Here is a 128,229-nt window from a genome sequence, read left to right on the forward strand (position 1 = left end):
GACGAGATGGTGGCGGCCGTGGCGCCGCCGGCCGCCATCTCGTCGTTCGCGCGCGCCTTGAGCTTCTTGACGCTCGCCGCCGGGAAGGTGAAGAAGCACTCCTTCACCGCCGTGCGCTCGAACCGCCGCACGATGTGCTCCAGCTTGCGGAATGGCATGGGGATCGGCACCGGACATGTCTCGAGGAACCATCTCTCGAACACCGGCGGCGGCGTGGACAGATCGTCCTGTAGGTCGGCACTGCTGCCAACGCCGGCGGCGGCGCGGTTGATCTCCGACCAGGTGTTGAAGAAGTGCCAGAATGCGGTGCCGTCGCCGACAGAGTGGTTCAATGTCATGCCGATGAAGACGCCATCGGCGAGCACGGTGACCTTGACGGCCAGCACGGGAAGCCCCTCGATGGCGGCGTCCGCGCCAAGAACCAGGCTTAATGGGAAGAACTCCCAGACCACTGGCGGCGTGTACAGCGAGGACACGATATCGGCGACGGCGACCTCTGGCGCCACCGCGTGCACGAACTCGGCGCCCTCGCCGGTGCACCGCAAGAACACGGACACGGTCCCGTCGTCGCCGCGCTCCTCGGAGGCGAGCCTGCCGGCGAACGGGTAGAAAAGCCGCAGGGCGCGGGCGAACGAGGACTGGAGGGCGTTGACGAGGTCGTTGTCGTCGCCGCCCACGGATGATGGAGGCTTGGGCAGCAGGATGCCCTTCTGGATGTAGTCGACGCTGATCAGGCGTATGTCCCACGGCGTCAAGTGGATCACCTCGGAATCCTCCTCCTCCGCCTTGGGACCATGGCAACCGTTCCCCTTCACCGTCGGCGGCGACGTGGACGGGCGCACCATGCGCTGGGAGACGACATGGACAACACCGCAGCCCATCGCGCCCTCCATATGTGGCAGCTGCTTTCTTGGAAAGCCGCGTGTGTTCAGGGCCTGTTTGCACAAAATTGTACTCAAATACATATGCTACATCCCATCTAGAATATACTCCCTCCGTCCACGAAAGAGTCAATTTCTAGAGTTGTCCTAAGTCAAACTTTTTAAACTTTGACCAAATTTCTAGAAAAAAATGCTAAGATTTATAGTATCAAATTAGTATTATTAGATTCATCATAGAATATATTTTCATATAATGTGCATTTTATATTATAGATGTTGTTACTCTTTTCTATATAGTTAGTTAAACTTTAAAAAATTTGACTGGCACGGATCCTAGGAATTGATTCTTTCGTGGACGGAGGGAGTATACAAGAAGTAGTAGCGGATCCAGAATTGAAATTGAGCTGGAGCGAGTGCGAGACTCAAGACACTGATCACATCATGTGATTTGAAGCTTTCGACTACTGTTTCCTAAAAAAAACTGTCAACTAATGTCTTGTTCATATGTAATCGGATTCTAATTTATCCCAATATATATAGATGGAGTAAATCCGACAATATCTAAATAAGAACTAGGGTGCTGTGACGAAGGGTTAAGTGCGTGTGACGCTAGGGCCGGACGAGGGTGTAGGGTCATCGGGCTATGGGTTTGCCACTAATAAGGAAAGTATGACTTGGTGTGATTTTTTTTTAACAATCAGCAGGGAAAATTCCCCACCTATTATTTTTTCTCTTTACTATAAGTGGTAACAAAAAGATTACAGGATCGAGCACGAGTGGTGCAAAAAGAGCTTAGATCATCCTCAATACATGTTTTATAGTTTTCAATATTTTCATATTTTGAAAACAGTGTAAAAGAGTTTTATCCCTATAGAACTCTCTCTACTCACATGAAACTCTTATCACCTCTCTCTTCATTAATACAGTGCCACAGCACCATATTTAATGTCCATAAAATTCCAATAAAACATCATTAAGATTGGCCAGCAAAACTAGGGAAAATTGTCCTTACAAATTCTAAGGCCAATTTTAATAGTGAGTTTCATGACGTTGTTTCCAAGATTGTCATGTCATATAAAATAAAATAAAACTGGGATAAAACACCTACACTCAATGGAGAGTTTTATTTTGTAGTTTCAAAAGCATTTAATTTTAAGATTTATAGAGAGTTGGTAACTATGCCAGGAGAACTTATTTCTTCTCTCTTCTTAAATACACTAACATGTCAGTTCGCTTGTCTTATAAGCCATATTTTTTCTGCCAACCAATAGTATTTTTCTCTCACGATAAATCAGCGAACAGTACTTTCAGCCATGCCTACGTGGTAACTCATTTAACTCAAATGAAACTCAACTCTCATTGAAATTGGCCTAAGTGATCCTTCTATACTTTGCTTGGCCTGTGCACACCATTCCACGAGGGAGCATTATTTGCTGTCAAAGATGAGTCCATTTCTCATAATCCAGACTTATGTGATTTTCAAGGTCATATTTTTATCATTAGTTAATCTATATTCAATTTTTATACATCATTCCATTGCAACAAAATTATTGTTTGATTATTTGAAAGTATTTGTAAGTAAAACATCTATGTAACTACGTTCGGAGCACAAACATTTTTTTATAGACTAATTGTTGGTCAAGAATTATGAAGTTTGAATCTTATAACATGTTAGCACAAATTCTTTTTGAACAAACTCAGCCTCCTACTATATAAACTGGAAGATTGCAAAACTAGTATATATGATGACTATGTCATTTGGACTTGACTACTTCACCTCATAAGATATTATTTTGTTTCAAATAGACCCACTAGCCGACTTTGTTGCAAAGTCCATCACAACTACTTATTAAAGTGTGCCTTATATATAATAGAGAATGGAGGAGCATCATGTGCTTAGCTGATTCGGGTTCGCTAATATATATGGAGCTACAATAGCCAAGTAAATCTTATCATTATTTTATTTTCTAATAACGGTACACACACAGACATACTCACCCTATGAACGTGAACGTGTACATATACACCTCCGAAAAACTAAGAATGAGCCGCCAATTTGCATATACTTATCCCTATGAATAAGCATGACTGAACCAGTTAAATTCTAAAATAAATTTTAGAAAATACGAGATGCACACACGACATGAACTCAACCACCTGAGGTACCCTTATAGTTTATGTCATCATTCTGTCGAGGTTAAGAAAATTTGCAAATAGAAAGAGACCAGGAGGCCATGCTTGAACTTGTCAGCGACGATTCCCCCCCACCCCCACCCAAAATTACTACCTCCATATTCTTTTATATATAAGGCCCACAAGTATATCATCTTTGATCAATAATTTAGCACATTATTTGCTATCATACGTTTAAAAACATAAACAATATAATATGAAATAAAGAAATGTGTTTTATGAAACAAATAAAATGGTTAAAATCTAATTAGTTTGATTGAGACACCGAGTTATCAAATAAAAGAATATGGAGGCACACTAAAACTCTAGCAAGTAGCAACTGCATGCACGGTACGTTTCCCGGTGGCAGAGACAAGCACAATTGGCTTATTAGTAGCGCAGGTGTGTGTGCGGCTGATGTTTTTTTTCTTTGACAGAACCGATCGAGTGCAGGGGAGATGAGAGCAAATATCATATCGTACGGGTAGAATTAATCCAAAAATCACAGCGATTGTATATGAGGTGTTTTTCTTTCCTAGCTATATGCAAGTATTAATTATTTTGGAGTGACCGGTTGACTTGACTTGCTACGAGATGACGCGTTTATTTGGTTCGGATCGTAGCTAGCTGCTGGTCCGCGCATGCATGCCGCATGTGCGTCGTCACGCGGCACCATTATTTGCTACTAGTATTTTTGTAGCACAGCTTGTTGCATGGAACTTAGCTATGGCAAGAGAGCGCGCCACTATTCTATGAACGTTCAGCCGAAACGAAACCAGCGGTCAATTTCCGACAGCCATTTTCTGTCCTTTTTTAAAAATGCATATGTTATTTTTTAATTTTAGACAGAACAAGAATCATTTCTATTTTTCTTTTAAGACATTCGATTCTCTTTTTACTTTCTTTTGCTAGATCACATGTTCTTTAATATTTTTTTAATTTTTTAAGGAGCATGTGCTCATAACTTATAAAACGAAATTAAAAAGCATAACTTTCATAATAAACTTAACAGTACTAACTTAGTGCTTCTAGACAACATAAGTTTAAGGAATAACTCAACATTGCTAACTTAGTCGTTCTCAAAAAAGTTATACTATATAACTTATGTACATAAGTTTACTCCCACTATTTCAAATTATAAGGCATATTGACTTTTCTAAATTGAATTTACTATGTATCTAGACACAATTATATATGTATACACATAACAAATTCAATATATGTAGAAATATCAAAACATTTTATAATTTACACAATACAACTTATGTACATAAGTTACACAACTAATATACTAGTGTATATAGAAAGTTACGCAGTTATTATACACAAACAGAAGTTATACAATACAACTTAGCAGAATAGGTTAGCAACATAACTTAGCAGAATAAGTTAGCAATATAACTTATATGTTATAAGTTAATATACATAAATTACTACTAGAAAAATAAAAATCTTCGAAACATACAGAAGTGGGGTCTAGTTTTGTTCGCCTCGTCGCGTTGAACACACCGGTGTAGACGGAATTAAAAATAGATACATCATTTAAAAGTTATAGTAATTTGAAATAAATGTTTTACTTTTTTCATGATGACGTCAAGCAGAAAGAGAAGTGGCAGGAGGGGGAAAGAGGGTGGGTGACCGGAATATATCGTTCGCTAGATTTAAAACTAATGAACGACCAGAAGAATGGAATTGTGCAAGACAAAAGGACACACGCCGCAGCCACCTGTGGGCTGTGGCGCCCTCCGTCCATATGTGGCAGATGCTGCTCTCGGAAGTCCCGCGCGTGTTCTTTGGGCCGGGCTGCTGCATGCTTGTGTAGGCTTTGTTTAGTTCGCAAAAATTTTTAAGATTGTTCGTCACAGCGAATCTTTGGTTGCATGTATAGAGCATTAAATATAAACGAAAAATTATATAGTTTATCTGTAATTTGTGAGATGAATTTTTTAAGCCTAGTTACTTTGTGATTGGACAATGTTTATTAAATAAAAACAAAAATACTACAGTAGCAAAAAAGCAAAATTGTACCGAAATATATATATATATATATGCCCTTGCCGTTGTTGCCGCCGTCGACGACGTCGTCATATCATCGTTACGTGACCCCATGGATGCTAGCTTTGGCTGCTGCTGCCATGTCTTTGTTGGATTTATTATGGGTTAGACCCATTTATATATTTAATAAATCAATAAACTCTATGGTATGTAAACCTGGTATGTAAACCGTTTTATACGGTACGAGTTTTTGACTGAACGATTGAGGTATGTGTCACGTATCGTGGACGTGATGCGGCGAATGGAGAGACTTTTCATTTTGTTAATCATGGTGATTAAATATGAGAGTTACTTCCACTATTCTAATTAATTAAATGAATTGTCATTATCTTCACTAAAGGAGTGGCGTGAGCACCATGGGCGTTTGGCTATCTTGCATGCGTGTGAGGTTTTTGACCTCCAAGCCATGAGGCTCCTTACTTTTTGGCTTGCCCATCTCTTGCTTTGCCTATATATAGAACATACTACTACGTCAGTCAAGTGTGAAGAACGCAATCCAGAGACACAATTCCGCAGCAACGTAGGCTTCTCCATCTCCTCGATCCGCGCGCACGGAGAAGGGAGAGGGCAGGTGCCTCCGAAGCCCTTGCCGTTCGTGATCCTTGCACGGGGAGGACGGCAATTAGGTTTTTGGGGAGCGTCTACGCGACTGCACAATCCACCGCCGCTGTTCGTCTTCCTCAAGCTGGTTCGGGCGGATTTCTTCTTCCCGGAGGAAAGATCGTCTTCATCCTCTACATCATGGAAGTTGGTCAAGGATCGGGATCATCGGAGCGCATGGGAGGGTATGATCCGTTCATCTTCCTGTTGTGTTTCGTCTTTCTGTTCATACGAACATGTTGCAGTAGTGTGTTTATTTTGTTGCGCATACTATCCTGGTTATGTTTCATATGTTCTACCATATCTTTTCTGTTTTTATCTTATATATGTTTCTGGTATAAGATCTATGTGGTTTCGCTGGTTAAGTTAAAACGTTTTATATGCTACTGTCTCTATGTTTCACTAGTAATTCAGTCACGTCGTTTGATATACTGTTTCTCATATGTTTCAGTAGTTTTATTTCGCCGTTTAACATACAGTCTCTTGTTTATTGCTATTTTAATATATATGTCTTGCCTTTTTATTATATTTCATATATTATGCTTTTATATTTTTAATAATCACATGTTCTACATGTCCATGGATCACATGTTCTATATTCCTATGAACATGTTTAATATCATGATTTCTATGATTAATTATATTATATATGTCATCATCATAATGTTAATTTATGAAATTAAAATGATATGGAAATTGCCTATAATTCTAACAGTCTTCCTCACCATACATGCATGCCAGTACGTGACCTCATGCATGCTGCTGGCATGAAATGTGCCATCGCTGCCGCACGCCTGCCGTTACACACCGCGACCGCTGCCTGCCATGCAACTTAGCCATGGCCACCGCCTTTGCACGCTGTCGCCCCCTGCCAGCAACGTCGCCGCCGCCGCCATGCCTTGGCCACATTGTATCCCAAGAAGATGGGGGTTTTACAAAAGATCCCCCTCATGACCGAAGGATCTCGTAACCTTTCTCGTAAGCCTACGCGATCTCTCTTCTCTTCTTCTACACTAAATCTTGATCCCCGCTGCTTATGTATCCACATGACATATGAATTATTCTCCACTCACAACTTCCACGCGTCCACGTCCTATCTGGTTCTCATACGAATATTGAATTTACATGTACGTGTGCGATATGAAGTCGTCTCAGAGCTCACATATCATCCATGTCCAATTACTAAAGTTCAGTTAATAAAGTCGTGACCCCGGGCCGGTGCAACGTACGTATGGACACATATCTAGTTTCTATAAAGCTCTGTTTATCTGAAACCAGCTTATAATTTTTTAAAAGTTGTAATAGCTTCTTATTAGCAACTAGCAACTTATTTTAGTCGATTCATACGCGCGCTATGCCATCTTGCACATAACCTCATCGAATAATCTTTTATGTCAAGCAATTTTCAGTACTTCACATGTATTTTACTCGTAAAGTCTTTGTAATCTAACATTCTTTATAGTATAGGATAGCTAATACCCGCATCAATAGTTCCTGTGTAGTCGACCCCTCCTTACTTTTGGTTCACCCTTTCATCATTTCAATGGGTTGTTTGCAACCAAAAATTATCTATGTGGGTAGAATCACAAAATTAAAACTGATATATTTTTCTTTCCTATTAGTGAGTATGCCTATACGTTGCAATAGAACCTAATACGTCTTGAAACTGGACTTCTTATAATCGCTCGACACAAGTTGTTTTAACTCTTATATATAAGCATGGATCAATTCAGGATGTATACGAGACGCGGAGGGTGCAAGGCAGTTTGGAAAGTAAAAATGAGATGGAAAATCCTTTTATTCTTTATTAGTATTATAGCTATAGGTATAATAAAATTTTTGAAGTGGCAGATTGACTTGACTTGGCACGTTGACGCGTCATTGCATTTGGATCCTAGCTGCTGGTCCGTATGCATGTGCATCGTCACGCGGCAACATTATTTTTGGACCAGCTTGCATATGGAGCCTAGCTGCATGACAAAGAGGGAGTCCAAAATAATGAATTTCTACCTATCTATTATTAACAAAATATCTCAATTTATTAGTACATGATTTGCTAGATATATCTATGTCGCCTTAGATGTTGCAAAACCTAAAGATGTGTGTGTTTCAATTCTGTGAAGGGGAGAGAGGCAGAGAGAGATGAGAGCAAGGGTCAACGACCTCGGCCGTTCGAACTTACATACTCTCTCCATACCCAAATTAGCTGACATTTAAGACAAGATTGTGGTAACCAAGAAGTAATTAATTAGGGGTTAGTTTTCCTGCTTTGCCCCTATTAAATAGCCCTGTGGGTGTTTTCTCTACAACAACTTAATGTAGCTCGATTGGTGAGCTCTTCATAGCCTGAGTCGTATTTTTTGACTGCTATACGCCATTTTCTTGGGATAACCGAGCAGTCGCGAGGATGAAGCGAACCAGGAGGCAGCCATTAATTACAGGTTTCAGCTGAGCGTAGGGGCACTTGCGTCCATATGCACAACTCCACTCCGCCACGACGTCAATTTTTGTGAATTTCATCATCTCGCTTAGAACGTCATGAAAAACAGGTAAAGAGGGAGTAAGATCTAATACACGTTAAAAATAGGATCGGAGAGTTAGCTAGGATTAATTTGCAAATTCTAACTTACGATAGAACTAATATAATAGTCCATCATGAACTACACAATCTTGTGAAGCAAATAGATTTTTTTAGTGATTATGAAGCAAATTAAATAGTTAGATATTCTTCGTGTTTGTACAGCCTACGACTAATCCTACGGCTAATCAGTGTACTAAGTTTTTGTAGAGCTGGTTTGATTTGCACTTATATATGTATATATGTACTCGACTAACCGGTGTTGCTCGCTTGGAGCATGCAGACCTTCTACTTTCCTTGCAGGGCATCCACCTTGACGGCTCCAGTGTCGTCCGACACTCCGACTGATGCTGCTCACCGGCAACGCTACAAGGCAAGGGACGCGAACGCTGCTGCGCTTTAACCCCAAGCTCAGGAAGAACGATACATGAGTTCATTATTATGAACGACACGCCACCTGTTTTTTTTTTCCTGTGCAAATCACATGATAGCCATAGACATTTATATATATGCACATATCACTACAGAAAACTAGAGCTTTGCCGAGTGTCATATGATTTGTCGAATGCCAAAAGTCGGACACTCAGCAAAGAGCCTCTTTGCCAAGTGCCACACTTGACAAAGGTTGGCGTCGACAATGGTTGACGGTGGCACAAGCACTTCACTTACACTACCTTTATGATTAGTATCTCCGAATGATTGAGTGAGCGGATCTTGAGATTGATAAAGTCACTTAAGACACATTTGTGTTAATAAGCACTTCACTTACTAATAAAAGAATAACAACGTTAAATTTTAGAACAATTCTAAAAAATAAAAGAATCAATGTTAGATCAAGGATTTGAACCTAGAGACATGTTCCACGGTTCGTAATTTTTCTCGAGGAGGAAATCGATGGTTTTTTTATCAGTGTGCTATGCTACTTCTAAGTTACTGGCAAATATGTCTATAAATTATAAAAGAATGTAATACGTCTTGGAATTATACTCTATATAAATGCTAGACATGAGTTATTCTAACTCTTATGAGCATATCATGAGTTCATGCCACATATAAGACAGATGACGCGAGAACAGTTTGGGAACTAAAAAAAGCTGGACACAAGAAACCTTTGTTCCTTAATATTAAATGTGTGTGTATATATATAGATACACAGATAGTCTACGAAGACTGATATAGTCAATATTCCAGAAACTTGCATTCTAATGTCATACATGGCTGCATATAGTTTACTTATTAGCCGCTTAACAAATGACAACAAAGTTGCCGCCGTTACACGTTGCCGCCATTTGGAAAGTCCAAAGCTTCACTATGTGGGGAGGAGGATTACTTGGCTGGGAGAGAGAATATTTCATCCATGACGACGGCATCTCAACGTCGACAGCGTCATGACGTCTACTTGTACACGCTTTGTGTTTCTATCTCTTGAGCAAAAAAGCCTAAAAATGACATTTGATACTCTCCATCATCCATATGTGTTGTGTGCGTCTCAACTGTGACTGCAAGACAAAGATACAAATGAACTTTATTCAAAGAATCTAGGCATATCCGGTGGTCCAACACTCCTACTAATCTCCTTTTTGGAAGGTATAGTTAATCTCTGGCCAATAAAAACAAGTTATTTATTACTAAACTGTTATAAGTAGCGCTATTTAGAGCCACAACAAGATCTAACATTAGAATCTTGGTTGTGCTAATAGTTGAGAAGGACATGAAGAACAAGGGGAAGAAGAAACAAATATCGATAATGGTAAATACACTTAGAATAATATTGTTTATAAAGAGGCGCTAACTCCATAAACAAGACAATATCTCCTATATTTTTTCTTCATGATAATCAACGTTACTTTAGCTTTAAATATTAATAAATCGCTTATATGCATGATGATAATTCCTGTGACTATTTGTTGATGGTGCTTGTCAGGTCCACAATACCTTTACAATGATGCTAAGAAGTTGTGATGCATTTAGATTCATTACATGCTACACTTATATAGAATTGTATCTCTTAGTGGTCAGCTATATCTAACATTCAATTTGTAATAATTATTCATCTCTCAACCTTTACAATATATATATATATATATATATATATATATACCATTTGTTTGATTTATATATTAGTTCTGTCTTAAGTGCATCAAAGATGACATGATGTGGTAGAATAGATAGCCATAACAAGGATGATTGTTACGCTATGAACTAGATTGTTTTGCTTCACATCAAAACTTGAATTACATTCAAATAGTTCATGCAGGGCTAGTTGCCTTGAGAACTAGCGCCCACACATACGTAGATTAGAGACAAGCGATGGGTGGCATGCAGAGCAAGGAGGAGGATTTCTGCAATGACAACCCTTAGCACCTAGTGCTGCCACGTGCACAAACTTAGCGCCTTCCACCATGTCAGAGACGTGAGGAAACACTTCACTAATACTACGTGTTTGATGTGAACAACATTTACGCTTCACTGACGACATGGTCACTAGAGACTCCTTTAACCAAAATGAGTCTCTAATGACCCTTCATGACTCATGAGAGACTCGTATGTGCAAAATGAGTCTTTGATGACCCCTGCAATGGACATGTTGTCACTGATGCCTGAGGTAGCTTATGTGGTCGGGAGACTGATGTAGAGGACGGTGGTTGATGAATAGGCCGGGCCAGGGAGCTTGTATCACCACCTCTTCATGCCAAGAGACACAAAGGGGCTGGGCCAGTACACTATGGATTCACCGTGTGGAAAGGAGGAGGAGGGGATGTATGCTTGGACAATGAAAGAAGAAGGGTTGCAACATTAAAGGAGAAGATAAGAGAGACAACAATAGTGGAGATAGGATCGGGGCGACGTGATCGGAGTTGAGTCCTCTATATGCTGAAGGGGAATGGTTTATTTTGGGTCCAAGAATCATTATTAGAGAGAGGATACTTATATTTGGGTTGTGCCTCTCAGACAACTCAAAATGAGTCTCCCGTTGGAGACCGATTTTGAGTCTCTTGCTACCTATTTTAGATTTGAGTTCTCATATGGATCAGTTGTTGGAGATAGCCTAATGCCGACTCTTTTTAAATGAGTTTTTTAGGAATGACGACACTAGCTAAGTTACTAAACATACAACGGGGTGTATGCACGCACGTCACCTGTGCTGATATTTCTAGTGGTACGGTGTTGTTATGTCACCAGTCTCTAGAGCATACCCCGTGTATTGCCATAGAAATATAATTGCGTATTAGTGAATTGCATGATATGTATATTAGTATATATATATATATATCTTGCTGACGTGGATATTATAGTTGTATGTGCCACAGTGGATCTTAATTGTATATATGTGACAGTGTATTGCCTAATTGAACAACTTACATACGTTAATATAAATAGCTAGTAAAGTTTTGCCTTATAAGATCATAAGATATATATTTTAGTGACAATAGTTGACTTTGACCGACCATGTCACCGGATATTCTAGTGATGAAAGGCATTTTACCAAATACCATGGGACCCTCTATGTACTACACTAGCGAAAGGAATGTTTATTTTTTAAAGAAAGGACGACAAACACTTTGTCACGATTTATATTAAATGGAGAAAGAAAAAAAGACAAGTGTTCACCTAGTTTTTTGAATAGAAACTAGGCCCATAAAACTGAGGAACGCCTCACTCATCTAGCACAACTTTGGTATATACTACAGGACAACTATAAAACTCACGTCACTGCTTGCTCCAACTTGGTCGAAACGACCCAACTAAACAATTCAATTTAGTCGAGAAAACAACCCAACTAATTTGACTGTGCCAATGCTGTATATAGGTGGCTCCACTAAAAATTGTTTTCATACTAGTATAAACCATCCATCACTTCTAGCTTTTGAATCACTTCATTAACAAATCCCATTTAAGGAGCAAGCGCGACCTGAAAAGACCTAGCCTTTTTTTGGCGTGGCTTAAATCCAGAAATGCAGCTTTAGGGCCGGTCTAATCTAAAGCTTCAAAGTTGGAACTTTGGTTTTGCAAATTTTAATTGAAATTTATAATACTAATAGATAAAATGAAACTAATGGTGAAAAATGAGTTTCTAATGATGTGAGTTTACTGTGATTGATACGCCACCTATCGTGATCTTTCCACATGAGGCAAATGGTTTATAGTTTCTCAATTTTAAATTATAAGACAATTTGACTTTTCTAGATATATAGCTTTTGATGTACTTAGATATATACACTATGTCTACATGTATAGCAAAAGTAGTGTACCTAGAAAAGATAAAACGTCTTAGAATCTGGGATAGGGGGACTAAAAGCTTAATATCTACCATAACCGCCAAAACAAGCAACCAACACTAAAATCTTCCTTTTAGAATGTGCTTTGAGTCTATGTGTTCATTAAGATTAAGTGAAAGAACAACCATTACAACAACAAAGGAACAAAGGCACCAAGTAGCTTGTGGCACACAAAGAATATCACATCAAGAAAAAGAAGGCAACAATTAACAAACCGAAATAGCAAGCACAATGCAATGATGTGAAGGTCCATTAAGCATGGAGCTCAAATGAAGAAACCAAACAAGACGAGCCTCATACTGAATCTAACTATCAAAGGGTGGAAACCCATGGCTAGTCTGCACCGTATGTACCACGTGCAAGCAAAATTGATAGGGGCAAAACTACCCAAGCCAAAAAAAAAAGATGAATTATCACCTTCAAAATTGATAGCCGCTATACAGTGTTGTACAGTATGGTACTATACCCCTCGCGCTCTGTATCGCTTGCTCTAGTTCACCCCTAATAATCTGCTCGGTTTACAACAACTGCCTGATGATGGCAGCGCAGTCATTGTTGATCGCTAATTGTTGTATGGTAGTATGCTCCATCATTGCTTTGCTTAGCATATTCTCCCATGGTGCCATCATGTTACAAACGGAAAAAAATTAAAAATCTAGCCTAGCTTAGTCCCATGATGTCATGTTCATCAAGAGTCCTCAAAACTATATATGGCCGAACTGGACCGTGACATTGACCTTGGAAATGATTAGAAGTATCATGACGACATGCGTGCTCGCGTATATGTTGATTGATGTTGAGCACCAACAGCCGCCTTCTAATTAAGTAGACAAAATAACAAATACGAACGAAATTTTAAACGGAGGAGTTGGCGGCGCCGTTACGCTGCCGCCATTTGGAGAATCGAAAGCTAGCTAATCAGCGAGCGAGTGGGGAGAGCCTTTGATTGGATGGCAGGGAGAAAATTACATGCATGATTGCATCAGCCAAATGACCTATATCAGCTCAACATCGACAACTTATGTACGTACGTCATGACGATCGAGGTGTGAAACTTGCGTACGTGCTTAATTACTATCTCGCAGCTATATATATGTATATTCAGAGCGAGAGGAAGATTCAAGAATGACAGGGATCGACGAACTCGTTCATATGCATATGTTTACATGCGGCGAAGGTCAAGATGATGACTACATACAAGAAGATATATATGTACTGATTGATCCAAATTAACTTGATTATTCAATGACGTTAAAAGCGGCCTGGAAGAAGAAGACAGCAATACCTGTACTCTTTCTTTACGGAGACGGGAGACTTCACTACCGAAATCGGCTTATTTGCCGACGGCTGCCGTGTTTGCCGATGGCTAAGGAATAAGCCATCGGCAAATAAAACACAGCCTTTGCCGATGGCAAAGCGCGAAGCCAACGGCAAAAATATTTTGCCGACGGCCCAGTCATACGCAAAGACATGCCATGGGCAAAGTCATTCTTTGCCGACAACACGGCTATCGGCAAAAAACAGCCATCGGCAAACTCAATTATTTGGCGACGGCAGACCATCGGCAAATCACGACCATTGGCAAAAGAGGCCCAGGGCAAACGCCGGCCGACACCGTGCCCTTTGCCGATGGCCGTACCGTCAGACCGTCGACAAACAACTAGTTTTGCCGACAGCCGTGGCCATCGGCATAGACCGGCCACGTGGCGGCCTGAGGAGCGGCCAGGCCCACCGGGTTTGCCGATGGCCTTCACATGCCATTGGCAAAGTTTAATTTGTTTTTGTCTTTTCCTACCCATTTTTTTCCTTGGTGTCTTCCAACATCAAATACAACCCAACTTCAAAACTTGGGACAATTTTGAGTATTTTTGCTATATTTCGTTAATTATTTCTGTTTCTTTGTATTTTGCTGACAACTCCAAATTTGAACTGCAGGTACATGAAATAATATAACTTTTCGATTCAAAAAATGGTATTCATGATGCTCTGAGTATGTTGATGTTGTATCCAGGACCTCGAATGAAATTACGACTATGTTGGCGTCGTAACATGGAGAGTTACGTGTGCGTAAAGTGTTTTTAAATTATATAAAATCCAAACGAAGTCCGAAATTGACGAAACTTGATGAGTTGTCTCGCCATCGCATGTGGAGGCCGTGGTAAAAATTTCAAAAAGTTTCGAGTAAGCTGTAACGTTAGATGACCAAAACCCAGACATCTCCACATGTGATTATATTTAACTAATCAGGCAGCTTTACTCGTCACTGTAATTTTTTTTGCTTGTCACTCTGGCCAGGTGATGCATCTGCTGCTTGTTCGTGCAACGGATCAGATGGCTGGCCGAGCCGATGGAGTCGTTGGCCTGGCCTGGATTCCCTGCAGGTTCATTCTTTAGTTTGGTTTTCTCTGTTTGCTCTACTGTGTGTTTGGTTTTCAAAAATAAGAAGAAACACGTACGCGTACCGCGCCGTCTGGTTGTGGTTGGTGCCTGCAGTCTGCTTCTGCTTACCTAGCTCGAGCATCGAAAAGGCTCGCATGTCGCATCACAATATATGAAGCTCGGGAACTAGCTGTGGGGTATAAATTCCTATACCCTCATGGCTCGATATGGGCCGTATCATCGGAGGTGGCCCAATCCACAAGAGAAGACGATGTTGGTCGACGTACACCGCAAGACAACAAGAAGATATTATAACAAATAGGATACTTTATTACTTGTAACTCTGTCCTTTTACATTATATAAGGAGGGGCAGAATCCCTTAGAGGACATGTCATTGATATCTCTCATATACAGTAATACAATCAGACACAGTACGTAGGTATTACGCCCTCACGGTAGCCAAACCTAGATAAAATTCTTGTGTTTGTTTTGCGTCACCATCTAATTCATAGCTTGCGTACATGTCTGCTGATAATCTACTATTTTAGGCATACCCCTAGGTATATATTTCGTCGACAACAATGTTTCACTCAAAAATGTATAAACTTGTCTAAGCTTACAAATTTGTTACCATGGAATATTAGTATACTTTAAAGTGTGCGCTAGTATTATTTGTATGCGGTTTGTTAAGAGAACATTTCATTCTAAATCAACTAAATAAAATCTTATCATAATATATGCAATTTACTCGGTCTTCAAATTTAATAGCAGCAGAGGCGTGTAATATAGAAAAACATATAGCATACTTTATATGGTTATTGAATTGTTGTTAATAGCTTATGTTGATTCGAGAAATGTTTAAAATTATTTTTTACAATGGCAGGGAGGTAGGCACGTAGATAGAAATTAAAGTGACTACTTTTCATCTTTTATAATAGTAAAAAAAATACGGGTAACTCGAAATCATATTTAGGGCTATTTTTTTATCTACTCATAATGCCATATGTGCTAAATTTATATGCAAATTTAGAGTTACTTTGTATTTTCTTTCATAAAAGCATATGCGTGTAATTTATATACAAATTCAGAATTTATTTTACCTTTCATAATAGCAGAAGTTAACGGCATGCAAATTTAGGAGATTACCTTATGATTTTTTTCATGATGGCATAGGTGGGTAGTTCTTTAAAAATTAGAATAGATCCGATGGCTATTATCTATATCTAATAGTAAAGAGGTAAAATTTCTCACCCTCTATTTTTGATCTGTTTTTTTTTAACTACCACATATTGGATATATTAAATTAATTCAAAATATCGAGATATCTCAAACCCACCGAGACATGGCTGTGAGTTAAAATCCTAGCCGGACATACGCCGTCAAGTGCCATATTGCATATTGCCATAATTATGTTGTATTAAATCTTTGCATTAATTTGGAGTATAGACCTCCTATATATATTAATTAAATTGATATTGAGATATCTCAAACTGACCAAGATATGGTTGTGACTAGGATACCTCAAGTGTGCATGCATCCTCCTTTACTTCACTCTTCATCCTTTGTAGTGTAAATTCCAGCACACAATTAATTACTTGAATGCATGCATCTGCCTATTAATTTTATCCTTGCATGTGCTACTAGCTTTCAAGACGAGTCATGTCATCGTCCTCCATATGTTCTCCACAAATTTTTTTAGCCCGTTCCTCCGTGCCTTTTTTAACTGTTTTTTTCTTTACCTCCTATTGTGTTTTTTGTGTCTTTTTGTTTTTCTATAAACATAAAAATAAATAATGTAATCTAATGTTGTGGGCCTTTTAACCATTAAACCTTCTGTAGTTTCTATGAAATAAAGATTTTAAGCACTAGGTTCTGTCGTAGTTTAACCACCGCACGTGGCAAGCGCGGAGAGCACTACCTCTCAAAAAGTTAATCGTATTAAAACCTAAATTAGATAATTTAATCATAAACTAAAATTTTAAACAACTTGTTGTTCAATCCATTATAAATAAATATAACTCTACAATTATCCATATTAACTATACAACATATCTTTTTCTTATAGATAGTATGAAAAGTAAAGGTATGATATATTTAGGTGGTAATATTTCAAACCTTTGAAATAGGAAAAATATATCAAGGTTGTATTTCAAATTAATACATGCTTAATAGAGTATTTTTCATATTATTTTTTTAAACCAAAAACTGTGGGGAGATCCACTTCATTTTATAATTTTTAGAAATTAAGACTAGGGCCAAAATTTTTAGAACTCTGTATGGTATTTTCATATTATTACCACATTAACTTATATTATGGATGCTATGGTTATTATAAAATAAGTTATATCTTTTAAATGTTGAAGAAATGGTATAACATGAATGAATACGTACCATGTCATTGTTTTTCATAAATTTTTTATCATTCTTCTCATTGCAATGCATGGGCACATTTGTTAGTTGATGATAATGATTAAAGTCTACTAAATCATAGGCTAAATAAATGTTCCAAATTAAAGGGATGCATGCGTGTGCCTTCTCCGCAGCGCCAGCTGGTGACGTGTGTGTGGCAGGGTTACGGCTGCTGGTAGCATATATTGGACAGGGAACAAATTATATATAATACTAGTATGGAAATAGATGAATTGCAGTGGTACGCATGTCTCCAATCCACGAAAGTTGTATTGGCATCAATTTTTTTTACGAGACAAAGTTACAGACGCAGATACTCATATACACGAGTATATACTCATTTCCTATGAACGCACACACGCACATCCTACTCTTATGAGAACCTCTGAAGAACTGTGAGTTGGACCAGCAAATCTTGAGATTGATGAAGTCACCACAGGCGCCTCGTTGTCGATGGACACGTTGCCTACCACAAAAGCATAGCGCCGTTAAATCTTAGAATAAATCTAGAAAAATACAAGCACCCACGTCAAGTCGGAGACTTGAACCCAGATGGGTAGGTTCTCTTACTTTTAAAAGAAGAGGGGGGTAAAACAAAAACAAAAACAGAAAAGCAAAAAGCTGACAGAATCATCGCAACACGATGCGTATATGTGGATGAGAACGAAAAGAAAAAAAGTGTAAGGGGGAGCTCATATATATGCATGCCAATTCAGCTTTGCCCAACAAAGAAGAAAAGCAGCGTTGATCGTGCATATATCAGATACTCCAACAATGCAATGCAAGCAAGGGATCGTGCCTGGCTTGTGAGTGAGCTTTTGCTTTATGTTGCCTTTGCTGTTAGCGAGGAGGACATGGCAACATATATCTAGCTACAATCACCTTCATTCCATCCATCGGCTTTTATTGGATCTTTCATTCCATCAGCTTAATTCTTCCATGGTTGGCTGGGCAATTGAGCATCTATCTGGGATATCGATCAACCAACTCATCATCTAATCCATTACTAGCTTCATCAAGCTGACCTTGGATCGTTCAATTCATTCCAGCGTCCAATCTCTTCATCTCTGATCGATCCTAGCAGAAACTAAAGGTACGGTGTATGTGTACATTATTATCCATGTTTTTTTAAATTAACGAGTCGGTACGTAGTAGCCAGTTTACATTACTAGCTACTCCAAAATAGTACTCCGATTAAGAAACTAATTAGTGTTGTGAGCGCATGCTTTAATTTGCATTGCTTGCTTGCCGTAAGATCGCATCGATGCTGCGTGTGCAATTAAGTCTCCTACAAGCACTGATCGACTCACTGACAGGCTATTAAATATAATAACGTTGTGTGTACACGCCTGCCTGCATGCAGGGAATCGATCGAATGTGCACTGCACGTAGCAGGGGATCGGAGAGGTCGTCTTTGATGATCAAATATGCTAGCTGATTGATCGACCCATGCTCATCATGGGTTAAGTAGACGAGAATCTGTCTGCGCGCACGTGTACTTCCTGTTGATATAATTTGCTCCTCTTGTACAGTAGCAGAGGAGTTTCACCATGCTTCCAGATATTAAGGTACCGCTACTCTCTGACTCTCATGTTTTATGCATATTTTCCGAGCAGTTTGTTTTCTTTACCAAATTCCTTATATAAATGCCGACTGGATCTTAACTAGCTAGCTGTCCCCATATTCCAGGGTATCGACCCAAGAGATGTTGTTGGTGCCCGAGAGGAAATACTGAATCTTATTCAGAGGAACCTCAAGAACAACATAATCTACTTTGACGGGTGGGGTGGCTTTGGGGCAACCGCTGTTCTTAGATCCATAGCACAAGCACTTCCATCTATGAAAGATCCTCCTCCAAAACTATGCTTTGGCCGAACCATTTACATTGATTGCTCAAGGTGGGAGAGTAGAAGAGTGATGCAGAGAAAAATTGCAGAGGAGCTGAGACTTGACAGGAAGACCATGGCCCTGTTTGAGGAGCAGGACGAGGAGGATGACTTCAACGGAGTGGATCATGCATCTAGGGATGTGATACGACAAGTTTCAGTAATGATTCACCATACCCTGAGGGAAACTAGATTTTTGATGATTTTCATTAATGGAAGTACTGATGAGGTCGCCCTAACTGAATTTGGTATTCTAGAGTATGGCGGCATGATAATATGGACATTTGGAAGAAGGTTCGTGACTATGCATGACAGTTGGACCCATAATATTCCAACACTAGCAGAGAATTTAAGACACACAGGCCTGTTCATTTATAACCGTTTTTTTCTTATCCGTACCTTATCAAACTCAGAGCTTAATGCACTGTTTCTTCAAGAGGCTGCCAACATAGTTGCTAGCTGTCCATTTTTGAGGGACATCAACTTAACAATGATCATAGATTGTTGTCGCTATGCATTTTTCCTGCGCCGCAATCCTCGCATCACCTTATTTGGATTGGATTGGGCAGCTCATGCTCCCAATTTCTGGATATGCGATGGGATCATTCCAGAAGGGGATAGAGCTAGGGAGATTAGCAATGCTTTGGATTCAGAAATTACTTTTGAGGGTGATGATTCTCTGCTTGGTGAGGTGTTTGCTAAGATGGCAGAACATTCAGAGTCTTCTTATCTGCTAGTTGAAGATGAAGATTACGGCAACATTGACAAATATAAAAAGAGGCCTTACCGTTGGATTTCTATCACCTCAAAGAATAAGGTACTTAAAGACAACATGCAAACTATACTGGCAACGGCATCATCAGTGTTCCTATCGTTTGACAAGACTAGTATTGCACCAAGGTTACCAAGTAGCTTGTTTAAACACTGCAACAAACTTGGTGTTCTAATTCTCTCCTATTGTGCCTTCAATTTTGCATCCCCTCCTTTCCTCCACTGCAATACATTAAGATTTCTTGGGTTGGGCAACTGCACAAATCAGAATAAAAATACAAGTGAACTTGAAGGAGGGGATTGTATCACCGAGTGGACATTATTTCTGCATAGCCTGTGGGTGCTTGATCTGCGTTACACGGACTGGGGTGAGATCTTATGTGAGCAAAAGATAGGTCTTATGGCTAATCTCATAGAGCTAAATATAGAAGGAGTTAGGTGCTGGCAGTACACAGGTCAATTATTGGAGAAAAGGCTACCTTACCTTCAAAGACTCCGGATAATCAAACCTACACATCAGGAAGAACCATCCATGAACAACAACAACTCATTGGTGGATAAGAAACAGCTGGAAATACTTGATTTGTCTGGTAACAGTGACATGAAAATCCTGCCAGGAAGCTTATCAGAGGCAAGCAAACTTCAAGTACTTGTTCTAGATGGTTGCGATGGGATTGAGAATGTTCTGTTGCACAACTCCTTGCTAAAGTCATTCAGTTTTGATGGCTATGGACCAGCATCCCATTGGACATCAACCGGCAAGATACCTCCAATGAGTTCTCGTCCAGAGTGTCGTCCATCTGTTGTAGATAATAAGGATGTCAGAGTCTCCAAGATATCTCTAGAAGGTTGCACATTGTTGGAGGATCTGTTCTTGCGTGGGCTACCCAATCTAGAGGAGCTAGACCTTTCAGGATGTGCGATCAAGGTACTTGACTTTGGATCGATGGTGATGGATGTCCCGAGGCTCAAGCGTCTCTTCCTGCTTGGCTGTGAGAACCTTCGTGCAATAAATTGGGGCTCAGATTATGTGCAAGGACAACTGGAGTTGATCTATATAGACACGCGGCCTGGGAGCAAGAGGGTACATGGATGTGCTCGGCCACTATCCCTTGGTGCCCGACAGAAATATTTGCGGCCGCAGGTGCACGCAATCTTTGTGGATGCTAGGCTTGCTCGATCCCTTTGTGCTCCCATATCTTGTGCGCCTTACAATGGCTCCTTTTTCAACATCAGCGTCACCTCTTCAGCTACATGCATGGAGACTATTCAACCCGAAACAACAATGAGCAATGAGACGGTTGGATCCAGTTGTCATCAACGGCACTATGAGATAGCTGCTAGAGGCGTGTACTGTGACATCTTTACTAAGGTTGGTAATGAACCAACCCCAATGCAGACCTTCCCCAAGGGCCCAACAGGACAATTGGATCACCATATTGAGATTGGTGACGGAAGCCGTAGTGTGCACAGTGAGATAGACGCAAATCCTAATGAAGATAATTTAGGTTCATTGATGACAGTGTATACTACTGAATCCCTGCATGTGCATGATGTCCACACCTGCAGCAATACTATGCCTACAGGATATTGGGCATCCCTCAGGTGGTGCCGCGTCGAGAGGTGCCCCAACTTGCACGTCGTCTTTCCTCCGGGTGCAAAGGATTATCATGGTAACCTGGAGACCATCTGGGCATCAGATCTCCTGATGGCTCGTTGTGTATGGAGCAAAGGTTCCATCAACTATTATGCTAATCGCTTCAGAAGCCTCCGGCACTTGCACCTGCGCTGCTGTCCAAGCCTCCAGTTCGGGCTTGCGATGGGCACTCGCCCCTCCTTCCCGAGCCTGGAGACTCTCCACATCATCCACTGTGGCAATCTCATGCACATCTTCGTACCGGCTGACAAGAGGTACAAGATGTACCAGCACACAAGCATCGAGTTCCCGAAGCTGACCACCATCCACCTGCACGACCTCCCGGCGCTGCAGCAGATATGTGAGGCCGCTGCCGAGGTGCTAGCGCCTGCGCTGGAGACCGTCAAGATCAGGGGATGCTGGAGCCTGCGCCAACTGCCGGCCTTGAAGGGCCGCAAGGCAGGCATGAGGAGGCCAGTCGTGGAGATAGAGAAGGACGTGTGGGATGCGTTGAAGTGGGACGGGGTGGACGCAGGGCACCACCCTTCCCTGTACGAGGCGCCGGTGCACTCGCGCTACTACAAGAGGCGCACGCTCAGGACCACTGTTCTCAGGTAATAACAAAGTAGATACATCCATACTAGCTACATATTTACTCTTAATTGATTTGATTTGATTTGATTTACTTCTCCATCACTCACACTCTACCCAGGTGATGGAAACTCATTCGATCTGGAGAGTACGCATCTGATATTGCTGCTATGTCGTCGGTCGTTTCTGAGGATCGATGGATGCTGTCTGCAACTGCAAGTTGATCAGTTTGTTTGTTGTGTGAAAGGCCAGGGAAGGTACGGGGCTTCAGGGTAGCTCCTGCCTTTGATGACTGGCTGGCCGAGTTGGCCAGCTGCTTCCGTTTGCAATTCTCAGCGTGTGTTTGGTTTGATTTTGAAATAAGAAAGACGGCCATTCGAGGCGCCTGGTTGGTGCCTGATGCCTGCATGCCGGCCTGGTGTTGTGTGCAGGCCTGGCCGTGAGGCAGCCACCTACTGTCTGGTTGTCTGTTTGTGTGTGTTTCAGCTTGCTGAACAATGAGGTGTGTAGTGTGTGTGTGTTTCAGCCACCTCTCAGACAAGATGCTTGTAATAAGTAAGGCGCATCATCCGCACCTGTCTTGTCTTGTGCGATTTGATGGTTGCGCTCATGGGATTTGATTGCTGCTTTGCTTGTTATATATGTACCCATCTATAACTATAAATGTATTGTGTTTATGTGATGAAACCAAGCGGATGCATCTACATGCTGGTAGCGTGCGAACCTCGTGCTCGATATGCATATGCAGATATGCTACAATAATCTATCATCAAGTTTGTGGTGTGAGATTGATTTATATATTTTCTTAGATTAAGTGAGATTAATTTATATACATACATATATGTGCTCTCTGCTTGTGGATCTACTCTGGTGAAGTAAAACATTGAGCTACAACACAGGTGGTTATTAAGCTGATTGCCTTTCATTACCACACACGTGGTTCTTAAGCTAGTTGCCAACATATATGGCTGCATGCTCTTTTTTTTGAATTTGGGCAGTTTCTCATTGCACTCGTCAACCACAATTACATTAACACTATCCGGGACATCACACGAAATGTGCTCTATCTCTTCCGTGCTACCCACACCAGAGCAGCAAGAACATGTGCTGCCTTGTTACATTCTCTAGGAACATGATTACAATCACACCTAATAAAATTTGTAGACGTAAAGGATTTTAGCTCTTCCATCAGAGAGCCTGTCACCGAGAGATCTTCCTGGTTTGAAGCCCAGCCTTATTTAATTTTCAGAGCATCAGTCTCTAGTATCAAATGACCAATTCCCAAATTGCTTGCTGCTTGCACTCCCTGTAAACAGGCAATGATCTCCGCTTGCAAAGGGTTCACCAAGTGATTCACTCGCCCCCCAACCAGAAAGCACTACATCTCCATCATTGTCTCCGATGATAAAGCCCCATCCTCCACAACCTTCTTCTTGATAGTATGATGCATCACAGTTTAATTTCAGCATCCCTTCAGGTGGCCGCACCCACCTCCCAATTCTTCTCTGTGTAACCCCTCCAGGTTTTGTTTTTGAAGCTTCCATCTCATCCGCATAAGTCCTGATTAATCGTGCAATGAGCTCGGCCGGGCGGCCCTCTTCCCTAATGAAATTTCTCTCCGACCATAGAAACCACAGCTAGTAAAACGACCATAGAAACCACAGCTAGTAAAGATAAGGCATCGCTTCTCCCGCAAAACCTGGGTAATCATGTCTCGGGCATTCCTCAAGTAGCTTCAGGATTTCTCCATACATTCTTGGCCAATTTGCATTTCAGAAAAGGTGCCCCCCCATCCTCATCAAACCGGTTGCACACTGGGCACACAGAGTCAATCTTCATCCATATATGGCTGCATGCTAAAAGAACAGCAACCAGCTAGTAGCCTATATAGATGCCCCTATTTCATCAACTCCATATAGGCCAAAATCACAGACGGTGATAATATAATATGCAAAAACCCCCCTAAAAAATAAGGTAAGGCCCCCCTGCATTCGGAGAAAGGCGATGGCCATAAAATTTGGATGATTATCAGGTGTCAGTTCCTAAAACTCATATTTAGCCGACCTCAATTGTTACAATACCGGTCACTGACAATCACTTGGATTCACACCACACATACTGAGCCATAAAAACTCAAACAAGTTCTTGTTCACAGCTGGTCAAGCTGGACAAACAGAGACCACCAGACCATTCTTCAGAACAATAGATTTCTGCAAGCAAACACTAAATGGTTTGATATATAAAACCGTAACCTTGCTAACATGAAGCATCACATAATACTTTCACTTTGGTAAGTATTCCAGCTTGTTTATGTCAAACGCATATGGGGGTGGGGAAGTAATATAATAGACCTGAGCACATTATTTTTTCGCACCGATGTTAGTGCTGCAAATAAAAGACGGAAGATCCGCATTTCTAAATTTTGTGTCAAAACATATTCTGCTAGCACTTGCAGCTTGAAACCAAGCATGACAATTGACAAACTACAAGTTATGAGCTTTCAAACATGGAACCAAACAATGTGATTCTCAGGCTGCAACTGCTGCATCTTCAGAAACCATGCTGATCCACATGGGCAAAAATCCTAGAGACAAGTTGAAAGCCTCATTTTTTAAGTGCGTTCACCCTGTCCCTCAGGTAATACAGCTTAGCTCTCCTGACTTTCTTCCTGTCCAAGATCTTGATTTCTTTGATGTTTGGCGAGTAACTGAACGTAAAAGAGAAAGTCACATCAAGAAAATAGTGTAAGCAAATAGCTGATAGCTAATTAAAAGAAAGACGTGTGGCTGTTCAAAGATAACACCAGCAGATTTCCATTCAAAACATAAAACATAATTTGGTGAAAATCTCAAGTCAATCTAGTATCGAATATGCATTGTCATATGCGATGATATCTTTCCATGGTTATGCTAGCTCCAAACATTAAAAGTTAAGTGCTGAACGAAGCACAAAGATCCTGATAATAAAGAAAAAAAGAAAAAAGAGCATATAATCTACTACTAATAATATTTTTTTAATGTATTTGTTTCCATGGCAAATGCAAAACAAAGAAAGAATCTGCTACAAATTCAGAACAACTGAGGTAGGAGCATAACTGGATAATGTATTTATGAAACTATAATCTCCACTCGTACTAGGATGCTTGCTAACAGGGCACAAGCAGTTATGTCCATTCTGCAAAATGGCCAATCCGACTATACTGTTTGGTACATCATCATTAACTTGCTTCAGGTCACTAGCTATGTGTCATAGCATGGTTAATATAGTATTCATGGATTTGCAACAAACAGAAGGACAAAACAAGATTTCTTGAGAACAGTTTTCCCAGTTTTGCAAACATCCAATTACATTTGTCATGCAGAAACATCTATCTATAGTTTAGCTGGCCTTAATTTATCAGAGTATATTGTAAGGTTATGCACAACAGAGGACAAGAACTCCATGTCTGCCATAGTAACGGACAGGGAGAAATATCCCACTAGATAGTAGAAACATGAAGTTTAGCAGTCATTGAATAATTATCAGATATCAATGGACAATAAGTTAATTCTGGCAGCACAAGGATATAAAGAACCTATATAACAAGTACTTCAACCTCAGCAAACAAAGCAGAGTAGAGAAGAACATGTTTGGATTGACTTACAGTGGAAAGACAGACTCGACTCCAATGCCAGACACTAATCTACGTAATCTGAAGGTTGTATTGATGCCAGCATTGCGCCTTCCTAGCACAATCCCTTTCAATGTCAACTCGCGCCGTTTGTTCTCAGGAACTTGCTGTTCATTGATTCACAGGAACGATCAGTGCCAGATACATATCCGAACAGCGCTAAAGCAAGAACATGAAGAAATGATATTACCAATCTCATCTGAATCATACATCCAGGCTGCACATCAGGAATCTCCCTCTCCGAGCGGACCTTATCGACTGCCTCTTTGTTCAGGATCTGCATAGGCAAACAACAAGCAGCGGCTTTATTGTTCCCATGGTGATTTTGTAAAGTGTCACTGGATGTAACAACTAACAACATAGTTCCTGCAAGTAACACACTCACTCAGCTTACATACATTCATAATATGCCTGGCGGTCTTGTCGGGCCTCTTGAACTTGATGCGCGGGGGGTGCTCAACCGCAAGAGAGGTGGAATCGTCCGAATCAGAAGCAACCTCAGCTGCATTCCCCACCGTCGACAAACCCCTCGTCGCAACAAGAACCTTTGCGCAGTGACCGAAACCGGAGGCAGCAGCAGGAATGACCCGGCTCTGCACACGTACGGATTGATCTACCCCGATCGGGCGAGCCAACCCGTAAGGCTGCCAGAGGTGTTTGACGGCCGAGGATGGCTGCGCCGCCCCCGGATGAGCCGCGGCTACGGGAGCAGCGGCAAGCTCCAGGAGCCTCGCCGCCGCTCCACGGCTTCCGGCTCGGCAGACATTCCGGACCAACGATTGCATCCTGAGGCCCGTGCCCTGCGAAGAAATCGCTCGGTAAACCACGGGCGAATCGAATCCAGCATATAGGACTTCGAAGTTAGGAGGCTTGTCAAATCAAATAGCTAAATAGCCCTAGGTTAGGGTTTCGGTGCTCAATTTCGCACAGCATGAAGGCAAGGGAATGGATGGAAGGGGAAGGGGAGGGGTGGGAGTACCTGGTGGTTGCTCGTCGCCGGCGAAGAAGAGGCCAACGAAAGCCTCAGCACCTAGCTTAGAGCGGTGGCGGCGGCGGAGGACCACGCGGGGGGAAGGGAAGGCAGCGGGCGGAGGGAAGGGGTTGATGAGCGGCGGAAGGAGGAAGAGGGGGAAGAAACGGCCCAGTCGAGGTTGTTGGGCTCAACAAGAGCGTACCTGCACGGGCCTTCTTCTGGGCCGGACTTTTTTTTTCACGCATTTCTTTGGAAATTTCTTTTTTTTTCTTTATGTCTCTCCCTTTCAAATTTTTTATTCTTCTTTTATCAAAAAGAAAACTATTCTTCTTGATTTCATATCTATATCCTCTCCCTAGGACACTGTGAATGGCTAGTTCCAGCGTCTCTAAATCGAAATGCAATGTAACATTTTGTATTTCTTTCTGTGGTAAGGCCTTGTTTAGAGCGCAAAATCCAAAAACTTTTCCACCTTCCTATCACAATAAATCTTATGACACATGCATAGAGCATTAAATATAGATAGAAAAAACTAATTGCATAGTTTTCCGTAATTTGCGAGACGAATCTTTTAAGCCTAGTTAGTTTATGGTTGAACAATAATTGTCAAATAGGAGTATAAATAAAAGTGTTACAGTGTCAAAATCCAAAAATATTTTGTCAAAATCCAAAAACATTTTGGATCTAAATCAGGCCTAAAAGAACCGAGTCTGTGACTACAGTAACGACTCCTGAAGCATAAAGCTTATATATGTTATGGATCAGCAAAGCCAAGCCTACGTGAGCTACAAGACCAATGTAATGATAATTCTGAATGTTTACATTGTGTTCAGAGTGTGATTTCCAGACTCTGCTATAACGATCATTAAGCAAAAGAGCCACCATAACCTAACATTTTTTACTAAGTGTATGTTTGCATACGGAAATGGAAGACATGTGTATGATACGGATGGAAAAAACTACGAAGTGATTGATAAATTTAGTATAGCCGGATTAGAGATTACATAGCATCTATATTCGTATTTGTGTTACAAAATAAACATAAAGGAGAGCACAAGGATAGGTATTAAACATGAGTTTATATCTATAACAGCATTTTTTTTTACAAAAATAGTTAGAACAACAGCACCTGACTTCGTATATTACAGCAAGAAGCATCGAGTTCTTTCAACAAAGCATGCAGAAAAAAGATAAATTAGTTATCGAATCAATGAATACAACAATTATTTAAGAAGCACTAAGCAGTAGAAGAGTGCATATGGTGCGCACTACCACCAGCAGGCATCATCCGTCGACGACGAGGCACCACGCCTTCACACGGTGCTCACGGCCTCCATGAACTCCTCATCGGCGATTAGCCTGCTGAGTGCCTCAGGAGACAGGCACACCTCCAAGGCCATGCTGCCTCCGCCGTCGCGTCCCTCGTACACGGTCACCTTCCCATCCACCTTGTTCCCAGCGCCGCTCCGGACGGCCAACGGCCGGCCCCATCCAAAGTCATTACCGTACACGTCGAACCGTGGCGAGCTCCCGGTCACGGTATGCGGACGGTTCCTGGAGGGTTTTGCATACAACAGGTTCGGCTTCTGGGCCCAACAGGCGAGATTGTTCCTCACCTTCGCCTCGTCGAACGACGCCACGACGCGGTTCAGGAGCCACGCCGCCCAGCCGAGCCCTTTGTCGAGGACGTCGCTGACAGTGGATTTTGCGACATCAAGTACCACAGCGTTGCCCATGTACTCTTGTGGTATACTCTTCACCCGAGCGCGGCATCCAATGGCAAGCTTGTACGTGGTCTCCAGGTGTGGTGCGAGCCCCCGGGCTCGGCACACAGCTCGCCAAAGGTGAGCGAGCAGGGACTGCAGCGAGGAGATGGTGGCCGTCGCAGTTCCCGCCATCTCGGCATTTGCCTTCGTCTTGAGCCTCTTTATGCTCTCCGCAGAGAAGTGGAAGAAACATTCTTGCACCGGCGAGTACTCAGGTCGCTGGACGATGTCCTCCAGCTTGCCGAAGGGTAGAGGGACTGGCACTGGACAGGTGTCGAGGAACCATCTGTCCAACACAGGCGGCGGTGTGGACAGCTTGTACCCTTCACCTCCACTGCTGCTACGCCGGTTTATCTCTGACCAGGTGTTGAAGAAGAGCCAGAATGTAGCCCCATCGGCGACGCCATGGTTGAGCGACATTGCAATAAAGATGCCATCTGCGAGCTCAGTGACCTGTGCGGCCAGCACAGGGAGGGAGCTCACAACAGCTTCCACATTCAGCAGCCTGTTCAGCGGGAAGAAGGACCACATGACTGACGGGATGTACAGTGGGGTGGTTATCTGGCTCACAGTGACCTCAGGAGCCACGGCATGAATGAACTCGGCACCTTCACCATTGCAGCAGAGAGAGATGGCGAGGCTTGGACTTGAAACACCGTCCGTGATCTCTGAGGCAGTGAGACGGCCAGCCAGTGGGTAGAAACGGCCCAGCGCCCTAGCGAAGGACGAAGCAAGGTCATCAACGAGCTGTCCGCCTCCTGTCTCAGGCTTGGGCAGGAGGATCCCCTTCTGGATGTGGTCCACTGTGATCAACGCGAGATCCCATGGAGTCAAGTGAATGATTTCTGCCTCTGATGGCACCATGTTCGGTGAGCTTCCTGACTCTGGCTGGACCAAACGCCTAGACACGATTTGGACACTGCCAGTAGAGCCTTCCATTTTTGTCATTATGGTTGCCAGTTGCTGCTCCAGGCTGCTGAGTAGACAGCTTATAATCTGAGACGCCCACTTAAGTGTGCCCAACCGAACGCTGCTTTATTGGCGTATCTGATACTCCGGTGATATGCAAAGCATGGCCTGATACATACTTTTCTGAAAATGGAAGCAATCACCATTGTTAGTTTGGTTCTCTCCAAAGGAGAAGATTCAAAGACATAATGTGTTGTTTTTTTCAACTCCACATTGACAGAAAAATTCCAACATACTTGATGTCCCAAATTTCCCATGAAAAAACATATGTGGGTCTTTCTAAGTCAGTCCATCTCCATCCTTTTCCATGAAGGTCTAATAGAGTAGTATCACTATTTTATTAATATAGTTTATGAGCTACTGTATATTTGCATAATATAATGGAAATAAAGATTCAATACCAAGAAACTATACAAACACAGTAATCAACGGATACATGAAAAGGACAAAGAAAAATAAACACAGACATTGTGGGATAAGCGCTAGAGGCCAGAAAAAAGATCAACTAACAACAGCCCCGTGTCCAAAACAAACTACTGAGATAGCGAACACGCCTTACACTTGGCGGCTGTTGGCAGCCTCCCTGCACAGTTGACCAGCAGCTTCAACACCCCCCCCCCCCCCCCACACACACACACACACTGGTTATAGGCTAGGAAGAAGAGGGGTGAGAACAGAGCACACACGGCCAAGTGCAGCAACTGAATAGTCTTCTCTCTGTTCCATTCCATCGAGTATATACATCTAGGAGTAGTAGCTGAACAACTACAAGGTAGAGATCAGCCTCAACCACTCCACATGGCTTACATCAGCCTTGACTTAGTGGCCTATTGCCATACGCCCATACCAGCTGCAGTAGAGAGGGGAGAAGAAAAGGATAGCAAGGAATTGACATATTGCCAACTTCTGCAGCAAAATACAAGAGCCCAGCAACAGATTATCTTACAAGTTACAACAGCCTCAAATCAAATGAAAAACAAAAATTTGAAGTTTGCTTATGCTGATATGCTCCAGTAAAAATATAATCAGCTTTTATAAATGATTGAACAAATTTACCAGAGCTGTCCTTCATTCATGCAATTCAGAGGTTGGCCAGCTGCTGCTGAGGCAACAGAGGTGGTAGACTGGTTCTGAAATTGCAATGACCATGATGAATCACATAAGTGCAGAAACAGTAAAAGAACAGCGTCAAATGACAATAGTATGCAAATTTTTGTATTACCGTGCCAAATTGTTTGTGGTCGTGTTTGAAGGCAGTACTGGAAGTATGTATATGTGGCAATGCAAGGTCCTCTGTTAAAAGAACAATCAAACAAAGAGAAATCAGTGCATCAGACGCCAAAATTATCCTCAGGTTAGTAAGAACTTGAAACATAAATTGCTAAGATTGAGTCCCTTTCGAGAAAAGAAAGGGCACAATGTTTCAGTCCAATGGCTCTACTACTTAGCACGAGACTACAAGAGGTAAACTATCTTCTTTAACATCTTGGTAAGTGAGACAAAATACCACAGAATCAAATCAATAACAGATGTAAAAGAACCTGGGAAAAAAGAATCCAAAGTGCCAATTCAGAAAATTGTAGCTGAAAGCATGGTTTTTGAGGTGTTGTGGCAAGGTGTGGCGCCCTACCCCCTCACAACGCATAGGCGTTTATGGCGGGCGGACACCTAGGCGACGCCATACGCACAATATGGGCTCCATGAAGGCGTTGTGTAGGCTAGAATTTTTTTTTTTTTGAAGAATCTGGAGGGGTTTTACCCCCTACAGTATAATAATTATTATTATTAAAGAAAAACAAGAGTTCTGGAACAAGGAGAAGAAGAAGTACAAGTACAGGAATCAAGAAACAAAAAAAGAAAGGAAAAAAATTTGCTCTAGGCAGCTAGCAGTTCTAGGTGATGAAACCATACTTACTTACTTTTTAGATACTAGTGCAGCACATACATACTTTTTTCCCAATTCTTGAGCTCAGCAGAATACTAGTATAGCTAAGAGAGCACTACTAATCAGTAATTATCATACTAATCAAAGGAAGCACCTTCTACTTGTGTTATGTAAAAGTGTAAAGACTAAAGAAAGAACCAAGCAGATATTATACTCCCTCCATCCCAAATTATAGGAGGTTTCACTTTTTTGACCCCAAGTTTGACCACTCGTCTTATTCAAAAAATTTATACAAACATAGTCAAATTTAAATCATTCTTGAAGAACTTTTATTAATAAACCAAGCCACGACAAAAGAAGTGATATTTTGCACAAATTTTTGAACAAGACAAGTGAGTCAAACTAGTCAAACATCTTATAATTTGGGATGAATTGAGTACTAAACAAAGAAAGATCCTTGTGATGTGTGTTGTTTGTAAAGGTCTAAGAAAATAACAACCCAAGCACAAGCAGACATTAGTCTCCTCCGTATGTGAGTATGTAACAGGTCAATACTCACAGCAATACTCAGAGAAGAGTACACGACCCAGAACACAGGAGGCGGCACGGGGCTGCGAGATTTAGGGGACCAAAACAGAGGCAGCAGCAGGGGGCGTACACACTTGCTAGGGAGACGGGCAGGTGCGGATGGGCGACAGCGGGGACTCGAAGCGGGCAGACAGGCAGGTGCGGGCAGGCGACTGCGTTACGTGCGGATGCGGACTGCGGACGGCCGATGGCTGCAGCGGCGGAGATGCAGGAGCTGCTCCACGACAGGTGCGGACGGCCAAGCGGAGATGCAGGGGCGGCTCCGCGGCAGGGGCGGCCGGCCGGTGGACTCTAGCAGAGGAGCAGCCAAGCGGAGCTCGAGGTCCGCCCGCCGCCTTATCTCTTCCTCTCCCCTCGCCCACACTCGTGGCAAATGCCTCGAGCCGTAGATTTCCAGCGCAAAGAGCAATTTGGGTCCCAGTTCCCGTTATAGGTAGTTCAAACCACAAAAGCGAGCACGTGTACCAGAAAGTAGCATGAAAGCAAGAAAAACATATTACCTCTTCCATGATGCGAAGAACACAAGCTGTTAAGATATTTGCTTAAAATGAAAGTCATGATCCCAAAATAGCCTATTGGATTCCAGCTTTACTGTTACCCACCAAAAGCTTCATTGCATTTCACTTCCTCGCTACTAGAGAAATCAGTATCTGTCATGTCATAAGACAAGCCTCCATGCAGACTGCGGTTTAAGCAATAATCTTGTTCGACTGGACATATGTCATATTCTGACTCCAGTAAGGAACGAGTTGGAATCATATTTAGCTCCATGACGCTCATTAATGATCTAAGCTTAGCTAGTTCTGGCCAGCGTTTTGCTGATATATACATGTTTGCAATCGATTTGTAGTGACCCGGGTTATTTGTCCTCATTGCCAGCAGCCTCTTTGCAGCTCGATCCCCAATTTCTGTTTTGCCATGGATCCTGCAAGCCTCGATTAGAGTTGCCAACATCGCGGCAGTTGGCTGCAGTGGCATCTTGTTAATTATCTCCTCAGCCATACTCAGCAAACCCTCACGGCAGTACAAATCAACCATGCAAGAAAAATGCTCCACCCTTGGTGCAATGCAAAACACATCAAACATCTCAGCAAATCGTAGCTGCCCTTGAGTTACCAGCCCAGAGTGGCTGCAGGCTGAAAGAACAGCAACCATAGTTACATGGTCCACCTTGATATTGTTGGCGATCATTTCATCAAAGAGCTTCAGTGATAGATGCCCTTCTCTTTGCATTCCATAGCCCAAAATCAATGAAGTATATGCGTGCCTGTCTTGACATTGCATCTGGTCAAACACTCTCTGTGCAGCTGCCATCTGTCTAGATTTTGAGTACATATCGACAAGTGAGTTCTGCAGTATGTTAGAGGCACCAAGTCCATGCTTGATAATGTAGCAGTGCATCTCCCTTCCATGACAGAGGTGTCCAAAACGCGCACTAAGTGAAAGCATAGTTAACACAGTAACATCATTTGGAAAGACAGAGGAATAAATCATCTCTCTGAACAGCAAAATAGCTTCCTCAACCTGGTCCATGAATCCAAATCCTGCTAGCAATGAATTCCATATTACCACGCTCTGAGTTGAGCATGTTCTGAATAGGCGATATGCAGAGCTCATCCTCTGGCATCTGGAGTACATAGTGATCAGTGAACTCTCCACGTGCTCAAGCCTATCAAAGCGCAGACGAATAGACACAGCATGCAACTCCTTGCCAATCTTCAGATACCCACTCCTAGCACATGCCCTGAGGCCAATCACAACAGTCACAGAATCCAGCCCCGGACCATGGAAGCTCCTCATTTGTGACAACAACCTAATCACCTCACTGTCATTCCCCGCCTTCAAATTTCCTGCCGCAACCGCATTCCAGGTGACAATGTTTGCCCCAGGAAACCACTGGAGCAGGTCAAACGCCTCGCCCCACATACCAGCCGACGCATACCCAGACACCATGGCATTCCAGCTGACAACATCACGCGCAGGCATTCCATCAAACACCCTGCGTGCGTCCTCCATCTCCTCGCACTTGGCGTACATCCCCACCAGAGCGTTCCAAACATACATGTCCAGACCATATCCCCACGACCGAACACGCTGCTCAATCTCCCGGCCAACAGAGGCATCCCGTAGCTCGCCGCAAGCGCGCAGAACCGACGGGTACGTGAACCTGTCGGCGGCCACGCCCAGCGCCAGCATCCTGCGGTACGCGAGGACCACGTCGTCCCATTGCTCACGGTCGGCATACCCCCAGATGAGCAGGTTCCACGGGAACGCCCGCGCCTTTCCCTCCGCCCGCTCGACGGCGGCTCGCGCCGCGGTGAGGTCGCCGAGCGTGATGTAGAAGGTGACGAGCCTGGGGAGCACCGAGGGGTGCGCGCCGAAACCGAGCGCGACGGCGCGCGCGTGCGCCTGATCGCCGGGGCGACGGGCGCGCTGGGACGTGCAGGAGCGTATGAGTGATGAGAGGGACGCGGGGCAGAAGTAGGAGGCCGGTGGCGGCGGCTGCGGCTGGGACGGGTCCTGAGCGGGGGCGGCATTAAGCCAAACGGGTGGCAGGCAGCGGCGGATGCGGAGGAGGTGGTGCTTGGACAGCGCGCCGCGATGAGGCGGCCGTGGGCGCATCAAAGGGGCGGCGCCTCCGCCGCCTTCGTGGCATCACACCTCGCCGGCGGCGGAGAGGGAGGCGGGCGGCGGGAGAATTGGGACAGGGGCAGGGAAGGCCGTGGGCTCTGCCGTCTGGGGCTCTCGGTCTCGGCGCGCCAAGACGGCTAGTATGGGTACTCGGCTCACGCCAGCCAACGAGGCGGGCCATCAAGTTCTGCACGCCTCATGTTTTCAGTTTTTGGGCTGGCCCATTACGGACATGTTTTCAGTTCTGCACTTCTGCTTGAGAAATCTGGATTTTTATTTGTCTTTTATTTATGCAAAAATAATCGTAGATTGACTAAATGTACAAATATTTGTTTTGTGCGAATGCACAAAATAGTATCCAACACCAAATTATATTTTCTCCAACCTAAGGGCAACAATAGAATATTTTACTTATGGGCCATTTGGATCCTTTCGTTGGGGGAACTAGAAACTACTTAATAGACTTTGTTATTTAGCTTAGAATTTGACATTCCATGACTTTACAAAGTTCACATATAACGTTATTTCAAATTCATAGCGTGGGAGATTCAGATAGATTCTATAAGTCACCATGTTATGATTCTACTTTGTAACTTATAACATACTCTTAAACTTGCTCCCATACGATACAAATACAACACTATAATATCTCTCTCGTATTGCGGACAATATTATATAAATATATTTCATATACAACCATAATAGCTTAATTAATTTATGCCTAAATTATGATTATTAATTCAATTTTAAGGATTATTGAAATGGTGAAATATGTTTTTGGCAAATCATATGAAGCAACTTCTTTAAAAAAAAATTTATATAGTTCAAGCATACAATTCCTTCCGGTTATCATTAGCCCATTGACGAGTGACTTGAAATTGCAACTTTCTCATATTATCTCAATTGAAACAATCTTTATATGAAATTTACTTGATGTGATTTGCAGCATTGTAGCTGACAAATTCTAATTTAAAGTTGTTTACCCCCCAAAGATTCGTTACGAAGTTCTAATCTGACCCCAAGAGAGACGGAATACGGCTTAGCAAAGTTCTCAGCAATAAGAAAACGTTGAGGTCTCTGAGCTTCGAGTCCATTTGTTCTTTTCTAGAGCTATATACCCAATGTATAAACGAGCACAATGCGTATGTACAAAATTACAACTTACATGTGTTTCAATGGCATGCAAGGGTCAATCCTTAGTATGGGATGATCCCCTCCTGGAATTTGTAAACAATCTTGCGGCTCGCAATTTCGTCGAGTCTAGGTTTGTTAATGAAAGGCCATGAGGGCCAAACTGAACTCAAAAAAAAAATTGCCATGCAAAATTGTAGCCGTCAGCTGTTTTGACCACATATAATTTGTACAAATCATTTTATTTCGACAGTTATTTGCCTTTTCTGTGTTGCAGATAGATCAGTTTTGATGTAAGATTTTTTTTTAAAAATTTGAATTATTGAAATCATCCAAACAAAAACTATTTTTTGTTGAGAAACAACAAAAACTATAAATGGAGGAGCGATTGCAGATCCGAGCCCAAGACCCAACCGCCCACGGGTAAATGAAAGCTGATCCAAGCCCAAGGCCTATAAGTGTAAAGCAAATTAAGGAAAGGAAAGCAAAGGTTTCTCAGTCTCATCTACACCTCCGCCGCATCCTTGTTCTCTTCGATTCATTCTTAAAGAACAACGAGTGCAGCGTGGTATCTTGTTAGCGTCGCTCATTGATTTTATTCGAGTTGGTTTCTACAGAATTGTCGCTTCAATTTGGTAGAGAACAAGGTTGCTGTGTTGCCCTATCTCCATTATTTGCATGGCTCTTGGAAAATCGAAGAATTCTGGGTGCAGATTTCAAGCGATTGTTGCATGCATGATTTTCTCCTTGAGCTCGTTTAATTTTTCCTTCTAACGATATAACAACTCGTCATTGTGCGTGTCGAACTGCAGATGGATTCTTCAGAGCCTACTAAAACAAAGGGCTCTTTTCCTTCAAAAAGAAGAAAGCAGGGCTCTTTTTCTGAACGCAAGAAAAGAAGAAAGGGCTCACGCTGTCAACGAGATGGCGATTCTCAGGCTGCCAAAGTAAGGAGACAATCAATCCCTCAACTTCCAGAGGTACGGTGCCTTATGAAATACTGATACTGTTGATGGAAGGCTTATATTCCGAGCACAATATATGGCCTATTGACCTAACTGCACAAATTATTGTTGGCACTATACCAGCATTATATGCCCAAGGTTCCAGTATTATTCGAATTTACAAAAAGAGATCAGATCTTTTATAATCCTGTAATGTATAGGGCATATAGTCATTTCCTAACTGTTGCAGTAGCGAAGAATTATCAGGCATGAGTTTTATACCTGTAATTGGGCTTTAATGACACTGTTCAGGAAAACTTCTTTAGACAGTGCTGAATTCACATGTACAGTAACCACCTTCTAGGCTTCTACTACACCATCTAAATGCATTGCATCACTCCTTGTGAAACCATTACCCTGTGTGATTCTACTGCTTTGTTTCTCTGGTCGAAGTAAGAATTTAGCTTTACACACACAAAAAAAGAGGAAACAGGAGGGGTAGCCCCCTACTGATTAATAGAAGAAAAAGATGCGTTCAAGCAACAGAATTCAAGAAACAAAAAAGGACAGAAAGAATGTAAAGAAGATCACAATTTAGCTTTACAAATTACAACCACCATATATAGAATAATTTTATCCTGTGTTTTGTGCATGCAGGATATCTTGGGCTATATACATTGCCTAATGCCAATTCGTGAAGCTGCTCGTGCTGCTTGCGTGTCTCATGCCTTTCTACGTTCCTGGAGAGGTCGTCCACATCTCATCTTCAATGAAGATATGATTGGCTTGAAGCCGAGTGTGTGTCGCATCAACTTCTGCTGTGAAATTGACACCATTATCAGGAACCACTCTGGCATTGGCGTGAAAATATTCAAGCTTGATTGCAGTTACATCTGTGAAGTCGATGATATCAGTCGTTATCTCGACAGTTGGCTTCAGATTGCTGTTAAACCAGGGATCGAAGAACTCACTCTCATGGTGCGTGGCACCAAGACACAGTACAACTTCCCATGCTCATTTTTATCTGATGGGATTCGGAACTCAATTCGATACCTTAAACTTCATTGTTGTGGCCTCCATCCCACAGCTGAACTTGGCCCGATCAGAAGCCTAACAAGTTTGTGCCTGTGCTCTGTGAGCATTAATGGGGATGAGCTAGAGTGCCTTCTTTCCAACTCTCTTGCTTTGGAGCAGTTGGAGCTCACTCTTTGTCCAGATATAGTAAGGCTGAAGATATCTCGTGCCCTGCAGCAGCTTACCAGCCTTCGTGTTTGTCTATGCCTCAATCTGACAGCGATAGAGAGCAAGGCTCCAAACCTCTCTAGTTTCCTCTATAGAGGATTCACAGGTTTCTCACTTGGGGAAACATTGCAAATGAAGAAGATGGACATGGATGGTCCAAATGCTGTCTATTATGCTCGTACCGAACTGCCCTCCATTATGCCAAATCTTGAAGCTCTTGTCATAGGATCACCAATTGAGGTATATTCTCTAAATTTAAGGTGTTGTAGCCTAGTGATAAACACCAATACACTAGTCATCTTGTGTATAATGAATCTGAGACATGGCATATTATTGTGCAGTTTCTCAATACGCCAATGCTGCCTACCAAATTCCTCTTCCTCAAGCACCTGACCGTTCATTTGCCATCGGCATCAGGAAGGACGAAGCCCTTTCTCGTGCCATATGACTATTTCAACCTGGTTTCTTTCCTTGATGCGTCTCCTTCCTTGGAGACTTTGATACTAAATGTAAGACGTTCTTTCATTCATTCATCTTGTGCAAACATATCTGATGCCTCTCTTGGTCCACTTAATTCAATCATATTATCCTTTTCACCTTCAGGCGACTCCATGTTGTATGGAGCATGAAAATTCGATTCTTGCAAATGCCTCACATCTGAGGCACATGCCTGAACACCGACATGACTGCCTGAAGAGCGTTAAGATCAGTCAATTCAGCTCTGAGAAGAGCTTGGTTGAACTAACATTCTACATTCTCAAGAATGCGGTGTCACTTGAATGTCTTGCACTGAACACCAATCATGGTAATCATAAGTGCCATCTACAAATATATGGAAAGTGCACTCTCAGGACAGCTGATAGAGGGCTCTTGGCTATCAGAACACACATAGAAGATAGAGTTCCAGCTTCAGTCAAGTTGACTGTTCTGTAGCCCTGCAGCTTCACTCTCATGGCAGAAGTCACTATAAATCGTGCAGTGTATAATTGTTTCGTTTTAAGTTTAGATTAAACATGCTTTGTTTCTTGAACCATCGAAACATACATTGAGGATAAACATATATATTATATCATAAATGTTACTGTAGTCGTGCAATATACATTCATTTCGGTTCGATTTTGCAATTCTGAGGGAGTGTGTGTTTGGCACATTTAGGAGCATCACGCTTACTTCCTCTCCAGGGGTTTGGAAGTTATCCATTCCTCTATAACTCTCGTGATCTTGTAGCTCGTCAGCCTTGTTTAGTTCGCGAAAAGAAAAGTTTTTGTAGTACATTTTGTAACTATAGAAAATAATATCCAATCATGGCAAAATACATGCAAACTGTACAATTAGTTATTTTTTATCTATATTTAATGCTACATGAATGTGTCTAAACATCGTGCTGCCGCAGATGTGTGTTGGTGGAAAAGATGCATGATTCCGTGGAATGAGGATCAAAGAAATACTTAAATAAATATATGTTGGGTTCGGTTTATGAATAACGTTTCTGCTACCAAAAATGCAGAACACTAACCAAACGAGTGGAATCTGAAATTGCTTTTTCAAAAACATATAGTGCATTTTTCGCAGCACGTTGAACCCTGCTGTCGGGTAATTTCAGTTCTTCAGCTGGCTGTATACTGCCTGTACAGCGATGTTTTTCAACATGCACAGGCATACGGTCCCTCTCCACCTCAAGAGAATACCTCCAGCAACACGCCCCGCTGATGTAGCCACGGTCAACGCAATGAATCAGCTGGGGAACTGTCCTCCCCGTGTTAAACCCTGGAAAAGCAAAACAGAAGCTCTGAACAAGTAAGGGACAGCGAGAGATCCAATGCCACAAGTGCATGTCAATGCCCTGTCAATGAAACCAGGATGATTTTCAAGAAAAACCATCCAGCTTTGGTTTTTGGACGCGCCAGAGGAATCCAAACTGGATAAAACACATCACTCAGGCATCAGTACATTCAGAATCACAACGTCTGAGTTCAGAGGATAGCAATGGCCTGTATTTTGATCTGTATTCATCTTGTCATATGCCAAAACAAGTGTATGGATCAATTTTCATTTTTGGGGAGAGTACTCTGGAGATATACAATTGACGACTATGGATAACCAACAAATCTTCAGAAAATATTTCAGACAGCCTATGCTAAACTCAGGCGGTAAATCTCTACAGGAACAGGTTTTCTTTTGGCAGCTGCCCTCCTGGCCTCCTGGGTACCAAACCGCATCAGCAGTGGAGTTTCTGGCAAAACAAAAACCTCTCCACTTGAGGGGGGGACGGAAAAATAGAAAGGATTCAATGCTATTTTCTATGCTTTTGATGATTGCTCAACTCGGGGGTCGACACCAAACTGATCTTTATTAGCGATCAGCCCTGATATTCCCGGTAGTATACAGCAGTGCCTCTGACTGGTCTCTCTCACCGTTGTGCTTTCCCTTTCCCTTGTCAAGGCGGGCTCTTCGCACCGCTTGTTGGATCTGTCGCTCATGCTCTCTAAGAATCTCATCCATGTTCACTCCAGGAGGCATCAATGGTCCCGAATAGTGGATTCTGTTCTTCTTTGTGCCATTCACCTGAACAAGGAGAAAATTTCTCATCATATGGCACCAATAACCTGATTCCTATACTTTGGCAGTGTGTGACGAACACACTCATGTGCAACCATTCTCAATTGCATTCTATAGAATGACATAGAGGCATCTATATTGACCTCTATAAGAGTCAACAGCATATAGGAATGGAGGAATAAAACCATGTTATGCAATGGCCAAAGACTGCTTTATGAAGACATTTAGACAAAAAAAATAAATAAACAGCTGTGGATGTTCAAAACTCACCACTGTAGGCTCTTTGTTTGCTGCAGCATCATCCTTCCGATGGGAAGACGATGGTCTTTCTTGGAATTGATGATTCCATTCAGCTCTGTCAGAAGGGTCAGCAGCAGTGAGCTGACTGTATCTTGAACTGGACCGATGCTCTCTCAAATATTGTCTCCTGGCACTTTCCCCAAGGTTAGACATCTTAGGAGCATTGCCTCGCTGCCCAGATGCAGTAGATTGGTTGGACATCTCAGCAGTAATAATTTGGGAGGTGTGAAATCTTTGGGCCTTTGGATCCATTCCACTTGATCTGCCCAGAGTGGAGGAAGAACGGCCAGCTTGCATCAAAGGAACACGCTGAGGGTAACCATTGTCTGCAGCTCTTGCGGGCGGATCAATTGGAAATCCAGAAACAGCATCCTCCTTTGGAGTGAACTTGTAACTGCTGCTTTTGGGATTCACCTGAACTCGGCGGTGCTGTGAAGTCATGGAACACAAAATATTCAGTAACAAGAAACAGCAGGACATTAGTTGATATACATGATATATTTCGTTCTGGAATTGAATATGTAGAATCTATGCATTGTAGATCCATACCAACTTCCAAACGAATACTTGGATGGTTATGTAGACAGCTAATTACAGTAATGAATCATGTGTTCAGTAAGATTCATGGAACTCCTAACATGTGGTACTTCAATAATTCAATAATCTCCCAGCAATATTTCAAAAACCAAATACTGTTACCATTTTGGCACCAGCAAAAAAAGAACAAGAATGTAAAAGACCTTGATATTTCAAGTGAATCCCAGTACCTGCAATCCATTATTGCCATCGGGTGCAGGAAGTTGCTTCCTCCGTCCAGCTTCAGCTTCCTGTCCTTTAGCAGCTGCTCTTTGCCTATAAACAAGCCATGCACTTAGATTGAATATGAAATGTCGAGAACAGAACATTGGTAATGTAGATTCTTAGCATGTCATGGTTTCAAGAGGGAATCACCTCCTAGCTTCTTCATCTCGAAGCTTAGCATCGTATTCCTTGCTTGGGGGATATTTGGGGAGACTTGATGGATCGCAGGCATACGGCTTTGTTGTAAAGAACTAAAAAAAGAAAACAACAAATTAACAGCAATATCACTAAACTTGTATTTCTGGATTGAACAACCAGATACATACCAATGTTTGGATGTAAGAAACACATAAACCTAGGAGGCTAGGAGAAGAGGAAGAAACTATCAATCATCTATTAGTATCATGTGTGTTTGCACAAGAATTTTGGTTTTTTGCTGCCAAGAGTGGGTATACAGGCTCTTTCGCCACTACAGGATGAACCCTCCTTCAATGAATGGTGGGCCAAGGCAGAGTCAAGAATGGATGGTTCACACAAAAAAGGACTCAACTCGCTTATCATCCTTGGGGCATGGACAATTTGGAACCATCACAACCGATGTGTTTTTTATGGTACTCCTAACGTGGCTGAAGCATTGCTGTTCTCAAGTGAGGAACAACGTTACTGGAATCTTGCAAAGGCTCAGGGAAGCTCCATCCCTTCTCTTGAGCCTGTAGATAGCCAGTAGGATCATTTTGTAGAAGTGAAGTCGTTTTCTGTCTTAATAAAAGGCGTGTGTGTTTGTCTACGAGCTTAGGAATGTGGGTGTGCGTTGTAAGGGCTATTGCCCCCTTTTCTTCTTAATACAACGATACGCGCAAGTGAGGAACAGCGTTACTGGAATCTTGCAAAGGCTCAGGGAAGCTCCATCCCTTCTCTTGAGCCTGTAGATAGCCAGTAGGATCATTTTGCTGAAGTGAAGTTGTTTTCTGTCTTAGTAAAAGGCGTGTGTGTTTGTCTAAGAGGTTAGGAATGTGGGTGTGCGCTGTAAGGGCTATTGCCCCCTTTTCTTCTTAATACAAAGATACACAGCTCTCCTGCATGCTCGAGAAAAAAAAGAGGAGGCTAGGAGCAGTTTTAGTCTTTTAGCATCTCATATGCCATTTCTGGCAACGGAGGCTGCAACTTAAAGAAAAACAAGAAAGAAAAATCACAGAAAAAAAGTTGAAAGAAATTATGATAATGCAAAAGTCCTAGTCTAGCTATAAATACAGGGGGGAGTTAGGCCAACTGGGTAACACTGCAGAAGTACATTATGCATCACAGTTTGATAACTCGGTGCAGGCAATACACCAAACATGAAGATCAAAAAATGGAAGGGCCAATTTAGCACGCATGATCCAGACATGCAGATGAACAAATGTAAGGGTCAGTACTTACTTCACTGTCAAGGGCAGATGCAGCGGTACCCCTATTCCCAGGTTCTACGGCAAGTAGATGGTCCAGAAGTGTTAAAGCAGTAGTAGGGAAGTCCTTATATACATCATTCACGCATCGGCGGTACGGATGCTGAGGCTTGAATATGGTAGCTCGGGATAACTTCAAATTAGCCCAAAACTCCTCTGATGGTGAACCACAAAGCTTAAAAATCTTGTGCAACTGTTCCACCTGATTGAGTGAACACAAAAGAACAAACCATTGTAAATTCATATTGATGTTCAAAAATCTAAAACTACACGGATGTATGGTAAATAAATTAACCATTTATCATGAAGATAAAAAGGTACAGATAATATTATTTACTTCAAACTGGTTTTGGTCAATGCGAAAGTAAAAATAGGCCTATTGCCACTCAACCTTTATGCATGTTAATAATAAGAATATGTTGTCTGATACACATATTAAAACACTAATGATGTTTTAGTGCATAAACTACAGGTATCTTGAGCTAAAGATTATATTGTTTTCCTTGACATTTTTAGATTCATAACTGAAAATACCCTACACTGTACCAACTGCCGAGTACTCAAAAGAACTCACTCGCATTCGTCCCCTAAACCTTTTATGCACCATGTTCTAAAAAAAATAGTGTAAAAGAAGAAATGACAGATTTGCAGAAATATTATAGCATTGTTAGGATTATGGCAGGTAGAGAATACTGCATTATTCCTATAGTGCACCATCTGCAAGTTTGATCACGGCAAGAATAGCCAAACAGTACCTCAGTTCGTCCTGGCATGATAGGCTTCCCTGATAACAACTCAGCAAGAATGCAACCGGCACTCCATAGATCAACAGCAGCACCATAGTTAGTAGCACCCAACAAAAGCTCAGGAGGTCGGTACCACAATGTTACTACACGACTTGTCAAATGTTGTTTTTGGTTGGGATTAAAGAATGTAGCTAGACCAAAATCTGCTATTTTAAGAATGCCATTATTGTCAAGTAGGAGATTTGCACCCTTTATATCCCGATGCAAAACACCACGGTTATGACAATGGTCAAGTCCAGAAAGTAGCTGTTGCATGTAACACTTGACCTGAAATGAGCATTTTTCGAAGTGAGAACTTAAACCTCAATACGAATGGAAAGCCAAAGTACAAATCTAGAGGGTAAACCTGAGGTTCTGAGAATTTTAAGCCAGGTGTAGCTGCAAGTCCTGCAAGGTCATGCTCCATGTATTCAAATACAAGATACAAGCTGCTTGACATGCGTGACGTCACCAAACCTTCAAGTTTGATAACATTTGGATGATCAAGCCTTCTTAAGATGTGAATTTCCCTTGCCATAAATCGGACACTCTCAGGGTCCATATTGGCAAACCGAACTTTCTTCAGAGCCACAATTTTTCCATTTTCAAGATCACGTGCTTTATAAACGCTGCTATATGTACCTTGTCCTATCTGAAATATTTAAAGATAAAATGAGAAAAGTAATGTCACAGAGGGTCAGTGACTCGATACTAATTCAAATTGTAAAGAACTTAAATTCTGTAATGTTGCATCCTGTTACAAGAAGTCTAAAACGGTTGTATTAAACGTGGTAATTTAGTTGTCGTGTAGTAGGAGCAGCATTGATCAAGATGGCGGATGTTTGTTTGTCTACGTATTAGTCTGTCTAGACTTTGGAGCTAGTAATGCATTTTATGCCAGAACTGGAATAGCGTGACCAGGTGGTATAAAATAAACATACAAAAATATCATAAGCCTACATTTCTAGTGTTACAATTTGTTTTCTTTCTAACTAGTTCAAACCCTCAAGAATGAAATTTCAAAAATTCTATGAACCCTATAAACATGTTTTGTCCAACACCTATCAAAATATCATAAGCCATAAACAACCTAAAAACAGTTATGCCCAATAGGCAATAACTCATAATATGATCCAGTGATAGCCAATAGAAAAACAGTAGAAAAGATGATAAATTTGTCGCAAAAATAATGGTCATCATAATTACAAACCTTATCCAACTTCTCAAAAGACTCAGCCCTCCGAGGTTGCCACCCACGAACCGCCTCTGCCGCGACCTCTGTGAGCCATCTTGGCCACCCTGCCGCCACATGCTCACCCTGGACGCCATTGGGCACATCCCTGATCCTTGGTTTGGCCTCCCCCTCCGGCCTAAGACCACCACTCCTCGATTCTTGCTCCGCCACACCATTGACTTGTACATCCACCGGAGGCCGCTTCCTATTCCCAGTCGCTGCAGCAACCGCCCTCTCTGCATCAACTGCACCAACCGCCAAAGTGACAGCCTCCTCTGGCAATGCTGGCACAGCCTCGACCACAGGTGCTGGAGGCTTCCGAATCAGCCTTGCCGTGCTGGCGTCGTTCCCGACGCGGCGTGCGGCGCTTGAGGACGAAGTGGCTGGCACAGGCGCCCCTTCCTCATCCTCCTCTTCCAGCTCCTCATGCCTCTTGCTGGAACTGTAACTAACCAGGCGCTTCAGCGAGTTGCTCGAGGGCCGCCGACGCGGCTTGCCGTCCCCATGGTCGTCCCCGCCGTGGAATTGCTTGGAACTGACACAGCCCATAGGACGACGGGGCGATCCCACTCCACGAAGCCCAGACGAAGATTTCAAGAAACCTTCTCCCAGTACGCCTCCCGCATCTGGGCCGCGCACATCAACAAGATTCAAGGACCCTCATTGCTGGCCGACCGAATTGGAGCAGGAAAGCTGCCGCCCCCTCCGCAGATCCGAACGGGAATCCCACCGCACGCGCTCCCCACCTCACCCCAGCAGCTGCCAAATCGGAACCGCGCAACACGGAGGCGGCGCCCACCACGAACTGCAACTGGAGAAAAAGAAAATCGGGATCTTTTCCTCCGGTTGCTCCGCCGGAAGCGGCGGGCGACTGGGAGAATCGGGGGTGGGGAGCCTGGGGTTGGGATCAAAACCGAACCTTGCAGCCGGAAATCGCGAGACGTCGGCCCTCGGGAGATCTCCCTCCTCTCTCGCTCTCTCTCTTGCCGTCAGTGATGGCCTTTTGCTTTGGTCCTTGTTCTGTTTGGTTTTTGGCAAGCACTTGGTCAGTTGGTCGATTTCCTTTTTGTTCTGGTGGTTTTATTTTTTTTTTCCCCTCCTCTCTCTGCCCCCTCTTTTATATTTTATTTATTATTATGCTGAAAATTACGTTGGTTGGTGAAAACAAAAGAGGAGAGAGAAACAGATATTTTCTAGAGAGAGAGAGAGAGAGCAAGGGGATATATAGACTTATAGAGTAGATAAACTCTAGTCAGCAGCATGAAAGATTTTGAATTTAATCGCAAGGCTTGAAACTTTTGAATTGATTTGTGATAAATATTCATTTTTAGGACTGAAAAAATAAAAAAATGGTTCATTCAATTGAATTGCTTAGCTGTGTCAACTTTGATGGCTTGTTATGGGTTCGTTTGTCAAACCCTTAACACCTAAGATTTTTCTTCTTGGAGAGAGAAAAAAGGTCAAAGGTCTACTACTCCTATATATATGCAAATGCAAAAAAAAAAAAAATAGTACGCGTCTTGAACTATGGAGATAGCGTTTGACAAGGAATGGTGGTGGAGAGTTGGATGGAGGGACGTATTTGCAACTTGCAAGGCATTCATGACATGAGCAAAAAAAAACAGGAAGTTGACATCATGCAAAAAATCTTTTTGGGCAAGAAATAAATTAAAAATCAGTGATTACTGTTGCAATTTAATATATCATTGATTATAAGTTTGAAATGATCTTTTTAGTAACTCCATAATCTTTTTTTCATTAGTGACTGACAACTCATATATTTAGGGTGAGCTAGAGATGATGAGCTAAGGTGGGGCCAGCAGCTGAGGTGGTCAATAATCTCAAGCAGCACATGTTTTCCTATGAGCATATATGCAGGGCACGAATAATAGTGCAATATTCCTCTCAATTAAAAAATAATTGTAGTGCATTCCTCTCACTTGTTTTTTTTAAAAAAAAAGGAATAATGACGGTGCATGTGGCCGCCAGACACGCACTGCACTCGTTCCTCGTTTGTTCTATAGCTGCTGTCATTAGGTTGATACTGATAGCAACGTCAAGGTGTCGGCCTCCTGTAGATTTCCACTGGAAAAAGATTGGTGAGAAGCCATATGCACCACTGTTAAAAGAGAGAGGAGAGAGAGGAATCAGTCAAAAAGGAAGATAGATATATACTACTCGTACTAGATATATATGTATTATTCGGTGGATTGAAATTTAGGTTTAGTGCATGGATAATTAAAGTTAATTAATAAATAGTTTTGTAGGAAATAATTGAATATATATACTAGCTAGCTCCTCCCTTGCGTAGCTGAATATATAAACAAATTCTTAGAGTTAAATTCATTTATATCTTTTATTCGTTCCATTATCGTATACCATAATAATGGATGATTGAGTGCATACTTTATACATATGGGCTACTAATAAAAAAATTAATTAGCTACTATTTTCCATATCCATATCGCCGTAAACGCGTTTTGCGTACCACTGTACGGTCTTGCAAGTTTCATGACTAGAGTCTTTGGAACTGACTATACCTTGCAAGCAAGCATATATATATCCCGAATAATGCATGCACTGACGAACAAAAGTAACATTTTTGCCTCTCTTTCTTTTATTTTCTTTTCTTTTTTCAGAGAAACACACCTCTTTTTTTTTTTTTTTGCAATTGCAATGGTCTTCGTTTGTGCCTTTTTTTTCTCGATCAGGGCATTCATCCGTTTTTCATTAAGAGGATTCTTTATTTGTGTCTTTGCTTGTGCTTGGAAACAACTCCTTGTGATTGCCGGAAAGGAACCACCACACCTACGTACGTTAGACACAGCACCATGAGAATGGATGGTGGATTATTAAGAAAAGCTAGCTCTAGCAACTATTGCATGCATTGCATGCTATGAAATGATGCCTAATTTTCTCACCAACATGGGAAGCAGACACATGGTCAGGTCATCAGATCAGTTAAGTCGTTGCTTTCGGAGGGAGAGACGTCAGGCCAGTTACACTGCAGCTATCTTAGCTTTGTTATTAGAGAGACTGCAGGGACTGATTCCAAGCAGACAGACACTGCACCATGGCGACAAGGAAGCAACGCCAAGACAGCCGCTCCCATCCTGCAGGCCTGCAGATCCTGAAGACTCTCCAGCGATGTGCATGCTTCAAATAAAATTAAATAAAAATCTAGTAGGACGCATGTGTTTGCATCCATGTATATGGATTGTTCCCTAAAACTACAAGATGGTGGGTATTACGAGGCTCGAGTGTATATACCTTACGAGGCTCGAGTGTATATACCTCGGTTGGTTAGATAGATTCCTCACTGTATGTGAGATCTCTCCAATTGAGTTAACTCTTAGACTTGGCACGTTAACTTGTCATTTCCTTTTCAATGGTGTTTCGCCCATGCTCAATCCTAAATTTATTAGGTGTTGCAGCCTTATGTTGGACAAAAAAATACCTGCACGAACATCATATTATTTCTTTTCAACCAAATTTTTTTCAAAAAATTTGGTTAAAAAGAAACGATATTGACGTTCATACAGGTAGTTTTCAGGACAGCTTATTGGATCATGTGGTGGTCCTTGCTAAATAGTAAATGCGGAAGGAGAAAAAAGTGAGTTTAAAAGTTTGGTTGTAGACTTTTGGAGATTGTAATCATGCAGGTGTTTTGCCAAGTTTCAATGGAGGTTTAGGAATAGAATTGTAGATTATAGTCATGGTTCTTTCATATTTTTATTGTTGCTTCTGTGTCTCTTTGTGTTTGGATTTATTCGATGCTCTATGATATGAGCCTAAGTGCTCGATGATGTATTATTTGGCTTCGTATATCCTTCAGGAGGTGTAGTGGTCGGAACCTGGTTCCATTGTCTAAAAAACTTATCATTTACCAAATTTATTGCAAGGAGAATTAGGTTTTGTTTGGACGTTGTAGTATTTAGAAACCGTAGTACCAAGAAACTACTTTTTAGAACATATAGATGTACAAAACCATGGTTTAAAAAATAGATCATGCATGGAGTTTATAGAACTCTAAATAAAAGACTACAATTTTAGTAATACTATGGTTTTCAAAACCATAAGAAATATTTTTTGAGGGTTAAAACCATAAAAATTATCACATCTTAACACTTCAGGCACTTTAAAACTAAAGTATTTCAGATATTATTTTACAAAAAATACTCTAAAAATATTCTGTGTCCAAGCAGGAACCCGCAGTATTACATGCATCTTACCTAGATTGTGATTTGCGTTTTAACCCCTCTGGACTGGAACTGCGGTTTGTTCTATTCTTTTTCTTTTTTTTTTCAAATCGGCCGTCGTATTTTCCTTGTTGTGTCTCATTGGTCGTAGCAAATAAATGCCGCGTGGTGACCTAACAAAATTGCTATCATCATCGTCATCAACAACTAACCATACATCATTTCCTCAACCTACCACGTCCGTGCACATGCGTTCGTTGACTCAGAGTCTCGCCTTCGTAAAAGGGAAGGAGCAACCAGTACCTCTAGGTTGCTAAGGTCTTGTTTAGTTCCAAAAAATTTTGGGAAATCGACACTGTAGCACTTTCATTTGTATTTGATAAATAATGTCCAATCATGAACTAACTAGGCTCAAAAGATTCGTCTCGTCAATTCCGACCAAACTGTGCAATTAGTTTTTATTTTCATCTATATTTAATACTTCATGCATACGTCTAAAGATTCGATGTGACGGGAAATCTGAAAAATTTTGCAAAATTTTTTGAAAACTAAACAAGGCCTAAAATAACAAACAAGATAATGTCACCTCTATTAGTACTAATAGTTAGATGCTAGGAAAAAAAGAAGCTAAACTACTCCTTTCAATTTCCTAAAGGATGTCGTTTTGGGACAGTGATGGTCTCAAAAAAACAACTTTGACCATTTTTTTTTGCTATAAAATATTTATAAAAATAGTCGATATGTACTTTTTTATGAAACTACATTTCGCAGTGAATCTACTTACATCACTTTCATTTTTTCAAACTCATTCTAAAAGAATTTATTTGTAGTTAAAGTTTAAAATTTTAACTTAAGACAACCTCAAAACAAATGTAACAAACACCAAGAAATTTAACTACAAATAAATTCTTTAACCAAGAGTCCTTTTGGAAATCGAAGGGAGTAATAACTTTTTATTAGTGGGGTTATTAGCTAACCTATTATAGTTGACTAAGAGCTCCTCCATTTAATTTTTTCTCCCTCCATTCCATATTATAAGAATTTTTTATTTTTGTAGATGCATATTTTTTAGTTATGCACTTAGATATACAATATATCTACATACATAATAAGACGGAGATAGCTAGATAAGCTAGTTGACAGCTTTTTATTAGCTAGGTAGTTCATTTTGAACTACTGGTTGGACTATTAGCAGGTGTCTGCTGGACCCATTAGCACTAATTTTGGCCACTAAGAGCATCTCCAAGAGTGATTCCTTCCTCATCTATGTTTTTTGGGCAAAAAGAGGAAAAATATCTCCAGTTCCTCGTATCTCTTCTCCATCTTTCCGCACTTGGCAAACCACTGTCACCTACGCGCAAATATACGCACACCCTGAGAGCGTGGATCTGGAGAAATAGAAGGAGGTGGGAAAGAAAAAGGAGAAAAGACAAGGTTCCAAGTGAGAAAAACGCAAGAGAAAGATCTTAGTGGAAGGGCTTAAACACGTACAAAAACAAATTCAGGGTTTATACAAAATATAAGACCATGTTGTGGGAAACATACGGAGAAGTAGGAGGTGGGAAAGAAAAAGGAGGAAAGATAAGGTTTCATGTGAGAAAAGCGCAAGAGAAAGATTTAGTGGAAGAACTTAAACGTATACAGAAACAAATTCAGGGTTCTTGATGCAAAACATAAGACCTGGTTGTGAAAAAAAAAGTATCGAGAAAAAAAATTTTAGGATAAAAATATAGAAAACCTTTGAAAATGACCTCTTTTTTCTCCACTATACTAATTTGGGAGATGCCGTAACAATTAGGAGTAGTGCAAATGGATCCAAACCTGCCCTAAGTAAAACCTTTCACCATTAATTAGTCTACCAATACATAACTTTTGCTTCACCGAAATTAATGTTTTTGTTGCAAATTACTTGCCTATAATTGCAATTTTGTACCGCAGCAATCAAATACCAATAGAGTAATATTTTGGTCAAAACGTCATTCCAACGAAATGAAATACACCTAGCGAAAGGAAATATCCCTTGTAAAGAGAAATGAAGGCGGTACTATTGGTTGCTACAAAAGTCCGGGGAAACAGAGGAATATTTTGCACTACTTAATGCTTGATTTCAGATTGTAACCCTCGTTTTCTAAATTAATAAATTCTGTAGGGGCTTTGCCCCTTCAGTTCCCTAAAAAAAATATTTTGCACTACATAAAGTCCGCGGAAACAGAAGACAAAGAAATGATTTTATTTATCGAACACGACGTCGACGAATATGATGCTATAATATATTTATAAGAGTACTATATACATTATGTAATAATAATCTAAGCACAAGATCATAGGGCAGAGAAAGAAAAGACTTGTCCGTCAAAACCAAAGCAGCGGCCCACCAAAGGCGATAAGGACATTCTTTCTGGTTCGCAATTCAATCGGGCCCAACAACCTCATCACGGACCACAAGCCCACGTACTCTCTGCTTGAGCTTGCACTCAGCACCAGACTCCCATGGCTAGCTGGTGCAAAATTGCGAGAGGATCCTATCATATCCTCACATGTCAGTGACTCAGCATAACGTTACACCATAGGCCCTACTTGTCAGTGACTCAACATTAACGCAACGAACCCTGTAACATTGCTTTGAGCCTCAGCAGAGTTTTGACCTGCAAAATTGCTTTGAACCTCGGCAGAGTTTTGACAACAGACGTTCAGAAACAATTCAGACATTCGATTCAGATGGTGAGAAACATTGACAATGTAGCACTAGCAAGTCCGACAACACGGTGACGAGAGCCTATTTACGAGCATTACAAAAACGAGAAGCACACACAGCGGTATTGTCTCAACTTGTGTGCATCCAATGGTTGCAGCAAAGCACCTGACTCAAAACGTGCATCCCCGGCACAGCGCCAAGCTGCCAAACATGAACGGAACAAATTGCTTCAGAAAAAAATTGGCCGCAAAACCATCACTGCATTCTGAATTCACGAACATATGCAGGGGTTCATGCTTCACAGAGGCGGTCATTACTTACCAGTCATACAGTCAGCTTGAGATCTAAATTTTCATCAGTTCCTGAAAAGAATTCAGAAAATTCTGATTCACTTTCTGGTGCTCTTTAACGGTTAACTCAAGAATACTGCAAGTTCTTATTCTAGCATCAAGTGTACTTATTTTATTCAGAAGTTCCATTCGATATATGCCGATTGTTTTGCTTCAGATTAGAGCATAGAACCAGCAAACAGTATGTCTTGTTAGACAAAAGTTCAACGAATAGATAAAAAGGTACCTGTTCCTTCTGCTTCTGGATGGAATCGATCTTTTTCATGTACTCATCTGTGACTTTCTGCAGAATTTGTACAAGAAAGTTAGCTCCCACTGCATCTAACAGGAAAGCTTTCCAAGGGATATGAACATATCCTCAGGAATCTACGTGCAACTACAGGAAGAGAAGTTAGAAAACAAGATCCTCACTTGTAGATCAGCTGATAAATCTTTCACATTATCCTCAGAAAGCTTCTTTTCCTACATAAGCAAGTTCAGTATACGAGTTTTATTACAAAGCTAAGATAGCCCACATAGACAAGTGACAAATGAGAGGAGCAAACCTTCTGTAGTTTATCATAAGCTTTGATTGCATCTCTTCTTATGTTCCTTATAGCAACCTGCAAAAACAATCATTGATAGTCCAAACAGGATAAGATAACAAAGTGATATTTTATGGAGAAACGAGAAACAGTTAGATAAAAAATGTCCAAGTAAGAAGATAAAAAGGTAATATTGGAATCGAAAACATAGTGAGAAAGGTGAAAAAGATAAAATTTGGGATAATACCTTGCCATCTTCAGATAATTTAGCTACTGTCTTTGCTAATTCCTGCAGAAACATCAATAATTTCAGAAGGTACCAAAGTGCTAAGAATTTAAGAATCAGCAAGAACAAAAGAGGTCTACAACTTATTTGATGAAGAATATGACGTTAACAATTTTAATACTAATCTAGCATGAACAAACCATGCCAGACCATGGACAGTAGGCCATTTATGCAGATGCAGGCTACTCAGTTCTAAGCCAGGCCTAGTTGGTCACTGAGACTTACTTTTCCAAACCAGGGCTGAACTAAATTCTACATTGGACTGGTCAAATTTATCAGTAAAGGTGGCAGGTGTGATCCCACAAGATTCGAAAATCATTCAGTATGGACAGAAATATGTTTTAGGTGTAGACTGGCAGATAAGCGTCTAAGTGGTTTCAGATACAAGTTACTAAATGACTCCTATTAGAATGAGCTTTAGGACTTTACTTCTATTATTGAAAGCAAAATATATTTCTTTGTTAACCAGTTTTACATATTTAAGTGATGGTTTCTGCAGTTATTTCCACACACTGTAGTCATTAGACATATGGAATATATGGTAGCACTTGTAAATTCTGGGGTTTCAATGAATCTGCAATTTGCATGGTCACCTGCATATATTTTGGTTTCCACAGAGTTACCATTCTAAAGGTTGAAGAAAAGATTCCCTGAAAACATAACAAGTGACAAAATGTAATGCACATATGAATTTACAAACACAAACCTTTCTACGATCAGATGTCAAAGGTGGGACAGTCACTCGTATCACTTCTCCGTCATTGCTTGGTGTCACACCAAGATTTGCAGCAACTATCGTTTTCTCAATAAGCTTGAGGCTGCACAGTACATGAGTGTGATTACATAGGATGAAAACTAAACATTGGCTCTAGAAGGTTAATTAGTATAAGCTTACCTTGACTTGTCATATGGTTGGATAAGAAGAGAAGTTGCATCTGGAGTGCTTATCTGCGCAATGCTCTTCAAGTTCACTGGAGTTCCGTAGTACTCAACCTGCGAGAAACATTTATTCAATCTTAGTTGAATAGAACAGTACAATCATTTCCAGTAGTCTCTGTGCACTATAGTTGTGTCAGCCATAACTCTGCTTTGCTAAAATCAGATCAGGATTATATATTTACAGTTACTGAGCTATGAGAAACACTTTATTGTACATAGTTTCAGCTAAGCAGGAAATCAAACAAAATGCACGCTAAATGGAAAAGTCATGATTCATGAAGATGTGACCAACATAGGGAAATATATATTTGACCATGCAACGGTTAGCACTTCATCGTAAGAGCCAAAAGAACAAGGACAAGTCCTCAAACCTCAATTCGGTCAAGCATCGCTGGGTTTGCACGCCCTGTCCTCACAGTGTTGAAGTTAGTTTGGACTGTTTCAATTGCCTTCTCCATCTTTTCTTTCTGAAGACACATACCGGCAGTTAGTCAAAACAAGAGGTACAAAATCTGACAAGGCAAAAGTGCCTTCCCAATACAGAGCACACTGTTACATACAGCTTGGTCTTCAATGAGGGATTTCTCCGCTTCGATTTCTTCAATAGTAGCATGCATCAAAACTGCTCTGATAACACGAGAATCACAAGCTAATGAAGACTAATCTGACGGTCCATAACAATACAGGATAAATGTCTATATCTGTAACCACTCGCCTCTTGTCCGAGTGTCGAAGAACCAGAGGCCTGCCACCGAAGTCCACTGGTCCAGCCCGAAGTCTCGCAAAGTTTATGGAGGAGTAAACTGCGAGGGATTGCTTTGGTAAACAACCGCAGCCTGTACAGTAGGACATCTTCGTCAAGAGTTTGCCACATTATTGATTTTTTCACAGCAAACACTGTCAACTGAATTACTGAACACCCATACTACATGAGATATGAGAATGGAGCAGTGCAATACTATCCTCTGTATACCATAACTGAGCACATTTCGGGCGAACTACTATCTACAACAAATTTGATGAGCGCCCTGTTTCACTATTGGGTGGGTGTCAATTATATGGCATCGTTGTCCCAGTCCCGCAGAAACACCTTAGCAAGTGCCAACTATTCGACGGCATTGTGCCCAAAGCAGGCAGACGGAAACTCGAGTAGGAATTCTGTCCGTGCAGCGCGAATGGCAGGCAAGCAAATAACCTAACTAGATGGTTGACGTCTAACGTTCCAGTGTTTGGCGCATTGGTCATTGCTGAAACTACTACGCGCAATCCGGGAGGTGGAGGGGGGGAGGAGGATGAGGAGGGGCAGACCTGGGCGCTGGGGGAGGCTGCGCGAGAGGGCGCGCAGCGGGGAGGAGACCGCCGCGGGGGAGACGGCGTGGAGCGCCATGCGAGCTGGTGGACGGTGGTGCGGGTGGAGCAGTGGGGACGAAGACCGAGCGCGTGTGGATAAGACGAAGGCCATATCAGGGAGAAATGGGCCTAACTGGGCCGTTTGGGCCATGTCTCATCTCGGACAGCCCAGCCCATCGAAGCCCATGTCAGGCCCGGCCCACTATCCGCCAACCTCATCGTCTCATCTCATCTTCTTCCTCCTCCGGTCCTCAGACCGAAGGCAGCCGAAAGGCGAAAGGCAAGGCAGACCAATCGCGAAGCGAAGCCACGCCACGAGGGGAGAGGGGGGAGGATGGGGCGGAAGAGGAAGGAGCTGCTGTCGTCGGCGCCGTGGCGGACGGGGGAGGCGGCGGAGGACGAGGACGCGGCGAGGATGAGCCGCGAGGGGAAGGTCAGCGTCACCAGCAACCCTGGCGAGACGGCCACCATGAGCGTGCCCCGGAGCAGGCGCCAGGAACTCGACCTCACCGTCGACGACTTCGAGGAGGACGAGATCGACCCCGAGCTGCGCTACTCCTTCCAGCGCAACAGCAGGGTACCCTATACGCCCCCCCGACCATCGCTTTCTTGGTTCTCAGTGATTTCCCCTGCTCCTTCTCGGTGTCTTGCTCATGCGCGCGCGCGCGGGGGTGGTGGTGCTCTACGGATTGTTATCTTCCTTAGGCCCCCTCGCAGTTGTTGTGGGGTTGTTACCCGGTCCCTGGAACAATTGCCAAGTTCAGAATCCTTATAAATTGTGTAGGAAATGCACTAGTGTTTTGTGTTCTTGGATATCGGATGACATTGGCTCAAAAAACGAATCAAAAAATGCACCGCGTCACTGAGAACAGCATTGCCAGTTTGTAAATTGCAGTTGCTGAAGGACAGGATTATGCTGATTTTACTGCCATGATGGTGCCAACTGACCGTAACAAACGAATGGGGAAAGTGCACTAGATTCTTGAGAATAGCATTTACAGCTGCTGATGAAAAAGCTGTGTCCTCAGCACCTTGATACTTGCACCAACCCGCCATTAGAGTCTCAAGTCATGAATGTTGTTTTTGCAAACCCCACAATTTCAATTTCTTCTCAGTCATGTGTGCTCTTACACGTGGATTGAGCAAAGCTATGAACAGAAGCAGGACCTGAAAGTTACTCAACACAGTTCATGCATCAGACACTGTGTGATACTGTGATGTGTAAGTTTCATAGCCTGAAACCAAACTAGGTTGATAGCACAAGGACGTCACTTGTCCAGTACATCGTGTTGCTGCTTTCTATGACACGGTCCTTTGTTTTTGTATTTGGCTCTGGACACCGAACCTGAACAAAAAAAGGGGATGATACCCCTGATTCGTAGCCTTGCACTTCTCTTGAATGGATTACTATTCTATAGCAAATTTAGTTCTTCATTGGCACAAATAATAAACATCTTTTCACTTTTTGTTCAATTATTTGACATTAAACTGGATGCTTTGCAGTTTCTGAAGAGAGTTTTTAGTGTGGACACACTTGTCAAGCCTCTCCCTCCTGTGATGGCATACAGCGTATCCCGTAATATAAACTTTTTCTTCCGGATCTTCACACAGTTCTGGGGTAAGTTATGATGACAGAAGATCATAATTCATATCATGTGTTGGCAACTAGGCTTCATTGTTTTCACTCTTCTGATCCCTCTTTATTGCATATATGTCATTTCAATTACTAATTTACCTGAAAATGTTTTAATCTTTGCAAATGAAGAGTAGGGTGCTGATGTCTTGCTCTGCGCACAGATAATAGCCCTTGTATCTGCTCTTTGAAGAATCATCCACCCGTAGTACTTGCATGCTGTCTATTTTTCCTAGTAAACAATGGCAATAGAGTAGGGCTAGTCTCAAACTAGTAGTCCATGTATCCCTTCTCTAATGGGTGATAGTGGTATTGATGTCCTCCTCCGAACCTCAAGGAACAAAGTCTACTAAAATAGCAATAGCATCAATCCTTGCTAATTTGGCTGGATCATTGTTCTTAGATCAACGAATCTATAGTTCACTTATGTGCTGCTCCTCCAACTTGTGTCCTAGTTTGAATTAGGCAGGATCTCAGTTTATTTCTCTCTCGCTAAATCTTATGCTGCATGTCTTGCAGATGAAGAAGGAATCGCCAATGCACAGAAGTCCCTTGGACTGGGGAATGATGATGGCTCCCGCCGAATGCGCTGATTGTGGTCAAACCAAGTTTCTGTACTGAGTTCAGAACTCTTTGTCCTAGGCACTGGAGATCTGTTATATGCTTCAAAATACTTTAGTGTGTGACATTTCTTAAGTTTGGGTTGTAATTTTGTTTATTATAGTGTTTGTAACATGCATTCTCTGCTAGTAAAACTGGTCGTACCATATATTTAAAATACAGATCTTCTATGTGCAAAGTCCGCTCCTGTTTCATTGAGTGAAATGTGGTTTGTGACCATATCTTGAATTGGATCATCTACCAATGCCATCACAGCTTCCAATTCTTGTCAATATATCCATTATGCTACAGATCTGATGTCTGCAGTCATTAACCTGTCGAGCACGAGAATGGTACATTTGAAAAGGGGAGTTTCGTTCCTCTCAACCGAAAATTGGGGACACATGAAACTCCAAGCCAATGGTACGAAATACCTGTTCAGGCTCATAAACTATATCCACTTCAACAGTTCCATTGCATACTAGTCAAAAACGAACTTGAGCATATCTTTTAATTTCCTGCTTCCTTCTCCTTTTGCTTTTACTTTTCCTTTATCCTTTTTCTATTCCTCAAAAATATACTGAGGAAAAGCAAATCTTGGTGTGCAGATTTGTTGGACTAGGAAGACTCCCTGTTTGGAACCCATAAATTATATGCATCTAGGCATATATACATCCATGGCTATTGGCTAGGAATCATATTAGCAATCATCTTCAGCATATATACATGTATACCGGAAGGCATTTTACTTGATTTGCAACACCTTTGCATTGTACTACTAACTGACCCTGCAACTTGACAGGCAATTGGCTGCTTCCAAGATTCAGAGCCAAAGGGAGCGATCCTACCGAAAGGCCAGCCATCTTTATTTCATTCAAGAGGTAACCTACTAGCATCTCTCTTCTTGCATGGGTACTTCTTGTACCTCTTAACACAGAGAACAGAAGTTCAGTGCAACACTGCAACATGGCAGACATGGACAAGTGCTCAGTCACATTGCTAATTTGACTGGATCATTGTTCTTAGATCAAATTCTTCGGAGGTGCTCATAGAGATAGGATGTGTGTGCGTGCGTTCATAGGGTGAGTGTGCGCTCGTGTTTATGAGCCTCTGCGAACTGGGTCTCGAAAAAAAAAGATCAAACGAATCTACCTGACATATGTGATGCTCCTATAAACTTGTGTCCTAGTTTAAATTAGACACCGTTGATTTATTTCTCTCTCTTGCTGAACCCTGCGTCACACATCTTGCTGATGAAGAAGGAATTGCCAATGCACTGAAGTCCCTTGGACTGGGGAGTGATGATGGTTCCCGCAGAATGAGCTAATCATAGTAAAATCAGGTTTCTTTTGAGTTTTCAGAACTCTATCCTAGACATTGGAGATTTTTTATGTGTTTCAAAAGACTTTGTGTGATGCCTTTAAGTTTGGGTTATAATTTGTTTATTCTAGTGTTGCTTTCATGTATTTTATGCTAATTAAACTGGTTGTGCCCATATATTCAAATCTCAGATATTGTACTCGCATCACGTTTAGGTTTTTAACCATTTCTCCTTTAATAAAGTTTATGTTTGTAAGGTTTTTAGGCCTGGTTTTCCTTGTAAATTGGGTCAATGTTATTTCTTCTTAATTGAAAGGCACTCTTCTCTTCTCTTGTAAGACTGCCTTTTTTGTTGTTATTTAATAAATCCATGTAGGGTCCTCGGCCACTCCAATTTCCTAAAAAAAGGCAAAACTCCTGCCATTGTGTTCAAAAAAAGAGATTGTACTTAAAATCTGCTCCTATATCTGTTTAGAACTCAAAAAAATTGAGTGAAATGTGTCTTAGTTACCTCATGTTGAATCAGATCTACCAGTGCTATCACGGCTAACAATCTACATTTCTTATAAAGATAAACCCCACTAGCACATAGCACATTCAACTATCTCGTCATACAAATTATCCACATCAGCATCCACTAATACATCCAACTAACACATACAATTATGTTTTCATTCAAACTATTCACATTAGCAAACCACATCATTTATTAACATATATTGTTGTATTACCAACACCATACATACACATCTCCTTCTTCGCAGCGGCGCGGGGAATCCTCCTAGTTCATCTAAATATCAATCACTGTACAAGTCTGATTTGTGCAGTCATTAACATGTCGAGCACGAGAATGGTAAAAGTGAAAAGGGACTCTCTGTCACCGTGCTTACTTATGGACATTTGTTAGCTAGGCAAGTTCCAGAGCTTCATTCCTCTCACCCAAAAATTGAGAAGAGACACTTGAAATAAAACTCCAAGGTACGGTCCAAGCCAATGGAATGTTTTACCTGTTCATGCTCATAAAATATATCCAGTCCAACAGTTCCTTATACTAGTCAACAACAAAAAGGCGCATCTTTTCCTTTTTATATTTCTCAAAATTATATTGGAAGAGAAAAAGAAAATAAGGCTCTGCACATTTGTTGGACCAGGACGGCTCCCTATTTGGAACCCGTGGCCATATATATATATATATATATATATATATATATATATATAGCTAGGGATCATATCTTCCAATCATCTCTTGTGTTGTGCACGCATGCTGCATAGTATATAGGAACTTAGGAAGGCATGTTATTACTTGATTTGCCATCTTTTGCATTGTATATATTGTACTAACTGACCCTGCAACTTGGCGGTCTTTCAATCAAAAAAATAAAAAAAAATAAAAAAGAACTTGCAACTTAATAGGCTCTACATTGGTTGCTTTTGGTGTTCCAAGATTCAGAGCCAAAGGGAGTGGTCCTGGACGTCTTGCCGCTCGCCGCCTTTGCATCCTGGAAAGGCCGCCCGGTTTTATTTCTTTTGCAGCGGCTGCAGTTCTTTTCTTGCAGGGATACTTGTTGTCACTTACTTGTACCTAACACACATAGAAATAGGACCAAAAGTTCAGTGTAACATGGCAGACATGAACAAGTTCTCAGTCACGTTGCTCGCTCTCCATTCTGCCACTAACATGATCATGCCCAGCTTTATGTTTGTTAAGTGATAGGTTAAGCGTAGGCATAGGCTAGGATAAGCTTACATTTTTAGAGTTAGAGTTTCAGTAGTTTCTGTAAGGATCCACCACTGGATACGGATTTACCGATCGAACAGCGACTTCTTGAGAGCAAAGAGGAATTCTGAGCTCCAATGGTTGAGCTCAGCTCATAGAGTGATAGTTACAAATCTGGGGGAAAAAGAAGGGGAGTAAAGTGTCCAAGTTCAGGTGTGATATTTCTTCATAAGATGCTCCATTATATTAGAGCCTCCAAACTATAGGAATCTTGGAAGAATTCGTTAAATGGACTGATTTGTGCGGCTAGGCATCTAATGCAGTTGTTATGATTGGCGCAGATTTATAATATCTGATACAACTATATTTTTCCCCTCCAACAGTTTCCTAAAAGTACTTGACATCCTAGTATTTTTGCCAAAACCATGCTCACTTGGCAAATATGTCTAAGTTCTCCATCGCTTGGCATCACGTGTTTTCCAATTTGCCAACTAGTTTTGTCAACGTGTTGGAGACTCAATTTTGCGATTTTGGCAAAAATCCTAAGATACCAAGTTCTTTTGCCAAGCCTAAATAGCAAACTGTTGGAGAATGCCTCTTTTTTCACTTTGCATTTAGTTTTAAGACTTGGCAAAACTATAGATTTGCCAAGTGAGTTTTAGCAAACTGTTGGAGTTGTTCGGGCTAAGGTAAACTTTTCGTGCGACATTCTTCTCTCGCGGTTTCGTCCTGCCCCTGCGACGCGCATCCCGCCCGGCTCTCTCTTCCGCTCGGAGCCCCGCTCCCAAATCCGCCTCTCCTCGCCGCCCCCTCCGTCCCTCCCAGATCCGCCTCGACGCAGAGCACCCCCTCCCAGATCCTCCTCGGCCCCTCCCGTATTCTGCTCGGAGCCCCGCTCCCAAATCCTCTTCGCCATTCCTTCTATCCTGCTCGCATTTCTCTCCCTCCTGCGGCCTCCTATGCCATTTTATTTTTCTCGAGGGCGTGGGGTTCGATCCTTGGCCACATAGGTCGCACGGGGAGAGCTGGCACGCGGCGACCGGAGTCTGTGCGGGCGCGGCCGGCCACCAGATCCGCTGCCGGCAGCAGGGCGTGGCCACCGGCGTCTTGTTCGGTGCGGGCAGCGGGAGCGGGCGCACGGCGGGGGCGAGGGGCGCGGCCACCGGCGCAGTCGCTTGGACACCGAGGTGGCCGCACGGCGACCGGAGTCCGCGCGGGCGCGGCCGGCCACCAGAGTCCGCTGCCGGCAGCGGGGCATGGCCACCGGCGTCTTGTTCGGCGCGGGCAGCTGGAGCGGGCGCGCGGCTGGGGCGAGGGGCGCCACCGCGCCGCCCTCGCCGCCTCCTCCAGTCCTCGCCCTCGCCGGTCGCCGCACATCTCAACGTAGGTACATCGTTCTACCTCCATGCGATCCCACCCACAACATTCGGCAATCGCACCCCATCTCCTGCGACAATCGATCCCTCCACCATCGACCCTTCTCATGCGGCAATTGCACCCCCATCGAGCGCCTCCTCTCCCACGCCCATCGAGCGACAATTCCTTCGTCTCTTCCCCACGGACGAGGCATCAGCCCACCAGGGGAGGGAGCCACCCACCAGGCAAGGGCGCCAGCCAACGACGCCAGGCCGCTTGCCGCTAGCACGGTCATACAAGCCTCCCGCCACCGACCACCAGGGTGCAGGCCCATGCGCACTCTCTTGTGCTGACAACAGACCATCATGGCATGGCAGCCCTACGACAGGTGCGCAAGTTTTCGTCGGGCCCTTTACCGGACCCTTGGCCGGCAATGAGCACCCAACAGGTACACCCATGCCTTCCCTGATCCCCTTGACCCAAACCCTAACTTCAATTTTGGTGTACTCAGATCTGATCTAATATCAAGCCTACCAACTTTAATTTTGCTATAAAAGTTATCAAGTGTGCATATGTAGCCACTGTTGTTGGAACCATGGTGGTCATCGAGGTACCTAGCTTAGTTGTGTCAATTTTGTTGTCAGACGAGTGCTGATGCAACAGTGGCTTCATCTACCCCTTCGTATTTTGTTATCTTTTTTGGGTGGAATTGGTACTGCTGGCTTATCTGCTGGGGACCTTCATTGGACTGACTTAACTATCCGTATTTGCTAAGGATTCTATTTTTCTTTGGACCAAAGGCCACTTAGGCCAGCTTTATTGAAAGCTTAATAGGAGTTACTGGAGTAAGGCAGTTTTTGAAGGAGCAAGCTGGAATTGATCCGATTGCCTATTGGTGTCCTGTAGGTTGTGAAAAGATGGGCCTGCTAGGGTGAAGAGTTTTTTATATAAGTTTGCATCTCTGGGATGGGTTCAGGCAACTTGATCGTGAAGAAGGAGAAGCACAGCTCTTTTGATGTGGACATACAACTTGTAGATGGTAAAGCAGAGCTCTTTTGTCTCTACGTGATAATAGTTTGTTTAGGGTGGTGAGCATTTATAACAAGAAAGAAAAGGAGCGCCAGCTAATGGTTTGTTCTATAGCCAACCCTTCAACTCTTCTTATTCTGATTTTTAGAATTTTTTTTGATTGGTGATGTATTTTTTTTTTGCACTGTGCAGTTAGGTCTATTAGCGTTTTGTTTGAATTTCTGTGAATGATGGATTTAGCATATAATTCCTGTGAGTAGGATTGAAATTAGTTTGCTAATCAATTACCTCCTGTTCTAGGATACCAAATGGTCAAAGTGCATCCACACATAAGAATCTGGAGATTCAAAGTAGAATGCAATGCAAGTAACTTGCAAACTTTGTCTAGCAAATTTCTTTCCTAATTTTCTGTTACTCATTGCTCTTAGCTAATTTTCAACTTATCATGTCTAAATAACAATCATAGCCTGACCATATTCATATGCCTTCTAGATTGCAATTGTGAAAAGCATTTTTGTTTTCAATGTGGTATTGTTCATAGGTGTGGTGACAAAATGCCTAATTTCGTTGATAGTGACAAGAGTATTTTCCAGATAAATGTCCTACCGGCGCACAAGCAAGCGTGCTCAATTAGCTGCCGTTGTCGCACTATGAGCATGCCCAAGGGAGGCAGCGACCAGTGTGGGTGCACCGCAATGAGTGGGTGTCTTGGCGAAAGATGAGTGAGCAACAAATTCACAAAGCTTATTGCAACCAATGTGCTCATTGATATTTATTGATCTATGTGTTTTTATCTATGATGTTATAGCCCAATTCTTTTGTAGGAATGAGAAATCAATGGGTGTGCGTCTGTGCGACCAGCTCTAGCTCTCACTCATTGCGAGGTGGGGATGGCCTAGAGGTTGCCAATACAGAATTAGGAGTGTTGAAGAAAACTGAATTTCAGGTACTATTATTTGGAGTAGTTCATCTGTCTTTGCAACTGTGGCATGCCATATAGCCCTTGTTTTAGATGCTATGTACTGCTTTATAAGTAATTCTAGCATGCATGTAATTGGCATGTTCAATCAATTTTCCTTTCTGCCAATTTGAGATGAAATGAAGTTCAGTTGAGTTGTGCCAATTTAACAAGTTCCTATCTTATTTCTTGCAGATCTCCATTCTATCTCCTGTCAACCTTCGTGGCTCCATCATTGCAAACTGCGGATCAGGTGATTGGTGTAGGCAGAGGCTTTCCACTCCCCAGCCTCCTTCCCCAGGCCCGTCAAGATCCAACGGTGCCCATAGCAATAACGCTGCCAGATCCGGTGTGGCATGTTCAGATGCCCTGCTCTTAAATTACATGGTTTTCCTCCAGTATGATGTCTGCTTCCAATTTGTATTTAGTCATTAATGATGTTTTTTCAGTTCTTGTTTGAATATTTTTGCTTTGCTCCTACCCAATTTATTCTTGCTGCCATGTTTAATGGTTTATATAACGCAAGAATCTCTTCCAGTTTCTCTAAAAAAAAAGAATCTCTTTCAGTGAACCATAAATAACTCCAGGAACTAAATGTCATGACCTTTATCCCAACCATTTTCTGAAAGCATCGTCAAAGAATTTTTTTTGGCCGGCTGGAAGCCCTTCGTAGATGTTACATGTACCCTGCATCTTGGTGTTCAGTTTTTATATTTCAAATTGTAAGGGTTATCTATCAGCACCTATATTTTTATATCATTTCTTGGACAAAGCTTCCTTTGCTTGTGTAATAATATTGCAATTTTATACGTTATGGAGAATTGCAGATCAGTTATATTTAAAAATTTTTGGTCCAAGTGCACTACACTATCAATTCTCATTGCAAGTGTCTAGGTGGCTGAGTGAAATATGCTAGAGTGGTTAGGTGGGAGTGATCAGAGTGGCCAAAGTGGTTGTGTTTTGGTCGTGAAAATTATCTATTAATTGTCATCCTATTTGAAGCTTCGTGTGATGGTGATGATTGGCCACGAAATAGAATGATATGCACATCAGCGGTGTGCAAATGTTGGCGGTACAGGAGCTGATCCATGCCATACTAGCCGGACCATGCCATAATAACCAAAAAAACTGTGGGATAGATGTCAGTGGCGCTTTGCAAGAGTAGTTGGGGATGCTCATCACCCTGAGCTGAGTACGGGTTGTTGTTCCCCTGTGGTAAGCAATAACGCACACGCATGATCCTAGAGGAGAAAAATGGCCGATGCTATGGAACTTGTGGATTTATTAGCTGACGAAAAATTGGATATTGGAGATATCTTTCTGTCGATGTAATATATTTAGCTATATTATAGAAAGATTTATACATTAGAGTTTGTAAGTCTGCGACGCCATGCTCTTTGTGACGGATCATTTTATGGATTTACCTTTCTGAATTAAATGTTACTTTAACATCGGTATTTAATTTCATAATATTATTATCTAATCGTGCGATCCAATGTGTTTTCATAATATTATTATCTAATCATGCAATCCAATGTATTTTAGTATAAAAGTTTAACTATCCCGTAGCAACGCACGGGCACGCTACCTAGTACTTATACTACTAAAAAGACTAAAACTGGGACATTTTTTTTTGGTGCGGCTTTGGTTTCGTCAGCCTGCCTCCCCACGCCATGAGCCTGGGCGAGAGCAATCCCCTCCCCCTTTCCTATTGCGTCCGCGTGAGCGCCGTGATCGATCCCCGCGCCCGATCCCCTTCCTGGACGAGAGCGGCCGCGTCCCGATCCCCTCCCTGCACGAGAGCGATCTCGCGCCCTGATCCCCTCCGTGGACGACCTTCGGGACCGCCGCCACCTCCCTAGATGACCGCGGCCACGAGCGTCCGCGCTCGCACCGTCGGGCCCTGGAGCAGCCGCGACCCGATCCCCTCCCTGGACGACCGCCGAGACCGCGGCCATGGACGACCGTCGCGACCGCGGCCACAAGCGTCTGCGCTCGCACTGTCTGTCCCTGGAGCGGCCGCGCCCCGATCGATTCGTTCTCGCACCGTCGCCAGCCATTGCCCTTGCCCTCACGCCACCCTTGCGAATCCTCGTCCTCACCCTCGTGCCGCAGTCACCAGCCATTGCCCTCGTGGACTCCGATGTGGCAATGGTCGACTGCAACGCCGAGTGGGCGGCCCTTGCTGCCATGGCCACCACAGTGCCAGCTCCCGCACCCATCCAGGTATGCACGCACTGCTCGAGCCTCGTCGGCTGCTTCATGTAGGATTCACGATCAATCTTGGTTGTATGCGGTTCCAATCATTTTTGATAATTTTTTAAAACCATGGTTTCATAATTAATTTGAGTGCTCAACACAACGTTGGTCACAAAGATGCACTTCAGGCTAATATATGTGCTTTTGTCTTTGTTCGTTTCTGATTACAAGATATCGGAGAACGGAGTCAGTACCGATGTTATTTTGGAAGACATAGATTTCTGTCAGAAATTTACATTGTTTTTTTATATTTCCTTCTATGCGGACACTTTTATATAAATTTGTGTTGTGGAGTAGTAATTTAGACTGTGTCTGCATATGTGCATAACTTTGTTCGCTTTTGGAGGGGCGAGCAGTTGCTGGTTAGCATTTTTTTCTGAGCTTCATTCTATTTTAGTTGTGTTTCATGGATACTACCTGATTGAAAATGTGTTGTAAAATTGGAATAAGTAAAACAACATTTAATATTATTTTGTAGAAGTGCTTCTTTTTTAGGGGAGGGATTTTGATACCAGTTTTAAGGTAGCACTTGCCGGTTAGCATTTTTTTCTGTCATAAAAGTGCTTCATTTTATTTTAGTTGTGTTGCAAGGGTACTCTCCAAGCCTAATTGGAAATGTGCTGTAAAAATTAACAACACATGATAAATCAACATTAAATAGCGGCTCGTAGAAGTGCTTCTTTATTTAGGATAGGGATTTTGGTTGTGAATACATGTCAAAGAATATGTTTTTTTTCCTTTTATTTTGGCATATTAGGCAATCACAATTCAACAGAGGGAGGGCATGGAAACATTTTGGATGGAGCTACCAAGGTTGATGTAAGTATATATCATCATAAGATGGATTCCCATATCAAATATATCTCTTTGGTGGCCAATAATATCTCTCGCTTGGTGCCCTATTTTCTATTTGAGCTATCTCAAAATTAATGTCATCAGCCATATATTATATGTGCAAACTTAAACCTTCTGGCAGAACAATTCATGAACCTGAGGGTTTTCTCCATTTATGTCTGCATAATTCACTTATGCCAACAATATTTAGACAGTATGGAATGTTGAAGTATTTTCCTCACTTGTCTTGTTTATATGCAAAGTAGCAAGTCCTTGATAATATTCGGTTAATGAATTCTTCAATTCTTTATATGTGCAGACTACTCTTTAGAATTACAAATCTCTCAAGCTTGTGCAGGTGCGTATTGTTTGATAATATAAGCGTTTTTCAAGTTCTTGATATATGATCGGTCCTATGGAAAGCTCAACGATGATCAGTGATAGGCTTAGCTCTTTTAATCTTGATGCTTTTTCGTTGATTATTCCTACTAATTGAATGTGTGTGTGACCTTATTGAATGTATAAGTGTACCTCATCGTTTAGTAATCACAGCTTCATATATGTAGGATTCCTCTGTTTTAAGTTTCTTTTGTCAGAGTGTTGCATGGCTGTGCATAATCTTATTTAGACGACAGCATACTCAAAAATTGAGTTATCACATTTTTGTTTAGTGTATTCAATAACTGCTTTGCTCACATGATGGGACCTGTACATGGCTATGCGTTGAATACTTGAATTAGCTAATCCCTCCCTATTGTTTTATTCAAGTAATTTTCTCCATTTTCAGTAAACTGCACTTTTCTCATTCCTGTTTACGAACATTTGAGATAGCTCTGTAAATTAACCTTCCCAAACAACTCTACTATTATGGTGATTAAATTAAATTTATTAGTTTACAACTTTACATGGATGTTATATTCTCTACTAATAGTAAGTTTATGGTGATTAAACTTTATAGTAGCAAAGTTTTTTAGAATTTTCAATCTCTTTGAATTTCATATTGCATTGGCCATCAACTCAGTTCATTTCTCTTTTTTTTCACTGCATCTCTTGTAGATTTACTTATTTTGAAAAGACCAGCTATGTGTGCTCTGTTTCTGAATCCACTACGCAGTAGACAAGTTTGATGAGGTCCAGTAATTGGACTTTAGACACTGCTTGTGCATTTAAAATTAGATTTTTGTTTATTGGAAAAACATGAACAACCATTTGTGCCATTGCATTTGTCAGCAGATCCTGCTCTGCATTCGTAACAAAGGTAACTCAGAGCTGTTTTTTTCATGGCTGATAGCTTTGTATGATAGATGGAATGAAATATGGTATCTCAATTCCTTACATAATCTACTATGCTTGAACTGCTAGAACTTGAAGGCCAAATATGCTATAAATTAAATATGGTTTTTTCTTCTCATGTCCCATTATTTGAGTTCCAATAAAAGACACTTCTGGCTGCTACAATTAAGCTTCTATGTAAGCAGAACTAAATTTCAGTATTCAGACATGGCATTGTTCTTCCATCCAAAGTAAATTAAATTCAGTCTGCATTCAACATTGCTGGCATCAATTGTTCTGCAAGCTAATCATCATGTTTGGATTTCCTATGGTCGTTTCTTGTTCTTTAAAATGTATGCTTCTACTAAATGGGCATATGCTCACATGTGAGAGTTTTAGTTCCATCATTTTAGGAATTTTAATCACTAATCTATGGCAAGCTTATGGCATTAGATGATCTAACTTGATCTTTTGTTAGACTGACCTTGTTGATAATTTTATTTAGCACAGATCCATGCATGGGATGCCATCCGCGAGCACCGTCACCTCCCGTCCCTATCTGGTTGTCTATCTGGCGCTTGTGGTGGAGGCCGAGACTGTAGCTGCTGCAACGGAGGACGATGGTATCCCCATGGTGGACCTGCTGTCACTGTGCGACCACCACGACCCTTAAGGCCTTCGAGCTTAGGTGCCTTTTCTTTTCTTTTTCTTCATATGCTTTCTATGATGCTTGTGTAGCTTCTTGGGCTCTGTTATTACTTAGAAATTTAGAATGAAAGGCTAGAGGGTAGGTAGGGGCTATGCACTGAGATGCTGTTGCGCTTGACATCGATGATCTAGGTGAGAGAAAAAAAATACATCTTGCAAAGTTCTACATCTTATCTGCTCATTCAAACGCCAAGAGGGTAGGCGGGGGCTATGCAGTGGGCTCCCCTTCCCCATCTTATCCGCTCATTCAAATGCCGAAAGATCAGTTTTCTGCTATGTGATTTCATTTGGGTTGATGCGAGACCTCACGCCATTCTTTTTCTTTCTCCTGCCCTGTATGCAGCTCGGAGTCACTCCAGACATTCACGATCCATAGATGCCCGCTCTATTCTCGTTTGATTTCTTTTTTATATATGTTTCATCAGGTGAATTCATGATCGTCCTGGTCAGAATTTCGCTACTATTGCTGCTCATCGTGGCTCGTCTTCCGCATCCATGTCTTGACTGCCTCCATCATATTTGTAAGCCAACGATGTTGTGCTCTCTGTAACTGTGATTTCACGATGATTTTTAATTAAATGTCACTTTAACATCAGTATTTAATTTCATAACATTATTATCTTGTCGTGCGATCCGTGTGTTTTTAGTATAAAAATTTAATTGTCCCGTAGCAACGCACGGGCACACTACCTAGTATGTATATATATATATATATATATATATATATATATATATATATATATATATATATATATATATATAACAGCATTCTGTTGCCATGAAACCATGAACTTTACTTTGAGGATATATGCTATAGATTTGAAAGCCTGCTTTAATCTGACGATGTTACCTAATATGATTGGCTGGTGTTCATTCTTTTTTTCCCCCTTTTTCCCACAAGGTCTGGTGTTCACTCTTGATTCTCTGTGGCAGCAGCTTCGTGTATAATAAGACTGATTTTAGTACCTGGCAGTGTTCAATGATTTTTTTTGAAGCAATAAAGTACCTGGCACTCAGTTTTAGTACCATGCTTCTCGCTAATGTTATATTCCCTGGCTGAGCTTGTTTTTTTTTTTTTGAGAGAGAGAGAGAGACCGTTACTAAATATAAAGGCAAGATCTATCATTAGGTTGACAGCTTTACAATCTTGGCCACCTCGCGTATCTGTGACAAAATGCGCTTTACTTCAAGTTTAATATCATTGAAATATATTCCTCCAAACAATCTTCTTCTTGGTGACTCTAGTTATATATGTGTTTTGAACCATATTAGTTGAGCTATAGATTGGACGTTTGGTGCTAAATATTTTAACAAATAAATTAAAAGAAACTGTTAAATTAACTTGCAATAGCCACTGAATAATGCCAAGGACTATGGAGAAGAAGAGGCTAGCACAATAACATATCCTTGGCTAGCTAGGGCCATCTATCTTAAATCTTTCACTGCAAAAGGAACATGCTATGCTGATGGATAGAGGGTATTGAAAAACAGCTAGCATAAAAAAGGTCTCAAATGTCACAGGCCAAACATGCATGGAGATGACAACAATGTTTCTTTTAAGAGCGTCCAATGAGCACTCACTCATTCTCCCTTTGGGTTGCTTTGCCTTCCATTAGCAAAAGCCAATTGGAATCAGTTCATGCTTTATGCCCAAAGCACTAGCTATATAGCATCTACTACTATGAAGCATCCCACAAGGAGATGTCTCCACTCCTCCAGTGCCACCACGTGGCACCCTCTCCAGGCTGCAGCATATTTCAGTGATGAATCTGGACGACATCTGGATTATATACTAGTTTTTGTGATCTCTTTCTGCTTCTACTTTGGTTAGTTTTGAGGGACTCTCGAGTCTCTACACATCAGATCAGTTTAATATATACCACTGATGTAAATGAAAATGTAGAAAGTTTATTAGGCTTTTGTACACACCTGTAGAAACTGAAACCTGCAGCTAATTCAATGATACCTTTTACTGATTCCTGATGACTCATTTTAGATAGTATAGGCTTCTACAAAGCTCATGAAACCCAACCAATGAATTCCCAGGGTCATCAATATCTCCTCACCCAACAGGCAGCAGCTAATTAAATCTAAAGATACTGTTCAAACACTTGTCAGTTTAATTTTAGAGCCAGTTGTAGATCTATTTTTCTGAGAAGTCTAGATTAGTATATAATTAAGAACTACTTTAGCTGCCTTTACTTTCGAAAATAAACTAGATTTTGCTACGGTACTACCAAATAACTGTGGACCGTCGATCTAGATGGCAATAATCACATATTACCTCCTAAGAAGTAATAGGATAAATAATTTTATTTATTTTAAGAAATAGGAAAGCATGTAAAATTTTAAGTAAAAAATCTATCAATTAGATCTAACATGCATGTAACAGTTTGAGGCATGCATTTGGGCCTTGTTTGGATGTAGTCAGATTCACATCAATCCAAATGTGTTGAGGTGGATTGGAGTGGAATTTAAACTAAATTCCACCCAAATCCACACCAACACACATGGATTGAAGTGAATCCGACAATATCCAAACAAAGCCTTGTATGGATCGCTCCCACATGTAATGTATTTTATGTCAATGTTAGCTGTACACATGAGTTGTATTTTTGTCTAATTGTGACAAAATTAGAGGTGTGCTTTAATTATTTACCTAAAAGTTGGATCATCAACGTGTTGGTAACTAGAGCAGTCTTGAACGTGAACACCGTACCAGCTGCCTTGAACGTGTTGGTATTTAAATTATTTATTTATTTATTTATATTTATAATCCTAACATTAGTATTTTTAGAATTTTGCAAATGTATGTTTTTTTTGAACAATAAGTTCAACTGTTAGTCATCGGAACATAACCTTTTATATTGATTTATTAGATTCATCTATACCACCAGATATAATTTCTGCCGGTCCTACAATTTTGAGGGCCCTCTGGCCAATACATTGCGACGACCCCTAAACTATAAAATTTTATAATAATATAAGTTATTTTTTTAAAGAGAAAGCAAATCCAATCATATATAGACAAACTGTTTTTCTTGTCTTTTTTATTTTCTTTTCACAGTCCCTGACAAATATACAAACCGCTTTTCTTGTCTTTTTCATTTTCTTTTCACAGTCCCTGACAAATATTTCTTCCGTACCTTCTAAAATTCTAACACCTAACCTAAACTACAAGAAAAATATAACTATATGAGTATAAAGTACTAGACAAAAATTGAACAAGAAAAAAACTAGTGCCTAGGCAATTGAGACATGAACAGAACTAAGATTCACAAATCACAAAAAAATAAAAGGGTAGAAGGAAATGACCAAGATCACATGTCGTAGTCCTCGTCGAGCCCTACCAGCTGGTCGCCGCTATCGTTTGGATTTTGAAAGGCTAGAACTCGGGCGCAAAGATTTTTGTATTATTCACTACAGCTCGTGATCGCGTGGTGAACTGGTGAATGTGTCGCTGATGCTGCTGCGTCTCTCCTCGCGGTCTCGCCGTGTCACCAAAAGTCTAGAAATTATGACTCGTGAACGCTATGTGTGGCAGCTCGTGTATGAGTATTGGTGACTTGACTCCTTTTGGCTCATGATATATATATATATATATATATATATATATATATATATATATATATATATATATATATATATATATATACTAATAAACAAAAACTATAGCTAAAGAATATGTTGTATTATATACTTATTAGGTTTGGGCCCCTATCCCGCGAGGGCCCTCGGCCGTCGCACCTCGTCCCCTCCCCTTAGGGCCGGCACTGATAATTTCGTATTGTGGTGTTGGCGTACAAGTGCACGCGTACAAGAGTATATGCCGCCGTTGCATGCTGTGTCGGTACATCCATATATGGCAACAAACAAGATTTTACCGTTGATTTAGTTGTTGCCTTTTCTTTTTATTTTTCTATATATTTTAGTAATTAATAATTACTTAATTATTACATGCATTTAAAAAAAATCAAGGGTTGAGATCTATTTGAGATTTTACCTCCTACAAAGGTAACAAAAAAAAAAGGTAATGGGTGTACCTTAGCAAGGCTCAAATAAACTACTTTATTCATGTCGCAATATATGTTTTTGAAAATCACTCTTTAGTATCTACATATCAGATCAATTATGGTAGGGTAGGATTAGTTTCCATACACTCTAACATTAACTGTTGTTATATAACTTATAAAAATGGAAAAGGGAGAGCACAGCCTTATGTGTAACCTGAAGCTAAAAACTGCATCAAATTCAGAACCGCCTTTCGTGATCTCTGATTCATCTTAGGGAGACTGTGTGCTTCCCAAGTTGGCTCATGAAAACGCCCACAATTGAGCTCCAGATTCATCCACATCTCCTTAAATCTGCTAAACACCGAACAAAGATGCCTTTCTAGAAACACTTGTCATTTATCTTACCTGGCTGCAAATTGCAGATTAGCATAACATATGTATTCTTCTTTATGTTCATGTCAGGATGTATTTTAGACGAGGAAACATCGTTTTCACGAACATGACACACTCTCTCTCACAATGATAGTTTTCAGTCCTAAAAAAAAGATGGCTGCCAATCTGGCATTAATTGCATATATATTCTTGGGTTCACTCTCTCTGGTTCTGGTTCTCCAATCCAATGAGTAGCATGAATGCAGTAGAGCCATTTTTTCAGTGGGCCAAGCAGAGAAAATTTTTGTGCATAGGTGTTGGTGATGCAAATTCTGTGTGAGAGAGCACTAAGAAGAGGGCATGGTTTTAAAAATGCAAATTGGCCAGGGAATCCTCTGGGCTGGGCACTGCAAATTGTTGGGGAAGAGATGCTCCATCCAGCAAAAGAGAGTGAAAGGAGGGGTTGTTGACGTGACACCAAATTGTTGGGCATCAGGTTTTCGATGAACCCTAGCAAAGCTAGCCATCTTTCTAACAAGAGACATATAGTCGTAAAGTGAAGCGAGGAGGAATTCATAGCAGGATTAGCCACCAAAACCCTAGTGCCGCAAAAGGGCCAGCGGAATTCGGAGAAAGCTGGCCGGCCTCCTTGTGTTTTGTAGAGGTAGACCAAATAAAATGCAAAAGAGAAGTGTCTGGCTGGAGGATTTAGCAATTTTTTTTAAAAAAAATTGTAACCAACTTCTTCACCATCCTAGCAAGCATCCTAAAATTCTATTCTTGTAAAAGAATTTTGCTTTAGAGAGAGGTTGTAAAAGAATATAATTCTAGTAAGTATTCTTAAAATATATTAAATTCTTAGAGGTTGTTACAAGAATATAATAATTCTAGCTAGCACACTTGTCATATACTCAAAGAAAAATGCATCACTGACTCTGATTGCATGTACATGATCAATTGGCTTGGTTATCACCATCACCAGGAACCAGAAACCTCAGAGCAAATCGACATACAAAATTCGAAGTCCATTCATTTGAAGCAAAAATTCCAGCAGGAGGGTAGGGGACCAGTACTAGCTACTGCCACTGCCAATCATCATCTGCAAGCGTTGCCACGCATCTTGACTTCAACTATCTGTGTATATATATATTCTCTGCCTCTAGTTGACTCCAACAAATTCAGCCATGCCCATGCATCTTTTTTTTTCCCCACAAACACGTCCGTTGACGCGTGTTTCATTAAGAGGGAAGCCATGCCCATGCATCCACCTGTCCGCGCCACACGTGCACAGAAACAACAGCAGCAGCAGCATAGCATGGCGGCTGTGAAACACAGCTAGCGAAGACATGAAAATTTTTCAGTCATTTTTCTTTTGAAAAGGAGAATTTTTCAGACATGGGTGCTCTGATGTGAGCCAAACAAAACGTTAAATGGCAACAGGTGTAAAGCAAGAGATGCGTATGGGATTTGATTATTCTTCTTCCATCATTCCATGAGACTAGCTAGCAAGACTGTATGCTAGCTAGCTGCAGAGCTGCTGGCTGGCAAGGAAGTAGTATATATGCACCGGCAGGGCCTGTGGTGACTGAGCAAGAAGACAGAGATCGAGGAGGAGCAACAAGGAGGGAGAGAAGATAGCACAAGGGCACCCTCGCCAACCTCGAAGCTAGTCCAAACTAGTGGGAGGTTGTGTGCAGGGATCGAGCAAGACGACAATTAACCTACTGTTGCTGCTGCTGCTGCTGCTGCTACTGCTAGGTAACAACCAAGGCAAGCGACCAGGCAGCAATCCATCTCTCGGCATCCATGGCGCGGGGCAAAGTGCAGCTGCGGCGCATCGAGAACCCGGTGCACCGGCAGGTGACCTTCTGCAAGCGCCGCGCGGGGCTGCTCAAGAAGGCACGGGAGCTCTCCGTCCTCTGCGACGCCCACATCGGCATCATCATCTTCTCCGCGCACGGCAAGCTCTACGACCTCGCCACCACCGGGTATGTCTTGTCGCCGTCGATGTTCTTGCTTGGCCGCCGTACGTCTCTGCTGCTGCTGGTCGATGACGAGGTGGTGATGATCCGATCGACTGCAGGACCATGGAAGAGCTGATCGACAGGTACAAGACTGCCAGCGGAGAAGCTGCCGACGGCTCCGGCGACAACAGAATGGTCAGTAGCAGTAGCTATAGTGCCCTCCCCTCCCTCCAAACAACTTGGCGGCCGGCAAGGCATCATGTGCTGGTTCTTGTGTCGTCCTGCTATCTTTTTGCTTGCCAGTTGCCAATTACATCACTGGAACATTCATGACTAACACCAGAATATATGCTCCCTCTCCCAATTGAGCAACATGTGCTCATTCATGCATTCTTTGCTACTTTGAATATATGCATTAATATTTGTTTTCATTTTTCACTTTCTATAACAGTCGACTGTGTAGATTTTAATATCCCTAGCAAAAGGCATGAGCTTCTAGTAAATAGACCACGGTACTATATGATTTTAGATGTTATTGGACTGCTTGTGGCTGGATTTTCCAAAAATGTTTGCTATGCTCATGCCATCCACAGCACCTATATATTGCATAGATAGATTAGATATGAGCACGTACAGTGTAAAACTACAAGCAGCCATCTCGCTGCAGTCTATATACACCTCTCTGCCTTTTCCTCTATTCTCCCTGATTGCTAGAAGCTTTGGCCATGTCTGCTACCCAGGATCCAAAACAAGAAACCATGGTGCTGCAACAGGAAATCAATCTGCTCCAGAAAGGACTCAGGTAAATTGTTCTCACAGCTCTGCCTTACGGTTTGTAGAAATTGCCTACTACAAGTCAGTTTGCTTCAGAATCCCACTGTCCATTAACCAGCAAATGCGAACAAACTCGAACGAAAACATTTATCTTTGCTTACAAATTAGAGCTATAACATAGGTTCAGCAGGCTCCATGCTTTTGCCCATACCCAGGCCTTGTTTAGTTACACCTGAAAAGTGAAAACTTTTTGAAGTTGGCTACTATAGCACTTTCATTTGTATTTGGCAATTATTGTCCTAGGCTCAAAAGATTCCTCTCACAATTTTCAACCTAACGGTGCAATTAGTTTCTTTTTATCTATATTTAATACTCCATGTATATGCCGTAAAAATTCAATGTGATGGAGAATCTTGAAAAGTTTTTGGATCTAAACAAGGCCTCAAGTACCAACTCAAACAAACAACACAAAACATTTCTATAATAGACAGAAACTCCAAAACCCAAGAATTATTGGTCTTAAGCAACACTGAGGCCTTATTTGGATGTTGTGGTATTAATAAACTACTTACTTCATCCCAAATTATAAGTCATTCTAAGAATCTTAGAGAAAACATCTCAAGTTTGACTAGATTAATATGATAAGATAATGGCCAACTTAGTACCATTACACTCTCTAGTAATTATATTTTCATTATATATCTATTTAATTTCATAAATCTTTGTACTATACTTTTGGTTAAATTTGAGATGCTGTAACTCTTCAAGATTCTTAGAATGATTTATAATTCGAAATGGAGGTAGCACAGTTTTAGAGCCATCGATGTGAATAACCCATTGTTTAGGAAAAAAGATCGAGAGTGGAGTCTTTAAAACTCCCAAAGGACTACAATTTAGGCAATACCATGGTATTCAAAATCATAAACTTAGCTGCATCTAAACACATCATGTCACTCAAAAACCAAAGTGTTCCACAAAACCATGGTATTTTTTTCCCAAGGCTCCAAAAATACTTTGCGTCCAAACATGGCCTGAACTGTTTGCAAGAAAACCTGATCCGCCCTCTCAAAATAAGACTTATTCTGTTAATCTATTAAAAAGAAAAGAAAATGAGAAACGTTCCAAGTTTGCCATTAATCCTGACAAAAAGGAAGCATTTTGGTAGGTACATCTACGGGAACAGGGCAAATGAACACATGAATGTTGACGAACTGAATGCCCTTGAGAGGTACTTGGAGATATGGATGTACAACATCCGCTCTGCAAAGGTAATTCAGCAAACAATTTTTTTTTAAAAAAAAAAACGATTTCAGACATTGCTAAAATTATATCGTGCCTAACAGATGCAGATAATGATTCAAGAGATACAAGCACTAAAAAGCAAGGCATGTCAAAAACTTGTACTCATCAACTCTATAAAGACCCAAAGTTTTTAGCATCCATAACTTACAAAAAGTATCTCCGTATATGCAGGAAGGCATGTTGAAAGCTGCTAACGAAATTCTCCGGGAAAAGGTACGGATTGTCAGTTCACTCTGAGCTATAAACTTCAGGTTTTATTCCATAATATCATGATAAGCAACTGACAGATTGTCAGTTCACTCTAGGCAATAAACTTCAGTTTTGTTCCATATCATGATAAGCAACTTATGGTACGAATTTGATGTTGTATGCAGATAGTAGAACAGAGTAGTTTGCTTGATGTAGGCATGGTGGTAGCGGATCAACAGAATGGGCATTTTAGTACAGTCCCACTGATAGAAGAGATCACTAACCCACTGACTATACTGAGTGGATATTCTAACTGTAGGGGCTCAGAGATGGGCTATTCCTTCTAACTGTAATAACACCCTGGAGGGCTCATTCTGTTGATTATGATTACTAGTGTGTAATACAATTAATAATGTTTGTGTAATGGTTTGTTCTGCTACTTTGGTGTACCTTGTCGTATAAACCATAGCCCTTCAGGAGTGCCCTGGTATTGTATTGTGGTGCTTTTTACTTTCCATAATAAAGAACTACTACCGAGGAGTTCTCATGTTGTGCTATTTCTTCCTTATCAATTGAAATATATCTATGTTTGTGTTCATTTCTAATCATTGTGTCTACCAGTACTAGGGCAATTAATCGGTTAAAAACTATGGATACATAATTTCAGCTTACACAGATCAAGGTGAGCAAAGTGATACATATAAAGAAAAAACATAGGCATTAGAAACCATGCTTGCACTATCAGGTGAGTCATCAGAATATCTATGTTCCATCCACCCCATTTTAATTTTATGTTCTTTTACTTTTAGCACCTAACTTGATACAACAATAGCTACAATTATAGCAGAGGTGGAATGAACATTCTAAACTTGTCAGTAAACAAGACAACATCAGCGTAGTTAAGTACACATATACCCAAGGAACGATGACAATGCATACATAGCCTTATATACGAAACAGATACAGCAATCCTTGCAACATAAACATGATATTCTTATCATCAGGCAAAAATATAGCATTCAAGTTTGCCTCCTAAAATGCGAATAATGATATTAACCAAAATCACCTATTGGGTTAGAAGAAACTACAATTTCTGAAATGGACACAGAGCTTCAGACCCAAAGACCAAGAAACACCTGCATACATGAAGGCCAAGTGTTTCGGATGCAGCGTGCAGCCTTTTTATTTCCGAGATTGTAACTACTGACAGAAAAATAGTAGTTTGAGAAAACATGTCTTGAAAACGGATAGGATTTGCTGTTTACACCAGAGTGACCATGAACATTGTAAGTACTAAGGATAAACAGCACTCATGACAGCAATGAAAATACATTGTCCAGTTGGTTTCCACAACCAATACACACCTTATTAGAGAAAACTAGGAAACAAAAACTAAGCATTCCACATAAGAGACATCAATGTTTTGTCAAACTGGTATGCTCACAATAGGCATCATTCAACATGATTCAGCTCTTCTGGCCTGTTCGCGGAAAGAAAAAAGAAGAAGAATTAGAACAAACAAGGAATCTCCAATCTTCAAGAGTTTTAAACGTTGTAAAGATGACCTAAAAAGGCTAATACAAACCTGAAAAACTAATGTATTAGAATCATGCAGTTGCTTGACTTTCAATTGTTTTCGTATTGGCAAGTAATCTCATGCTGAAACTGACACAATTGCATCCTATACTTTAATATTATTCACTCCAAAGAGAACCATAAACATATTCAGCCGCAACTCAAGTCAATTTTCATTTCATTAATTAGAGAAAAAAGAACCAAAGGAGAGGCAGAGCCAACTCCCCTAGGCCACCTGGCACCTAGTACAAGAGTATCAGCGCCACACGCTGGAAAGAAAACACGACCAAAAACCCATCAGGAGCCTAAAGCAGCTGATGGCAAGTTGGCAACAACCTACATAGGATGTTTCATGCCTTAGCACCAGCCCAGCACCACAGATTACACTCTTCATCATGAACTACACGCACAACCTTTTGAAAGCAAGGACTACAGAGGCAATTATGTACATATTGACCACAAATTATTTAGTACTATATATCTATCATTCTATCCAACAATTTGCACTGCAAGAAGCACTCTTTGGCATTTGATAGTCCTGCTTAGTGCCTCACAGAATTTGCATATCCATTCCCCCATGCAAATGTTTCTCTCCACCAGAAGACTGACTCAGGTACTAGAGAAAACTAGAGGGTGAACCCAAGAAAACATGGATGCCAGAATTAAGACTGGAAGTCAGTGCCTTGCTCACAACAGCAATGGTTAGTCTGAAGATACATCCTGACATAAACATAAAGCCAACATAAAATAGCACTATATTTGTTGAACTAAACTACACTTTGCACACAGTTTTAAAAGGCATCTTTGTTAGTAGTAGCAGGTTAACGAGATGTAGATGGATCTGTGGCTTAATTGTTTGAGTTTAATGAGGTAGCTCAAGAATCCCTCTAAGATTGATCAGTCATCACCATGGTTACTAAATAATTAGGTGCAGCTTTCGGTCTCAGACACAGAAAGGTTATGTTCCAAGTTCCTACCACTTACAACAGTGGTAGTAGATCTGAGGTGTAAAGACTAAAGAGTGTTTTCAGACACATAAATTCTGACATGAACATAAAGCAGCTGTAAATATAATACTAACCTACAATTTGTAGGTCTGAAATGAGTGGCAAGTGTTTCCAGAAAGTAATCATTGATTTGGTCAGGACAAGGAGATGTGGATGAAACAGGTTAACACAAAGTTCATTCTAAAACTGAGTAGACTTAATACACTTAAATAGACAAAACTAGAATTACCACATCCAATCTGTAACTGGCACAAAAGCTTACGGAAAGATTGCAAAGTAGCTTAACACATAGTATATCACATAGTTGGTCAGGTAAGATTAGCTGTGTGTTAGTCGTGCTGAAATTGACACAACCACATCATTATTTCAACATTGTAATTCACAATTACAAGTAGGGCATCACATCCTCTACAGAATTAACCAATGTATGTTAAACAGGAATCATCATATGAGGAAAGAGAGGACAAGATGGCACAAGGACAAGAACAAACCTGAGACCTTGTCCTCCCACCAGTAGATGAACCTAAGGTTGGCCCCCTGCCTGTCCATCTTGTAGAGCTGGTACCAGTGCTCCGCCACCTCAGATCCCAGCACGGCGCCGGTGATCGCCCCGAACCCGGTCGCCAACAGGACGCCTGCAGTCAATGACAGCCACCCACCCACAAATGCCGCCGATCAGCAACAGCAACAAAACTAAACCGATGTCACAACTCACAACCGATCTGGAAAACCTGGCAGCCACACATAGCCGCAAGGCACACCGTCGATCATACCGTGCGGCGCCTTGGAGAACTTGAGCGCGACGCCTCCGAGGTGGGCGGCGCCGATGAAGCCCCCGGCGAGCGCGAACTTCCTCGACTCCCGCAGGGCCTTGAGCTGCGGAAACCGCATCTGTGGTCAGAGGAGACGACGAGGAGGAAGGGGGAGGGGAGGGGAGGGGAGCGCCGACCTGGGGCCCGTAGACGGGGTCGGAGGCGATGAACTCGTCGACGTCGGCGTCGGTCCACTTGGGGAGGGGCTCGGCGCGGCCGTAGACCTTCTTGAAGTAGTCGAGGAAGGCGAGGTTGCTCGCCCAGTGCTGCTTCAAGCCCTCGAAGTGCTCACCGATCCCCATCGCCGCCGCCGCCGCCGGTTCGCTGGTCACTTGGATTCGTTTCGACGGCGAGGAGGTGGTGTTGCCCTTTTGCTGCGGTTGGTCTGGGGAAAGAAGGGAGGAGGAAGACGCCACTCAGTCAGGTGACAAGTGGGCCCGGATGGACCGGGCTGGAATGGTCCTCCTATATGGGCTGAGCCCAACTCGAAAATGCACGGGCCTCGGCGACTGCTGCCTTCTTTGTGCCGATTTCAATTTTTCTTTTGTCTTTTTAAAACCTTTTTTGATTAATATAATATTTTTGACGAAAATAAACCTAATTGAGAGAAATTATTTTTTCTCTCATACAATCACGTAAAAATACCTGGGGTTCTTGTTTCCTGTTGTCTCACTTTATCCCCGTTGCATCGAATCTTTGAATACCAATTATAAGTATTAAATATATGCTAATTATAAAACTAAGTATACATATGGAGGTTAATTTGCGAGACAAATCTATTAAGCTTAATTATTTCATGATTTGATAATGTGGTGCTACAATAAACATGTTCTAATTGTGAAATAGTTAGACTTAATAGATTTCATAATTAGTTTACTCACGTGCAATTAGTTCTATATTCTAATCAAAATAAATGTATCTCCAAGTTGCACGCATACCCAGTGCAATTCTTAATGAGACAACGAGGGAATGACTTGTGGAAATTAAGAGGGTGTTTGTCACTGCTCTACAAACTCTGTTCCATAAACTTTCTTGTGGAGCAGCTTCACAAAAAACTGGAGTTTATGGAGTACGGTGCTCTCACAACTCCACCATTTTTCCTCGAACGTGCGTGGAACTAAAACCGTTTGGCTAAAAAACGTAGAGTGGAGCTGAAAAACGTGGAGCAGAGCAGTCTCAAACACTCCCTACCACAAACTCCACTGTGGAGTAGCTCAAAAAAAACTGGAGTTTGTGGAGTACGGTGTTCTCACAACTCCACCCTTTTTTCCTCGAACTGAGTGCATGGAGCTGAAACCGTTTGGCTAAAACATATAGAGCGGAGTTGAAAAACATAGAGCAAAGCAGTCCAAACACCATTAAACAGAGGTCTTGAACAACGACTAACTTTTTACCGATTTGTGTCATATAGAAATCAAAAGTGGTCTTCGACAACAACTAACTCCTTATCAATTTTAATCAAACATTAGAATTACACATTTTAATAGATTCTTGCCAATTTTAATCAGAAATTAGAATTACATATTTTAATGGATCCTCACATACATAGTACAGAAATTAGAAGTATGATATAGTTACAAGTAAACACTTCTGCGTCTTACAATGAAAAAAATATCTATCAAGATTGTATTTTTAATTTGATGCAAATTTAATAGAACATTATCGTATTATTGTCAATATTAACTTATAATATGGATGCATTTGGTCATCATAAAATGAATTACAAAATTTGAATTTTATAGAAAGAATAAAGAAGAAAAATAGATATGTAATATTCTTATCATCATTTTTCATTAATGTTTAACTTTTTTTTCTACTGTGCAACGCATGAACATGTTTGCTAATAAATACTATGAAAGATTGAAATTTGAAACTAACATGAGATAGTCCTATCCTCTTCTACCTTTCTTTGCCTATATATATCTACGTAGGATGAATGTGTGTGTATCATCTCTCTCTGTCTCTGTTTTGGTTTAGTAGGCATTAAACTCTAACGGGGATCCGATCTAACTCTCTTGCTATATCCACGTATCACAAACGAGAGGAAGACTCTTCATCACCAAGCTAGGGTTAAAAAAACGAAAAGGGAACACAGAGACAACAAGGAGAAATCATCAGCGGCGAGATCCCTCGGTAGGGGAGCTACCGTCATTTACATCGATACGAACACAGCCGTGTGTTCATGATCACTGGAGGTAATTAGATCCCATTTTATGAAAGCCGTGTGTTCATGATCACTGGAGGTAATTAGATCCCATTTTATGAAAACAATCTTTGCCTTTTTTCTGTATGATCCATGGTTGTTGCGTTGCAGCAGTTGGATCCATTGCATCAGTGGCTGCTGGAAAGATCTCGCCCTGCCAACAAGATGATGATTCCGATTCCCAAGCAGGCAAACCAACGGGGTCTTCAATTGCAGACCTTCCTGAGGTATGGTGCTAACCAAGAGATTCTGAATTTCTGATGACGAAGGCCGCAATATATATCACCATGAGTACTCTAACTGAACTACTTGTCAGGAACACAAACTAGCCTGAAAATAGTAATATTTTATAAGTAAAATCGAGTAATAACAGACAGAGGGAGTATGTATTTATAAAGTAAAATTGATTTAGTTCCCAATTTGTCTTGGCAGTAGGCTGCTGCCCAATTAGCAGCTCTGCTTTCTCTATCTGTAACTGTTCCCGTTGCAAAGCCTTTTTTTTTTTGCGATGTATCACCATATCACACATGTATTGTCTACATATAATACACATTTCGTTCTGCTATCTATGAAACCATATTTCCTCTCAAATTACCTGAACTTAATTACTGAATGGAAAAACCCCATTCTTATAAGTAATATCCACTCCTACCATGTAGACTTGTAGAGCCCAGTAACACAATGCATCTGTCTATTACATTGACGCTATTTGATACAATTACCCCTTGTGTCCCGTAACAAAATTTGGCTAATCTGTTTAAATCTTTGTTAATTAATTCCCATGCTTTTGTATGCAGGAGATCTGGCACCACATACATTCGCTAGTGCCTATCCGTGATGCTGCCCGTGCCGCTTGCACGTCTCATGCCTTTCTACATTCTTGGAGATGCCGTCCCAATCTCATCTTGAATAGGCACACGTTAATCCCGAAAAAGCATGGATTTGAAGTGAACTTCAGCGACATAATTGACCACATTCTAAGAAAACACTCAGGCATCGGTGTGAAGATATTGGATATCCAATTTTCAGCTGGTTTTGGTACCTATTTCTTTGACCGTTGGCTTAAGAATATTGTCAAGGCAACGACTGAAGAACTCACTGTGATACCTCCTTGGACACTAGACTACAGTTTCCCATGCTCAGTTTTATCCAGCACAAGGGCTGGTAACTCAATTCGCTATCTTAAACTTGGGTTCTGCGCCTTTAACCCCACCACAGAGCTTGGCCCCTTGAGAAACCTAGCAATTCTGAGCCTGCATCATGTAAATGTTACTGAGGATGAGTTGGAGTGCTTTCTTTCAAGGTGTCATGCTTTGGAGCAGCTGAACGTCAAAGATTGCGTGAGGATAATTTGCCTGAAGTTACCTCGCGCGCTGCAAAAGCTTAGCAGCCTGACAGCTTCTGAATGCCGTTGGCTGCGAGTGATAGAGAGCAAAGCTGCAAATCTCTCTAGTTTACACTTGGACGGAAATATAAAGCTCTCACTTGCAGGCAACATGCAAATGAAGAGATTAAGCATAGTACAGAATCTCTATTTTGCTCGTTTTGAGCATCCATCCATTGTGCCAAATCTCGAGACCCTTCATATAATCTCAAGTTCCGTGGTATGTATTTATTTCTAAGACATGCATAATGTGTTATTTGTTCATGCATATTAATAAGGTACTTAGAAAGAAAGTAGTAGTCGTACCTTGTTTCCAATTAATCTGAGATTTATTAGTTTTTGATATATATGTTGTGCAGTTTGGCAGCACACCGCCAATGCTGCCTACAAAATTCCTCCACCTCAAGCACCTCGTCATTGATATTCCATCAGGAGATTCCTTGCCCCTGTCTTACGATTATCTTCATCTAGTTTCTTTCCTTGACGCGTCTCCATCCTTGGAGACACTGATCTTGAATGTAAGGCGTTGTTTGTTCATTGCATGCGTGTATACGTCTGATCACTCTCTTGGATACGCTGACTTGATTTATTTCTTTACCATTAGGTGGCTCTGAAATTTATGAAGCAGAAATCAGTTTTTGAAGATTCCTATGGTCTGAGGCAGATGCCGGAAGACCGCCATTTCTGCCTCAAGAATGTGAAGATGACAGGCTTCAACTCCGCAAAGAGCTTGGTTGAACTAACATGCTACATTCTCGAGAACGCGGTGTCACTCGAGTGTCTTACATTGGACACCATTGATTGTGTTAGATGTTCTGAAAATCCAAGGGAATGCCACGCCAGCAACAGTGTTCTCATCAGGGAAGCCCATAGGGCGCTCAAGGCAATTACATGTTACATCAAGGATAAAGTTCCTGCTACAGTTAAGTTCATTGTTATCTCACAGTGTCATGCTGTAGCTGTAGGAGAGGACGACGATGGGCGTCATACATAAGTCACTGTTATCTCACAAAGTATGATCTTGTTATTACTTTTTTTGGTCCTAGTTTTAGATAGATGAACTGTGCTTGGATAAGCTATTAGGTGAACATGGTTATGTTTCATGAATTTTCAGTTACCCTGATGAATCCCATGTACTTTTGCGGATTTTCTTTATAGGGATTAGTTGCCAGCATAATCAATCATTAATGTTGATGCCATGTTTATAAATGTTTATTTGTGTATGTACAATAAAATGTGCTGCACGATGGCGCCAAGGAAGCTACCATTCTGTAGACTGGTTCCCATTATTGATTTTTTTAAAAAAAATGTTTTGTGTTTCTTGGTTGGGTACTTGGGTGGGTACACATATTTGAGACTACATTTATTGACTAAAGGCATGGAATCAGCATGTTTGGTTCAGGTAGTTACTGAATCCAGAATCAGCTTGTCCGGCATGCATGGATTTAGAATCAGATAGTGAGTGGACATTGTTTGGAACTTTGGATTATTAGGGGACCAACTCGCTCGGACAGAGTAATCCGATAGATGGGAGAACCGCCGGCCGGGTCATCAGGGCCCGCTCTCGCCACGATTCATGTGCCTGTGCGACGGCAGCATGCTCGGTGCAGGCTGCGTGCGCGCCCGAAATGGTTGTAGCAGACGGTCATGCTCGCCGGCGCTGCCGCCATCTCCGTCCCAAGCAAACTCCTGAAACAGATCGAGACGCAGCATGCAAATGCATGCCGGCCGGCCGGCCAGTACATTTCCTTTCGACTGCGCGCGCAGCAAGATCGATCGAGTAACTGCATGCATGCACGGGGTCGTCGTCATCACGTACTCCAACGGCTCCACCCGGCCGGCCCGGTCCCGCCGTGCGTCGGCAGTCGCGCCGTGGCGCGAGCGTTTCACGGCAGGTGTCCGGCCGGTGCGCGCCACCGTAGAAATTTATTGTTCATCAGTCATCGCTGCATGTGCACACCACAGGTACCGTACCACCACGACACGTACGACGACGACATGCGGCCATACTGTGTGCCACATAATAACTCCACATCCATCGCCACATATATAACTTTCATCTCTTCTTCCTTTCACCTGCATGCATGCGTTCACCCATGGCCACTGGTCAGTGGATTAGTAGCTGCTAGCTAGCTCTGCTTGTCAGTAGCCTCGATCTGCAACCACGCATTGTCAACACCAGGTAGTAGCTAGCGCGGGCGTGTTGCAAGTGCACGGCCGGCGATATACATGGCCGCCGGCGATCTCCTCCCCCCGCTGCGGCTGCTGCTCCTCGCCGCGCTTGCGGTGACCGCTGCCGCCGCCGGCGGAACGGGAGAGGGGAGGGCGGCGCCGGCGCCGGCGCCGGCGCTGTTCGTGTTCGGGGACTCGCTCATCGACAGCGGCAACAACAACAACCTGGCGTCGCTGGCCAAGGCCAACTACTTCCCCTACGGCATCGACTTCGCCGACGGCCCCACCGGCCGCTTCTGCAACGGCTACACCATCGTCGACGAGCTCGGTACGTGCTGCGTTTGCTAATAATGTATGCACATTCTTGGTCAGTTGGTCCACATATCTCTTGTTCTTCAGGGATCAAATTCCTCCTACAATTATGAGCTTGTTGCTGGCTACCTCAGCCGTCATATATACACAAGTCAATTCTGCTTAATTAATTTCTTTCAGAGAACAAAAAAAAACTAAAAAGAGTGTGCATTCTGTGCTGTCTGTTTCTGGCGGCCAATTCGATCTCATATAAGTGCCTACTTTTCTGAAAATGGGTAAAACTAACAGCTTGGTAATTTTTTTTCCCACTGAAATCATTTTTTTTTCTATTTTCAACTACTAGTATTAAAAACAACACTACTCAAACATCATCGATCCCTCGAATTCAGGATAGATTTTAGGTGAAAAATATGGCGCTGCTGGTGTAACGTCAAGACCAAGGCTGAAGTAGTTTTTAGAGTTTTTAAAATTGAGACGATAACACACCTCACTCCATTTAATTGTGTTTACTGGTGAAAATTTAACCTCAGTGAGAACAAACTGTTTTATTTTTTTCATAATTGCTAATATCATATACTATTATTTTTCAAAGTAGACATGGTTCAAGAAATTTAGAAATTAGAGTATAGTTTTGACAAAAGTATAGTTCAACACAGAATTGTTTACAACTAATTAAATCAATTTATTATTACGCAGTGAATTATTGTTTTACTTGGCATGATGAATTTTTTTACTTTGTTTTAAGCACGACATTTTCTTAGTCATTTTATACTTTATTTTACTCATGAAAATCATTTAGCTTATAAATATTCCTCTGTACTAATGTTGGTCTCATGTTCTTACCCTACCATGCTGCCGAGTGATAATGTTGGTCCACAACTAAAGTACAAACAAGAAACACTAACAGTGTAGCTGGAGACTTCTTGTCAGACTGAATAACAAGCATTGAATTGACAATCACAGAATAGCACTTCTTTGTCAGATTGCTAGAGTACAACTATCAGAAGTTGCATTAATAATCTAGTGCTTTTTTATATATAAGAATAATCTAGTGCTGGTAGTACGGAAGCACTCTATAATTCAAGTCGCCTCTATTTATGGAACACGACAAGTATCTTTATAGATCACTGAATCCTTTGGTGCAGAGGAAATGCCCATCTTGTGTTTGTCGCTTCATTTTTTTGTTCAGTAGTTAAATGCCTGCATGACTTGTTTATGCAACAGGGGCAGAAATGACTTAAACTTTTAACTTATCAACACGGCTTAGTAGTCATTGTCTAATTTTTTCTCTCATAACAAATCGACGAACAATTCTCCTAGTAGTGTAAGCTTCTCTCAGTGTTTTACCATTCAAAATTTAGTATAAATTTTCTCTACTAAATGTTTCCTAGTGAAAATCCCATATGTTATAACTAGTAATAATAGTGTTTTATTACTACTTAAAAACACTAGGAGAAATCGACCTTTTTGGTAGTATGATCACTACAGTGATGATCATTGTTTTTCATTGAGTTGATAACCTCAATCTCTGCCAAAAAGAAAAGTGTTTACTTTTATGTGATAGGTAAATCAAGAGACGAAACTAATCTTTCTCATAGATAATTTTTTACCCTCAACTACCAAACCACACATGCACATTTCATTTTCTGCAGAAAAATGTGCTTAGTTTTCTATAATGGGTAAAGGAAGAACTTGACCTTTTCCAGCAATCATTTTTTTTGTGAGACATTCCAGCAAGCAGCAATCGTTTTTACCCAAAGGCTGAAAATATTTCGAGCTCCTGTCGTGTAACTCAGCATCGTATCCTGGACTGCACTGCCGATTAGAAGAATTTATTATTTATATATTACTAGTTCTCTAATCTAAACAAAAAAAATATAGGCTTGTTAATCACTGAGTTGCTAATTATGAAGGCCTTGTTTAGTTCCAAATTTTTTTGAGAAATGAGTACTGTAGCACTTTTATTTGTATGTGACAAATATTGTCCAATCATAAACTAAATAGGCTCAAAAGATTTATCTCCTAAATTACAGCCAAATCGTGTAATTAGTTTTTATTTTCATCTATATTTAATATTTTATGTATGCGTTCAAAGATTCGATGACAGGAATGTTGAAAAATTTTAAGTTTCGGTGGGGACTAAACAAGGCCTAAGCTTCGGTATCTGAAAGCAGTGAGTGTATGCCTCACGGCCTTGAGAACTTGCCCTGTTCGATATCCTCCTCCGTTTCTTCTCCTCACGTAATGGGCCCTGTACGCCCCGGCCTCATAACGGCCCGTATGAGTTTCTTTGCATCCCGCCTCAGCCCACCTTTTCTGCCATATCGCGTGTCGTTCTCCAATACCAATTATTAGTATCCTGATATTCTGTAATCCAATAATCCTGTTTAGTTTTGTACCGTACCGCCACGGGAGAAAGGTTGTAACCCGTAGGAGGTAATAAAAGTAGCCCAAAACAAACCGTATAATTCATGCCTTTCTCGGCCTTTTGGCTAAGATCAAGTGTAGTATCTGTTCTTTTGAAGCACTGCTTCACAATGTTGTATTGAACTTATTTTTTTATGGGGAAGGAACCATAATAGTGGCTTGCCACTAGGGTTCCTTACGCGTCGCTAAAGCGTTGCACTATAGCTTGAGCTTGGCGCACCCCAACCAAATCAATTCTCAACGTTTTGTGTTTAAAAATAAGTAAGATAAGATAACCTAAATCTAATTTACATGTCCAAGCTATACGTCCAAGAGGTAATAAATCAATTCTCAAAATTTTGTGTTCCAGAAAATGGCTTAATGACTTCTTTACCTCTCGCTTTGTTCTATGGAGATTATGTATCCTAAATCTATTTTATAAATTTGAAGTAAACTTTATACAATTCAACTCTTGAGAACAAATTGTTTCAATTTTGAAAACCCATATATACACGAGTAATTTTTCAAAGTAGCCATAGTTTACATTGCAAATGTTCGCTTTCTTATACAATTGGAGGGTTACTCCTACTGGTAAATATTAAACAAATAAAAGAGAACAAAGTATTTTAAAAATTACAAGCCAACGTTTAATTTAATAATTAGCAAAATGACTTTGAACAATTGTAGAAAAAAGTTTATTTCCACATACAATCATTTCAAACCTAAATCAATTTTATATGTGGTGAACTAATTATAAATTACCAAATAAAAGGTGAAGTTCATTTGACCCACCTCTGAACTTGTAATTGAATCTAAAAACCACCCTCAACTCAAAAACCATAAATCTTACATCCACCCAACTTTGAAACAAAAAAAGACAATACTCCCTACACTAGTTAATTGACCACTGTGCACTATTGGTCAACTAAAATGTCATTTTTTTTTGATAGAAACTAAAATGTCATTGTGTTCTATATGTTTGCAGCCGAACTGCTTGGACTGCCCCTAGTGCCACCCTACTCAGAAGCCTCGTCGGTGCAGCAAGTCCTGCAGGGCACCAACTACGCCTCTGCCGCCGCCGGGATCCTCGACGACAGCGGCGGCAACTTTGTAAGCAACCATGGCATCCATGTAGTGTTCATAAATCATAATCAACAACAACACCAAAGAACACAACTTCACAAATTGCAATTAATGATGCAGGTTGGACGGATCCCATTCAACCAGCAGATCAAGAACTTCGAGTCAACAATGGCAGAGATCACCGCCGCCATGGGCGCATCAGCAGCAGCAGACCTAATGTCACGCTCCATCCTCTTCGTGGGGATGGGCAGCAACGACTACCTGAACAACTACCTGATGCCCAACTACGACACGCGGCGCCGGTACAGCCCGCAGCAGTTCGCCGACCTCCTGGCCCGGCAGCTCGCCGCGCAGCTCACTAGGCTGTACAACGCCGGCGGCCGGAGGTTCGTGGTTGCCGGCGTCGGGTCGATGGGGTGCATCCCGAGCGTGCTGGCGCAGAGCGTCGCCGGGCGGTGCTCGCAGGAGGTGGACGACCTCGTGCTCCCCTTCAACGCCAACGTGCGGGCGTTGCTCGACGGCCTCAACGCCGCCGCCGGTGGTGCCGGTGGCGGTGGTCTCCCTGGTGCTCGGCTCACGTACCTGGATAATTTTCGGATTTTCAGAGCCATCCTCGGCGACCCGGCTGCGTTCGGGTTCACCGTCGTCGACCGTGGCTGCTGCGGCATCGGCAGGAATGGCGGGCAGGTCACCTGCCTGCCATTCATGGCGCCGTGTGATGACAGGGAGCGCTATGTGTTCTGGGACGCCTACCACCCCACGGCGGCCGTCAATATCATCATTGCAAGGCTGGCGTTCCATGGTGGCACAGACGTCATCTCGCCCATCAACGTCCGGCAGCTTGCCGGCCTCTGAGAAGATGATCGGAGTGCGTGGACATAGCAATATAAACTTCTTCGTGCTCTGCTTGTTAGTACTTATTATATATATTAGAACAAACTAATAAATTTGTGATGTTATTATTACCCAATGTAGGAATAAAATCCTACTAACAAACGCATGGTGTGATGAACACTGTATGTCGATCTCTGTAGGTTGCATCTGTATATGTGTTCGTACCAGCTCAACGATCACGGTGAAAAAAAAAAACATTTGGAAATGGATGAATGATGGTGCTTATTGTGCCAAATCAGCATACCTCTTGGATCATCCAAATCCAATCTATGATTCCTTCGCTCTAGATCTAGTGTGTTGAGTTTAATTTGTTTGTTTCAATCATGTAGTACGTTTTAATAAATAAACTGATCCAAATCATGGACTAGTGATCCAGATTTAAATTCGTACGCGGATGCTGGACCATGCATGCACACATACAGAGCTTACATGCATGAGCCATCACTAGAGCCAACACCAACAGCCGACAAGAGAGAAGCCATATTTGTTAGGTGAATTGCATCAGCTTTTGTGCTACAAGCCACGAACCACAAAGCATGTAGTAGTGGTTATTATTTGTTACTTCCAATCTATATATATATATATGCTTTGTACTATATAAGTTTTGTTTTTTTATTTTTTCGTCCTAATATGGTACCGGAGATTGGAGATATATGAAATGATATTGGTTGTCCCTATTGATTAGTTGTTACCTTTTTCAAGCCTTTTGGGAATCATCGCCAATTAAATGATGCATATGTCACGTTAATTTGGATCATCAAACTAAAAATTAGTCCGTCGTGGGAAAATGAGCTAATCATGAACTAATTTTTTAATGGGTTCTATCCACCAATTGTAGCCCTATTAGGTCTTACTCCCTCCATCCTGAATATATATGGTATCACAAGAATTTTAGGATAAATTAAAAGGTACAAAAATGACATATGTAATCCTCTCTTAATTATAGAGATATTTTGTGCTTAACATATTTTGCACCTAATGGTAGACACTATTAGTAGGTACACCTGTGATTGATGTTTGGGGCTGGGGTAGATAATTCACTCAGAATATTGTATAGTTCCTAATAAATTTTCAATACTTTAATACTTATATTTGAGTACGGGGAGTATTAGCCTGTTTGGTTCGAGGGAATAGAGACTAGAGGGGACTAAAATAGAGGGATTAATACTATGTTTGCTTCAAGGAACTAGAGAGGACTAAAGGATATTAAGTTATTCTTTATATGATCATTAATATAGAAATTATGGGTTGAGAAGGATGGTTTCTATTGACATTAATTACTCTTTTTCTCTCTTAGAAACTACTGGTAGAAACTGGTCATCCGTAAGTCCCTCCTGTTTGGAAAACTAGGGACTAGAAAGTAGTCTCGGGTATAGTCCCATGGAACCAAACAGGCCTGCTGTTGAATTTTAACCCCCTATTTGGCATCTAAAACTAGGGCTAATTTTTAGTGAGGGGATCCAAATTAAACACCTCTATACCAGTGGATGCATGCGCATGCTTGCTTAACTCTGGCGCATGTATACAAGGTGATGAGATGGCTTGTGGGGCGGGCTCACTTTCTCCAAAATTTAAATCATCATGTTTTTTTGCAAAATTAAACAGCAATTTTCATCAAAGGAACTTACTATCTCTTTAAAAAACATGTCAATGTAGGATCCAAATTTTGTGTCACGGAAGAATATATATATTTCATTATACCTTATGGCATAGCTAGTGGAAACATAAGAGCTAGCTAACCCCACTCACTCTGGGCACCCATTGGCCGCATGCGTGCATGGGGCGGTTAATTAACAAATGGTCAACTAGGGACGGATTGCACCATTTCTCATTAAGTTAAGTTAGTGCACCAAACGAAACGGAATCACTATTATAATATATATAATTATCTAGAGATTGCTAATAACATGTGCTAAAATTATTAAAGTGACATGTCTTTTTTTTATATATAAAAGGATTAAGGATGTGTTTGGACCGCTTATATAAGAATTGTTTATAATCTAATCAAAATCGATCTTATAACCTGTGATTAAAAAAAAAATCTCCAGTACAAAAATCAGAGACGTCTGGCAATCCTGATTTCCTCAGCCATCTTCCTCGAGCGAACGAGCTTTGTGATGAGTCGGAGGGAAGGAGCGAACGACTCGGAGAGGAGCGGGTTCGTCGTTGCCATGGCTGAGGCGCCATTTCTGCACAAGTGCAAGTCAACGAATTAGTTGAGCACTATTAATTTCTGCACAAGTGCAGTAAGATATCTAGCTGCAATATAATGATGTAACACACAGAGTCAAACCAATCAATCGACAACCTAACTGAGGATAACTCACAACAACTTGCAGATTTTTATTGTCAAGTATGTACAATCCATCATGCACCTGGGGATGATCTGGATCACTAGCAATATGATCTATCCTGGCTTAGCTAGTGACTAAACCACCATGCTGAGAAGAGAGCTGGTGGACTGAAATTCACGTCCCTTCATCAACTTATCTTGCTCCACTGCAGCAGAAGCAGTACGTACGTAGAAACAACGTATATACATACAAAATGGAGCAAATGGTAAATGACGCAGGCGCAGGTTCAGGGACTTGCAGCACGCGTGTGTGTGTGTGCAGTGCTTGCTGGTGAACAGCAAGGCAATGTCAACTCCCAAGCTGCTCCTGGTGCTCTCTCACAGTCAGACACTCAGTGCACGCTTGCCGCCATTGGCAGGGCGGCTAGCTTGTTGTTGCTGCTGCACCTTCTTTCCATTCACGCACCAGCACTGTACGTGCATCAGTTGTATTCAGCCATCGATCAGCAGGGTTTAGATATACTATATATACTTATTATCTGATTATCTGAAGAGGATTTCTCTTTCGCTGTCTCACACTCATCACTACATGCATATGCTTGTAGCTTGTTACTGGACTGTCATGTCATGTGGCGGCTGGGGTGGAGAGTGACCCACTCACGGCCACCGATGGCGACGGCCGGCAAGGCAATGCACCCACAACACAAACGGTAGTCCATCAGGGCCTACCATAGCAAAACCCTTCATTTTAGCTCTAGGGTCCAAGATGAAAGCAAAAGAATAGAGCAAAGGTATGTCCCTCCAATATTTATTGTATTTGTCAATCATAGGTTGAATCACAGTTCTCAAATGAATGTCATTACCATAATTTTTCAAGTGTATAGCAATCTTAACTAGGTAATGAAGCATAAGTGGAGATGTAGGATAGTAAACACCAGACAATGCAACAGTAGCATCATAGAACAGTTCAAGAAACACAAAAATTTGAGCATCAGATATGTAGAGTTCCACCTTACTTCCATGTCCAACTGAAACTTCCTAGGCCTAATACCAGCTGCAATGCAAAGCCTTTTGTATGCTGCAATCCTCTTATTAGATGAGTTTAAAAATGATATTGCAACTCTAAAAACCTCAATCAAAGGTTTAAGAAAAGTAAGTGCCTCTTTGACAATTAGGTTGATTATATGGCATGCACAACGCTGATGCAAGAACATAGTAGTAACTGAAGATTCAGGCTCAGGATCCTCTACAGGTACATCAAGACCAAGATATTTAGACAAAACAGGTCTAAGTTTTTGCATAGCAGAAGCATTAGATGATGCATTGTCCAAAGTAACAGCAAACACTTTTTCAAGTACACCATAATCAGCAAGAACAGATGCAACTCTATCAGCAATGTTCTCACCATTGTGGGAACAATCAATAAGCACAAGACCAAGCACCCTCTTCTCTAGTTGCCAATCAGAGTTTATGTAATGAGCAACTACACTCAGGTAGTCCTCTTTGGCTTTGCCAGACCATATATCAGAGGTTAAGCACACACAATTAATAGAATCAGAACTAAGTTTCTCGACAAGCTTAGCCTTTCTATCAGAAAACAATTTAGCTAAGTCTCTGGTGGTGGTTTGTGTAGAGACAGACTGAAACTTAGGATTATGAGCATTACGGATGTATTCCTCAAATGCAGCAGATTCACCAAAACTTAGAGCAGCATCAGTCCTAGCAAGCAATCTAACAAGTTCATTACGAGCACGCATAGGACAATACTCCCAGTTTCGCATAGAACCATCAAGATTAAATGATATCTGTGATTGACTAAAAGCTCTGGTTTTCTCACGCCTAACAGGACACTTATCCCTGTGCCGACGGAGGGAACCAGTGCCAATTGCAGATCTAGCACAATACTCTTTTTTGCAGTGAATGCATATGGCTCCATACCTGACCTTCTTACCTTTCACCGTTTTGTAGAGCTTCTTGAAGTCGTTCCAGACGTCAGAGGTGGATGGACGTGTTACCTCGTTGCCGACGTTCTCAACGACTTCACCGTCCTCTGTTCGACCATCACCGTCAGCTTCAAGGTCGACGTGGACTGGGTCTTCTCGATCTCGCCCTCCACCTACAGCATCACGCCCGAAGAGCTCTTCTAACTCCTCGTCGGCCATGTCGTCATCATCTTCATCCCCAGGGACGTCGCGCATCAGCTCCTGTTCTGCATACACAGCAGAGGCACTTGCCTCCTCCAATGATTCACAGACAGAGGGTGGCCTCAACCGGCTACGACTGCCAAAAGCAAAAGCAAGAGGAGACAACAGAGATTAGAAATAGAAGAGAAGAAGAAAAGAAGAACTAAAATAGAAATAGAAGAGGAGATTAGGGTTAGGGTTTACCTCGCATTTGCAGTCGGCGCCGGCGGCGACGGAGATGAAGCATCAGCTAAAGCTTGGAGCAGCTGTGGATCAGCAGACTTGCTTCTTCGGAGCTCCGTCTACGCGGCTGCCGCTGCGGCTGCGGCTGCCGGAGGCCGAAACGAAGAGTCGGGGTTGGGGATGCCGGTGAGCCGCCGGCGCCCCCCTCGCCCCTGCACGTCCCTCGGCGCCACGGCTGACGGTGACGAGTGACGACGACGAGAGGAGAGGAGAGCCGGAGAACTGGAGAAGGAGAGCGCGCGGCGGAGCGGAGCGGGGGCGACGGCGGGGCTGCGCTGCGGGGGCCGGGGGGAATGAATTAGGTTTAGGGTTTGGGGGGGAATGGGGGAGGCTGGCTGCCTTATATACAGCGGGAGGGGAGGGGGGATGGAATGGAACGGACGGCCAGATCATTACTCGTTGCGGGATCCAACGGCTGAAAAAAAGGCCGTGCCGAAGCCGTGCCAGCCCCATTTCCGTGCCGTGTCGCGTGCCAGCCCATGGGCCGACTATGCGGCCCAGGCACGGGCACGGGGTCGTGTCGGGCCAGGCACGGGCACGGAGGACGCCGTGTCGGGCCGTTCCTGGGCCGTGTTTTTTCGTGTCGTGTTCGTTTCGGCCCATCGGGCTCGGCCCGTTTGGAAAACTATACATCAGGCACGGATCCAACCCAATCATGCGTTACCACGCAGCACCATGTACTATGTTCCTGCAGAAAGTGGCCTCAGATCAGTTTTGTATTGCCAAGTTGGCCAAAAGCATGCATGCATCACTGTTCATTTGAACTGATACGCATGCATGCTGCAGTTGTTCGTCGTGTCCTGTGTCTGTGGCAGATCTCTGCCTAGCAGAGACTATGCATGTGTTATTCCTAGTAGCTACGATATATATGTGTGTTTTTTTCTTCTTCAGATCAGAATTGTTATGCTTCAGTTGCATGACGCCATAAGGCACTGAGTGATGTGCAGTTCTTTTTGACTACAGGAAGCAAGAAGATGTAACCAAGTAGGCCATTCTTGGCAACATGCATGGATGATGGATCTCTTAGTGGCCATGCATGTTTTGGTCTTTTGGGTTTCAGCCATGTACTGCACTATAGCACTAGCTGGAGACATCACCAGTACATGATATGGCGGATTGTTGATTACATATATATGTGTGATGTGTATAAAAACCACGTTGCGTATTCGATTCAACAATATACTCTACATACGACAGTAATGGTTAAAGCAATACTATTCCTGATTGAACTCCTGATGTATGCACTGATTGCATTGGTCTGGTTGGCGCATTATAAATAGCTGCTCCCGGTGCACGTACTCTCCACACAGCAAGTGCTAGCTCACACTCGTTATTCTCTCGTCTTCTTCCTCTCCGGCCTCTCTTCTCACTCAATCGAGGTGCTGAGCGATGATGGCGAAGATGATTGCGGCCAAGAACCTTGTGAAGCTCCTCGTCCTCCTGCAGGTGGCCGCCGGCGGCGGCGTGGCGGCGCTCAGCATGGACTACTACAGCATGAGCTGCCCGTTCGCGGAGATGATGGTCCGCAGCGTCGTCTACGACGCTCTCGCCAAGGACCCCACCCTCGCCGGCAGCCTCCTGAGGCTGCACTTCCACGACTGCTTCGTGCAGGGCTGCGACGCGTCGGTGCTGATCGACTCGACGGACGGCAACACGGCGGAGAAAGACGCGCAGGCGAACAAGAGCCTGCGCGGCTTCGAGGTGATCGACCGCATCAAGGAGGTGCTGGAGTCGCAGTGCCCGGGCGTCGTCTCCTGCGCCGACGTCCTGGCTCTGGCGGCGCGCGACGCCGTGCTCCTCGCTCGGGGCCCCTACTACGGCGTGCCGCTGGGCCGCCGCGACGGGACGCGGTCGGTGGACTCGGACACCTTCACGGCGCTCCCGCCGCCCTTCTTCAACACGACGTCGCTCATCAAGCTCTTCGGCTCGCACGGGTTCACGGTGCAGGACCTGGTGGCGCTCTCCGGCGGCCACACGCTGGGGATCGCGCACTGCGGCAACTTCAAGGCCAGGCTCGCCGAGACGGACACGCTGGACGCCGCGCTGGGGTCGTCGCTCGGCGCCACCTGCGCCGCCAACGGGGACGACGGCGCCGCGCCGTTCGACCGGACCAGCACCAGGTTCGACACCGTCTACTACCGGGAGCTGCAGATGCGGCGAGGGCTCCTGAGCTCCGACCAGACGCTGTTCGAGTCGCCGGAGACCAAGGGCATCGTCAACATGTTCGCCATGAACCAGGCATACTTCTTCTACGCGTTCCAGCAGGGGATGCTCAAGATGGGGCAGCTCGACCTCAAGGAAGGCGACGAGGGTGAGATCAGGCACACGTGCGGGGTCATCAACTCCTAGGCAACTGCTGGTATACGTGTGGCTGCTGTGTCGTCAGCAAAAGTGTGTGTGCAATTGTGTGCTTAATTATATGCAATGCAAGTATATGTAGGTATCATGGTATATGTGTAGCTTGTAAAAGTAAAACAAAGCATGATGCATCATGGCACTGGTGTATGATACATGTGCCCATATGCATACCCTGATAGGAACTACTAAGAATGAAGCTCTTGATGAAGCAAAATAATAATGCAAGGATACTACACTATATATATTGTGTACTGCAACAAATAATTGAAGGAAGAAGAATCTAGAGTCTGTCTGCTTGTGTATAAAAATGCATGTTCTTATCATTGGGTAGCATCGCGCTATCCCTAGCATTTTGGTGGCCTGGTGCAAAAATTCAAAATGAGGCCATAAGTATAAGAACAGTATAACTTCTTGATTACATCAGAGGAAATGTGCCATCCATTCAGTTTCCCTTGTTATAAAATCTTCAGTAAGATCTTCCCGGTACAGAAAATGTACAACTTGACACAAAACTATACCAAGAAGCAATTGTACATCAAAGACAAACTTCATTCGATCGTCCACTGCTTGTCCAAGCTTAAAAATTGGACTGAAAAGGTGGGAAGGGAAAGGGACGCCTGCAAATATTACCCTCTCCGCCATACAAGGCTTAAGACCAAAAAAAGCCACTTTGTTTCTTGCAACCAAATCTATATTTGCTTCAAATATAGATTCATTTTATTTCTCAAGAAAAAAAATCATATTTGCTTCAAAATAACAACAGTAGGATCCAAAAACAATAGCATAGTAAATTTTTATCTCTATGTTTATTCATTATTATACAATAAGTTAAATTCCGGTCATGCAATTGTACAAAACAAGCAATCCAATTTCTGATAATCAAACTGAAGAGCATAATTTCACATTATGCAATCTGCAAGGGAAAAATTGGGACATGAAGACATCACCATGTCCATCCTGACGAGCTCGAATATGCTGCCAGATTGATGCCCAAATTCACATCTCCCAGCTTTGATGTCCCAGTCCCACCATAGTGGTCTCATCCAGATGCAGGAGACGTCTCTGCCCAGGTCGAAATCCATCATCTGGATGCAAAATGCCCCAAAAATATTTTTGGTGGTTCTGAAGTCCTTACAGATATAAATCAGGAATATGTCTGTATCGTGAAAGGGGCTATGAGTTCCCCATCTTTTGCCAAAGCTCTAATAATAAGCATCTAGGGCATCTAATTCCTAAAAAGGGATCGCCACAAGTAAATCAATTCCACCCAAAACTACAATCAAATAGTCATACAACATCTGCACCAACTAACTGCGAATCTATACAAAGAGCTGACGAAACATACTTGTAGATCAGAAGAAGTCTGAGCCTCTGGTAGCAGCAACACCAAACCAGTTATACAAAGAGATGAAAAAATAGAGCAGGGACTGCAACCTACATCCTTTAGTTTGTCTTGATCATAGGAAGCGTCATCCTTCTCAATCTCGTCCTTTTTCTTATCCTATAAAGAGTCACCCTTCTGGACAATAAGGGCATAGTTGAGAATCTATTTCAAAACGGAGAGGTGTATCGTAGCTGTTTAATCTAATGGTACTAACCATCGTGATGGAGCACGCTCTATGCACTGTGATGGAATGGGAAAAGAGATAAGTATATTAAGTTTAAGTTACAAGTGGAGATCAAGGGAGGGAATGTTGAAAGTGGTGGGAAGCACCACCCAACCATCTCAACCGCAATGGATCAGAGGTATGTGTCTCTTGCCAAGTAATCATCCTAGAAACACAACTAACAATCCAAATCCAATCCATTCAAATTTCAGAAATTGAGTTCTTTATACCAATAAAAGAAGATAACCACTATCAATTCCTGGATGGATCTCGGCTCTAGTCGAATTAGTCACAAGAAGAGGAAGAGTGGCAGAGTTGCTGCACAAGGATTTATGATGTTACACCCGAAAGAATGGAGTTGCTGCTAAAATCCAAACCCTAGAAAGATAAAGAAGGATGAACAAGAGCAAAGGAATCTAAAAGAAGAGCAAGGTTCACCTCATCACCCAAGTCGAGAGGTGGCAGCGGCTAGGGCAGGTGCGCAACCTCGCGTCCTTTGATGTCACCGTGATGGGGCGAGGGGTGCTGGGAAGAGGAGGGAGGAGCGACAGGTGCTGGCGAGGGCAGGTCACTGGTGAGCGAGGGAGAGGTGTCCGCGGCTAGGGCCGAGGACTGTGCAGCCTCGCGGAGTTTAGAGTCGCCACATGCGGGTTCGGACGCACATGGGAGGAGGAGCCACAATTACCATACTAACATTCCACTCATAAAATAAAATAGAGCTAATAACATGCTTAGGAACCAAGAGGAACATGAAGTACATCCGACCACTGTAAAAGAGCTCAATATGATATACTCCCTCCATTCGAAATGATAAGATATTTTGAGTTTATTTAGATACATTGGTTTTATTCATGCATATATATATATGCATGAGTAGTTCAAACGGAGGTCGTGCCGTCGTCGATGGATCTCTCGTGGCTGGTACGTCCTCGTGGTCATCGATCTGGTTTATTGATTCATTTGCAGCAGTCGCAGCTGAGAAAATTGCACTTGCCGCGGTTGTAGCCCTTGTCTCGGCAGCAGTCGTCGCACTTGTCCGCATCCAAGCACAAGAAAATTGGATGGCCACCGCAACTGTCGTCTGCGATGCTTTCGCATGTTTCAGCTCCCACCAGCATCTTGTTGCCCTCATCTGCTTCATTGAATCGTTGTATTGTACGTACCCATGCATCCATGCATCCATCCGTCCATGCATGCAACAAAATTGTACATATATAGCAAAGTATATTATTGGCTACTACTCGAGATCAGGATTTATTAAATTCTTGGCCATGCATTTAATTTGACAAAAATCATAAGCAGGGTTACCCATTTTTTTAATTCTCTCGGATTTCAGAGAGAGAGAAAAATTCCGGGCAAAAATGAAATGTATTTTGGAGCAAATTTATTTGAATGGAAAGGAAGTGTGGTATATATATGATCATGTAATTAACTTGAGAGAAGAGCAACCCCGGGACTTACGAGATGCGACGAGGACCATGGCCAACAGGAGGAAAGGGAACAGGAGATTATTCTTCGTCGCGGCCATCGATCACCTGCTGCTCTTATGAAAAGCTAGCTATACCTCTCTCTTCTCCGTATTGTGATTTGTGAATAATGAGGAGTATATCATATACAGTATATGAGACTATGAGAGACTCTGGAAATGCTGGCCGCTCCTCACTACCAACTAGTACCACCACACCAAGGCTATATATATACATATAAGTAACAGTGTATTTTATAGGGTTTTCATGACAGACGATGGGATTCTTTATTTCGTGAGATCTGGTAATATACTAGCTACACAGGGCAATTAAATACGAAATTGGGGAATCACATCGGTTGATTGCTTTTTATTTCCTTCATTCAAAACACAATAAATAGATTGATCTGGAGCTCTTTATTATTTGTAAAAATGAAAAAAAAATAAATCTCACTACTACATGAAAGATTTTGGGCAGTGTTTCCAAAATGGCCTTGGAAGCGGGCGGTCCGGTTGCCCGTCTCGGTTAGGGCACTCACGATGCAAGACTCTATCACAGAGTCCAAGACAATTAATTACATATTATTTATGGTATTTTGCTGATGTGGCAGCATATTTATTGAAGAAAGAGGTAGAAAAAATAAAACTCCAAATCTTATTTAGACTCTAAGTCCACATTGTTCGAGGTAATAAATAACTTTAAACTCTATGCTGTATTGTGAGTGCCCTTATTCGAGGCAGAGCAGCCGGACCAGCGACCACCTCGGTTAATGCTACCACTAATAATAATCTATTTTGGCAAAATTAATGTCGAATTTGTGCTATATAACACCAAGAGGAAAACCTGTAGGATTTTGCAAAACACTAATAAAAGAAAACTCAACACATTAAGTACTTGCTTGTTTGGATGTACCTAAAGTCCATGCCAATCCACATGGTTTACGAGGGATTATGGAAGAAAATTAGTCCAACCCAACATGCCCTAACGGAATTCCTTGAGCAGAACCCAAGCTTCTTTTGTCACTACCTAACATTAAGCCTCGGTACAAAAGCCAAAGAATAAAAATGGATGATTGATCTCCTAGTGGCCATGCATGTTTTTGGGTTCCATCCATGTACTGCACTCACTACAGCACTAGCTAGAGGCACCACCAGTACAAGATAAGGTGGATTGATTATGTATCTATATTTATACCTAATACTAAAGAGGCAGAATTTTTGGTCCTCTTTTTTTGGTCCAGCCGTGAATCGCCATCTCTATCTCGGTCTCAACTGCCGATTTGTTTTTCACACGTTGTCAACTGAGATTAGTAGTAGGGAAGAGAATAGAAAGAAATTTAGGGTTCCATATGTAAATGCTAGAGAGAAAGAAAATATGAGAGGGTCTTAATAGTTTTTGAATTATATCAGAGTTCTTGATGTAAAATGTCTACATCTGAGTGGGTCTTTCCTGGTGGGCTTCTTTTTCGACTGAGCTGAATCCTTGCAATTGGGCTAACATCGTTGTGGGCTGGACCAAGGCCTTTTTTTTTTCCCTTTTTCGGTCTTTTTTCAATAAAAAGACAGATCTTGCAAAATTTGCCAAAAATCATAGAAAAATATAAAAAAATGCTAAACTAGTTTTGTTAGCTTCATTAAAATGTGATCTATTCATAGATGTTATGAGTCTTATTAGGTAGTAGAGGTGGCCGAGGAGTATGAGGAGATCCTCATTGTTGGTCTTCATAAAGCCTTCACGAACTATTCGATGTTCAGTTCGTCCAAGGCAAGCCCCAATGCACAACTTCTACTTTTAAGCACTTGTATTTGCTTTGTACATTATGTTTTGATTTTAGGAGAAGGATTTACACCATTTGATGTAGTTATGGTTAGAAACAAAACTTACTTTTACTATAATATGGATTAGTCAACAATACAACTAATTATTTCGTGAACCAGAATCTTGGCAGATTATTATCCAATGAAATCTAAAAAATGTATATTTATATAATTCTTGACGAGGACTGCAATGTGAAAATTCAAGAGAGGTCTTAATCATTGGTGGATAGACCAATCCTTGACACATTGATTACAGATATTGATAAGATGCATAAAAAAAGCTAGAAAGTCGATATTGAGTCATAGAAACACATGAGTATTATGAAAAAAAAATAAAGTTATGATATATTTATAGCAAAATAATCATGCACTTTGCAATGGAAGAAAAAAAATACCAAGGTGTATTTTAATTTGATACCAATTTAATAACACATTGTTATTTATTGTCAGTATTAACTTATATTATGGATGTTATGGTCATCATTATAAAATAAATTATAAAAGAATAAAACATAATTAGATATATACCATTCACGTTACCGTTTTGCATAAATACTTAGTTTTTTCTTTCATTGCAACGTACAATTATATTTGCTAGTATATTTATAAAAAACCACGTTGCGTAGATTCAAGAATATGCTCTATGCTATATGACAATAATAGTTAAAGCAATACTAGTCCTGATTGAACTCCTGATGCGCGTGCAATGATTTGCATTGGTTGGCGCATTATAAAAAAACCAGTCTCAATACATATTTTATGAGAGTGTCATGCACATTAAATAGGGTACCACACAAGCAAAATTGCTGACTTGACAGAGTCATTAAATGAAGAAGTTTCATTAGATGAGACAGCATGAAACTCATGTGGCTCGGTTACCTAGCTTATAATTTTGGTAACTGTGCATTGAGACTGGCCTAAGTATTAGTATTTTATTTTTTCTATATATATTAAGTTTTGTGACTATTTAAATCCAAAAAGTGCCTCCTTGACTTAGAGTGAGTAGTCCAGATGTTCTTTTTGTCTAATCCAAAAAATGCTAGTGTTAGACCAGTGTCTTTGAAAAGCCATGCAGCCACCCAAATGGCTTCTGTTTGGGACTTTGTGCGCTGGCCGCTGGGGAGCCTACTCTTGCAGTCTTGCTGGGTATTCCATGCATGAAGCATGCATGCGTCTGCTCTGGTTCATTCTTTGCTTGGGCATCGGAGAAGAACAAAGATGGATTGTTGCTCTCTGCTAAACTGGCCGAAAAGGCCGGAGACAATATTCCATCATCCAGTACAGTACAGCTTGCCGAATGTCCAGATAAAAAGAAAAGCATGCGTGTTCGTTTCTTGCAAAGCTGCTGGGGTTGGCCGTAGAGAGGATTCTATAACTGCTGCTTAGAGCCATCGCGCACCGTGCACACACTCCCCAGCTGATCGATCGAGGCGGCGTAAACCAAGTGCTTTGCTAAGCACTTGGTTTGCTTAGCAAAGCGAGACGTACTTCGTCGTTCTTCATTCATCCAGTACATATTCATTCCGGCCACACAGAAACTATATATATACATACATATATACAAGTACAACTAACTAGCTAGGGTACAAATAAACACACACGTACATATAATCATGGCGGAGACGGCGATCGCGGCGGTGCTGTCCAAGTTCGGCGAGCTGGCGGCGAGAGAGGCCAAGATACTGCTGGAGGTGGGCGACGACATGACGCTGCTGCGCGACCGCCTCGAGTGGCTGCAGGCCTTCATCGGCGACGCAGACATCAAGCGCCGGGCCGGCACCGATCAGTTGACTCTCGTGTGGGTGCGCCAGACACGCGACGTCGCCTTCCAAGCCGAGGATGCGCTCGACCAATTTGTTTACCAGGTTAGCTATATATATATGCCTACTCTCACTCAGGGTCCATTATTCGCAAACCACTATTAGTCAATGCAATGCAATTTTTTATCAGGTTATATTATGTATTTAGATTAGAAAACCAAACGACCACTAAGCCATAACAACACTAATCACTACCGGCCGGGCTGCCAGTCACCGGCCGGCCGGGGAGAGATTCAACAGGTCCCAGATCGATTCATCCACGTCAGAGAGAAGGAGATCAACACGTCATAGATAGATACATCCACACCAGAAAAATTATTTAACACATGACAAATCGTTTCATCGAGCACACAAAGAACACTTGACGAAGAACGAACAAGTCGAGCACTACCGGACACAGCCGCTTTGCCAAGTGCTTGACAATCTTTGTCCTCGGCAAAGCAGCCTTTGCCGAGAGGGCTGTCGGTAAAATATTTCTTTGCCGAGTGTCATGCTCTCGGCAAACTACGACCGTTGGCAAAGGTGGCCAGCCTGAGGGTGGCCAGTAGCCATCTGCTGTTAGTCTTTGCCGAGCATCTCGCCGTTTGGCACTCGATAAAGATTGTTTTATTTTCTTTTTTAAAAAATATTTTGCCGAGTGCCTTATGACCTGGCTCTAGCCTCGCGCGCGACTTGCCTTGCGACTCTAGGGGGCGGCGCGGCGCTGTCGTTGGTACCTCAACGCACGCCACCAAGCCGGCCGGCCTCAAATTAAACACACATCCTCGATCGGGGCCATCATGCTGAATGTCGTCGACGAGGCCTCCTGTACGTGCACCATCGAGAGAGGGCCGGCCGGCGAGGGAAAGAGAGAGACTGCTGGTACGGTGCGGTGTGGTGCTGGGTGAGAGAGAGTGTGATCGAGCTAGGGAGATGGAAGACAGAGCACTCCACGATGGATCTGAGGGAGACATACCTGAATTGTTTTTTTTTTTTTGAGGTAATGGGGGTGGGGCCGTGGGGGCTGCAGAACCAATCAATTACAAGAGTAGTAGAACACAGGGGTGGTAACCATTACATTCAGTCTAGATACTTTACATTATATATGGAACAACTAAATTACACATTTAACTCAACTACTGAGCGTTCTGCAACCAGGAACCGATACTTGAATTGTTTTCAAAGACTGGACTTCAGTCATGTTATCTTCATTGTATTTTAGTAACCGAGGACAAGTGGGTCTCTGTATGTAACTCTTTTTTCATGACATATATAATTAATAATGGACATGCTAGTAACATGTACATCAATTTTGTTCTTCAATAACAGGTTGACCTAAAAAGCCAGGGTTATCGATCTTGGAAGAAAATGTGGTATAAATACTTGACTGGTTTCTGCACCCAGATCGTCAGTCGACATGGCATGTCTGCCCGAATCAAAAGAATCAATAGGAGACTCGCAAAAATCTCAGACAGTCAAAAGGAGTACAACATCGTGTATAAACCATTAGCGCAAGTGATATCTTCCACGTCAGGCACTTCATCATGGTATATATCTATATATTTATATCTATATCTATACCTACCTAATAATAAAGAAGTAAAATTTCAGACTCTTTTTTTCATCCATCTATTTGTTTGGTCTGTCTTCCTTTAACTACCGGGCAATGAAGAGTTTCTTCCATAGGTAGTCGAGAGTTTCTTCCGTCTAAAATTATATAACTAAACATATAGTTAGGACAAATAGATTTCTCCGAGCCTGAATAAACTAAATAGGAATAAGAATCCTAAGATCCAACACAACCTTGAGATTACAACTTGAACCATTTCAACATATATGAATTCAATTCATCACTTCGAGTCACTCCTTCATAAGATCCAAGAATGATTTGATTCTCCACATAATGTGACTTCCCATACACTAATAAAATATGCAGCGATTTCTAGAGGCGCATTGACCTTTTTTAGAGACACCAAAAAAACAACTATATCTATAAATCCATTAATAAGATCCTCTTAAGAGGCCTGCTTCTATATATTAATATCATGTGTCCACACCAATCTGGGCGGACCATCTTAGCCCAAGAATGTGCTGATAGTCTATAAACGGAGAAACCCTAGTTTTTTTCTCTTCCTCGCCTTTGTAGACCAAGTCACACCCTTCTCTTTACCCGCATTAGCCCATCTCTATCCTTTCTTTTTCTCTCTCTCCCCCCTGAGCAGTCTAGCAGTGGCCCTAGACACACTAGTCCTTCTCTCCCTTTCTCCCTCTTCTCGAGCCATTTGGCAATGATGCTCATAGTGTTCGCGCGTGGAGTAGTAGCTGATCTGATGAAGATGTGGCGACATGGTTGGTGACCTGTTAGAGGTGGTAACCCTATTATGGGTTGGGTCCTTGTGGCCCTCAGTGGGCTTGCCGAGCCTTTTTTAATTCCTAAAATTATTTATGAAGGTAGGTATTTGTGACCGCCTCTGTTAGTCTCAATTAACAATAACATCACATGGGAGGCGAATGTGACACAAATATCTACAAATTGTGTTTTATTATCTCTAATAACTATTCATGTTCTAGTGATAGCTTGATTACTATGAAGACCAAATACAAGTACTCTCTTATTGAGTTTAAGCCATGGTCCTTCAATACCCATGCTTATGTTTCGCTATCTTCACTCTCTCAAGCTATCCCAAGCCACATAGTGATTTGAACTAACAACAATCATACAATGAAATCCACCTCATGAAGCCCATCTTCATATTCTTGATTTGGTAAGCAAGCTCTCAAAATGATACCATTATTCCATATGCATGCTCTAATGTCTCATTGATACTTCACAACTATGCCTGCCTTCGCACATGATGCATTAATATTCCACAAAACATAAACATGCTAACACAATGTGGCAGTTCCTTTTGCACATGACCATGTTTTTTCAACAAAATTATATTCTAGCTTGCCATTCGTTCGCTTATGCATTCTTGACTAAACCTCAACTACCAATCAACCATCAATCTCTTCTCATTCATGAAAGCAGTCCATGTTTGAGACTAGTCGATATCTATTTCTCTTGTCCCATTTTTATTTATCAACAATACTTGCTTCATCTTCATTTGAGATATGACATGAGTTTGGTATGATCATTTCCAACATGAAATTTACTTAAAACATATCAACACATTAGTCCTTTAATTATTTTGTCATTTAACCATGAAAATCCACTAGGGGTCCTAAATGCACTTCAAGGAGCCTATCTAGTTGTCCTCCAAAACCTTTGCCTTCTGCCCATTGCCAATTTTCCACATATATCCCATCTTAGCAACCGATGCATCCCACCCAAATCGTTTCCAAAATATGACGGGTATGTGTGACAATGAGCGAGAGAGGTGGTGGCACCCAAGGTGTAGGGAGGCCAAGTTGTGTCTCTCCCCCACCCCCACCCCAACCGAGCCTCATATTTAGGGGTGTTTGGCATGGCTCCTACTCGAATGCTCCTTCGGAGGAGCTAGAGCTAGATGGAAGGAGCCACAAATCATAGCTCCTAAACCATACACAAGAACACCTTTTTGGCTCCTCTACTATTCACTAAAAATGCTCATGCTCTTTTATTGTTGGGTACAACTGTTAGAGTCGGAGCTGAAATTATTGTGCCAAATAGGCCCTTATAGACCTTACTAAAGGGCTTCTTCCCTATAGGCCTATTAGGACTCTAATGGATGATCAACATCCTATTTTAGCCCACTTATTGATCTGATCTGTAATAGGTATATATGATTGTCTCTTGGCCACATCACCAACAAAATATCTATGTATATGTGTACACATCAAATTTTATATAGGGAAATGTCGTTGGATGATGGCTGAAGTGATCGATCATACAACATGATGCCTTGAGCCATATACTAGCATCTAGCCTACCTATCCTTTTTGTAGTTTACATTGTGAAGTCAATGTCAATATATCTCCTTGTGCAATTAATTAAAATAGGAACAATAATACTAATTCACTGCAGGTCAGATGATCCTGTGGCGCCTATAGATGAGAATGTGAAGCTACTTGGGGAGATGTTATTTCATGAAGATCCCCAGCTAATGTTCTTCTTCATAACCGGGGAGAGTGGTATCGGGAAGAATACCGTTGTAATAAATATGTTGGACTCTGATAAAATGCCGACCGAGTTGAAAATTGTTTTGTTTAGGGTGCCACCAGGTGCCACCGTGGATCTTGTACTCATGGAAATATACAAGAGAGCTGCAGGTGATATTTATTTCACAGAGGAGGGACAAATAGAGTTAAGTGATCCAAAGGCAGACGACATTGATCATGATTATGTTGATATTAGTGAGAAGATTCGGCGTGTCTTGGTAGGGAATCGGTATCTTCTGATTTTGGGTGGCACATACTCCAAAACTATGTTCAATTGTGTGAGGGCAAGCCTGCCTGATAGCAACAATGGAAGCCGAGTGCTGCTAATACTAGACAATGAGGACGAACAAGTCGCATGGCATGCTTATAGCATGATCCAAGGAGGCATCAACGGAATCTTCATGAGACGTCTGGATGAAAAAGGGAGCGGACTATTGTTTCGTTCGAGGGCCTTCAGTAAAGTAGACATAAGTGATTATGGAGACATGATGACAACCAACAACATGTATAATGAAATTGTTTATGATATAACTGGAGGTTACCCTCTGGCTATAGTGGTTCTGGCAGGACTACTCCGATTCAAGGAGAGGCCTGGGCAGTGGGAAGCAGTGCTGCAGCTGCTTAGGCCTACTACTGGCCCAAGAAGGATGGAAGAAGCATCACTAGCCACTATAGTACAAGGTGGCAACAACAGTTGTGAAGCAGGCAACCAACAACAGCAGATAATTGATCAAGCTAATAACAACAACCTTGTGTCATTGTCGTCCTCATCCACAACAAGCAGAACAACAACAGCGATCGAGAGAGTCTTCTGGGCAAGCTTTGAAGACCTTCCCAACGACATCAAGTCATGCTTCCTATACTTGGCTGCTTTCCCAAAGAACACCGACTTCTTTGCCAATGGCGTCGTGAGGATGTGGATTGCAGAGGGATTCATCAAGCCACAAAAGGCCAGCAAGACTATGGAGGAGCTAGGTTATGACTACGTCAAGGAGCTGGTCCTACGATGCCTTGTCCAGGTTCGATCGGTCCGTGACAACTTTGATGACATTTTTGATACCCGCCTCCGTATTCACCCAAGGCTCAATGAGCTCCTGTATTCAGAAGCTCGTGAGGCTGGCTTCATGGAGGCACATGACATGAGTGTGATACGCCATGTCTTTGTTCCACCATCAGTGCGTCGCCTCTCTTATATGGGCATCAGCGACAGATATACCACTGCCCCATTCACCAAGAGGCAATTCCCCAAGTTACGTACCTTTACATGCTGGTATACCACTGCCCAGAACCAGGAGGAGGAGGAGCCAACAACAGTTTGCCATGATGATATCAAGTTTCTTTGTGGCTCCAAATTGATTCGCGTGATCCAAACAGGTCCACTAAGGCTTAAGGAGTTGCCAGATAAGATCGGTGACATGATCCACTTGCGCTACTTAGCTGTTAACAGCAAGTACCTCAAGGAGATCCCATCCAGCATAAAAAGGTTGCTCAACCTGCAGACTTTGGACATAAGGTGCACTCAAGTGGACAAGATTCACCCAGGCTTCTGGAAGATAAGGACACTGCGACATGTGCTTGCAGACAAGCTTATGCTTCCAGAGAACAACATTGTCGAGGATGAAGAACTGGGTGAGTTGCAAACGCTACAGGGCGTGAAACCTGCCACCGCCGCCGCTGCCGGCGGGGGCGGCCGACGAGAAGGAGAATGGACACAACACAATTGTCCCCTGCACAAGATGACCAAGTTGCGGTCACTGTATCTGCATGGGATCTTACGTGATAAACATGGGGCAGCATTGGAGAGTGCTCTCACAAAGATGCATCTTCTTGGCCGCTTGGAGCTGCAAGGTGATGTTCCTTCATGTGTCTTCACCGCATGGAGCCTTCGGTGCCTCCAGGTGCTAAGGCTCTTTGGTACCGTGGAATGGCCTGAGGTTGGGTGGGATGCTAGCAAGGTCCGGCCCAACCTCGTTATGCTCCAATTACGCCCAACCAACAAGGTGCCCCAACACATGCAAGTGGAAATCGACAGGATTCACAAGCGTAACCAAGACTTGACACTAGCTGTGATTTCTACTACTGCTACACAAGGAGATGACTTTAAGGAGATACTAATTGAATAACAGAACCATGCACGTCACGCATGGCTCAAGCAAGTAACCTGCAAGCAGCATGATTGTATTACTCTATGCATGCATGTCATGGTGTACATATATCCATATTCATATTTCATTCTTCAGTTCTATGATGTGTATCAGGATGGAACAATTGTTGTATTGTGTTGTATTGCTACTGTTGTTGTTACTACTAACACCACCAACACTACTATTGTATATGCTACCGGCGTTGTGTACCACCATCTACCTACTCTGTATTCTGACCCTGATTGTTCCATTCGAATCATCTGAGCCCAACTTTTCTGTTTGGTGCAATAGATCGACCTCCACGTCGGCATCAATGCCTACCATGTTGGTGGCGTGTGCCATCTAGGTGCTCCGAACAATGCCAGCACCGTGGACCACCACGCCATCCCCGCCACGCTGGTGACAATCACCACTCTCCCAAGCGGTCCTAGCCCTAACCTCACGTGCTAGGAACGCTAGGGTTGTGTCTCTAAACATGAAGAGCTACATCTGCTTTCCTGGTGGTCTCTCTCCCATCCGTTTTCTCTAGCTACCGTTCGCACACTTTCAACCATCTGCGCCTCACATTGTGTCAGCTCTAAGGGGTAGTGGTATGCATGGTTGATGGATTCAGCTCTAGGATATATTATTTGGAGGGCTTTTGTTCCCAATATTACGTATTTTGTGATTCTTCTATTGATACATATTACGTATTATAAGTGTTAGTATTTCAAATTTTTTTAGTTAAATTTGAGATTATTTAACTCCTTGAAATGTCTTCGTGAATTAGGCTACTCTCAATAGGGATCTCATGTTATAGTTTTTAACGCATCCATATTTTGGAAACAATGTAGAAAAGTTTCATCTCTATAAAACACTTTCTACTTCGATGAAACTCTTATTATCTCTCTTCATTAATACGGTGTCACATCAGTATAATTAATGACCATAAAACTCTGATGAAACTTCATTGAGACTTCCCTTAGAGTGAGTAGTCGAGATGATTTTTTTTTTTGTCTAACCTTGGTGAAAGTGTTAGACCAGTCTTTGAAAAGCCATGCAGCCACCCAATGTGACTTTGTGCGCTGGGGAATCATGCATGCGTCTGGTGTGGTTCATTCTTTGCTTGGGCATCTATCGGAGGAGATCGAAGAACAAAGATGGATTGTTGCTCTCTGCTAAATTGGCCGAAAAGGCCGGAGACAATCCATCATCCAGTACAGCTTGCCGAACCTCCAGATAAAATAAAAGAAAAAGCATGCGTACATGTTCGTTTCTTGCAAGCTGCTGGGGTTGGCCGTATAGAGAGGATTCTATACAAATAATATAACTGCTTCGCTTAGCTTACAGCCATCGTGCACCGTGCGCGCGCGCGCGCACACACACACCCAGCGCTGTTCGTTTCTTGTTGCTTACTTGGTTCGTCATTCATTCATTCATCCAGCATTCATTCATTCATTCATTCATTCATTCATTCATTCATTCATTCATTCCACACACAGAAACTATATATACAAGTGAAACTAGAGCTAGACCGAGGAGAAATAAATAAATATAATCGATCATGGCGGAGACGGCGATCGCGGCGGTGCTGTCCAAGTTCGGCGAGCTGGCGGCAAGCGAGGCGAAGATACTGCTGGAGGTGGGCGACGACATGACGCTCCTCCGCGACCGCCTCGAGTGGCTGCAGGCCTTCATCCGTGACGCAGACCGGAAGCGCCGCGCCGGCACCGACCAGCTCACTAGTGTGTGGGTGCGCCAGACACGCGACGTCGCCTTCCAAGCCGAGGACACGCTCGACGAATTCGTTTACCAGGTTACCTAGCTATCTACCTCCCATGCTTTCCTGCGGCCTAGCTAGCTAACTAGCTTGTGTACCCCGGCCTCAACCAAAGTTTATACATATGCATGCGAATTATATGCAAATAGACTCGCCTGGAATTAATCCATCGTATTGGCTTAATTTTATAGGGATTATTGTCTCATAAAATTAAGTCTATATGCGGGTTCATCATGGACACTAGCCCACCTGTAAAGATGAGCAACGGGCCGGCCCGGCACGGCCCGGTACGGGCCCGTGCTAGGCACGGCCCGAAAGGGCACGGGCCCGTATGGCCAGCGTGCCACCGGGCCGTGCCTCCACAGGCCATCGTGCCTGCCTGACGGCCCAGGCACGGCCCGTGGGCCGATTTTCGTGCCGGGCCGGCCCGAAAGGCACGAGGCCCAATAGTGCTTCGGGCCGGCCCATGGCCCAATATATGAAAAACACCAAATTTAATACAGAATTTAACAAAGCATAAATACATTACATTCAAGTCACATACATTAATACTTCACAATTCACATAACACAATATACTCTCAGATCATATTTTACTTGCCAAAAGTCACAAGTTTTACAAGTCATAGAACCTGATATTTCAAGTTTCACAAATTTCCTGATACCGTGCCGACACCGTGCCTGCTGTTAAAAGCGTGCCGTGCCGTGCCACCCAGCGGGCCGAGGGGTCGGCCCAAGCACGGCCCGCAACGTGCTTCGGGCCGGTCCGGGCCCAGTTAGAATCGGGCCGTGCCGTGCTTGGGCCGGGCCAAATGACCGTGCTTTGGGCCGTGCCTTTGGCCCGCGGGCTGCATGCTCATCTTTACCCACCTGCATCCTTTATATGTGTATCACTATCCCGCATTCTGCATTCACTGTTAGATTTCAAACTATCGGTTGTTGGTTTTAAAATCCGTCAGTACATGATAGTCTTTTCTTCTTACAAATTGGCATTGATGTTCCTATCACTTCCACTAATTTTATTAAGTTACCTACTCGTATGGATTATGGTAGAGCAAGTTTAATAATACAGACTACTTATTGGCTGTAAGGTTTCTTACAGCCTTCCCCGGGCCCACCCATACAATAGTTAGCTATTCACTGTTAGTACATGACTCACTTATCTCTCTGACAAAATTTCTTATTTTCTGTCTCTAAGCTGACTATAAGATTACAGTCTGCTTCTCCTCTCTCTCCTTCCTTCTCTCATCCACCTCAGCATTTAGTCTGCATACAGCTCACTATAATACTTGCTCTTATATAGTGATGCTAGTAACTTGTGCATGACTTTTTTGCTTGAATAACTACAGGTGGAACTGAGAAGCCAGGGCTATCGATGCTGGAAGAAAATGTGGCGAAAATACTTGATTGGTTTGTGCACCCAAATCGTCAGTCGACATGTGTTGTCTGCCCAGATCAAAAGGATCAATATGAGGCTTGAAAAAATATCAGAAAACCAAAAGGAGTACAACATCGGGCATACACCATTAGCGCCAGTGACGTCTTCCACTACAGCCACTTCAGCATGGTATGCGACACTCACTCCTCGAATCAGCCAGCCCTTTAATTATATTTTCAGTTATCATTGATGTTTTTTTTCTTTCTAAGAGCATGTACAATGCGCTATTTAGGGTGAAAATTCGTTTTTCCACTTTACCTTTAATATAATATACATGCATATGATGTATTGAAGCTATGCCAGTTGGAACAAGTGTAGTTAAATCTGAACCCTGTTATAACCAACTAGACCCAGCAGGCTTTTTAGCTATTTGCCACCACATGCCATCGTTATGGGTGGGTTCTTGCACATTTGCCATTTCTAGATGTCAGTAGTATGCATGATGTATTGATGCTACTGTGTTCTAGATGTCTAGTTGTGGCCTAGGTGGCCCCACAGCTTGTACCTGGATCCGTTGTTGGATGAAATTGGATCTAGTTGGAACTAAAAATTTCTGGGTCTCATTCCAACTAGTTCTAACTAGTCCAAACGGGGTTGTGACCGGCTCAAACTAGTCTGATTTGGCTGCTACCGGGCCCCCATCTAGGGTTCTGACTAGTAAAAAGTGGCTATGGTTGAAACTGTTTGCTAATGGTCTAGTTTTAGCTGGGTTCTGACTTGTTGAAATTGGGTTCAAGATGGTTCAAACTAGTTTCTAAATAGTTCGAATAGGGCCTGGTTGGAACTTGGTTCTAAGTTCTAACTAATTCAAAGGGTTGTGACTGGTTCAAACTAGGTTCTTACATAGGGTCTGGTATGAACTGGGTTCTAATTGTTCAAATTGCATTTTAATTGGTTCCAACTGGGTTCTCACTGTGGGTCTGATTGAAACTGATTGTTGATGGTCTGGTTCGAACTGGGTTCGTCAAAACGGGTTCTAACTGCTTTAAGTTGGATTTGAATCAGTTGAAACTGGGTTCTGACTTGTTTGAACTGGACAAAGATAATTCGAAAATTGACAATTATTTTCTATAGTTAGACAAGAACAAAAGTTTGATACATTATGACACAAAGATAAATAACAAATCACAAATGTAACAATTTACTTATACTAATTATAGTATAAGAGTGTTGCCTGAAATCATCTTAAAATTCAGGCACCTGAAATATAGAAAAAGTGTAAAAATATAACATACAAGTATGTCCCTTGTAACAATAATATACAAATATATTCCATATATAACCATATTAGTTAAGTAATTTATGCTTAAACTATATTATTAAAATGAATTTAATTCTAAGGATCCAAACGGGCCCTAACTAATAATCCAAAATAAACTACCCTACTACCTCTCCAAACTAAATGCAGCTAGCTATTACCGGGAAACAGCCAAAAGGAATATAACTACTAATAGCATACATAGACAAATAAAAAAGAAACTACTAACTAATTTTTCTTGTTTTAGTCTTGATTTTTTAAGTTGCTTTAGCTCTGTCCTAAGTCAAACTTATCTAATTTTGACTAAATTTATAAAGAATATATAAACATCTACAATATCAAACAAATACAATATTTTATGGTACGATGTACCTAATTAATGCATGGATCTATTTTGATAAAAACTTGAACAAAGCTAGAAAATTTTGATTCACTAAGACAAAACTAAAATAATTTGTAATTTTGAAGCGAGTAAGAATGTAGATAACCATATAAGGTTTGTTTGATTGCTTGGCTAGGTCGTAGCTCGGCCAGAAATGTAGTCGGGCTAGTGTTGGGCTAGCTCTTCCTAGCCAACATGGGGCTTGTTTGGTAGGTTGGCTGAAATTGGCCTGGCTGAGTTAAGTTTTTGTTTGGTTGGGTGTCTAAGCGTTGCCCATCAAAGCTAAGTTGGGCTATGTTTGGTTGATTGGCCAACCTGAAGTGTATTCACCTGGCCAGGCATCTGGTACGCATACCACCCCCATCTCCTACTGTGCTGGATTTTGGGATGAACAGCAGTGGCTGGAGGGATCCATGAAGCTAACAAGAATAATTTGATTACGAATTTGTACAAGTTGCAACTACAAACAGACAAACCCTATGGCAAATAGCAAAAAGTGGTGCGGCACCCAAATCCGCGTGAATCAACAGGCAAAGCCTACACCTGGGCTACGAAAATTAATCCAGAACCACAACAGTAGGGCACACTAGTACTAGGTAAATAGTTACATGTATACAGCAGTATGCCTAGAACCCTAAGCATGCAAAGCACAAGACCGGCTGCGATACCGGTGGTGCGCCTCCCAAATCCGCATCAATCAAGGACCAAATCCTAAAGCTCAGAACAAGGACAGAAAAATTGAAAAGGAGACTTAACAGAAGCAAAAAAAAAAAAAAAAGCACGATAGAGAAAGAAGAGAAGGAGCCCTCACACCGTACCCCGTCCAACCATACCAGGAAGCTGGTCGCCAGAGAACACCGACGCAGGCGGAGGACCAGCGAGGACGGCAACCGAAGGGAACGAGCAAGACGAAGGGGAGAGCGGCGGCTAAGTAGGAGAGGGTGATGAGTGAACAGTGACCGAGTGAACCCTTAACAAGCAATGAGATTCGACTTTTATTCGATGGCCAGCGAGATGCAGTGAGGCCCACAACAGTGGCCGTGGACGGAGCTAGGCTGAGCTTGGCTCCGCAAAAACGACCGCCCCCCGTTCTTTTCCGGCCTGGCTAGCCTAGTACGGTTGGCTACCGCAAGTTAGTTCTGAAAAGTGAAAAGTTTCCCGTACTGTAGCATTTTCGTTTGTTTGTGATAAATATTATCTAATCATGGACTACCTAGGATCAAAAGATTCGTCTCGTGATTTACAGCTAAACTGTGTAATTAGTTTTTGTTTTCGTCTATATTTAATGTTTCATGTATGTGCCACAAGATTCGATGTGACGGAAAATCTTAAAAACTTTTTGGTTTTCAGAGTGAACTAAACAAGGCCTAGATACAAGTCCAAAACAGCCTACCCAACAACTCATGTTGGCTCTGTGGAATCAAGCACCCCTGAGACGCATTCGCCATGCCACGTACGATTGGACCAGGCTTCGTAGCGTCAGCTAGCCAATGCTGGACGACGAAACAAGCCCTTAGTTTTGTCACGACGATAAGAATATAAAAAACCAGAATCCTCAACCCATGCATGTCTATGTTTCAACAATATAATATATATAGTTTATGTCAATATATAGTTATCAGATAAGAATTGTGGTCTCGTTGTACCACATTGTAAATCACTTTACATTTGACATATAGCCAGGTTTATTTTTCTTACATCAAAAAAAATTTAGATTTTGGTCCATTATTTTGCATAATGGAACTAAACATTATGTAAAAATTTTGACAAAAAGGTGGCTATTCTCTATTTTTGGATTTTGGCATCAAGAGGTCAAAAAAAGCCCAAAAGCGCCTGGGAGCCCGAGCCCACCGCCACCAGCACCAAGGAAAAATTTGGCATTTTGGATGGAACTAAACACACCAAATTTAGCATTTTGCATTTCATCGTTCCAAAGTACTTAACATTTTTATTTTGCATTCTATAGGGAACTAAACACCCTTAATCAAATTATAGAAAAACACACAAACATCAACAATAATAAACTAGATTCGTTGAATACATAATAAAATATTGATAGTGTATATGTGTGATATTGGATATGTTATTATATTTTTCTACCAAATTGGTTAAATTAGACAAGTTTCACATACGATAAATCTAAAACAACTTACAATTTGAAAAGTGAGTGTAGGTCACTTGAACTATATCCTAACCAACCTCTCTAACGTAAACCATATTTATAGAAAATACACCGATATCTACAACTTCAAGTCAGTTTTGTCAAATCCGCCACAAAATATTTCTTAATAATATATTTATTATTGGGTATTGTAGATGTTCATATATTTTATAAAAGCTTACTCAAAATTAGATAAGTTGAAGTTATGATAAAGCTAAAGTGTCTAACAACTAGGAATGGATGAAATAACAAGCTTCTAAGCATTGTTACTAAATTCCTGACAACCACTCCCTCCATTCCCAAATAAATCAACATGCATAGTTCTCTTAAGTCAATTTTTTAAAGTTTGGTATGGTTCGTGCACAAAAGAGCACTTGTCTATGGCATTACAAACATTAATATTCTTTTCTATAAGCAAACTTTCATAGTGTATCTAATGATACTAATTTAGCATTACAAACATTGATGTTCTTTTCTATATATTCAACCAAACTTTAAAAGTCTGAATTAAGGCAATTATAAAAGTTTATTTATTTAGGGAAGGAGGATTGGAGGAAGTAGTTGTTTGGTACTCTTTTAGTTTAGCAGCTTAAAATGTTTTCTTGATAAAAGAAAAGTCATACAAAGAAAATGTTGGCTATTAAATTTTCTTAGAGTATGTTGTCAATTGCCAAAAAATGTCAATTCCATCTCAAGTTTATGCCTTAAACGTGCATATAATTTAGCTAATTCGTTGTACAATTTCACACTTCTTTGTTCAAAATGCACCTTATATTGATAGACAAGAAATATTATATATGAAATTCATGGCAGCTAGTTATTGGTATAAAGTGCAGTTATTAGGTGGACAAGTATTATAAGTGACTCATTTGGATTCTCACAGGCCAATTTTAAATGGTAACACTCTTACTATTACTAACTATTGGCCCCAAAAGAGACTCCATGTTAATCATCATGAGAAGTGCTTAGGGAAAAAGATAAGTTTTTCAAATTCTAATGATAATAACAAGCATTAGCACATACATTGTTCTCTAACATAAACACTTCATATGATATGCTTGACTAATATGATCTTAGTTTCTCCCTAAACTTAATTTCGAAACCTGCACACGAACAAATACACAAACGCGTCCAAGCACAAGTCCACAACATAACTCAAGTGAATCCATACTAACACCTCAAACGAGAATATCATGCAACAATATCAAAATCACTACACTACCATGCTCGTGTATCCAATTATCATATTATCACAAGCATAAATAAGTCGTACATCATATCGCCCTATGCTATGCCAATTTCATCTCAAACCAATTTTTCATCACATGATCCAACAGCTTAACTTTTTTACTATAATCTTACCAATTCATATATTACTTTTGGAAAGTTTGTATATTTTGACTGAAACATTATGACACATATATATAGCCAAAATATTGCTATACATGTAACTCTTTGACAAAGGAATTCATCATCTTAAGGGTGTTATGGTCGAACTGAAACGACTACTTATGTCCTTATAATAACTAAGAATGGAGTATATCCGAGTTAGAATCTATTTTTTAATAAGATATAAAATAAAAAAATTTGAATAAAAGATACAAAAGAGTTTGAACTCAACACTTGGATAAAAAATGAAATAACTAGTGATATAAAAATTTGAAAGCTAAAATATATATTCATCATGTAATAATAGAAATGATCCAACAAGAATTGATATAGCTTCAAAGCTTCAAATAAATACACATTGAAAAAAAACTACCAATGTGGAATTAAAATGATGAAAACCATACAGAGTACTAATGAGTTCATCACAATCAGATATATATTATGGATGGAGTATTTAAATAGTTAATGTAAGGAAATTAATAGACAGGGGGTGTTAAAATGACTAATTTTAATTACTTGTACCTACCAAGTATGTACATGTAAATTTCACCGTTTATGCAATGTAAAAGTTGGGGCCATATTGGAGCACATATTGGTACACTAGTAGTAATAATAGCAATTAAACCATAAAGTATACTATATATGTTTCTAAATTATCAACTTTTATCACTATTCAATTCTGAGTAACAATACTAAAGTTATTAATTAAATTAACAGGTTGGATGATGCTGTGGGTCTTGAGGGTGATGTGGCGACACTAGAGCAATTATTGCTTCGCGAAGATCACACAAGGCAAATGTTCATTTCCATACTCGGGGAGAGTGGTGTTGGAAAGGAGACCCTTGTAAATATCTTATATAATAAGCAAGTGGAGAATACCACATGTGTGTTCAAAGTTATCTTTTGGTACAGTGCGCCACCGGATTCCACCGTGGAGGATCTCCTCCAGCAAATCTACGAGAGGGCAGTAGATTGGTGCACAACACAAGAAATTGCAGACCTCCATCAACCAAAGAAAGATGACAATATTGATGATATCTCTGAGAAGCTTCGAAATCTCTTGGCGGGGAAGAGGTATCTATTGATTGTCAATGGCATATCCTCCAAAACCATGCTCAACTGTGTGAGGGCAAGCCTGCCAGATGACGATAATGGAAGTCGAGTGCTGCTCATATTGGACACTGAGAACGAAGAAGTTGCATGGCATGCTAATGCCATGAACCAAATGGACTTTAATGGGATCCACATGTTGAGCCGTTTTGATGAAAAAAGAAGCGGACAATTGTTCCATTCGAGGGCCTTTAGGAGAGAAGAAGTATCTGATGATGGATCAAAGGAAGACATGAAGATGACCAACAACAATTATGACAAAATTGTGTATGAAATAACTGGAGGTTACCCTCTGGCTATAGTGGTTCTTGCTGGACTACTCCGTTTCAAGGAAAGGCCCGGACAGTGGGAAGCAGTGCTACAGCAGCTCAGGCCTAGGCCAAGAATGACAGAAGCACCGCTACAACAAGGTGGTAGTAGGGAAGAAGGAATTAAAGTTGTACAATCATCCACAACTCATGCTAAAAACCTTGTGTCCATAGGAACAACAACAACGATTGAGAGGGTCTTCTGGGCAAGCTATGAAGACCTTCCCAATGACCTCAAGTCATGCTTCCTATACTTTGTTGCTTACCCAAAGAATACCAACTGGTCTGCTAGTGAGATCGTGCGGATGTGGATGGCTGAGGGATTCATCAAGCCACAGAAGGGCAAGACTATGGAGGAGCTAGGTCACAACTACCTCAAGGAGCTAGTCTTGAGATGTCTTGTTCAGACTGTTGAGATGAATGATGCTAGTGTTAGTGAGGTCTGTGTTCACAGAAGGCTCCATGGGTTCCTGCAGTCAGAGGCTCGCGAGGCTGGCTTCATGGAGGTTCATGACATGCATCATGTCTTTGTTCCACCATCGGTGCGCCGCCTTTCTTTCACCACTTTTGGTGGCAGGTATACCCCACTCACCAACAAGTTATTTCCTAAGTTGCGTTCCTTCATATGTTGGGTCGTCCAGAGGGAGCAACATCATCAGAGCAACAGCAACATCCAAGATGCGAACAAGAAGCAGCATGGGCATGATCTCAAGTTCTTGTGTGGCTCCAAGTTCCTTCGTGTAATCAGCATCCAGGGAATAACGATTGAGAAGTTGCCAAATAAGATTGGTGACATGATCCACTTGCGCTACTTAGGTGTCAATTGTAAGGACCTCAAGGAGCTCCCGTCCAGCATTAAGAGGTTACTCAACCTGCAGACGCTAGACATAAGTGACACTCAAGTTGAGATGATTGACCTAGGATTCTGGAAGATCAAGACCCTCCGGCATGTGCTTGCAGAGAAGCTCGCCCTTCCAGAAACCATCGAGGAGGAACTGGACAACCTGCAAACACTATTTGGTGTAAACCCTACCCGAGGAGGAGAATGGAAGGGACAAAGAAGTCCACTCCACAAGATGCCCAATCTCCGGACACTGAAGCTGCAAGGAATCACACATGAAAAACATGGGGCAGCACTAGAGAGTGCTCTTGTGGAGATGCAACTTCTTGGTTACTTGAGCTTGCAAGCTGATGTGATTCCTTCATGCGTCTTCAGCGCACCAAGCCTTCGATTCCTTGACACGGTAGAGCTGCTGGATGGCACTGTGAAGTGGCCTGAGGTTGGGTGGGATGTTAGCAAGGTACGACCGAACCTCATTCAGATCAAACTCGGAAATACCAATGAGGTGCCCCATCACATCGAGGAGAAAATAAGCACGATACTCATAAAAGAGTAAGCCACCATGGGTGAAGGAATTGAAGCTGCAACATGCATGATCCGGTTTCATGCATGGTTTCTATATCTCCATCTACTCTATCCTTCAATTTGTGAAACAATTGTCGTGTTGTATATATCGTGTCCTTATGTGAATTATTTGTTGTGTATGAGTGTCTTCAAAAAAAAAATAAAAATGTATGTGAGTGTATTTCTACATGATGTCAATAGTCTTGAACAGTTTATCATTAATCTATATCTATCTATATCCTTAATATTAAAAGAATAAAGTTTTAGTCTGTCACCCTATCTCCCGGTCCATTTATGCCTGCATTCTCACGAGCATGTGTCTAGGATGGTTTTATTAAGAGTATATATATGGACGTGTTTTTTCTACACATGCGTGTAGTTACTCTCATGTCTACATCTCTAGATTTAGGATATATATGTCCGGATGAAATGTGGGGATATTTAACTTTTTACCATTATAACGAGTGACACCTCCTCAGATAGCATCTTAACGGTTGCCACTACATTTTTACCAGCATAGAGAAGAATTAGATACAAAAATACCATTTTCGCTTACATGGCATGTCAGTCCTCAGCTCAGCGCGGATCCAAATCAGCACACACATACGAAATGTCCTTCTTACCCCTCCTTCATTCCAACTCCCCCAGCGTTCCAACAACGAGCAGTCGTTCTCTCCGATGGAGATCATCACCCCGCACGGCCACAACGCCGGCCACGTCAACATGCAAATGCACGAGGTAATTAACGCGCTAGTGCCATCGCTGTTGTATATGTTGTCTGGTCCAGTCCTCTGCATCCAGTTTATTTAGTCCTTATTTAGTTCATAAAAAACCAATTTTTTTAAGATTTTCAGTTACATCGAATCTTGCAGCATATGCATGGAATATTAAATATAGATAAAAACAAAAACTGTATTGCACAGTTTGCTTGTAAATCGTGAGACTTTTTTTAAAGCCTAGTTACTTTATGATTGAATAATTTTTATCAAATAAAAATAAAAGTGCTACAATATCAAAAATCCAAAAACTTTTTCGATCTAAACAAGGCCTTAGTTGGTGAAATTTTTTGGATTTGGCTACTATAGCACTTTTATTTGTATTTGACAATTATTATCTAATCATATATTAACTAGGCTTAAAAGATTCATCTTTTAAATTATAGACAAGCTGTGCAATTAGTTATTTTTATCTATAATTAATGCTTCATGTATGCGTCTAAAGATTCGATGTGACGGAAAATCTTTTTTTTAGGATTTCAGGGTGAAGTAAACAAGGCGTTAACCATTATTACGCGTTGATTGCACTGTTTGGGCCTTGTTTAGTTCTTAAAATTTTTCAAGATTCTCCGTCACATCAAATTTTTAGACACATGCATGGAGTATTAAATATAGACTAAAACAAAAACTAATTGCACAGTTTGTCTGTAATTTGCGAGAGAATAGACGAAAACAAAAACTAATTGCACAGTTTGTCTGTAATTTGCGAGACGAATTTTTTAAGTCAAGTTAGTCCGTGATTGGACAATAGTTATCAAATACAAACAAAAGCGTTACAGTAACCGAAACCAAAAAATTTCATCAACTAAACAAGGCCTTGGCAGATGAACTATTTATTTGTCATCGTTTCAAAGAGTATTGAATACAGTTTTGGTATAGGTCCTTGTTTAGTTCCAAAAAATTTTGCAAAATAGGTACTGTAGCACTTTCGTTTGTTTGTGACAAATATTGTCCAATTATGGACTAACTAGGCTTAAAAGATTCATCTCATCAATTCCGACCAAAGTATGCAATTAGTTTTTATTTTCGTCTATATTTAATACTTCATGCATGCGTCCAAAGATTCGATGTGACGGGGAATCTGAAAAATTTTGCAAAATTTTTTGGGAACTAAACTGGCAGTTAGGCACGCACATAAAACTAAAATTGTATTCTTTTTACGGACACTTTAGTGTATATGGTATGTACGGAGACGATTTTATTTTTTGAACGGGACCTGGATCCTCATGGAAGTATTTTAAAAGTTTATTAAGAAAATACTATGATAATTTTATTAAATACTTTGATTTTAAGAGAGACATGTAAACTGCTTGGATGCAGCTTTGCACTTTTGGAAAACCAGTAGTGTACTGCAGTTTTTTTAGTTTTATAAAAAAAAAACTCCACTCTAAAGCCTCTTTTTTTCTGTACCATAATTTTGCACTTATATTAGTTAGGTTCTAAAATTGTAGTCTCTTTGCCGCGGTTTTTGTAATACTACAAATACAATATCCAACAGGGCCTTAATAGTAGACCTGCAAAAAAAGATCACGCCAAAGGAGGGGTAGAGAAGGAAAGGGCAGGGGCAGGAGGGACATTTCCCATGTTCCACTGACTTGGATCTGTGCTGGCGTGATGAGCTGGCATGCCATGTAAGCAAAAGTGGTAAATTTATAGCTGTTTTCTCTAGTCACTGGTAAAAATATAGTGGCAACTGTTAAGATGCTATCTGAAAAGGTGTCACTTGTTATAATGGTAAAAAGTTAAATATCTCTGAAATGTGTGTGTACAATATTGACGTTGATCATTGTTATTTTGACTGACCTCCAGGCCAGACAACGTTATGATCTACTTCCTCTGTCTCAAATAGTTTTTATTTTCGTACAGTAATTTTAACTAGATTTATATCTCTAAAATAAAATTTACAATAAAATAGATTCAACAATCTATCTAATAATATTAATTATATATCATAAATATTAATGTTTTAATATAAAATTACTTGATATTATTTCTCAAAAAATAAAAAGAATATTTATTTTAGGAAGAAGGAGTAGTCCGGACCATCGGTACCCGTGGGCCCGGCTGACGCGCATCCGAAACGGCTCGTCCGTTGCCGTCGTCCTGCCGGGCGGTTCCTCCGAGACCCAACAAAAATGCTGGTTCTTTTTGTTTTGCGTTTTCCCATCCAGAATCCAGATTATATATATTTCTTTACGTTTGTTTGTTTGTTTGTATCTTAAAATAGACACTGACTGACCAACGAACGAAGGCAGGTCGTCGCTGCTGCCACTCAAAACTCTGACCTGCCACTCAAAACTCTGCCCAGAATCAAGCCCTTTTGATGAAAAAATTAGATAAGTTCTTTAATGGAAGGGACATCCTTTGGGCGAATCTGGTATGGAAAAAACACTAAAAAATGACAAACTACCAAGGATTGTGAAGAAAGACTCTTTTTGGTGGAGAGATGTTTTAAAGCTTTTGCCTCAATTCAAAGAAATGGCATCTATCGAGTTAAGCAATGGAACCACCTACTTTTTCTATAAAGGCACATGGGAGTCACAAGCGCTAGAAATTCAGTTTCTCCAGGCTTACTTTTTGCGAGGAATAGGCCTTGTTTAGTTCTCAAAAAATTTTACAAAATTTTTCAGATGCCCCGTCACATCGAATCTTTAGACACATGCATGAAGTATTAAATATAGACAAAAATAAAAACTAATTGCACAGTTTGGTCGAAATTGACGAGACGAATCTTTTGAGCCTATTTAGTCCATGATTGGACAATATTTGTCAAATACAAACGAAAAAGCTACCGTGTCGATTTTGCAAAATATTTTGGAACTAAACAAGGCCTAAAAATATTACAGTTCAAAAAGCTTTTAGTCACAATCACGGTTATGTTCACTTTACCAGTGTCACAAGTGGCCTTTGAGCAGCTAGCATAGAAAATAGAAGGCACCAATTTGGATGAAAATAGCAAGGATATTTAGACATACTAAGGCGGGGACGTCCAACTTTAAATCAGGGTAGGCCTACAAAAGGTTACTAGGACATTTTAATATTGACTCGGCTCTAAATTGACTTTGGAAGTCGGCTTGTCAACCAAAGCCATTTTAATATTGAATCGGCTCTAAATTACCTCGATATTGACTCCTATTCGCCAGCTGTGTCCACTGCCTGGACGCCTTTGTCGGGCTCTCCAAATTAAGACTCGGCAACATTTGGACAGCTCTGCTCCTCCTCCTCCTCCTCCTTTGACTGTGATGAGGCGGCAGCTACCGACACAATCAGCAGGCCTCCTCTTGCGTGGAAGCTCGGCAAAGAGAAGCTGTTCAGTGACGACCCAGCTGAGACTCATGTAGGCATTACTCTTGTACACATGGGAGGAAGCCAGTTTTGCCTTGTGCAGTGCGTGTCCTCCATTGGCGCTGACGCTATTGATCGTGATGAGCTTATTGAGGAGCTTCAGCACAAGGATATCATTCTTCAGCACAAGGAGGATACCAACGAGGAGGAAGGAGACAGCACCGCCGACCATGAGCAACCATATTATATCTTTACTGTATATGTACTACCAACAAAACTGTATTTTCTATTTTATGATTTTTCTGTAATTTACTATGATTTTACAAAGATTAAGCAAAATAAATAAGAAAGAAAAAGATAAAACCTTCATAACAAAAACTTTGTACTAAAGCATATTATATAATATATTTACTGTGTAGATTTATTGATGTAGAGTTCAACAAAATTGGATTTTCTATTTTATGATTTTTCAAAGATTTAGCCAAAATAATTAAAAAAAAGACAAAACTATAATCACTATAGAAAAACCACAATCCACTATATAGCAAAACCGTCTTTGAAACAGCAGGGACGATGGCCTGCATCAAGTGTTCGACAACCACGGTATCACCCTAACCGCGGCACCTCTATCACCTCCGTCGTCTTCATTGCTTGGACCAGTAGGCTCCTCCCTGCTCTGGTATATCAGCTGTTGCTCTAGGTTTCAGTATTGGTCATGGTTGGGTCATTCGGTGGGAAAATCAATCAATAGTTTGAAGATTCAGCATGTTTCATTACGCTGGGTTTCTCGATCAATCAATCACTTCAAGATTGGTTTGTGGGAGGTAGTGCTGCAATCGTGCAACATTATTAGACATTTCCTTGGTGTTTTTTCATTCAGTTGGCAGAATATGTTTCCTTTAGTGCATTGCAAGAATTCTTGGCATTGATAGTTCCTTGTTCAATGTGTAGCCTAATAAATATGGTAACAAAATCAGGTGGTAATCTTTGGCTACGAACCATGCCCAAATGCGTGATAAGTAGAAAAATACTTAACATTGGGATCTAATTAACCTCTCTTTTTCTTTAGTTTATGTGCTGCTGCAAATACTAAAGTTTCTTAGAATAAAGATGCTATGAATTTTTTGCCAGTTGGCTTTTATGTACATGTATGGCCTTTTTCTTTTTATACATTCATGTATTACATTTTTCTTCAGAAAAAACATTGCGATGACCAAACCATTGCTAATGCCATAGGCCAATCCTAGATTTCTCTT

The 128,229-nt window shown here is 41.7% G+C and overlaps 16 protein-coding genes and 1 pseudogene across 22 annotated transcripts in view; 11 read left to right on the forward strand and 6 right to left on the reverse strand.

Annotated features, from left to right (window-relative positions):
- Positions 1-907, reverse strand: part of LOC8068550 (uncharacterized acetyltransferase At3g50280) — a 1,703-nt gene extending 796 nt beyond the window's left edge. Inside the window, exon 1 of the mRNA XM_002444862.2 lies at positions 1-907. This exon is cut by the window's left edge and continues 796 nt beyond it. Within this exon, the coding sequence (XP_002444907.2) occupies positions 1-893 (893 nt within the window). The 5' untranslated portion in view covers positions 894-907.
- On the forward strand, positions 18,132-22,926 carry LOC8068551. Its single transcript, XM_002443696.2, has 4 exons — positions 18,132-18,448; positions 18,719-18,923; positions 19,045-22,262; positions 22,361-22,926. Exons 2-4 carry the CDS (start codon positions 18,906-18,908, stop codon positions 22,362-22,364), a joined length of 3,240 nt encoding a protein of 1,079 aa, XP_002443741.2. The 5' UTR covers positions 18,132-18,448; positions 18,719-18,905; the 3' UTR covers positions 22,365-22,926.
- LOC8066075 (50S ribosomal protein L19-2, chloroplastic) lies at positions 24,478-27,047 on the reverse strand. Its single transcript, XM_002444863.2, has 5 exons — positions 26,889-27,047; positions 26,308-26,709; positions 26,100-26,186; positions 25,883-26,016; positions 24,478-24,946 (listed from the first exon to the last, which is right to left on the reverse strand). Exons 2-5 carry the CDS (start codon positions 26,692-26,694, stop codon positions 24,844-24,846), a joined length of 711 nt encoding a protein of 236 aa, XP_002444908.1. The 5' UTR covers positions 26,695-26,709; positions 26,889-27,047; the 3' UTR covers positions 24,478-24,843.
- LOC110436981 (uncharacterized acetyltransferase At3g50280-like) lies at positions 28,196-29,512 on the reverse strand. The gene has a single exon (XM_021464876.1). The coding sequence runs from the start codon at positions 29,510-29,512 to the stop codon at positions 28,196-28,198; it is 1,317 nt and encodes a 438-aa protein (XP_021320551.1).
- LOC8068552 lies at positions 29,436-46,249 on the reverse strand. The gene is made up of 12 exons (XM_002444864.2): positions 45,139-46,249; positions 44,296-44,580; positions 43,899-44,216; positions 43,118-43,345; positions 41,849-41,949; positions 41,665-41,749; positions 40,868-41,326; positions 40,410-40,603; positions 32,591-34,449; positions 30,840-30,910; positions 30,674-30,747; positions 29,436-29,740 (listed from the first exon to the last, which is right to left on the reverse strand). The coding sequence occupies exons 1-9, from the start codon at positions 45,709-45,711 to the stop codon at positions 32,685-32,687; spliced, it is 4,008 nt and encodes a 1,335-aa protein (XP_002444909.2). The 5' UTR covers positions 45,712-46,249; the 3' UTR covers positions 29,436-29,740; positions 30,674-30,747; positions 30,840-30,910; positions 32,591-32,684.
- Positions 32,166-39,135, forward strand: LOC8068553. The gene is made up of 5 exons (XM_002443697.2): positions 32,166-32,412; positions 36,665-36,832; positions 37,454-38,278; positions 38,380-38,547; positions 38,642-39,135. Exons 2-5 carry the CDS (start codon positions 36,665-36,667, stop codon positions 38,969-38,971), a joined length of 1,491 nt encoding a protein of 496 aa, XP_002443742.1. The 5' UTR covers positions 32,166-32,412; the 3' UTR covers positions 38,972-39,135.
- On the reverse strand, positions 52,000-55,600 carry LOC8066076 (ribosome-recycling factor, chloroplastic). Its single transcript, XM_002444865.2, has 12 exons — positions 55,464-55,600; positions 54,871-54,991; positions 54,716-54,782; positions 54,527-54,622; positions 54,112-54,209; positions 53,923-54,034; positions 53,178-53,219; positions 52,952-53,008; positions 52,818-52,868; positions 52,633-52,689; positions 52,378-52,418; positions 52,000-52,257 (listed from the first exon to the last, which is right to left on the reverse strand). Exons 1-11 carry the CDS (start codon positions 55,540-55,542, stop codon positions 52,401-52,403), a joined length of 798 nt encoding a protein of 265 aa, XP_002444910.1. The 5' UTR covers positions 55,543-55,600; the 3' UTR covers positions 52,000-52,257; positions 52,378-52,400.
- LOC8068554 lies at positions 55,752-57,957 on the forward strand. Its single transcript, XM_002443698.2, has 3 exons — positions 55,752-56,082; positions 57,009-57,123; positions 57,658-57,957. Exons 1-3 carry the CDS (start codon positions 55,840-55,842, stop codon positions 57,729-57,731), a joined length of 432 nt encoding a protein of 143 aa, XP_002443743.1. The 5' UTR covers positions 55,752-55,839; the 3' UTR covers positions 57,732-57,957.
- Positions 61,475-64,895, forward strand: LOC110437013 (arf-GAP with GTPase, ANK repeat and PH domain-containing protein 2-like; the record flags this gene model as incomplete). The annotated part of the gene is made up of 4 exons (XM_021464977.1): positions 61,475-62,579; positions 63,038-63,261; positions 63,754-64,106; positions 64,314-64,895. Coding segments are annotated over 2 exons (1,134 nt in total), but the record flags the coding sequence as incomplete, so codon positions are not given.
- On the forward strand, positions 65,732-69,810 carry LOC110437012. Of its 7 annotated transcripts, none has more exons than XR_002455016.1 (5): positions 65,732-66,344; positions 67,135-67,196; positions 67,531-67,569; positions 68,989-69,171; positions 69,617-69,810. XR_002455016.1 is itself a non-coding variant. In XM_021464975.1 (5 exons), the coding sequence occupies exons 1-4, from the start codon at positions 66,075-66,077 to the stop codon at positions 69,154-69,156; spliced, it is 534 nt and encodes a 177-aa protein (XP_021320650.1). In that variant the 5' UTR covers positions 65,747-66,074; the 3' UTR covers positions 69,157-69,171; positions 69,535-69,810. The 7 variants fall into 7 exon arrangements, 5 of the variants coding, with proteins under 5 accessions (XP_021320649.1, XP_021320648.1, XP_021320651.1 ...); XR_002455015.1 differs by having other exon boundaries at positions 65,735-66,344; positions 69,535-69,810; XM_021464975.1 differs by having other exon boundaries at positions 65,747-66,344; positions 68,994-69,171; positions 69,535-69,810.
- LOC8066077 (MADS-box transcription factor 26) lies at positions 74,909-78,347 on the forward strand. The gene is made up of 7 exons (XM_002443699.2): positions 74,909-75,564; positions 75,660-75,735; positions 76,281-76,342; positions 77,480-77,582; positions 77,658-77,699; positions 77,788-77,829; positions 77,991-78,347. Exons 1-7 carry the CDS (start codon positions 75,383-75,385, stop codon positions 78,150-78,152), a joined length of 669 nt encoding a protein of 222 aa, XP_002443744.1. The 5' UTR covers positions 74,909-75,382; the 3' UTR covers positions 78,153-78,347.
- LOC110437039 (succinate dehydrogenase subunit 6, mitochondrial) lies at positions 78,951-81,601 on the reverse strand. Its single transcript, XM_021465110.1, has 4 exons — positions 81,337-81,601; positions 81,161-81,263; positions 80,879-81,022; positions 78,951-79,285 (listed from the first exon to the last, which is right to left on the reverse strand). Exons 1-4 carry the CDS (start codon positions 81,499-81,501, stop codon positions 79,272-79,274), a joined length of 426 nt encoding a protein of 141 aa, XP_021320785.1. The 5' UTR covers positions 81,502-81,601; the 3' UTR covers positions 78,951-79,271.
- On the forward strand, positions 84,240-85,947 carry LOC110436734 (annotated as a pseudogene).
- Positions 86,886-91,840, forward strand: LOC8066079 (GDSL esterase/lipase At1g71691). The gene is made up of 3 exons (XM_002443701.2): positions 86,886-87,286; positions 90,662-90,786; positions 90,880-91,840. Exons 1-3 carry the CDS (start codon positions 87,016-87,018, stop codon positions 91,612-91,614), a joined length of 1,131 nt encoding a protein of 376 aa, XP_002443746.1. The 5' UTR covers positions 86,886-87,015; the 3' UTR covers positions 91,615-91,840.
- Positions 97,663-99,018, forward strand: LOC8066080 (peroxidase 47). Its single transcript, XM_002443702.2, has one exon. The coding sequence runs from the start codon at positions 97,762-97,764 to the stop codon at positions 98,719-98,721; it is 960 nt and encodes a 319-aa protein (XP_002443747.1). The 5' UTR covers positions 97,663-97,761; the 3' UTR covers positions 98,722-99,018.
- Positions 105,041-111,846, forward strand: LOC8066081 (disease resistance protein RPM1). Its single transcript, XM_002443703.2, has 3 exons — positions 105,041-105,485; positions 106,749-106,966; positions 109,426-111,846. The coding sequence occupies exons 1-3, from the start codon at positions 105,234-105,236 to the stop codon at positions 111,680-111,682; spliced, it is 2,727 nt and encodes a 908-aa protein (XP_002443748.1). The 5' UTR covers positions 105,041-105,233; the 3' UTR covers positions 111,683-111,846.
- LOC8066082 (putative disease resistance RPP13-like protein 3) lies at positions 113,066-123,122 on the forward strand. The gene is made up of 3 exons (XM_002443704.2): positions 113,066-113,498; positions 114,811-115,028; positions 120,807-123,122. Exons 1-3 carry the CDS (start codon positions 113,247-113,249, stop codon positions 122,902-122,904), a joined length of 2,568 nt encoding a protein of 855 aa, XP_002443749.1. The 5' UTR covers positions 113,066-113,246; the 3' UTR covers positions 122,905-123,122.

This window comes from Sorghum bicolor, chromosome 7 (genome assembly GCF_000003195.3).
Source record: "Sorghum bicolor cultivar BTx623 chromosome 7, Sorghum_bicolor_NCBIv3, whole genome shotgun sequence".
In the NCBI taxonomy this organism is placed as follows: domain Eukaryota; kingdom Viridiplantae; phylum Streptophyta; class Magnoliopsida; order Poales; family Poaceae; genus Sorghum; species Sorghum bicolor.

Bases quoted from the DNA above. Each gene is read 5' to 3' on its own strand.
- LOC8066075 (XM_002444863.2), bottom strand. From the start codon at position 26,694: ATGCAATCGTTGGTCCGGAATGTCTGCCGAGCCGGAAGCCGTGGAGCG. The intron at 26,017-26,099 runs GTAATATCATTT...ATCAATGAACAG, and splicing joins GTATGATTCAGATGAGATTG to CAAGTTCCTGAGAACAAACG. The intron at 24,947-25,882 runs GTAAGTCAATCC...TTTTACGTTCAG, and splicing joins GTCGAGTCTGTCTTTCCACT to TTACTCGCCAAACATCAAAG.
- LOC110436981 (XM_021464876.1), bottom strand. From the start codon at position 29,512: ATGGTGCCATCAGAGGCAGAAATCATTCACTTGACTCCATGGGATCTC.
- LOC8068553 (XM_002443697.2), top strand. From the start codon at position 36,665: ATGGATTCTTCAGAGCCTACTAAAACAAAGGGCTCTTTTCCTTCAAAA. The intron at 36,833-37,453 runs GTACGGTGCCTT...TTGTGCATGCAG, and splicing joins CAATCCCTCAACTTCCAGAG to GATATCTTGGGCTATATACA. The intron at 38,279-38,379 runs GTATATTCTCTA...ATTATTGTGCAG, and splicing joins TCATAGGATCACCAATTGAG to TTTCTCAATACGCCAATGCT.
- LOC8068552 (XM_002444864.2), bottom strand. From the start codon at position 45,711: ATGGGCTGTGTCAGTTCCAAGCAATTCCACGGCGGGGACGACCATGGG. The intron at 44,217-44,295 runs GTTTACCCTCTA...TGCTCATTTCAG, and splicing joins TAAAATTCTCAGAACCTCAG to GTCAAGTGTTACATGCAACA. The intron at 41,327-41,664 runs GTACTGGGATTC...ATGACTTCACAG, and splicing joins ATGGCAATAATGGATTGCAG to CACCGCCGAGTTCAGGTGAA.
- LOC8066076 (XM_002444865.2), bottom strand. From the start codon at position 55,542: ATGGCGCTCCACGCCGTCTCCCCCGCGGCGGTCTCCTCCCCGCTGCGC. The intron at 54,210-54,526 runs GTTTGAGGACTT...TGTTTCTCGCAG, and splicing joins CGATGCTTGACCGAATTGAG to GTTGAGTACTACGGAACTCC. The intron at 52,690-52,817 runs GTGAGGATCTTG...CAAATTCTGCAG, and splicing joins ATTTATCAGCTGATCTACAA to AAAGTCACAGATGAGTACAT.
- LOC8068554 (XM_002443698.2), top strand. From the start codon at position 55,840: ATGGGGCGGAAGAGGAAGGAGCTGCTGTCGTCGGCGCCGTGGCGGACG. The intron at 56,083-57,008 runs GTACCCTATACG...GATGCTTTGCAG, and splicing joins CCTTCCAGCGCAACAGCAGG to TTTCTGAAGAGAGTTTTTAG. The intron at 57,124-57,657 runs GTAAGTTATGAT...CATGTCTTGCAG, and splicing joins GATCTTCACACAGTTCTGGG to ATGAAGAAGGAATCGCCAAT.
- LOC110437012 (XM_021464972.1), top strand. From the start codon at position 65,981: ATGACCGCGGCCACGAGCGTCCGCGCTCGCACCGTCGGGCCCTGGAGC. The intron at 66,345-67,134 runs GTATGCACGCAC...TTGGCATATTAG, and splicing joins CAGCTCCCGCACCCATCCAG to GCAATCACAATTCAACAGAG. The intron at 67,197-68,993 runs GTAAGTATATAT...TATTTAGCACAG, and splicing joins ATGGAGCTACCAAGGTTGAT to ATCCATGCATGGGATGCCAT.
- LOC8066077 (XM_002443699.2), top strand. From the start codon at position 75,383: ATGGCGCGGGGCAAAGTGCAGCTGCGGCGCATCGAGAACCCGGTGCAC. The intron at 76,343-77,479 runs GTAAATTGTTCT...GCATTTTGGTAG, and splicing joins CTGCTCCAGAAAGGACTCAG to GTACATCTACGGGAACAGGG. The intron at 77,700-77,787 runs GCATGTCAAAAA...CCGTATATGCAG, and splicing joins TACAAGCACTAAAAAGCAAG to GAAGGCATGTTGAAAGCTGC.
- LOC110437039 (XM_021465110.1), bottom strand. From the start codon at position 81,501: ATGGGGATCGGTGAGCACTTCGAGGGCTTGAAGCAGCACTGGGCGAGC. The intron at 81,264-81,336 runs GTCGGCGCTCCC...CGGTTTCCGCAG, and splicing joins ACCCCGTCTACGGGCCCCAG to CTCAAGGCCCTGCGGGAGTC. The intron at 81,023-81,160 runs GTATGATCGACG...CATTGACTGCAG, and splicing joins GTTCTCCAAGGCGCCGCACG to GCGTCCTGTTGGCGACCGGG.
- LOC8066079 (XM_002443701.2), top strand. From the start codon at position 87,016: ATGGCCGCCGGCGATCTCCTCCCCCCGCTGCGGCTGCTGCTCCTCGCC. The intron at 87,287-90,661 runs GTACGTGCTGCG...ATATGTTTGCAG, and splicing joins CACCATCGTCGACGAGCTCG to CCGAACTGCTTGGACTGCCC. The intron at 90,787-90,879 runs GTAAGCAACCAT...TTAATGATGCAG, and splicing joins ACGACAGCGGCGGCAACTTT to GTTGGACGGATCCCATTCAA.
- LOC8066080 (XM_002443702.2), top strand. From the start codon at position 97,762: ATGATGGCGAAGATGATTGCGGCCAAGAACCTTGTGAAGCTCCTCGTC.
- LOC8066081 (XM_002443703.2), top strand. From the start codon at position 105,234: ATGGCGGAGACGGCGATCGCGGCGGTGCTGTCCAAGTTCGGCGAGCTG. The intron at 105,486-106,748 runs GTTAGCTATATA...CTTCAATAACAG, and splicing joins TCGACCAATTTGTTTACCAG to GTTGACCTAAAAAGCCAGGG. The intron at 106,967-109,425 runs GTATATATCTAT...AATTCACTGCAG, and splicing joins ACGTCAGGCACTTCATCATG to GTCAGATGATCCTGTGGCGC.
- LOC8066082 (XM_002443704.2), top strand. From the start codon at position 113,247: ATGGCGGAGACGGCGATCGCGGCGGTGCTGTCCAAGTTCGGCGAGCTG. The intron at 113,499-114,810 runs GTTACCTAGCTA...GAATAACTACAG, and splicing joins TCGACGAATTCGTTTACCAG to GTGGAACTGAGAAGCCAGGG. The intron at 115,029-120,806 runs GTATGCGACACT...TTAAATTAACAG, and splicing joins ACTACAGCCACTTCAGCATG to GTTGGATGATGCTGTGGGTC.